This window comes from Anopheles moucheti, chromosome 2 (genome assembly GCF_943734755.1).
Source record: "Anopheles moucheti chromosome 2, idAnoMoucSN_F20_07, whole genome shotgun sequence".
Taxonomy (NCBI): domain Eukaryota; kingdom Metazoa; phylum Arthropoda; class Insecta; order Diptera; family Culicidae; genus Anopheles; species Anopheles moucheti.
The window spans coordinates 67988981-68133159 of NC_069140.1; the positions used below are offsets into that span (position 1 = coordinate 67988981).

At 39.0% G+C, this 144179-nt stretch overlaps 4 protein-coding genes across 4 annotated transcripts; all 4 read right to left on the minus strand.

The window, feature by feature from the left end:
• Positions 1-3801: 3801 nt before the first annotated feature.
• Positions 3802-4595, minus strand: LOC128298372 (RNA-binding protein 20-like). Its single transcript, XM_053034125.1, is given in 4 exon segments — positions 3802-4080; positions 4171-4263; positions 4329-4406; positions 4485-4595. Coding segments are annotated over 4 exon segments (411 nt in total). The 5' UTR covers positions 4584-4595; the 3' UTR covers positions 3802-3939.
• An 8211-nt stretch (positions 4596-12806) lies between these two features.
• Positions 12807-112303, minus strand: LOC128305707 (small conductance calcium-activated potassium channel protein). The gene is made up of 15 exons (XM_053043291.1): positions 111401-112303; positions 109987-110016; positions 108759-108836; positions 50215-50351; positions 49811-50039; positions 39577-39672; positions 37472-37788; positions 37268-37372; positions 25482-25617; positions 19707-19817; positions 15932-16059; positions 14157-14226; positions 13981-14082; positions 13726-13898; positions 12807-13140 (listed from the first exon to the last, which is right to left on the minus strand). Exons 1-15 carry the CDS (start codon positions 112301-112303, stop codon positions 12807-12809), a joined length of 2949 nt encoding a protein of 982 aa, XP_052899251.1.
• On the minus strand, positions 60500-60824 carry LOC128305725 (odorant receptor 67d-like). Its single transcript, XM_053043315.1, has 2 exons — positions 60750-60824; positions 60500-60688 (listed from the first exon to the last, which is right to left on the minus strand). The coding sequence occupies exons 1-2, from the start codon at positions 60822-60824 to the stop codon at positions 60500-60502; spliced, it is 264 nt and encodes an 87-aa protein (XP_052899275.1).
• On the minus strand, positions 64385-64909 carry LOC128305715 (uncharacterized). The gene has a single exon (XM_053043303.1). It carries the CDS (start codon positions 64907-64909, stop codon positions 64385-64387), a length of 525 nt encoding a protein of 174 aa, XP_052899263.1.
• Positions 112304-144179: the final 31876 nt, after the last annotated feature.

The following is a 144179-nucleotide window of genomic DNA, read 5'->3' on the forward strand; positions in this document are numbered from 1 at the left end:
AATTCGGACGGGTCGTTGCAGCAGGTTGGCAGAATAGATTTTGCCAAAGGTTCCTCCTTTTGGGTTTTGTTGCCACACTTTGAACAGCAGCACTCGATTGACAGCCACTTCAAACAGGCCTGGCAACGTTCACAACATTTGAAATATTGCAAACAGCGATTTTCTGCAATTTGGTGCACTGGTCGTGTTTGGCTGGATCGCAAACCAGCAGCTGATTTACAAGTTTCTCCGGTAACGGTCATGTTGTCGTTTATGCGATAAATAATGTCGGAAGTAGTCCTGGAATCTGCAATCGCAACATCATGCACGACTTGCGGCATCATCGTAATCGTTCCTACCACTTCGTTGTCGGCGTCGTGTACGAAAAGTTTCTCTTGCACCGGTGAACCATCTTCGGCAGCGCAATCGAAATCCTTTATATACGCGTCCTTCAGATGAAGTACGCCCTTGTAAACGAATCCAGCGGGAATCCGTGGAATCAACACGAATCCTTCAGGTACTTCACTCAACACCATCATGTAAGCTGCTTGGATAGATGGTTGCTTGGATAGTAATGTTATATTTCAATGTTGCTAAAGGTTTATATTAGCTATGGTTGGTTGCTACGATGGTTGCTTCGATTGTAAACTTCTGAATGATTATATTTCAATGTCGTCAAAGGTTTATATACAAGCAACTTCTTCCGACCTTATTATCGGGTTTCGAGTACAACTAATTAGTTCTTCATGGGATATAAAAACATTATTCACATACAGAATGTGTATTATGTAATTACAGAATGTGTATATTTTCTATACTCGTATGCTAAGATTGTTTTTATAAGTTCAGTTTCGGTTCAAACGTTAGGCGGTTTAGGCGGTCGCCTAGGGCCTCGCCGTGTCGGGGGCCCCAAAAAAATTGTGAAGTAGTAAAAGGTACAAAGGTACTCCGCGAATTAAGAGCAGAGTTAATTTATAAATTGTGCGATAGCACAAAATCTAATTAAAAAGGTAAAAAATATCGAAAATATCTTCCTTGGTTATATAAAACATTTGTTTCTATTTGACTAGCTATATCGGCCCAGTGTACTCAAACTTATCGGCACGGCATCCTCAGGATGTTGAAGCCTACCATTCCTGACTTTTTTTTACTTTACTAATCAATGCTGCGTACGGAGATTTGGTGGTCCAGATGAAATTTTTCCGTGGTCCTGTCTTGTGCAGACCGGCTGCGCTACCAATACACCTGGCCGCCCCGTGAACCCTTATATTTCTTTTTACTTCAACCTATTCATGTATTCTCTTTCTTGAACGGGATTTTCGAGCTAAAGATTTTCATATTTCATATTTCCATTTTTTTCATCTGTTCGTAAATGATCCTATCGTTAGATGCTAGAATAGAAACCATTCTTGTTTTCACTTCCGTAATATTCGCCAGCTATTGCCATTGCGATACTCGTGGAGTGGTATTCTTTTCTCTCACCGATTGTACCGTGAAAATGACCTGCCTGCGTGTTTCGGAACAGTATTGCGGTGGAGTATTGTGCTTAGAATTCCGATTGCCACAATTTTTGCAAGTTTGCAAGCCGGTAATGATGTTATAACGGACAAAATCTGTCAGTGTACTACGACATAGCTAGCATTGTCATAGAATATGAATGAAATCATATTGCAATCATTAGAACTCTCTTTTCCATTTGATATTACAACCTCATGGTTCTTTGAATACCATTTCTGACTTTCTTGATTTTTACTTATTCGAAGCTGGATTGTAGGTCCAGCTTATAGACTTAATATCTTCGGAAAAATGGATACACAGATACAGTGGTAACTGGTGTTGGTGGTGATATAGCCGGTTCCGATATTGTATTCGAAGATGATGATGGCCCTAGCGGACCATTTGAAGAAGATGATTAGGGGTGGCCCAGCGTCGGATCAAACGGTAGGCGGAGTAGACCCTTTCTTACTGCGCTTTTCGCTTTGTTTCATTTCAATATCCCTCCCTCTTTCATCGTTTTTAAAATTAGAGGACCCAACTATAATTCCGCCCTGGGCCTCCAAGCGGATTGATCCTCCACTGTATGTAGCGATGAGGTGGTGAGGAATCTGGTTGCTAGGAGATCGTCATCATCATCAATAGTTACCGTTAAACCGGGCCGCTGTTAAAGCTTATTTGGCTTTTTGTATAGCACATCATTCATTTTTAGGTGATACGGCCAGGCGGTAACCATTAGCATCTCCCAAATATGGGTGTTGCGGCGCTAAATGTGTTAAAATTTGCATGCAGGTTCTCGACCAATAAGTCAGACGAACTACGATTGGGCGGGATATATAATACACCAATACAGAGAGTACTGCGTTTTAACTTAAAGGGTACCTACAGAAGCTCAAGCGAAGGATAGGCGTGTTGTAGCGCTGAGCGGCCACAATGCTGTGCATGCTATTAGCACATTGTCGCCGCGAGAAAGGGAGTTATTAGCAGGATTCGGCCCTGCTCTCATAAAATAAAACTAATTTCATAGCACATAATTTTATCGAAAGTGAATGTCTTTCACAATTAGAAAACGGCAACTGATTGTATATGCCTAAGGTCTAGTAGGTATCCACATCCAAGTGAAACTGATTGCCCATGATTTTTTTCCGACTTTTTACGCATATGCAGTAAATCCCTCGTTTCTAGGTTACGTATAAATAAAGTTAAAAAAGCCCAGAATTAGCAGGCCAAAATCTCTTGATGTTGTGATTAGCTTGTGTAATGGATTATTGAAGAACAGACGATCTGCAATAAAAAAAATAAGAATTTGCCCTTTTAAAAATCTTATCGTCTCGTAAAAACTTCAAACATGGACTGTAATCGCAAATCCGAAATATCCGGTGAATTACAATGATCAGCATGATGATGGAAGCCAGTTCTCTTGGCTAGTGTGATTTGAACTGACGATTGTTGCCTATGATTTAACCGAGCCTTTCTTTTTAAAAGAAGTTTTCCTGGAGTTTTAGAAATATACGTATTTCGCCTATTTGCAATTGACGGAATCTTGACCATTGCGATTTTGCTGCACAAAATTCTGCGTCTCCAGAGTTCTTGTTGACAGACTTGATAAAATTGTCCTATATAAGCAGAAAAGTAAACAACAGAGATGTAGCAACTGCTCACGAAAAACTTATATTACAGACAGGGAGCATTAGTAGCGACTGTGGTGCGGACCTGCACGGATATGTACAGAAAAGCAGGAATGGAATGTATCTGCCCTCGACGAGACAGACTCTCGATTCTGGCTCTCATTGGCTTTATTTACCCGTGGCTGGATTATCAGTCCAAATACACAACCGTTCCTATTTTGATCCATTGGAGCAAAGATCGACTAGGATCATTTTCTGGCTATGGTAACTCATCCAAGGCCCAATTCGATTCGGCAAGGTACTTTGCTTCTGCGTTTCGGGAATTGCAACCCGAGAAGAATAAAACCTCTGCGATGTTTCGTAATAACCACTGGTATATTGTGAAGCACGAAGAAGAATTGATTCATGCAAATTGCTGTAGCAAATCGTACAAACTGTGGGTTTCACAAACTGCTACATTTTAGAACAAAGGCGGATCTTACGGTGGAAGGTGTATGCAGCCGCTTAGGATCTCGCCGTGGAGGGGGCCTGAGCTGAAGGGCACGAAAACCTTTATTTACGTTTATGTTCAAACCTTTTCTTGCATGCGTGAGTAATAAGACATACTACACTTCTGTTTCGGTTACTCAATATAGCAGTTTGTATGGCTGGTTTTGATTTGATGTTACACTAAAATCTCAGAGCCGATTATCTTGTTTGCTTGCATGTTAATTTATTTGATTGTAGTACATATGGATATACTATTTATCACCCCCATATTTTAATGCATGACGGGTACATTGGAATGCATCGCCAGCAGGCCAAGTTGAGTCCCGCTTCAACGGTAATGGTATTCTACCTATCCAGCCTTACTGGGAAGCTTTCCTCCGGTGCCCTTAGCGGCTCGTTTTTCACGTGCCACCGATATGTACGATATTGCTTCTATTGTCGGCAGAATGTTTGTCATTTCGTTCGATGTTCTAGCGTTTCGACGGGATCTCTGTAAAACAATCGAAAAAAGGAGGAAATGTGTGTTTGGATAGGACGTAAGAGGAGGGTCCGAAAAAGGGTGTACATTGCCGTGGGTAACGAATCAAACCATCTGTGGCATTTGAGGCGGTGGTGGCGGCGGTGGAGGAAATTGATCTTGTCCGGGAATTTCAGGTGGAGCTTGACGTGATACCTATGAGAGATAGTGGTATCGAGCTCAAGACAACAGTTTGATGGATTTTATTCATTCCCACTTACCCGACTGTGCAGCATACCGGGTGGCTTTGGAATGTCACCAGGTCCCGGGAAGTTAGGTATTTGCGATGCGTCAGAAGGCTAACAAATTGAAATCCATGTACAACGATTGTTCCAATAGCTCTTAAAAATGGAGAACACTTTTATTAGTCAACTTACCGCCTGAATTGCACTTCTTGGCAAGGCTAAGACTGCAGAATGTTGGATCAGACAAACAAGACCAGCGAAAAGTGCTGCTAGTATAGTAAAGCGAGCCATGCTGTTTAATGTTGCAGGGGTTTCTGTTAGCATTCGGGTGTTGATTCCGGGTTTTTATAGTACATACGGTACCTACGCTATTGAGATTCGCACCCGCGATATGATCAATTAGAGGCTTATTAACGAGCGTAAATCATCCTTCGCGTGTCAACGGTTGTAAATTGCGGGTAGAATTCGTTCCGATCTCGATTACCCGTTTAGATGACCGGATGGAAAACATGTTGCTTAGGGTATGTTTGTTTTTATCCCAAAAGAAAGGTCGTGTTTGTACGTTTGTGTCTGCTCGTTGGCTGCCACTTGATCGAAAGATTCAACGTTGTGGGAAGTTGTCAAATGTGTAATCTATAATTTTCCGTGACCTTCCCGGGCGATAATCACCTTACTGTGGTGCCCTCTAATGTAACCATGATTTAATCTATTTCTCACATATTTCATACGTACCTATTGTATACCCAGTTGCATGACAATTGACACAATAATGACACCTTAACGCTGCAAGTCTATTTAAATTTTATAATAATTTATTTAGTTTTTCTCTTTATTAGAACTATTTAACAATATATACAGTAGGCAATGAAGATATTTAAATGTATCTCTCTATAATCTGACAACGTAGTGAAGTGAACGTGAATTGAATCTAGAAACTAAGGTACTAAACCATGAGATTAAGACATCTATCTCCACTATGAGTATGTCGGATCGATGTTTTGTCATTTTTGCATCGCATTCTTTAAGGTTATTGATATACGTTTATGCTACTTCTGTGTTTGTTGTTCATTTTTTTTAGATTGTACAAGTATTGTGGATGGGGGGGCATGGTATGGTATTCAATTGTTTTGTTTTTAGTTTTGCAGAGACTAATTATTTATTAAAGAATTATGTTTTTTTTTTCGTATGCTTTGCCCATTGTATCTAGCTCGTCTACACAAACTTTTATTAAGTGATCATAAACAATAAAAACAAATAGAAATTATACATGCCTTTTCTAGTATCTACCGTAACTCTTTGGATTTAAGTTTGCAGATTTTAGGCTTTAATTAGACTGGTTTCACACTAAAAACTACATTTATGCAAGTGTTTTGTTTACGAATTGTTGTTTTTTTGTTTTATTTGCATTACTTTTTTTAAATACTATACCTAGAAGTGTCTTTATTTGTTTGCTATATTTTGAATTTATTTTCGTTTAGTGTACCACGCCGCATTGGCATTTATCGAGTGGAATTCCTCATTTTTCTACCTTTATGCCGGCTCGCAGCACATTTTCGCACCGTACTCGCGAATAGGTGTTAGATGTTATTCGATTTGCAGTCGCTTTCATTTGCCTTCTCTTCAAGTTCGTTATGTTGCTACTATTTCCTAAACATCCTACTGATGTTATTTTTGAGTAGTACTTTCTCTTCGTTCCGTAGGTGTTCGTTTTGATTGTTTTGTGTGCGTGTCGTTGCTGCAGTTTTGGAAACGGATGAGACGGCAGCCCACAAAACGTTTCGAAAATATTAACGCGAATGAACAAACTACACTGACCCTAGGTAACTAAACTAATTTATCTAAACCTATAGTGTTGAGTATGAAATTAGAAAAGAAAGATGAATTCTACTATCCGAATGGCAAATATTTGAATACAAAAACTTATGCTATACAGAGATATATCAAACGTTTCCTGCTATTGCTACAGCCGCTACATTTCTGTCATTAGAAATTGGTCATTTCGTTTCCGTCATTGGTATTTGGTTGATGTGGGTTCTATCGTTTAACTTCTAATGCCATTTTCGATTTGTTTACTTCGTTTGGCATTCATTCCATTTTTGTTCCACTTTCCGTTTATCCAGGTTTCATGTAGGCGTAACGCGAAAGGGCGATGAATACGGTACTGCAGAACAGTGATCATGAATGTGATACACTTTCAGTGCACTTCATTCATATACGTGTTGTGGCGTCATTCATAAGGGCCTTTCTGAGGATTAAGTGTATGGTACACATCAGTGTGTCTATTTGTGTCAGGGACATATGCTTTACTTTATCAATGTATCGAGTAAGTTAGTTGTATGGTTTCTTTTTACAGCTACTTGCTTGCCATATGGTTGTTGTTTCTTTTCCATACATTTCCAGTACAGTAGATGGTGTGCTATGCTAATGTTGTTTGAAGAAGATTAACTCGGAAAAGGGTATAGGTGTGTATAAAGATGTAGCTATGTAGGTAAGTAGATATAGGTATAATGCTCATAGGTAGGTTCTTAGGTAGGTAGGTAGGTAGTTAGGAGCAAATGGTGAAGAAACAGTCCCAATTGGTGTAGTAACACGATGACACAAGTAATTCGAAGATGTGTAAAATCGCTCACAACTGCCAACGATAAAGAGTTTTTTTTTCTTATGTTTTCACATTCCTGCCTCCAATGGATTAATGTTTGTCGTTAAATTCCTTAAATATGGATCACCTACGTTATACGCTCTAATGATCATTAGATGTGGAACAACGAATCTGTTCTTTTGTTCGAAAGAGCCTGTTTAAGGTTTAACAAATTAACAGCATTTCCAAACAGGAGAAAGGGGATAACAACTCGCATTATAGTTTATACCACGCTTTGAATGTGCAACAATTATCGACATAAAGATTGGGAGCATATGCACGATCGAGTTTAGTTTTACATCCTTTCGATGGATGTTTCTTCTTTTATGCTACTTGAGCCGGTTCTATCGATCAGTGATAACCATCAACGATCATCTTTACACGCACGACATTTTTATTCGTTTAATTTTTCTTCTCAGGCCCTCCGGTCGACCGAGATGGGACCTTCATTTATTGTTCTTACATGTAGCTACACGCAATAAATGTGTTAAAAATGGTGTATATGCTTTAAAATTTGAGTATTGTTTTTAACAGCTTTTATTTTCTGTTTAATTTTGTTCACTTTATATTTTTAATTTCTAGGCTTCAGCTAAAAACTAAATAAATTAATAAATTAAAAAATAGTTCGATACGCTTATGTGTCACATCCAAACACCACCAACACTACAGCAACTATACTTTCGATATTCTCCCGGTGGACTAAGCGTTGGATGCATTCGTTTATTTTGTCTCGCACCTGATTTTTAGCGCAATGAATATAAGTTAGTTGATTTTATTCCCATGCGCCTATCGAACTATCATCACGTGTTTTGGGTTTAAAGGGTTTAAGTATTTGCTTTACTGAATTCGCAAACATTAAGGCTATTTCAATGTACTTTATGCAAGAGAACTGCTACTCGATACATGATCTCCTACGATCACTAAGGTGGCAAATGGTGGCAGATGCTTAATTGGATTCGTGTATCTTGCAATCTTCCGTCTCTGGTGTTATTCACGTGATTCATATTATTTCTAGGCGCATACTCTCACCTGCCCACGATTAGCAGCTAGTTGGTGCGTGTGACGTGTGTGTGAAGGTGTGTTCATTATTTAAATTTAATTAATCACTAGAAAGAATATGAAAAGTGGTTCAGTGTGAAACGAATTCTAGATTTCCTAAGCGCGGTCGTAATCGTCTTATAGCACGAGTATATTGGTCACATTTTAGAAACATGATCAACCGATACCTGAAACCAGAACTGAAGCATACGCAACTTAATCTCTTGTTAAGAGGTCATAAAAATGATTCGTTCTCATACGTGTTTCTCTGCCGCTATTTCTGCAGTGGTATTTGCCCATTGTTCATGTAGTTTGCACCGCTTTGGCAATTGTTCCGGTGTACGTGGACAACATGGACTTTGATTAGAGTATTGGCTATCGCGATGTTACGGTTCGGTTCTGTAGTTAACATGCACACATGTATAGCTTAATGTAAACGCTTGGTTCCATAGTCAGCTGTATGATGGTACGATTATTTTAGGGACACACAGTTTTCGGCATCGGCTTTGTCAACGAGAACGGGTGTTTTTTTTTTATTTTGCGTACATCTGACGGATAGCATTCGATTATAAGATCGCATTGTATCGAAATTTACGGTGCCGCTTTTGGTGTAAGGTTATGTGATTCCCATTTTCACTTGCCGAAACATATATTTGGATTGTGGACTATAATTTGTTGTCTCTATCTTAAACATAACCTTATGAATGTAAAATCTTTTTTCTCAGGAACGACCTAGGGTTTTGGTTTTCTGTGTATCTATATGTTTAATTACCGCACTTTTGAAAACAAACCATACCTTAGAGCATTTGGCACAAACACACGCAAAATACAATGTAAAATATTAAAATAATATGCTAATTGACTGCTAATAAATTGCTTGAATTATTCAGTGCATGTAACTAAACTGTAAGAGAGCAAAGTTTATTGAGTAAATTATGAAAATATGAAGCAAAGTAATAAAGTGGTTTTAAACAAACAAGTGATAAATACAAACAGTTCGAATAACACATAGGGCCTGAAATTAAGAAATAAGAACGTTATGCATTCGTGCCGCCTTTATGCACTCCAGTAGACTGTCTTCAAAATGGGTAAATTGATTCCTCCGTTACATTAGTTAAAGCAATATTACCAAGACATTCTTGCTGTCGATTTATATTCAACTATTTCGTGTATTTGTTTTATTTTGACTAATATGTAACATTGGAGCATTTGGTTTAATGCACAGAAAGAGCATAATGGGGGGAGCCATTCAATAGTTGGTTGTTGGGGGTGTATGATTCACAGCGTTTTTTCGGCTCAAACACACAAACTGCCTTCGCAGTGGGTTCCGCTTTCATCAGGAAACCGACTAGTTACTTCTAGTGGATGAAAAGATTCATCAGAAAATTAAAGGACTATCGCAATCTACTGCAACATTTTCTTGCTAGTTAAGTTAATCGTTGAAGTTAAAGCGTCTGAATAGTGGACATATATTGTTCACAGTGAAGGTGGTCTTTTACAACTATGGTCGGTTTTTTGTTTTGTTTTGCATGCCCTGCTCATTTTTTTCGTATGCTATTGCAAGGCGGCAACAAAAGCATTCATTTTGAAAAGCGTTCATGATCGGTTCGTTTTGAAATGAGTAAAAATACGTCAGTTTTTTAAACTACGTGTAAATTTTGAATCGAACATTGTGATGGGTTTCTTCTCTTTGTCGAAACTTGACATGATCTGTGTCCGTACCCGTTTAAGCTACATTTCAATACAGTTGCATACACCTTTTGGGAGTTTTCGCAAAACAATCGCAATGGAGTATATCATCGCGTAAGTGTTGGTCATGAAAGTTAAGCTATCATTTACTCGACGAAGCTAAAGCTTTTTTTTACTTTTTTGTGCACAGCCTGCAATGGGTTATCTTGAACCATAAAAATTGAATATTCCTTTATTAAAAATACCAGAAAAAGCGTGAAGCATCAATTGAACAAAAATTTGAATGACCCGATTAGGCGTCATAACAATGAATGTCAAAACATTCACGTTTTGCTTGAACTTCAAGCGAGGCACTTAAATCAGAAAGGATGCAAAGTGTAACAGAAATTTGAATGTATCAAACCATCATACAGTCGTTAGAATAACAGTAATAAACTATGGGTTTGAAATGATAAATAACGAAATACATTTTTCGCAATTGGCTGTATCGTTCACATGTGATAGACTAAGAATTGGAAAACCGTTTCCCTAATATTTATATCATCAAATTTGCTCTAGGCGATCGCATCGTTCGTGGGTATCTGTCCGTTCATTGGACTGCAATGCCGTTGAAAATATAGCAAAATATGCGATTAAAATAAGATGCGCTGTTAGATTACGCATTCTTTTGCTACGAATTTCTACATCATTTATCACATTACGCATGGTGTGTACAACGACGGACTAAAAACGTTCTCCAGCACTCTGCCTTACTTGAAGTGCGGAGAGTATTACGCATTTTACAGTAACTCACGCTAAAGCTTTGTGGGTATGTTTTGTGTTTCATTTTGTTCATCTGGTGTAATGTCATCGTGGTACTCGTCTAAATAAGTCTCTCTTCCGCGATGGGTCAAACTTTTGGAGTACAATACAACTCTAGTAATTTTTTTATCGGCTCAATTCCCGTAAGATAATGAGCTGAATTGTGTAGCAATTCTTAACAGTTGAAGAAATGTGTGTTCGCTAATGACATTTATTTATGATCGTTTAAAGCTGTTTTGTTTGAAGAATAATGAATGAATTCGAAATTTTCGATATATCTTCCGAAATATTCTATTAAGGTTCACTTTACTAAATACAACAGAGGTTGAGAACAAAATGACTAGAATAGTCAGAAAAGATGTGGTAAGCGAATCATGACGAATCGATATCGATGTGTCAATGAATCCATTTGCCCATTCGATTTAGACCTCCCTAGATGCTCTTCGTTGTATAAAATGCCATCGGAATAATAAGGAAGATCAGATACAACAGACAAATTGTTCGTTGCTAGTTATGCAAAATAATAACGCTAAAAATAACGCTACACTTGCTTGTGTTGCAACATTATAGCTAGTGTTGTGTCATGTAAGTCAATGGTTTAGTTGAACTATCTCGAGCTCGACGTTTTACCTTGGAGATAGCTTTTTCGGTGTAGTACGCACTGCACTCATTCAAATTTGCTCATCGGCAGCTAACAAATGCTCGTATTCGAACTTTCTCAACGGTAGTTAGCTCACCTGCAGCACACGGCTCACTTCGGTAGTCTGAGATCTCGAGCTAGCTCAGCAGCTCATGACACAATGCTAAATATGACATTTAAATACGCCGCAAAATAGCTGAAATCTATCGATACTCTGGATGCAAGGCTCATTTATTGGACAATCCGAAGGCTAGCAGTAGGAGTCCGTTAGATATCTTAAGCACAGGTCGTTGCAGAATTGTGTTTACCACGTTTTTTTTTTACCATCCAGAGTTGTATTAGATTACTTAAGCCTATGAGCTATTGGGTTCTATCATATTCGTTCGAGAGAAATAAACCAACACTGTCTGAACCGTCGTTACAAACCGGTGTAACTAACACACCGGTTCGTACCTGGATAGCTCACTTCATACACTATTGAGATGGCTGATTACTATTGAGATGCTGTCTTTTGCATGTCTTCTGGTAAGTTTTTCCTATTGAAACTACAGCTTGATATCCGATGAAATCATGTTAATCGAAACCGTTTCAGGGTGATTTAGTAAGATGATCGGTGTTTTTGAGTGTTGCGCTGTTTTGCGTTGTTAGTGTATTCCGCAACCCATACAATCTTTCGATGATCAATCGGTGCGACCAGTCGATAACGGTCGGTAAATTCGTTACTTGCCCCGCAACTCATGTACATGAACGGTTTAAGTGGAGCGAGGAGAGTATTTGTTTTATCTTGTTGTTTGTTTTGTTTTTGCACTTTAAGGCAACACAAACATTATCCGCTGGGTTAATTATTTCGTCTACAGAATGATAGAAATGTTTAACTACTTCTTCCGGTTAGCAAACCGGTTAGGTGCCGTTCTCGAAGAGTCAGGTAAGGTTCGTGTGTAATCGGTAGTATTATTTTACTAGTTTTGCTGTTTTTTTTTTGAGTTCCATAATGGAAATTCTACAATGCTAGGTCGATTTGATCGATCGAATGAAACTCAGCCGAAGATCGGTACTACTGTATTATTTTTTTCCTCGCATTAACTTAGTGTTAACGCACTTTTCCTTTTTATTTTTATCGGCATTTTTAAACAAGCATTACTTGTTTTTGTTGGTAGCCACCTTCTCCGTTTTGCTCCCTGCGTTTCTTGCCCACAGTTCCTACATCGTCGATTTAAACGCTATGTTAGTAATGGATTAATAATGCACCTCTACTAGTTGCTGTCCTACAACGGGCCCCGTAAACCAGAAGCCCGGAACTGGCAAGTTGCCCGTATTGGAACTAATTCTAAAGTATTCGTTTACATCACTAAGTAGTCTTTTTCCTTTTAAGTGGCGTTCGCGGTTGGCCAGTTCCCGTCCTATCCACGCTGCAACCACTCGTACTATAACCATCGTACCGAAGCGGTGTTCAGTAGTAGTATCATTAGTCAGCCCAGCCAGTGCTACCGGGTGCACTGCGTATGGTCGGATACTAGAATCGTGAAGCACGTTCCCGTTGTTTAGTGAACTTGCTGCCCGTTCCGGCCACCGGTCCTGAGGCGAGCGAAGGAGTGGCATAGCAGCTGGTCGAGCTGCCGGAGGAAGATAGGAGCAGGTCGGAATGGAAGGACTCGGACGCGGTCGGTGGTGGCGGGTGTGCGGGACGATTGGGATCGGGTAGCTCGATTCAGCTGCCTGTCCGATGGCTGCCCATATGCGTGTCGCCGGTGGATGACTGTGCGTTATTGTGCGCAACATAGGAAGGTGCGGTTGTGTTGCCGTACGCCGACTGTGTACCGATGTTGTTGGCGAATGAGGCATTCGACGCCGCAGGCACGAGCGCCATCGACGAGGACGAGGCGGTCGCTGCGGGTCCAACGGTCGAGGCACTCGTCGTCGACGGTGGCAACAGCGTTTCCGGCACGAGATGGGGTGTCCGGCTCGAGATGGGCGGCAGGATCGGGCTGGCTGGCCACGGATAGGCCGGTGTCGAGGTCGACGGAACGCTCCTAAAAGAGAAACTGGTTTACGAAAGATGATGAGCAACACAAACACACCGAACATCGACTTGGAAGTGAACTAGAATCCGTTGCCGTTGAGTTGATTCGGTTGTTGGAGGTTTAATTGTTGGTTGTTTCTAAATGCTTGTAGCAGGAGTGATAGTACTGGAAGTGGTGGTGGGTGTGGTGGTGTTAGTAGTAGTAGTAGTAGTAGTTTCTGTTGTTACTGTTGTTATTGCAGTTTTGGTGGTTGTAATAGTGGTGTTGGTAGTGATTAGTATTCGCTTTTCTCGAAGTGTCCCGAGAGTTGCGCAAGACAAATACCATTTTGCGATTCCACCGTTGAATAGCGGTGAAGATTAATTTTTATGTCAAGTAGGCAGCTGTTTCGGTTCTGTTTCGTACTTCCAAACCGGTATTCGGTCCAGACGATCTGCGCCATGCGCCATGCTGATGCATACTAGTTGATTAGTTGATTGGTTGGTTGGTTGGTTGGTTGGTTGGTTTTGTTTTGTCGGGTGGAGGTGGGATGGTTTGAGCGAGCAACATTGGACGCTGGTGGAACTTTATGAAAATAGGAAATTTTTGCGGCATGCTTCACGGTACCTGGAGTGCGGCAGCATCAGTGGCGAGCCAAGGGGTGGCGCCGGCGTAGGTAAGCCGGACGACGAACCCGTGGCCGCTGCATCCGGGTGCAGGAAGTTGCGGCGCTGATCCACCCGCTCCTGATGCTGCGTCAGGCATCGCGTTAACACTTCCGGAAGATTTTCGATTTGTGTCTGAATGCAGAGAAAAACAGCGGGCAGTATGGTATCATGTTTGGCAAAAACCGTTCCCCTGGCCGTGAGCTTAGATATTTACCTGTAGGGATGTTAACTTGTCCTCTAGACTGGTGATACGTTCCTCCAGAGCATCCTGTCTGGTTGACATATCCGATACGATCTCGTACACAGTATTTTGCGTCTAGATGAATATAACCAGATTTGCATAAGCGGTACATACAAGCAGGTGCAATGTATTTGAAAAACTTTAATTACCTTTGCCATGTCGGTGATGGTGTTAGCATTGTCCATCAATTTGCGCTGATCCATTTTAACTTTTCGAAGCCTTAAAATGGGAAAAAGAGAACGTGTTTATTGTCGTTATATTTAAAAATTAGAATGTTCCAAAACAGCATTAAGAGGGTAACGATGTATCAAAGTAGCTTTATTATATTTCCATTATTCCACTATCGATAACCCAATAACGATGGTGAGTTTAAGCTTTAATCGTCATTATGAGACCGTTATCATTTTTTTTTTCAAATAAGTCGACTAGGGATTTTATTAAAGAAGCGAATTGAAAGCTGTTCAACTGAAAGTATTTATAAAAGTAATAAAAAAAACAACATCAAGGGAATTTAATGAGCCACGTTGTTGGAGATCTGTATTGTTTGTTGATTCATTTGGTGTTAATCAAAGAAAACTGTTCAATTGTATGTGTCCGTGACTGTATCTATAAAAAGGCTTGAGACGATCCAGAAAAAGTTCCCACGATACGCTATTAGGAAGATAGGTATGAAAAACAAATCCATGCTGCCATACTAAAATGTTCGTCTAGCCATCATGCGCACCACATCAAAATGCCGTAACATTTAGCACGAAGTTCTCTCGAATACAGTATACGAATACGCTATACTCCTAGCCATCATTAGGCGTCTATGTCACAATTAAAAACACTTAAAATTGATTTAACTTTAGCCTTTCTGTAACCATTTTCTGTACCATCTTTGTTAACCCGTTCCCGGAGGTCGAATTAAAAAATAAACATCTTGAATTAGTTTGAACTGCGAAGCTAATGAGCTGATATTTTTCCCTTCTATAACACTCATGTTATGAACATATCTTTCGTTAAATGGATGCGGTTGAACGGAAGAGCAAGAAAAAACTATAAAGTACATACTTACTAAAGAATATGAAAATGTTAATCAATACGAGTAAGTAAGGCAATGCGACATGACCGTAAAAATTATAAAATATATCGATATATCTTCTTATTGCAATTATCGATTTTTATAAGTGCATTTTATACATTTCATTAAAACATTTTATAATATTATAATAAATCTTAAACATTATAACTAAAACCGCCACTATAAAGTAAATCTAATTTTCAATAGTTTTAAAATCTAGTGCTTTATAAAGAGGGAGTATATATGCGAAACCACTGTCATTATTTAAAAATGCTTTGCTGCATTGCTGAGTGAATTGCTATCAGTAATGGAATCGTCGCGTGCATTCGGTCTTTAATTATCACCTCCAAATTCTTCATACTCTTGTCATATCGTTCGGTGAATGTTGGTATTATTTAATGGATAAATAATCCACAAAAGATAATCTATATCTCGAATGAACTTTGGGATGGCATTGTCGCAGTTGATACATGCTGTGTTCAATGGAACGAAATGGGAAGATTTCTTTGTGCCTTGTGACAACAGACAACTGTTTCCGGCTTGTTTAAGAGAGCGGAACCAGTGTGGCTAATCATTTGTACGATCATGTCGATGTGGGTGATTAGCATCGTGTTAAGCTCAGGGTAGTTTGAACGATAAACCGTTGTGGTTTTGTGTTTGTTTCGTAACTAATCATCCATTGTGGTGTGAATTGATGGTGAGACAATTTAGCTGACGTTGCAGAGAATCACTACTTTACAAAGCAATAGCAATGGTTACACTACTAATTGTGGGTGCCATACGATTGTAGTAGGTGTTCTAATCCTTTGATTGTTTAATTTGAGTTATTAAAGAGGTAAATATTTTTTTTTAGATACTTACGCGTAAATCGCTAGAAGAAACTTTCGCTGATGCGTTCGTACTCGCCCGGGATTAACTCGTTTCACCAGACGGGTGTGTTTGTAGATTAGCCAGGTTTCCCGCAGTACATTGGCGGCAGCATTTTTTAGCTGAAGAAAAGAGACGTAAGCTTACTTAATACCTATTCAATTGAAGTAAAAAGTATATAGCAAGAGATTTATCTGAAAATTGTTAAAATTACTTTCACTTCCATCAAGACCACAAGTGACGGAATGACAAATAGCATGGATTATTGTTCAATTCAGTGGGTAAAATTTATTTCTGTGCTTACATTTAAGCCTGGCCTCATTTCAGCTACACCTGAATCATTGAAAAGTTGCCACTGGGCTTCGATTTTCTGCACGATTCTGATGGCAAGCAAAAGACGCGAATGAAGGTCGTTGCATGGTCAGCTGGGTACGCAACGGCGAGACCCACCAACTTCAAAAAGCCATCGCCGATAAGTTGCTCCCGTAAGACGTATGACATGACATCAGCCGTCGTTCGTTTCCCGTTTGGCAGATGGTCGGTAAAATAGCGCCATTAAACCTAACGACAGCGATGATAGGAATCAGCCGAAAATGGCATTCCGGGCAAGCACTGTGATCCGTGATAAGTTTATAATGAAGTGGAAACCCCAACCCGAGCATCCAATAGGGGATAGCGTGAACAAAATACGGCCAGTGGTTCTTAAATTATCTTCCGTTCTGTCGACTTGAAAACACCCAACGGACGGTTTTTGTGGTATGTGATGACACCGGACCGAACTGGTTTGCCTGGTAGGGTTACGTTTTCTATTCTTCCAGCGTGGTTTGAAGTTCGAACAGCATATCCTCGCTGCATGCTGACCAGCACCAATAGACGACGGCTAAACGTAGAGGTCTGTCCTTGCCGTGGGTAATTATTGTGCCGCAGAATAAATGGGTACGTAATTTTTCTTCTACCTTCCCATGGGGTTAGTCATGCGTAGGACATCGTTCAGTTTCAGTTTTTGTCGAAGAACCGTGAATAGGAACCGATGACTTTTCTGCCATTGAAGGCAGCTGTATTTAACGAGCATGGTTGTTGTTGTTTAAGTATTCTTGCACAGTGGATAAAGGCGATTGGGTTTTTAGGTGAAATTTTCATAACTTTGGATAAAGTTTACTACAGTAAATTTTGGAAAAAAATCGGTTGCAAAACTATAATATTTGTATCATTTTTATTTTAACGCTTCCTATGTATGCTAAGGACAGCTATATGTTCCATCAGTTTTGTTATAATATTTCGTTGTTTTAATACACCCAGATTTATTATGAGTTATTATATTTTTAGATTGTATTTTTGATTTCTTACAGTCTTAGCTTTCAACGAACAATGTTCTAGAATACGGATTGCGGTCATATGCGTTAAAAAGGGTTGATGAGGGAAGTTATAAGCAGACCAAAACCTTAGCTCGTTTTCGTCTAGCGCAGTTGATCGTACTATTGCTGTCGTTTTCCTAGCTTTATACGAAATGCAAATATTCTCATAGGTTTCAAATCTAAGCCACACAGGAGCTATATGAAACATTGAGTTTAAGTATAATTTATATATTTTTTCTTTTATTTCTTATACATTTTTTCATTTCATTCATTTCATTTCATTTTTTAGTATTATCATTTCGTAGCAATTGCACTTGAAAGACAGCAGGCAAAGAAACTTTTTCAAAAATATTGTTTTTTTTCGTACGAGTTCACTATTTGCATATCATCAACCGTATCGAAAACTTGTTCCTAGTGGAAAATTTCCAGCATGTTTTCACAAGCGTAGCATACAGTTGTGCTTCACTGTTGCAATACGAACGGAGGTTTAAGATGTTACCGCTTACCGACACCGGTGTGTTCAATGAACGGAAATTGGAACGACACTCGAGATCAGTACTGGTTTCAAGCAACCACAAACGGAAGCCCACAAGCTTTGAAATTGAATTCAAGTTCGTCGAATTCGGTATGTGCACTTGCTTCCTAGTCACTAGCCGGTGAACGCTGTGTGTTTGATAAGTTCGTCCATAATTAGCTATTGGATAGGAAATGGTTCGCTGGAAGTATGCTGGTGCCTATCTGAGATAAGTTAAGACCATTCTTAATTTAGTATTCTGATAGTAAAGTTGTTCAGTTTTGTATTATTGATTATTTCATCTAGTCTTACACTAACGTAATGTCCAACGTAACCATTATGATATATTTTAACAAATTTATTTAGATAAAAATACACGACAATAGACGGCAAATGATAATTTTAGTGAGTTTCTAAAGAATATCTACTTATTCATTAGTTAATAAAAAACAAAATTGATGTTTTTAAAAGTCATTTTTTGGAGCACAAACAAAATTTTACAGTACTCACTGGCGTTCATAAAACATATTTGGATTACAACAAAATAAAAGATATTATGAAATAGATGATTTTTCTAACTGGTACTAGAAGACTTGAATTGTGAACACTTAAATTATAGACAAAATCACCAATTACCAAATTAAATGTACAAAGTTATTTTAAATTTTTATAACACTCTTGATTGGTACGAACAAATGTATAATAAAGTAATAAGATTGACTTTTTATGATTATCTTATGGTTTTCATGTTTTCATAATAAATTGTGCAAGTTCAATTCTATCCTTCACGGATATTTATGTTACGTATTTTCATAAAAGAAAATAATGAAGTATTTGATAGGAGCAGTTTTTTTTTCTGTTTTTGATTATGAATAAAATAATTTTTTTTCAAATTGTTCAAACAAAATATTGTAAATTGTTGTTTAAATTGTCAAAGAATTGTTCTTGAAAGTGAAATAATAAAAACGTTTTTCTTTGTGTCTTTTTCTAAAAAAATTGACTAACGCTCTTATGCATAGACACCGGTCTGTATTAGTCGTTGTATTGTATTGAAAAATTGCATCCATTTATTACAAACTTACACTTATTTTATGTATGACAAACATCAATGTCAGGATTGTTTTCAGTAAATAATCTCTTTACCAATTGTAGACGGGTAAAGTATCTTTAATAATGAACTATGAACAATATCATTGAACAAGATATCTATCTATTTATCTATTTATCTATTTATCTCTATTTAGATCTATTTATTTCTAGTGTAGCTGTGCAAATTTGATAATAAACTAGAAAGTCGTTAACATTATGTTTTTATGTGTTCTGTTGATTGGAATTTCTTGGAAACAGCGAAACTATTTACGCGCGATGCATCGTGCATCGCTTTGAACGTCATGAACGAATAATCACAATGAAAATTCGATAGACATAACAATTACAGAAAAAAATTCTACCCAAGCATGCATAAAACGAAAATTGCCCATAAGCAATAGCTATGCGTGGAGAAGAACGGGTACTAAATGCTAGAAACTTTTCCCCATTCAAACATTCTTGCAGACTAAACCAGATACAAGTACTCATGGGGAAGAAGTTCATTTTCGTTGGCAAATGATCAAACTGTTTATGGCTGACAATTTGTCAGATTTGGCAACACCGTACGTGTGTGTAAATTGTTGCTTCAAGAGTTCTTCAAGTGTGAAGAAAAAAACATTTCATTTTATTCTTTCACAACCAGCACCGAACATCGAAGTACATCGAGTACATCAGTTCTGCACAAACCATGGTTGTGATGGAGCTACGGTATGGAATTTAAAAACGAGGCGCAAATGGTTCACTTTTCGCAACAGCATCCTGTTAGGTAAGGTAAGTTACCGATATGCAGTTTCATCAATTTGCCACTTACCCGTTTGGTGAGCTGTGTATCCATCATAAAGTTGTGCACGTGCTTTTCCGCTCGCGTCAGCTCAAGCTTCCGGGAGACGACCGCCACCAGCAGTGCCGTACAGCCAGCGCCCTGCAGCCCCCGGAACCGCGATCCAGATCGTTAAAAGTTAATTAGATTATAGGCAGGCGAGAGGGGTGGTGGAGCACAAGAAGCAGAATAGGAGGAAGAAGACAAAAACACCACGCATCCGGAGGCGTTTGTTGACGGGCGATGAAATTTTCCGATCGAATACCGTGATTGGAGTCGAGGAAGCGTCACAGCCGGGGAGCACCATGCGAAAAAGAGAAAAGAAACGAAGAGCAAGAAAAAGAACAGAAAGAAAAAGCGAACATATCGCTGATCAGTAATGGTGGCCGGTAACGTGGATCCTGCGAATGCTCCGATGCTCTTCCCTGCCGTAACGCGTTGCTGGGGCGTTACAGGGATGAATGCATTTTGAGGAACATCTCGGCGAGCTGATTAAATTTTTCCATTTAGAAGTTTGATGTTTTTATTCGTACAAAGTATCGTGTAGTATCGTTTTCGGTGTATTTTTACTCTGGAGGTTGTTTATTTCGTTTCGAGGTTAGATGGACAAAAGAGATCGGTGGGATGGGGGAGAAGTAAGGTACGTGGGTTTTTTTGGGGGGGTGTGTAGTGTGTACGTATGCATGCGTGTGTAATGTGTGATACAGGATATTAAACCGGCATATGAGCGACCGTGCGGACGAGCAAGCGAGCAATCGGAATGGCACACGTTACGCATGAACGGGCACCATGCAGGGATACAAAAAGAGAAAAAACAGAACAAAACAACCGTCGGAGAATCACGTGGCGCGCACGAACTTTGTTGCGTTAGTACACGTACACACACGTACGCACATATAAGCGCGATGCTGCTTCGTCCTGCTGCCTGCTGCTGCTACTACTTGGTGAGTTAAAGTTTTTGATTATGTCCTTCCTTTGTGTCGTACGCTGTGTGGCGTTGTGCGTATGGCTGAATGGTTGTGCGAATGGGTTTCAGGAATAAATGTAATCTTATTTTGTGTTGTTTTACTTTCAGATTACAGTGTTAAGTGAGAGCGAATGTTTTGGGGTGTGCAAGTACCGAAAAGAATTAAGCATAGCCTCCACATGTTCCGCAGGTCCAACGGCCAACGGTGAAGGAAGAGCATTATTTGTTTTTTGTTTTAGTCGATCTTCACAAAACTCATCTCATCTCTCGGTCGTTTTGCAGCTGCTGCGCGGGTGTTATTTGTGGTCATGATTGTGAAAGTAGGTTCATTTTATTTCCAAGCTCAGCATCACTGGGTTGCGCTTAAAATTTTTGGGAGGTACTGGAAGGTTTCGGCACCACTTCCGGATGGATGGTTGTGCGTTGTTTTGAAACTGCTCAACGGCGTGCAAAAGATTTACGATCATTTCCGGGCGTGAAATGAGTAAAACAAATGTTTAAAAAAAAACGCACACAAGCCAAAGTAAGAGTAAAAAAAAACATACCTTATGAAGTGTGACGGGTACTCATGCGGGGGCATTTTAAAAATGTAAAAGTTACTTCATCGTTTGAAGTAGATTTTGAACTTTTGCTGATTTGCTCTTGTATTACAGGGGTGGTTTACACGTCCTGTATTACAAGGGTTGCGATTGTATTGTAAACATTGTTTGTAGTATTTTAATTCTTTTTGTTAAAATCGTATGTAATTTTAAATCTCATGTATTACGTCACAAATGCGCTTAAATTCAACGAAAACCCGTGTTTAAACCAATCCAATAAAAAAAATCATTCACAAGTACGCTTAAATGTATTAAATGTGAAACCCATAAATATTGATTATCGTAAGGAGTTATGAATGAATATAAACCACACCTAATGTTTAGGTTCACGCAAACTCACTTGTTATTGAAAATGCGAAGTAACGACACGCGCAGCAGTTTTATTATTTATCAGTATTGCGCGGAAATATTAATGGAATCATAAATACCACCCTCGATAGGAATCAACGCTATGAAGGTGAACCTTCCATGGCGCCAAAACATCGCCTTGAGACCTTGGAACACGCACCGTGCCCGCATGATGGAAAGTTTTTCGGGTGCGTCCATAATGCGTTAAGGCTTTGGGCCGAAACCCGGGAGAGAAAGCTTTAAGACAATTTGACATTCGTGCCACATATGATGAAGCCATGAATATTTACAACAATGAAGAGATTTGGCGAAGGTTCGTGCGCGGTGTAAGTTTCGTTGCCCGTTGTTGGAGCGAGAAAAGCCGAATCCAATTGGTGAGCGGAACGGGGTTGACACACCATTGCCAGGGTCCTTTTACCCATGTTCGCTTATCGCGTCTATTCCGTTAATAAGAACCGAGTATCCAAGGGGAGCAGACCACTCTTTGGATAGGAAATCGTTTCATAAATCAAACACTTTCGACCGGCGTCATCATAAGCAGCAGCGTGCCCGCTTTGTCGGCAATCTTGAAGGAGTTGATCGAGAAGTTTGTTGGGCGGCGTAGTGTTACCGGTGGAGAAGGGAAGACGGGATTGCTTGTTTGCCGGTCGTGCAAACAAAACTAAGCGGGATGAGATCGTTGTTTTTATGAAGAAAGACACCATCCGCGGTGGATGGCGCCGGCAGAATGGCAGCCGCGTTTCTCGCCAACGGTATCATCAAAATGCGCACCGAGTACACCATTATACGATTATCTTGCCAAAGTTATTCCACATTTACGTGGTCATTCATTTCTTCCGCCGAAAAAAAGAAGAAAATTATTGGCATGAAATGTCAGCGTGAGTTTGCAAAAAGTCTCGTTTGGGAAGGATGGAAGCGTATAGAGAGGTGGGCAGCATTAGTTAGCCGAGATAGCTCGGTCGGTTGTATCGATGTTGGTAACGAAAGCGGCCGGGTGGGCTAAGGCGCGATCGTTCGAAACGTGGCGGCCTCTTATCAAGGTACTTCGAAGCGATTAGATGAGTTCTTTCTTCTGCCTTGGGAGAAAAGTGTAAAGTAGTTCCCGAGTGGAAATGTTTGTGCACCGAATGAATGAAGCGCACCCAAGCGAGCGATACCATAACAGGCACAATGAAGCAGCTCGTTGAAGCAGTAAATGTGCGTGCAGGGAAAGAACATTAGTTTTCACGCCAAATGTGAGCATCCGGCCGTTGGGTAAGGATTTGTTTGATTTGTAGCACTGCTGTGCCTTGGAGTTCGTTTACATCCACGCAGGGCAGATTCCAATGCTCGTGGCCGGTTGTAGAAGCTATCAGTCAATGCAATATCGGGCAATTTTAGGCGCAGGTCTTTCAGGGTTTCTTTTCAGGGTTCGGTTTTGAAAAGCCCCACCTACCGGTGCCCAGCGGTACGAGCTCACTCACTGCAAATCAGCTCTCATTAATAACAGTTATGCTATTGTGCGTAGTGCTTCGTATGGGAGGGGCAGATTTCAAGTGGTCCAATAAATTATGCCACATAAGGGCCCTGAATCGATCCTCAGCCTCTCGATGGAAGAACACGCTGTGAGAGGAAACCTGTTACTGTTTATGAAATGAGGGGGTATCTTAGGTGCTCTTCCAGATCGGCAAGGATTGTGGGAAGCTTACGACACTATAACATCACGCCGTCCCCGACCGTCGCCATTGTAAATGCTATTGTCGGGAAAGGCATTTACATAAATTTGCATAGTTTCTGTCCGTTGCGTCTTCTAGACGTCAGATTTACTTCAATAATTTATCGGCAACAACCGACGGGCCGTAAAAGACGTCTGGGTTCTACCGTTGGGTTGTGTGCGTGGCTTATATTGAGCTCATGTTGAGCTCATCAATTTTGGTACAATCTCGACTGGTTTAGTCTAAGATCGCCAATGGCATTGTGTTCGCCTGTGTGCTCTTTTTTGTTATTGTAAGTGTTTGTGCTTTCTTTGTCATTCAGCCGTTACGGTTCGGTGGGGCAAGGATAAAAGTAGATTATTTAGAAGTAGCCAATTAAATATGTCCCATGAAACAGAGAAGAACCATAAAATTCGACTGTTACTCGAGTATTGTCGCGTAAAGCGAACGCACAGGATCGAGCGTACTTGGGATATGGAGGGAAGAAATTTAATGGAGCACTTCTTTGCTATCGCTAGTGAACAGTAGGGTAGAGGAGCAATTGTTCCAGCTGAATTGCTGTGGTGTCAACTTGTTGAGAGAGTTTGTTCCCATCATACACAGGGTGTAACCGTGGCAATGTGAGCAAAGCCCCGCAAGGAATATTGTTGTGTGGAAGGCATCATCGAGAGTCATAATTTACGGGCACAGCTAGTTGTCTAAGCACGCACATGCATATTCATTCTCCATCTGGACACACGACACACACACCGTGTCTGTCAGCCGGCATCACATGGGTCACTTTGTATGCAGCAGAAAGAATGAGGATCATTTCTCAGGACGCATCAACGTTCTTGGCTTCTGGTACAGCCACTCAGGCCACTCGCTAGGCGCCCGTGGGAAACCCCTTCGGCAAACCATAGCAACACTCAGTATCTCTTTCTTGGTAATGTCGGTAATGTTTTTCTTTCTCTCCTTTAGTGACCTTTAGCGCTTGGGAGATGATTGCAGTTTCTTGTACCATTACGATCGTCTCGTTCGCCCAAGGCAGCTCTTGCCTTTCCGACGGGACCGGGCAGCACACTTCGACGGAAGATTGTGCTGATTGATCTCCGTCGGGCATGGTTTGGCTAGGTTTATGTTCGGTTGTGCAAGGGAGATTAATAGCGAACCGTATCTATTCACACCCAGGGCAAACGGGCACGATCTAAAGGCACCGTATGGCTCGACGGGGCTTGACACGTTTTAGCACAAAGGCAGCAGCGAAGGTTGTTTAGTTTCCTTGCACTATCACGATAAACACAAGCAATGATTCGCCCTCCATTTTGGTGGAAATGAATGCAGAGTTGATACATTGGACTGTACACAAAGAAACTTATCAGAGATAGTGGAACGTATGGAGAAAGTGATAACTTCACTTGTGGACGGACGGTACGATACTTATTTGTGTGACATTGTGCTATTTTGTAGGCAAAACAGGAGATTTGTATATCTAGGACGGTAATGAATTAAATGTATTTTTATGTTAAATGAATTATGGTAATATTCTTAGCTTTAATTTTTGTAGTATAATTAAAAACTGGATGGTATGCCGATGTTTAAGATTATTACGAGTTTTGTTTTTTTTTTATTAAATATTTTACACCACTAGCTAGATGCGACTTATGTACTACTTTACTATTTTGTATAGTTATTTTATTCATAGTATTTATTATAAACGGGGTAAGATTCACGAATATTTGGTCAGGTCAGAAATTTTAAGCATTGAGGGATGTAATATCGGAAACCTAAGTATACATATGTTCGTTCCTTCTAAGGGAAAGAGCAAAAAATATACGGCTAATAGTAAAAAAAAAACAAAATAGTGTAGAAGTATAAAATGTGGCAAGAATAGTATAAAACGGGAGAATAATCGAAGTGTGTCGAAAGATTGTTGCTGCTGAATACATTGCTTTAAAATTGGTGGTTGTACGTTTGTAGATAGATGTTTCGGTAGATATACAGAATAAAAATAAAATACACAGGAAAGGAGAAAATAATATTTGTGAAAAGATAGACTTCAGGAAGAGGAAGGATAGAGAAGGCACGCATGATGTGAGTAGTAAATGTGTGGGTCGGCAGGAGATTACATAAAACAAAAACGCATGATTGAACGAAAAGATTGTTTCATTAAACTCACCATAATACCAGTACTGACTGCAATACCACGGCCACAGTACGTGTTGGGTACGATATCGCCAAAGCCAACACTTAGAAAGGTTATCGCGATTAACCACATGGCGTTCAATAGATTGGCATGCTCTTCATCGTGAAACCTGTAGACAAATTGTTTGACATCCAAATTATGCGAGGTTTGTTCTTGGTGTGATGATGGGTAGTAGTTTGTATTTTTTGCTTATTTGTAAGTAATAATTCTTTTGCAAAGTTGGGAGCAAGCAGTGGATTGATCTTTGTGATACAGAGACAGAGAGAGAGAGAGAGAGAATAAGAGCGGAAGGGAGAGTTTAAAGAGAGATAAAGAGAGCGAGAAAGATAGAGAGAGATAGAGAGGGAGAGAGAAAGAGAGAGAGAGAGAGAGAGAGAGAGAGAGAGAGAGAGAGAGAGAGAGAGAGAAAGGATGTGTGAGAGAACGGAAAGAAAAATGACCAAAGTGGAATGCGTGAAATATCATCATCCAGTATTAAGGGTGGTAATAATGAAAATGGGGAGTAGGTGATCGAAGAATATAACAACTAAAACTAGCGAACGGTTAGAATTGAAGAATTGGGCATATTGGTGTAAAAGAGATAAAGGAAAACAGAGTACAGAAGAAGTGAAAGACATAGAGAATGATAAAAAAATATTGTACAAAAAACTGGAAGAGTAAAGAGTAGCAAACTGGATTTACAAATTATAAAAGAATATCAATAAATACATATCGAACCACACTTGGACGGTGCAGATTGGTCCTATTCCAGCGTAAAAACATGGATGAATTATATAAAAAAAATACGCCAAGAATACAGTGTAAATCAAAATATAACTCAAACACGGGTAAATTGGCATCGCGTTGCTAATGGAGAAATGTTAACGAACTTTTCCAACTGGCTTACGTTGTTTTGTCTCTGATTTGATATCGGAAATTGGATTGATATGTTTCGTAAAATTGATTTTTATTTTCTACATTCCTACGCTTTGATGGGCCTTTGATGTGCTACAGCTACCGCCGCATTAGCCAATATTATGCAGCGCGCTGTTTGTACAGCTACAGCAGCGAAATCAACCAACCAACCAATAGCAATTCAGCATTACATTATGTATTTACTTTTAGCATCGGGAGCTGCAACAGCAGAATCGCATAGAAGAAGGATTTTGTCGCATTGGTATTTCTTTTTTGTCCGGCACGGATGGTTTAACTAAAAAATAAATATGTAACGCTAGGCAGCAAGCATTTTGTTCGCATGTTGTTACCATATAAACCGACGTTCGATTGAAGTATTGAGGTAGCACATGGCATTAACACGGAAGCGTTACGCAATCGAGTGATTTCCAGTTTGTACGTGTGTGTAATTTCAGTGTTAATTCAATGAACAAACAAAACGAGGTGAAACATAAGGAAGGACGGTAATACCAACTGTGTAACACAATAAGCACCACAAGTCAATTGATGGGTTAGAACAGAACACAGAAACCCGTAATGGAACGAATAAAGCGAAAGAACATCGGTGGTGGTGAGACAAGAACAAACAAAAACACAACACAAACAAACAAACATATGACAACAAAAACGCAACCATTGAACGTCTGCTACCCATTATGTGTAGTCCTGCACAGCTAAAGTACAAATGTTGGGCATACCATTTTTGGCACACTTTGCACAATTGTTTGCAAATGGCGACAAGACACACTGTACAGCAGGGAAAGATTTTCATTTGTAGCATAGTTTGTATACCATAGGTGGTGACTCTTTTCTTCCTGTTGTGTTTGGTTAAAATAAGGAAAAAACCCACCACACCTAAACAGCAACACACCCACACGTATACACCGCCCCGTGAACTTTCTTCACTGCAATTGTTCTCGTATGAAGCGGCTTTTTTGACTTGCTCTTTATCCTATGTGTAACACAGTATGTGTATATTACTTTTTTCATATCTTGCTTCGAATTGTAAAGGCACATAAAACAGCATATCCATCTAGACGAGAACAGAAGCACACGACAATGTCAACAAAACGGGCTGCCGAAAGCCGCCCAGTGTGTACAGAGAGCGCATATGGACCGAGAGGAGCAACACAGCAACAGCAGCACGAGTGAGGAACACACAGGAAGTGACACGGATGGCTTGAGCAACGAGCAACGAGAGCAAGCAGGGAAGGGAATGCAGAAGGAGCACACATTGTAGGTGGAGATTGTTTTCTCGTTCCGGAGCATTGTGTTAGTTTGTTATCCTTTATAGCTTTTTGTTTTTCATAATTAACACCGTGTATGCATAATGCATTCCAGCGAAGGATGGTTACGGCTTTAATGTTGTTCTTAAATGTTTAACCAAATTCCAGGAATGTTAGTAAATGGCGGAAAGTAGCTGAACAATACCCAACCATGCAAACCATCGAAGTGTCCCAAATGGCATGTTCATCTGTTCATGTTTCAAACTCTTCATTCACAAATGTTAATGCACTGCATTGGACGCAACTAAGACGGGGATCAACTTCCGAGGTTTGTGGTTATCATTTTTATTTGTCAGTCCAAGAATCCATCACAGCATGTACACAGCAGTTGATTTTGATCGTGCGTGTTGTTAGTATGGCGCACAGCGATTGAATTTCGCACCACAGAAGCCAGGTGTGTGGGTTAGTATCAGTAGAAAGTTGTTGTTGTTCACAAAAAAACATGTGTAAGTGGCGTTACGGCAAACATAGAGCTGATTGGTGTTATTCTATCTATCACCATTTAAGATTTTACACCAACTTTAGAGTGCGAAATATCGTGATTTGTTTGAGTGTGTTGTAAAGTGTAAAACATTTGTATCATCGTGCATTGGTTTTTTTTTTGGGGTGAAGGTGATAGCAGCACAACGACAACAGGAAGAATACCCGCATACAGCGCATCGGGAAGTTCTTTTAGTTTCGCCACATCCAGTGAAGATTATACCGTTCGCGGCCAGGTTTAGTGTTTGCGCGTAAGATCCTTATGCTTAGTGTTCGCTTGTAATGGTGGTAGTCGTATTTAGTAGTTTCTCAAGGCGTTGCTGAGAGCGTATCAGCGTGTGGAAGGAATGTGTCCGTCACTGCAGTTGTTACCTGTTGGTCAGGGTTGTTCTGTACGTCAAGGTGTACGAATGGGAGTCGAGTTTTTGTTTTTGATGTAAGGTGGGAATGATACCCTGATTGGACCCGTTCTCTACTTACCACCATTCCGCAGGTTAGCGTGATTCCCCTTCCGCAGTACGTGTTCGGGACGATGTCTCCATAACCGACACAGAGAAACGTGATCGCGGTTAGCCACATGGAGTTCAACAAATTGGCATGTTCCTCATCGTGAAACCTTCAGTACCATCCACCCGCCCCCCGATTATGTGCCGGTTTCGTATATGCCGAAAGGAGTTTACGGCGCGTTTGATTGGGACGGGTTGTTTTTTTTTTATGCGTATGGTTGTTGTTTCGTTTCGTCCAGGGTTTTATATTTTGTGTAATTTTCAACACACACACACACACCACCGCCAGGCGCCACAGGTGTGATAGGGGTCGTTTATGTATGTGTGTAAGGGTGTTGTTGATGTTTGTGTAACAATATGTGGTTTGTAGCCGAAATTGCACGTTAGCCACAAGAAGAACCGAGATTTTTGAATAATGGTCGAAATGGGGATATACATGTTTGTCGGTTGTCACGTGTGATATGCGATAATGTTGTGCATCAAAATGTGAGAAACACCATTTATCCAATGAAAAGCACCCAACCAAGTACATAGAAGGTAGGTATGTATGGTTTTATATGTTCGTGTTCCGTTAATTGATTGCAGAACGCAGCGTGTCGTAGGTATTGACACAATGATGTAAATGTATTTATCGCAACAAACAGGGACGTCGTTGTGTGAGTGTTTGTAGAACATTTTAGAAGTGGTGGTCGTGGTTGTGGTGGTGGTTGGTGTTGTTTACACGATGAAGAAAATGTGATATATAGAAACAACGAGCAACGGATGTTAGAATAGTAATATAACTTTGTAGAGTAGATTTGATTGTCTTATTCTGAAGAGGAAATGTTTTGGAAGCAAAGAATTCGAATGAATATGTTGGTTTAATTTAGGTAGTGTGTCGTCTTTTGTTTGATGTTTAGTTAGGCATCTAACATTTTTGTATGAACGAGACACGCCAGTAGAAATTCATTATTAATCAAAATGAAGTTCATAAAACCGATGACACTAGTTTGACACTAGAGATGACATGTTTCATGGTAAAAGTACAAATTCGTTATCTGATACCTTCAGTATCTGCAATCTATTAAAAGCAAACATTCTATGTAATGCTTTCGTTTATCATAGACATATTCATTCGAACTATGCGCCCAATAAATTTACACACAAACACAGAAAGGACAGAGTAGACAGATAGTAGTTACAATCAATGTTAGGCACATAGAAGGAGATTTCACACAAGGTATTACTGATTAAGCGAACAGAGAGACTATGAAATAAGAGACCGCATGAGCTGCCGTAAACGATCAACCAAGCAAATGCTAGGTTGCCCAGTTGATCTGTACAGTAAAAAACAAACTGAAACACATTTACACACATCGGTTTTGTTTTGAAGTTTTCACATCGAATGGTACGATAAACACATTGAAACATTGAAATAAACTATAATGATTCACTATATAAATTTTGCAATGAGTAGAGCAACATGTCTGGAAATATAATGGTCTCTGCAGTATACAGATATAGTCGATGAGCATAAGGAGTAGAAGATAGAAAAGGAAGTATGTAAAAGATAGTGTCATGAGGATAGAATCTGAGCAAAGCCTTTAGAAGAGATGAGAGAAGTAAGGTATAAAGAAGGAAAGATTGAAAGTAGAGAAAAGTAAAGTTAATAACTGTAGTGGAAGAGATGTAGGATATGATAAAGGAAAGCTAGTGTATATGGTACGGTTTACCAAACAATCAAACAAATGCCGATTGCAGTTAGAAAAAAAGGAGAAATCATGAAATTCTGCAGATTTCTCTTATCAAAATATTAACAATATGTTGTTAATAAATCGACTCCAGTTTCGCTACAGTCGTAACTGCATCTACAATATTGTTTTATAGTTTGAGAAATAGAATAGGAAATTTGTTTGACTTTAAATTTTAGAGTAAAGCATTTGCGGAAATGTACACTATTGGAAATTGTTTCTGATAAGTAAAAAAATCAAATAGCATTTAAATGTTACTTTGGCTATGAAGTCGGATGCCTGGAAAACGTTTTGACTATTAGCTGTTATATCAGTAAGTTATAAAGATTTAATTGCAGAACTGGGGTGACGAAACTTCTGTAAAAAAGCATTGGTTTTTTAAAATAAAAATGAAATAAGCGATGAAAACTAAATTAACGAATTGTATGATAGTTTGGCTACATTGTATTATTGCTCAGTGTTGCGCACGTGTTCTGCAGTTGTACAAATTGTAAAGTTGTATCGCAGTAAGATATACTTGTATTAGACATAAATCATAAGTAAGGTAAATAATGTCTGCAAGTGTATAAGTGTAGTATCAAAACCTAAGGTCAGTTCTACGATTAAGCAATAAAGCATTTTGAATGGTGATTGCGTAATGCAATTGCAGTAAAGTTTGCATCGTATTTTATTGTTGTGTTGGTACGCATTATGTATCGATTGCTGCTGTCATATAAAGCATATTTAAGGTGATATAAGATACATTGTAACGTACATTGCAATACAAAAAAGATATTTAAGAATTGTATCTAAATTGCATAATATGGATATAATATTTGTATTGTTTCTAATTAAGTTTGTCGACTTTGTGCTGTCTGGTCAATTCATTTAGAACAGTTGAATTATGAAATTGGACCATTTGACAATGCAGCTTTTACTAATGCAGCTTAATTGGGTTATTTTTACTGACAAAACTTTCCTACCACAGATTTGCGCTACTAGTACAATAGCATCAATACAAGGATGGCGAATTGATCAAAATGACGCATTAGAATGTTGATAAGGTATTATTTTATTATTCGATATGAATAGGCTGACCGGATGAGAAGAATAACCTATTTTGTTGTTGTCTTAATCCGATTGATTTTTGCAATGTGCAACGATAAAGCTAACTGATTGTTGAATAAATTTATGTATATCTCATTCATAATACTTATATGCCACCTGGACAAAGCTTGCTTGATTTTTATAAAAATGATTTGTAAGTTAAAGCCCTAAAATAAAATATGACAAAAATAAAAAACTTCTAAATAATGAATAATACTGTTATACACAAAGAAGATGAATTAAATGTATTGAAACCCAAGTAGTTTTGCACCTAAACATCTTTTCAATAAAAAGCAGCATAACTAATGTTCAGTTAATTAAGTATTCTTTGTTGGTGTTTATTTTTGAAATCTTTGTTTGTGGTTGAAACATTTTTTGGAACAAAAACAAAGATAAAGATATGCAAAAATATCTTTCTCAGTGGATGTTTTATGCAATAGTGGGGGTCAAACATAGTTTTAGCTTCTTTGTCCAGCGTCAAACAAAATTAAAACACACAAACTGTTGTGGTGGATCATTTGCATGAAATTTAGCTTTGAGAAATCTTGTGAACGATGTCTAGATTTTGCTTTGCTGATTAAACTCATTTTGCTTCATTTTGAACCCAAAACCATAATGGATAATTAGCAAACGTACATCTCCATCAACAAAGTTTCGCCGAACATTAGTGCGTTGTAAACAAAATGGGGTTTAAAATTAAAGCTCAGCACAATTATGTCAATCGTAAGATTTGCATTTGCAATATAGTTGACAGACTTGGCTCATTATCATTTTGGAAACGCTCTTTTACATACTTCAACACAATGTTTTCTTACAGCAATAGCTATACTGTAAGAAATGAGTGGAAGAAATTTTTCGATAATAGCTCTCACTGTTGCCGCGATCGTAAGATGTACTCATGTTGTGCTCATCGATTTTAATTTTGACAGTTTGATTATACTACTGGGCGTTATGAGTTAGTATAAAATCCTAATAGCATTTTTCTTATATGCAGAAAAGTATTTCAATAAATCGATTAACCCTTCGTTTCCTTGTATTTTAATTGGAATACCACCAAAATGATGATCAACACTATGCTCATAATGAGTGTATGGCCTTCTCGAAATATTTCAAAAATACAAATTTAAACTAAACAAAGAAATTAATGAAGAATAACAGAACCCCTTCATTTTTAATACTTTTAAATAATCTTCCACTTTTCTGATGAAACTAAATAAGAGTTAAACAATAACAAACTGATAAGAGAGATGAAATACCTTGCGCCTCCTTTGCATACCAAAATATGGAGTACCAGGCGCCTCCATGTAAAAAAATATTTTAATCGTTTCGAAAACGCTTACTTAGAAAAAAATCATTTGCAAGGGTTTACATTTTTGTTTTGTTTGAGTTATATAGTTGTTAATTAAAAAACACATTGTTTTACGCATTTTGCATCAAACCGTAGAAAATATTAATAATGAAAATAAAATGCTATTGCATACAGAAATATGAAATTTAGTTATGTTAACAGCTAAACCTTAAACTGCGCTTGGTTAAACTAGAAATGATGCCAATTACTTAACTTAAAAAGTATGCGTTAAACTATTTCAATTTGCAGTTGCAATGGTACGAATAGTTTTGTGTGCATTGGGATACAGCGTGAGAGCAATTTAAATCTAATTAAAAAAAGATTTTTTGCAGCTGAAGTTTTCTGAATGTTTGGAAATAGAATGCAGCTGACCTTATTGTAATGGTGGCGAAAGGGCCGTGCAGACATGATTTAGCACTGGTAGTAAGTTTTACGCTCGAGACCTATCTAGTTTCCTGCCAGGGGGAAAATCGCACAAAGTATTGATTTCTTGTTCCCGTTTTTTCTGACATTAACGAAGATTGACTGTTGTAAGAAAATGGCAGTTTGGTAAAATGTTGCAGCTGCTGCAGGCAAACTAGTAGAACAAATTGCATCTCGCAGTATGTCGGAATGCCGATGGCAAAGATGGATGGTGATGGATTAGAGCAGTTTGGTACGTGTTGTGATCATGTTATTTCGTGCATTGCTTAGGGTTATCCGATGAATGTCATGTCGATATATGCAGCTTGTGTTTATCAAAACATTGATACTGGTGTTTTTACTGTAAAACATTTTTGGTATTATGCTTATCTAATAACCGATCCAGGAATCCAGGAAACGAGGTCTTGGAGAATCGAGTTATTTTGTAAGTTATTTGATATATAGTAAACATTGGGAAGCTTATCGCTTATCAAACAATGTTTTTAAATACTTTTTCTTTTTTTTACGGAAAAGGGCGGTTCACCTGTGGGTGTGATACAATTGCCAAGTATTAAGAAAAGTATGAGGTATTTGTAATTCATCATTAAAGTATGATGATGAAGTATAATTATGCAAGACGTGTTATTTTGTATGGGCTGCCAAGTAGCTAGTGGTAAAAAGTGTGTTATAACACTTGGTATATAAAGGTAGCTGGAATTGTGATTATTCCGGAAAAGAAATTGTAGAGTACTTGTTATGTTTTGAATGAAAAGAAAGAATGAACAAATGCACCCTTGCATGTATGCACTAGTGTAATGTAAAGAAGGCAGTCAGGCGTGGAGATATGTTTCTACTGCTGCTGCTACTGCTGCTGCTACTGCTGCTGCTGTATGTTCATGAAGTGGATGGTTTTGTAATGAATCATAAATTATGGCCGTACATGTATGCGAGTGAAGCCATATGAAAATCTGCTTGGTTTACTGATTATTCCGGAAAAGTGGTCACCAGTTTGAAGGGCTCTCTAGACCCAACATCATTGAATGTGCGCCAAATGAAGTTGTGACAGAACACCCAGACGGCCGGCATGATTTTATTCGTAAGATGTATGACAGTTTGAGGATGTAAGGGAAACTAATAGGTTTCCCTATTAGAAGAGGTAGCCGATGGAGAAAGAAATTCCGTGATAAAAAATGTTTAAACAGAGTGAGCATCGGTAGAGCGGATCTGAATAACCTTTTTTACGAAAGTCCTTCGGTGAGGTCATTGCAGTTGCAATTAGATTGAAACACAAAAAAAAAAATAATGTAATATTATGTGCTGTTCAAGGACGAAAGCAGCTATCGGTTAGCGACCGGACACCAATCGTTCCCGGATATGTATAATCATTTTTATGCAACATTACACCTATTATGATAACTATTTTACACATTTCGCTTGCCCCGAAGGGCACTGCTGCCTCTAGTGTCAAACAATGCAGTTCGGTGCCATCATGCGACAGGGCCATCCAGGAGGAATGCTTTGGTACTGTACCAATCTATTACAGAATCGCGATAAGCGTCGGTCATTAGTTTATTTCGTGCCATTTTACTTGCTTGTGCATTGGTCGCAGCTCGAACATTACGTATGCTGGGGTAATAGCAGTGATTTAATGGTTACCTTTTAGATAAGCCACAAAATGGGTTCGAAACACGTGTTATAAATTGTGGATACGGAAAATATGCATTAACTGGTTTGTTCAAAGACAAATTGAACGATAAAACCTAGTTTGTACAAACTAAACAACTTGCGAGCAACTTTTTGTTGTTTGTTTGCTATTGAGATTTAATTTAAGGTTACGCTTTTACGGATTCTAAGGTTTTGTTAGCCTATGGTGGTATAGTTTCGCCAAAGTAGTAATTAACTTAATCACAAAATTTAAATGATACTTTAATTGGGAAAGTTTCATAAAAAAACTCATTCATTTCTTAAACGAAAGTCCGTAAAACGAAATAAACTGTAACAACATAACTGGGGGGCGACCCGGTAGTGTGTTGGTTGCTACGCCAATCTTCACATGACAGAACCGTTCTACAATGCCATCCGGACTCCTGTACGTAGAACTGAGTATCCCGCTGCGGGTAATTCAAGTCAAAGAAAGCCAGAAATAGCAGGTTCAGACCTCTTGCGATTGTTGTGCCGATAAAGAAGCAGTAGAAAACATTATAACTATAATATTTTAGTTGGTTGGTTGATTTTTTAAACAAAACAAATATTTGTATATCATCTTAAATTATCATATATTTCCATGTTCATTAGATGGATCATAAGAACCAAATACGTCTTCTATCTCGTCTACATACGTGAGTTTTGGGTTTGTCCAGGTATGTGACTCGAGCTGTTGCTAATCTGTTCATAATCAGAGGCTTACCAGTCTCTCTTTTGTCTTTAGGCTTCGCTGAGCCCCATCGGTGTAGCAAAATATTCTTAATTTCTTCCTCTTCACTTTATTAAACTAATCTGTTGTTTGAACCATCGGTAATAGTGCAAAATTGGTTTGGTTTTAAAAATACAGTGCTGAAATGGGCCTGCAAATTGAATATCATAATCAAATAGTTTCATGTAATGATAATACAGAATACAAAATCATGACGTACGATTTTTTTGTGTATAATCGATAACAGTAAAACCAATTTGAAAAATTTATTTTGCATTATTTTAAATAATACATTTGAGACAACTCGATGCAATGTGGTAGAATCAATTAAAACGGTAATTCCATTGAACTGCTGTACGAGCATTATCTAAAGTAGTAGTTTTTAACCGACGTATATACACCTGTATGTTACATGTTTTTAAATACCTGACTTTTACACAAAGTTACCAAGAGAAGCGATTAAAACTTGTGATTAAACTGTACAAAGATGAAGTTCAGAAACGTTCTCGAAAGATGTTGGCGAAGAGCATTTGAAAACTCAACAGAAAAAAATAACGATAAGCGACAGTGAAAAGAACGCATGCGAAAGGACGTGTATGAGTAACGTAGCAGAATAGATTGGAATTAGAAGAATACCATGTCGTGAGAATGTGCGACTCGTTGCATTTGGATTAGTAAGTTTGGGGGATAGCATAAAGTATATCGAATTGTTAGTAACAACTAAGCTGAATGTGGTTAGTTAAGCTGCAGCATGTTTAGTATTTTAATGATTCTACATACTATAGATAATTCATAGCACGTTCCAATCATACACAATCATATGTGATGGAAGCTAAATATGAGTGTTTTATTTTTTGTTAGTTTAAACATTATTTAAGACGGAAGTAGCATATTGCAAAAAACAAAACACTGGCTGATTTAGTGATTAATAGTTTATACGCGAAAAGCAAGTTGCGCAGTTTTTACTTTGAATGTAGTGGTATTACTGTTGGTTGTATTTACAAAGTGTATGAAGAGTTACTAAAATATAATTCATGTAACAGTGTTAGTAGCATTTTCTATCCATGTACAGTAGTGTTACAATGAATGACTGCACACATAACAGAGAACGACAACAAGGTGAACAATTTCATTGTAAGGGGTTTTAACAGATGAGAGATTGGGAAAAGATCTAAGAAACATATAATATAAAACAAGGCACTGGGGTAACAAGTTTTTGAAAAAATGGGGAATAGGAAACGACAAGAGGAATAGAAAATACGAATTCTAATGACATTGAGTTAGAGCACAAACACAGAAACGGAAAGATTTTGTGAAAGTGAAAGAGAGAGAGAGAAAGAGAGTAAGAGTAAGAGAGAGAGAGAGAGAGAGAGAGAGAGAGAGAGAGAGAAGGGAATGATATGAACGTGTGGGAGCTGAAGGAGCGAGTACAAGACGATCGTAAAAGATAGACAGAGAAGGTATGCGGAGCGCGCGAAAGGGGAGAAAGTGAGTGAGTGAGACAGAAAGATAGAAATAGAGCAGAAGAAAGAACGAGACAGTGTGATGAAAAACTGTGGAAAATGTGATAGCTACCTTTCACACTGCCGTAGCGTCCACGATGCAATTATCCACAGTGAAACCATGAACACTAGTAAAACCGTCCCGGGGCATATTGTCATTAGTGTTTTCAGCACAAATCTGTAAAAAAAAAATCGAAAACGGAAAATATGTACCCATATCAAACGGTTTCGACCTGCCGAGTGAATATATCGTTCAGGGAATCTACACGGTACGTACCGAGTGTTGAAATTGATTCGATTTAGCGCACCTATACTACGTGACGAGGCATCGGTAAATAGTTTCGAATGTAACAGCATCACACGACATATCAGGTACAAACGAAGGAACATTGGCAAAGATAACGCGACGTCGTACGGAACTAGTTCACCCCCGATGGCTTTGTTCTTATTAGCTAATTTGGTAGTCCATAGAAAATAATATTGACCTGGAATGGGATGCACTGCGCAGATTAGTAATTCTAAAGCTATTTGGCTCATTCGTTGCCAGGTCATCGCTATTCGCCAGTCATCTGCACAGTTATCTATCATAAAAAGCTGGAAGAAAAAATAAATAACAAGAAATTCAAATGAGTTATACTTTTAAAATTATCATGGTTTGCTACCTTAAAATAACGCGAAACATACGATAAAGGTTAAAGATAAAACAATTTATTAGCGTTGGGTAAATTTGATTCAGGTTTCTAGATCTAAAAACTATTGAACCACTCTGTATCTATATTACGCAGATTCATGAATTCGTAAGGAATGAATAGTGGTCTACACACCAGCAGTGGCCAATGAAACCAAATGTAAACAGAGACTAAAGAGAGAAAGGCAGATATTTTTAACTAATTTTGTATCAAAATAAACGTGACTTGTAGTTGTAAAGGAGTTTGATCCGCCACTAGCTCGATTACTCTTCTGGGAATATGTACATAAATGAATTTTCTCAAATTGTACATTAATGGAAAATTTAATAGTTAGCAGACTGGATACAGTTTAAAAAAAAATCAAAACGGCTGTACACATATGCAAACAAATGTATTATTTTTACTTTCTTATGTAATTGAATACCAAATAGTATTTATACTTTTTCAAGTAGCTAAATGTTTGTAATACTATAGATTCCATGACTTTTATAGAAACTTTTTTATAGACTTTTTTACGCTTGAACCACGATAATATTGACGAATTTAAAACAAGAATATTAAAATTTAAACATAATTTAATTTGAATTGTTTTGACTTGTTTGGTAAGGAATCCGTGGCCTTACGAATGTTACCGCGCTCATTTCATTCGATAACATTTACAGAAAGCCTGCCAACAATGTTTAGATAAATCATCATTTCTTATTTTTAGTTTTTCTAGAAAGTATTCTTCACGGTTTGTGGATAATATTATTTGCAACAAAAAATCTTTTGGGGTTAATTTGTGCTGTCTTCTAAACAACAAAAAAGTGATGCGTTGAAAGATTACAATAATAACAAATGCAGCGTGGTGGGTTTCTCTGTGTAAGAAAATATGGCAAGTTATGATTACAACAACAAAAAACTGGGATAAAAAAGGAGCATACGTTATGAAAACATAATGAATCTTCATCACCAGCCGGTACGGATGCAAAACAAGCAAACAAAACTGTTTCTGGCCGTGCGATTAATGTTTGGCACTGGGCCAAATGCCATGTCTTGGTAGTTCACTTTTTTACACGGTAGAAGGACATGGAAAGAGGAAATGGGGCCGCGGTGAGAGGTGTGATTTTCATTTAGTCAGTTTTATAGAGCCATCGTTTAGTATTTGCCGTGACGGAATTATTGTGGTCGATGCACTATGCCGGTTACACGTGAAGTTGGCTCTAGGAAGGTGCACTATACTTGTTTACGGGCGAGTTTGTCGAACCCCTACCCTACTGCTAACTGTTTTACGCAGTTTGCCCTAAGCAGAGCTAATAAATTTTCCAGATTTATTTACGAGCACAGGTTGATGGTCAGCTGGTTGTTGGGTTTAGTTAGTGTTAACTGCAATAACCGCAGTCACCCTGACAGGACGTTGCGGTTGCAGCCACATAAATGCTAGGGGCTCCCGAACAAATCAGACCTAAGGAGACATTTTAATAACGTTGGACCTCACACCAACAAGATTTACGGTCTTTTGTGCCTGGTGCACGAGTTGTACTGTTTGGTGAATGCATCGAACGCAGTGATAGTTAAGTTCACTTCAAATTTCGACTTGCTTAGTGTGTGTTTGTCAGTGCAGTTAAAAGTTTAATAACCCTAGCAGAGGCATATCCAGTTTTCGGTTATAATAAGTTGTTACCTAACCACTAGTTAATAAAATATCACTCACCTGAACTTCCAAGGCGTGGTAGGCTACGATGAGCCCTAGTAAAATCACAGTCGATACGGATATTAACGTTTTTAAAGCGGTCGAATAAAAAGATGCCTGAAACGAAGTGAAATGGAGGTACGAAACGAATCGATATCACTTTCTTATTGTTTTATGCGTTACTTGTTTTAAAATAAGTTCATTATGTGCACTGGTGTGAACGAGATGCAAGCAGAAGATTAATTGTTTCCGTAATGGAAACTGATAGACCTGGTAAATTGAGGATATGATTGGCCATAATATGATTATGCGGTGAATCTGTGGAGTATCGTAATATAGTTAGCTCGAGAAATCAACACAAAGGAATCATTAAGATTGATTGTGCGATTAATGGGATGATTCGTCATAAAAAAAACGTGTGCTACGGAAATAGGTCGGCTTTCGGTTGGAAAGAGAATCGTGACCTAAAGTAAAGCTAATTGAATACACGTGTTTTGCAACTCCTGGTAGTCGTTGTGGAAATTAAGCACGGCATGCGCCTAAAATTGGCAAACCTAAATTGTAGTTTCTTCTTCTGGATGTTGCGAATGGTTTTGAGGCAATACTAACAGAAAAGAGTAGTTTATTAAAAAAGAGTAAGTGATGAAAAGTATTCACTTGTGTTTTATAATAATTACTGTACTGAAATTAGTTGAATCATTATGTGAGAAATGGTAAAATCTCTGCATAATTGGAATTCTGTAAACCGCTGCAAATATGAATATTCAAGTAGAGGGTGGGTTTGTTTTTAATTTTTTTTTTAATCGGTTACGTTAGCATATATCGAAATGCAAATGAGGTGCCCTAAAAAACTTTTAACGATTTAGATATGCTCTGATGGGTGCATTTAGTTTGCAATGGTAGATGATGAGATGAACTGGTTTATGGAGCACAGCTGTCCTTGAAAATTGTTTCCACCGTCAAACTACATCGGGAATATGATCTGAGTTTTTTCCTTTTCATTTACGTAAATTTCCATATTTTACGGTAAATTTGAACACACAAACAACACTCCTAGTCACTGTTTTCGCCTGATTGCTTCGCGTATGCGGCTACATTCAACCGGATTCCATTAGGAATGATTATTTACTATGTAGTCGGTTGAGTGATAGCTGTTTCAATGATTATGCTTCCGAATATGATTACGATCCATTAGCAACGGTACCCGCAACAAGCACGAGCCCCTCCGGGAACATAGTTATTTATTTGCTGGTTTACCGGCACCACTACATCTGCCATTTTTAGTGTTTTGCCACGATCCAAAATATTCCGTTACAAGAGGGTTGAGCGGATAGACATTTAAATTTCACATGATGAATGTAGATTATTATGATATGTATCAGGGCCGGATATTTACTCTTCCACGAAGTTCAAACCGAGACCACGGTCCAACGGACATTTCTGCTCTTCCCCCACTGTTGCTTTGGAAGCATCCCACCCATGAACGCAAACATCTGGACGGATGTTTATTATTGTTGCTTGCCGATGGTTTGGTTTTGAGCTGATAGTTCAGTCGGACGGATGGACGGTGGCATAAAATTGGACTTACTAGCAGCCGATCCGGAAAAGGGGGCCACAACATCATCGTCGCCGTGTGATCGTCCGTATGCCTATGTTTACAGCTCATCGGTGCGTTAGCAATTATGTGTGTACAAAATAGCTCTTTGCTAATTACCCGTCGTTTGTAAATAATGTCGAGCAGCTAGTTCAAGACGTTCTTCCTTGAAACAGTGCGCTGAGATTTGAAGAGAAACTAGCGACATCAAAAGACGAGTTGATAAACGTTTGATGCGCGTTACATATCACGACTGTTCGCTTCGATACCATTGATTTATCGCCGTGAGCCGGGTAAGACGACCGCTTAGCTAACGTGCGTGTTGAAGTGTCTATGGTCTATGTCCGGAAAACCACACGCAAACGTCCGCCAATAAAGCTACTCGAAAACTTCCGCCGCAGTGAAAGCGTGAGCTATTTGCAAGCCCTTGAGCCATCCATTACACAAAGTAGCAACAGCAAACCGTGTTCGGGAGCTGTGTTGAAGGAGTAATTGAAATTTCAATACTTCCTTCCTAGGACTCTCTGCGCTGTGGTGGTGTTCTTTCTATCGGCCACAGAATCGTTTTCGAGCATGTGCTAAACACTGCATTTCCCGTGCATTCACCAGCACCGGGAACGACGTGGGATCGCGTTTCCAGCAATGCAGGGCGCTTAACGTAAATAAATTTCCTTTTGCATATTTTATTCCACCACATTCGATAGGTTGATGGTCGATGCACATATATAGCGCCATTGTACCAGCCCGGTGCTGGTCGACGGATAGCACTGCATTTATCACAACCATTTATTCTATTATCATATTTCTATTACGCTTCTCGCTGACCTAGTTATCCAAACTGCATTACATTATGCTACGACGGTTGTTCATAAGAAATAAGAAAAAATAAAGTAACACAGTTGCACGCTGCATTTATTTTCCACAGTGCCGTCGGCACAATCACTCTTGGGAAAGGCGAGCATTTCCAAGACTAATCTATTGTATCATTATTCTAGCTTTTTGCTACTCACGGATTTCCAGAACCAAGATAAACCAAGTGAACCGCTCATTTGGTGTGTTGAGATAAAACACATTGGTTTTATCGAGGGCAACGTGTTCTAACAAGGTAAAGCGACCGCAATAAGAGTATCATGGTGCCATGTAGAAGAAATAATTAATAATTATGTTGTTTGAAACGTTTTCCACAGACCATTCATTTTTCTTAGACAGTTATATGTAGTTTAGGAATTGTTATACGGGTACAAAGATGTTTAGGTAATATCGTTTCGCGAACATTTGACCATTTTTCACAAGGTCAGAAACGGGAACGATTTTCCGTTCAGATTTTATGGAAATGTATGAAGATGAAAAGCCAAAGCCATTCATTCGGTGGTTCTTATTTGTTTGGAGATAGTGACTAATATGTTCACAAACTTTGCAAGATTGCACAAGTGCCCATGGAAGAAGAGATCAATTCAAACTTTATTTTCATACAGTGGAGAGTATTTTCCTTTTCTTTATGGGAGCCTCGTTCCTTGTGAATCATCGGGTTCGGTGAAGTCATCATAATATTTTATGGGTTTTGCATTTTATGTACAGCTAGTACGATCTCATTGATAAAAATGAGTCGACATGTTTTTTATAGCTATTTTATTATGTCTGACAAGGATGTTATTGTTTGAAAACATTGATGTTTGATGTACTTTTCGATAATTTTAAACGACTTGTACACACTATAATTATGAACAAACTTTTTTGGTTTTATTTTATGAATTTTCTGAGCGTATTAGCAGCTAATGGGAGTGGGAGCATTCAGTTTTTGTACCTTTAATAGGAGACGAATGATGGTTTCTCTTGGAATTTTATTTACACCATCTGCACGAGAGGAACATGACGTAGACGATTGCTGCAGAAGCAATAACAGGTATTGAAATATTGGCCGGTAATGTGAAAAAAGCACAATTTTATGAGCGATACGTGTTTCAAAAATTAAAATGACAGTCATTGTGCAGCCAATGCACGCTACGCTAGGTGTCGAGAGAAAATGTATTTTTCTCTTTTCTGTGAATTGAAAAGTGATTTAAACAATAATGATGTTCATTGAACCGTATGACGGGAAAAAATAAGTTTCTTTCCAAAATTTCTCTATCGTAAAGGGTACACCATGACGTGAGGGAAAAGGGATGATTTACGCTTGCGAATGTACGCCAGCACAAAGTGGCTAGCTTTATGTGTGTTAGATGTATTGCAGAAAATTTGTGACTTTTTCGTAGGAAGAAATTTTTGGTGAACAAATTGAAATTGGACACTGAAAATTAAAAATAGTAAGAGGGCGTCAGAGAGGTTATTTAGTATCTTCTTATCAGTTTCGTTCGAGAAATTCCGCATCAAATCGATATGTTGCGGCAATGTTGTGACCAAGTTTGCACGTTAATGCATTTATTAAAGGGCATATAATAAAACATTCAACCCCTTATAAGATGGGCAAATAGTTTTGCAAGATATTTTGAACTTAATAAATGTGTTCAATATCGACACTTGCCATTAAAATAAATTGTGAAGCGTTTCAATATCCAAAAAGGCAATTTGCTATAAATGAGGAATTTATAAATAAATAATAACGATTTGGTATTGAAAGAATAAAAATGCCATTGTCGTACTAAGTAGCGATGCATTACGGTCGAGTAAAAATGAAATGGTGATATTAACATCAATTAAATATTTGTTTCAATTCAATCGACTTCAGTAGCTCATTCTACGAGTACGTGGTAGTAATGATTAATTGCGAGCATTGCGATATAACGAAATGAAACCTGAAAAAATGTTTCGTACTGGAACACAATTTTTCGTTTGGGTCGAATGCATTTTTAATGAAATGCACTTCACTAGGCATGAAGTCGTTCATGCTATTTCATAGAATATTATGGAAAATTTGGTTTGTGTTTGATTTCATTTTATTTACATCGGCTTAAATAATACATTGTAGCCAATTGTGTGAAATAATTGCAACAATACGTAATGTGTTGCATTAAATACAACCAGTATATAGCTAATGCACAGTGGGCGTTTTGGAACAAATTTTTCGATTTCGATATGAGAACTAGAGGACATTTTTCACACGTCGTACACAGATCACTAAAACGTAACAGCACGTCAGTTCACTAGTTCAAACGGTCAAGTATTGATTGGATGAAGACTAACAATTACTAAAAGTATTGAAAGCACTTGAAAATTTAATTTTTATGTATTATATCATTTTTAATGTATTTAATACAGCCATAATTTATCTGAAAATTGTCATGCCATGCCTTGTCGTGTCGTGATATTGTCATTGCTGCTGTAGGGCCCGCGTAGACAAATTAGTGCTTGCAGATTTTGTATCAATAAATGAACTAGTAACACAAATGTTTTAATAGCATCCGGAAAGATAGACGCTTTCTTGGTTTATAGCCTTTTTAACAGTGAAATTGAACAGATCATCGAATAGAAAACCTATGAATAGAGAAAACATTTTCTAGCATGCTCTCGTTTGTCTCTCCTATAAAATTTGTAGTGTTCTGTGGTGGAACTTGCAATTTTTTCTCTCAACGCTGGAGCTCCCGATTGGTGCTGGGGCATTCATGACAAATTCATCGACATGGACCAGAACTTCATGAACACTAGAGGCCATTTTGAATCAATTGTAATGATTAAAATGGAATAAATATGTATTTTACTAGTAATTGCTACTAATAATCTCCCAAGGCTCTCGTTGTACCGTTAAAGCCCCCGTATCTACCTTTAAACATTTTTTTGCAATGTTTTTAAACATATTGTTCAGTATTCAAATACAAATTATGTAAAAGACACTGTGAAAAGCATCCAGAAATGCAACGAAGAAATTAAAAAGTTAAAAAGTTAAGAATTAGCATAAACTCGTTCATGCTGCTTATTCATCGGGTTTGGTCCAGCTCCACATGTGCATAAAGTTTACAAAACACTATATCAAAATAAATTCTCTATGGAGACGCCTAGTATGTAATGTACCAGTTTTCAGAACGAGTTCATTTTTTTTCTTTCGTTAGAACGGCCTGGCCGTATCGACTCATTTTAACCATGTAGCCGGATAGTCAGTCCTTGATACAGGGGATTGATCCTGATGGGATTTTGGTGCGGTCCGTTCGTGACAAGACCGGCTCCGCTACCATCATGCCACCGGGTCGTCACAACGAGTTCATTTGATAAACTTGAAAAAACACGTTCGCAAAACTTTTACAAAATGTTTTTTTAAGAGAATGAAAGTTATCATGAAAGTGAATCTACATTCGTTTTAAATTATAAATACTAGTACTTATAAAAGAATATTCAAATATTTTAAATCTTATTCTAAAAAGAACATTTACATCCCGGCAAATATCCAATAAGCAATGTGCTAGTTTTACTAGCTCGACTCGATTCGTCACGTATTCATGTAGCAAGTATTTTTATTTGCTATTAAATTGACACAGGACTTGTCGTTGTATTTAATACGTACAAGCAAACATCACGAAGATGCACTTTGCTGCGCATACGGGTCGTTTCTGTTGGGTGTCTTGTGCGTTGCACTCTGAAGGATTGCGATGTGTGTGTGTTTGTACGCTTGCCACTCGATAGTGAGCCAGGTTTAAAATCGGTGTCTGCAAAATGGAACGATTCGCACACCATTGTGGTGTGTTGCATTAATTATGCAGACAGCACCGGCTCGATGCTGCACATAAATTGAATTTTACGATTCACCAGGCATAAGTGTGATGTTGATGGAGCGCAGTTCTAGGTATGGTTTAATTGCACTATTTTCAAATATTTCATTGCATTATAACCAGCTCGATTGTGCTGTCGCTGCTAGTGAACTGCAACTTGATTGAAACGGATATTTAATTCAAACATCATGATGCTGAATTTGATATGTTTAGTTGAATGATAAATTTTCGCCGGTTTGTTCTACAAAATATTCTACTAGAAAATATCAGTGAAATATCGTGCAATAGGTTGTGGATGTAAAAAACTACTATTAAACATTGCCTAAACACGGTTAAATGTACCTTCATTATGCAAAATGGCATAATTATTTTATTTTATTTATTATTACAATTATTACGGCTTGTTGTCGTATCATCTGCCGCATATTGGCTGAGGAGAGCATAAATATCACAAGGTATTTCCTTTTTGTCTTTTGCCTTATCCCGGGTATGCTCGGTTATTATCAATAAAAAATCGTATGAAATAATGTCATAAAGCATAAAGTAATGATAATGCACACTTGTTCTCCATGTTATTTGGTGCCTTGATCGGGTTTTACTTTGGTACATTGTTGATTGGTTTTCATGATACATGGTCAGGATACAAAGAGACCAGCATGCAGCAGGATCTCGAAAGCAAATGTGTAGTACACGATAACATGATCTTAAAAGGGGGTATATAAAAGGACATTATCGACTAGATGTTAGATTGTTCCCGAGATTAGAGAATCACACTGGTTCAAGTGGTTCCCATGGTAAACATTTCGAACCGTACTAGTGGACAGCCGGTTGAAAATTTTGTGTCTGTTTATGAGCAATTTCTTGCTCTCCACTGGTTTCGCAGCAAAGGTACAAATCGGAGACAGCAATAAGGCAAAACCGATTTTGTGAAAAGACAATTTTACAAGACCTTGTTTACAAAGCTTTATCTAGTGAATCAACTGATGGTTGTCCTCAGATGGAAGATCTTCCGTTGTTATGGTGCTACTTTTTGGGTTGAGAAAATGTAACAATCGTTCTGCTGAAACATCAGACACATGCGTGGTTAGTGGTGTTGGTGTCATTCAGTTCCCAGTTGGAGATTTTGCGGAACATCTAAGTCTTTTTGAGAAAGCATTCTGCGGTTTTCAGTGTTCTGCGCTAGCCTTGCAAAGCAATTCAGCATGAATCAGTTGAGAACGGTTGCAGGTTCTGTTTGGGACTGTTTCGCTTGAAGATGCACGACGGTCCGTGGTGTGTCTTGGCTGACCGTGAAATAATCGTATATTTTTACGACAGACAAAGTTTGCTTCATTCGTTCCTTTGCCTCTAGTTTACAGCTTTTATGGACCCTTGTTAACTGAAGGTCCCACAGTAATTGCTTGGGTTGTGCTGGATCCTACACAGATTTGGATTCGAGTTTCAGTATTGTGTTGGTTGGGTGTGAAAAAAGTTTTGCTTGTCAGCACTTCAGCTGGCTGAATGTAAGTGAGAAAACAAATTTTTTGTTGACTATTGGTCAATTGATCTATCTGATTTAAATCCTTACATAGCAACATAAAACCAGTCATAGTATAACGGATTTCACAAAAAAAGAAAGGATACGTACCAACGATTTACTTATCTAAAAAGCAATAAATCTAGCTACATTCGCTCGAGATCATAGATAATTCATGGTTCCTTTAGATAAAAGACGAAAAAACTTAGCGTTGGTTGCAGTTGTTGTGGTTTTTTTTCATGTGTCTGTAGTCATTTAACTATCCAAACCCTACCACACATAAAAATATAACAGCCGTTGAATCATTCGTGACACTTCTGTTTGTGGTTTACGTTTTCGAAAGCTTTCACTTAGCCCTATTCGAAAATGCTTATGTTTAATTCATCCGGCCACATGGAGGTAGCAATAAAAGTCATACCACATAGTAATGGCTTTTTTAGTGAAAACGAGAAAGCAGAGGGTTACTTCGATTACCCTCCGGAGCTATTCGAGGATGTAACAGTTTGATGTTTTTTTACATAGTAGATAATGTGTAAATTTTTTTACAAAAAACTAAATCGTAGTGAAAAATTTTGTACATGCTTAAATAAACGAAAAAACGTAGTGATAGAACATTTTTTCACGGTACGAGGTAGGTCTCATACAAACTCGTGCAGTACATTGTGCTGTACATCTGTTATATGATACCTAACCAGACAAACCAGATGATTTTTACAGAATCATCAAAAATGTTCCATATTGGAAATAGGTTTTTATGGAGATATGAGATAGATCGAATTTATACAATACTGGTAAGTGTTTTAACGGTGAATTATGGGAAATGATATTGGTTACATTGGGGTATGAGGCTCATGCCACAAAAAATGACCTAAATGATCTTGGTATGATTTCTGATTTACGTGAATTGTTTGTGGTAGTATTTAAATAATGTTTTAGGTTACACTATGATTGCGCTCTACTGTTGTATAATTAAGTAGTAAACCGTAGTAAAAACAAACTTTATTGCTGGATGACAACAGGAGTTTTTTTCTCACTACTGTTGAAAACTGCTGTACCGTGTATCCATAGCAAAGTTACTCTTGTAACGATACAAAATAGCACATTCATTCAAGAACAGAACATGAATAGAAAGTTCATCAATTTGTTGACATACTATTCTCGAGAAATGAATATCATTCTAGTTGTTTAGAATTGACGAGTTGAATCCTGTATTTAAAGCATGCAGGTCTGGCAAAACATTTATCCTTAAAAACGTGTTATTAAAAAAACGAAACTCATTGATCAAATGCAAGACGAGCAACATCATTTTTATTTTATATATCTGAAAATCCCTGGATTGTAATGAGTGTTGATGAAACTCATTTTAAAGTCGATCAAGTAGTGTTATTGTGTTCTGGTGTTTTAACCGTAGAGTTGTCAACCAAATTTACACACGTAAGTTGGCAACCGGCATACCCGGGTATTCCATACGTTTTGACGTATACAATTAACGGTTTTCGTAGGTAAACAATGCTTCCTAATATTTATATTCTTGCAAATCTGTGAAAATCGGAACGTTAAATGAATATAGAACTATAATGCAATATTATATACATTTTTTTATATCTCACATATTGTAATACAAAAAAGAAACAAGTAATAGGAAATGCGTTGTATTACAATCCATTGTTTACATTTTCGCTAATTCAGCATAACCATTGTCTTTATACTTTTAATTTTATGTAATGTATTTATTTACAATTTATTCATTTACTCTAGACTTTTTGTTGCTTGTGTGTATCTAAAATCTATTTCATTCATTAATTATGTTGTTGTATGTTATGATTAACTTAACGATCCATTTCAAATTTTAAATCGATTGAATTTGAAGAAGAAGAAGAAGAGAAACGTCATTCTCCATACAAAATGTATGGAATACCCGGGTATGCTGGTTGCCAACTTACGTAGTAAAGTTTAAAATAAATCAAAATAAAATACTTACTGCTTGTTGAAAATTACAATTTATGCACCAAAAATATCGGATGCAATCGGAAATAAAAAGTTGGGAGGCTACAGAAATTTTCAGGTCAATACAAGCAATGAATCAAAAATAATAGCAGTTTAAAGTTGAAAAAAATACCCGGGTATCCGGTTGCCTACTTGAAGGTTAAAGGACTCGCCTTTCTCAAAGTAATCATTGACAGATATTTGAGAAACGTAACGCGCATAGTGTAGTATAAGTGAAAGGATATCAGTAATGTCATTAATTCCTTGCTTGTTACAGTATTTAAAACATCTATGCAGTTTTGGTGATGTAGTTTATAAGGATTAAAATAATAATGAAATATAAAAAATATAATATTTGCATTTATCACACACCTGTGATAATGAATTAAAACGAAACGAAAACTCGTTCAGCACCAGCACAAAATTGTAAGATGCATCCGGAGGGCATGCATTTCAACCTACCTTAGTATATACACCAGCGCTACTCAATTCGTTTTCTATCACCATCACAATAATGCCGAACATTCCCATGACGAGGGCGTAATCACTGATTCGCTTCCGCTTTTCGAACAGCGCTTTCCGCCGGCCTAACCGGTATCCTACATTCGGTTTGTGCTTCTGACCGGGGCCACCTTGTATCGTGCCGGGACCTTTGCAGACGCCGCCACCCAGGCCTCGCTCCTCCATGTACCTGTCGCGGCGAAATGGTGAGGAAAATGATGATGGAAAAATTAAAAGCTGATTAAGTTTGGCGGTGGTGAAAGTTTTGCCGCTTCGCCGGTTGCAGTTGGTGTGTGTGTGTGTTTGTACCGTTCAGCCGCGCTGGGTGAAATGTTGCGCATGGCGGACTGCTGATTAACACTCACCTGGGATACTCTGAGTGTACGCCCACGAGCGCGATGCCAGCTTCTTCTGTGCATGCAGCCGATACTGTTTCCCGATTACCGGCGCACGGTGTCTTCATCGAGCCGGGAATCGACAACGTGGACACAGGCTTTCGGAGCTGAACAGGAAGCGAAGAAGAAGAACAGAAAGTGCAAACGTTAGCACCGTCGCAAGGATCAAGGGATGCATGTTGTTGTTTTTTTTCTTCTTTGGTGTGTATGACTATGTTGGTGGGAATTTTTGTTTGCGCACCGTGCTCTACTCGGTACGGTTGCTGGGGAAGCATTCACTTGGTGAGAGAGAGAGAGCGTGTAAGGTTTGGTGGTAATGTGTGAACGACATGAGCTTTTTCATTCGGTGGGCTAAGTAGGTGATGAACATAGGTTCAAGTCGACTGTCTACGGTGGATGCTAGCATTCTTAGCGTACGGATGAATACATCTTCGGCGAAGCAAAAAGCAAAGAAGATAACGTGAGCACATTACAACGTAAAATGAAACAGAAATTAAAGAGCAAACAACGGGATTGTTCGAGCAATAAATGAGAGAATTCAATCACATACGTTGGCGTGTATGTGCAGTGATGGTAAAATTATATTGGCACGTACAGTACAATGATTAAAAACAGAACAATTGATTGGTTCTAGGTTGGGATACACCGGGATAATGCCGTGTGTAAATCAGTGCACAAAATGGTCACCGGAAGTGAAGTGGAAACGTGCTCAACAGCACGAATGAAATATGGCAGAGTGTACGAATTTTCCGCGGAATGTTGCGGGAGGCTGTTGAATTCCATTGGTGGGCTTTATGCAGGAAACGTTTTTATTCATATTTTTATCATTCATATGCGGATTCTCGTGAGAGATAGCATGAAAAAGAGGGGAGAATACCCCCGACACGGAAGCAAGCGTAATGGACGGTTTGGTAACTGCTTCGTGGTTTAAGGGTTACCCTTAGTCTTCCGTTTATAACGCCGTTAGTAAACACCCAACCCGATCGGTTGCGGGTAGTGCGCAATTGCCAACGGATATTACGGATGACTGCAGCTCACTGCAACCACAGTGTGAACCATAACCTTCGGTGGTCATTTTCCGGTGGAATGGTGCATCATCCGTCATCCGTTTTTTGAGCCTGAGCTCTGGACGAATGGAATTATGTCCGAGCGAGATATTGCTGAGAGAAAAAGGTTAATACTTTACGCTTATTTCATGGCCATAGGACAAACGTTACGATCATCCAAATAATCCAGCAAGTACTGGTGAGCGCTTGTTAAGAGGCCAGTAAAACATTCATTCCAGATGTATGTTTACTTTGAGATGTAAGTGCAGTGAAGCTGTGATGTGGTACTAAAACAGGGATCTTTTTAAAGATAATTGAACTAAGAAGTGGGTATTAAAGTAATGAAAGCAAACAATATAACTATCCCAAATATAATCGTCTACAGAATGCTAGCTTTTAAAACGCACACAATGCACACTTTTACAATTGTATAACATTTGTTTGATTGTGATGATGGTGTGCAACCATTCCTAATCTATGGAGTGTGATAGGGTGTAAATATTGTCGTTTATCTAAAGAAGCAAATTAAGCATAATTTTTAAGCAACGCTGGTACGCTGTAAACGCTTGAACAGTTACTAACAACCAGTGCAACATTAATAGGTACACTTTGATAAACACAGTTCTACGTATTTTTTGTATAAATAAATGCTTGGTACAATCACTATCATATTACACAATAAACAGAAGCTTGTTCCAATAAGGCAGGTAACATGTTTTGGTAAACAAACAACGATGAATAGCAATTTGACTACTGCAAAGAAACGTTTATATGATACATGCATTTCAGTACGGTTGTAGCTGCAATTGTAGTGCAGTGATTATATGTCAAAATTCGCATGAAATTCGGAGTATTGGTTGGTGAGCTCTTAAATGCTTTCTGCTGGATTGAAAGCAGGAAAAAAACATGCGTAGTAATTTTTAGTAATTTATAAGAACTCAAAAATGATGATTTTGTTTCAGTAAGTATGGTCTAGTCACATGGTTTTTTGTTGTTGTAATGTTATTTTATTAGAACATGGAAAAGAAGTCAAATAAATTCAAAAATGTCTAGAATACGGTTAATGTTGGAAAATACATTTTTTGCAATAGATATCTAGAAGTAGTCCGGTGGCGTATTTGATAGCCGCATCAACATTCCAGCCGGACCGTTCCCCCATAGCAAAAACTGACCACCCGGCTATGCGATAAAATTATTCTAGTAATCCAGATATACCAGGCCTGACCTCACAACACAACGAAGAAAAAACTGTGGATATCTGTTTTATTAGAAAAATATATGCCATTCAATTAAAAGTATGTACAGCCCTTCCATAAGAGTAACCAATATCTTTCATCAAGAGTGTAATTTTGCTTGTAAGCCATCGGTGCCTGTAAACCCCTTAAGTGAAATGTTCATCAGCTTAATCAGATAAGGTATTGCGGCATAAAATGAAGCCGTTTGAACAATAGTAACTAGCATTGATGGCCGCACTTTAGCGGAACGGCAGTTCACTTAATATTGATGATCACCGATTAGGTGTGGAAAGTGGCAAAAGAGCGTTTTTCTCGTCGTGGCTAAGAACATACCCTAGGTTTATGCTTTCGACATCGATACAGAAACACCAGCAGACCGTTTGAGTTAGTAAAAGTACTATTCCTCCGCGTCGCACCGGTCAATCTTGCTCATGTTCTCCAAACAAAACAGCGGTTGTTGTCGAGAAAGCGTGAGAATAAGGAAAAGTTTTTTTTCTTTTTGGTCTAGTGGTATCGAGTGAATCTCGGTAAAAATAAACCATCCTTACGCTGTGGGCTCTGTCAACCGGAAGGCGGACGCACAACATGATGTGGGTTGAATGCGAGAATTTATATTGAAATTCCTTCGGTTCACCAACATTGGATATCTCCCGGTGAGCTTACCGCAAATGGTGACGACCGACACCAGTGGCAACGAGCGGCAAAAGCAATCATAGAAATAGTGGAAAAGACAAAATGCTGGTGCGCTGTGGCGGTATCATAAAGTGGCATTAGTGTGGCCAGAAAGTTCATGTTTCGATTTGTGTTCGTGTATGTGTGTGTATGTGTGAATTTTGGGTCCCGGAAAAGAGTCGGAAAAGAGAAACAGGTAACGTGAGGTTCCGATGTCTTGAAGTCTTCGGGCAAGTTTGTTTGTTTGTTTGCTTCATTGCTCGGTTGCTCGTTTGGTTGTTTGGACGGTCGTTTGGAGTGGAATGGATGTTGTACGTTTGTTTTCCTTGTTGCTTTTTTTGTAGGAGTGTGAGCGTCCGTGGACCCCATCACCAACCACCAACAGCTTGTTGTTATTGAAATGGAGCGTGCCCGACGAGACGGCGTGCACTAGAGATCGGTGGAACGGCATCTGAGGATGTTCCGTCCAGGAGAGTGGCGCATTGGAGGAGTAACAATTGTGGGTGGCTCAATCAACTACCTCCTAGACATAGCCGTACCACGCGTATCACATGATCGGATACTTGAACCCCTTGAGTGGAGGAAAATTTCATCAACCTCCCAAAAACATCGCCGAGTCGTTCGTTTCAATTATTTTCTGGCTATGTTTCTTAATTTTGTGCTTAGAATATCATATTCAAGATTGTGTGCAGCTACAAACCTTGAGAATATATGAACTTATCCATTCGTAGTTCCGCATCAACAATGGGTCGCTTACAACGGTTTACCTTTTATCATCGTCGAGCAACGGATTTAGAACTGGCAAAACAACCTCCCTTTACCAAGAAGAAACTGTATGGCACCCCAACCCATTAGAACGTTTGGATGGAGATTGGATGAGCAAAGAATGCCAATGGTTTCCTTTTTCGTGTAACATTGTAGTCCCATCGATGCGAATGGTAGCGGTTTGACTCCGTTTGACTGATTTTCGCCCAGGGGTGTTACAAATAGGCATATGTCCACTTTGTTTCATTTGCTTAGCTTTCAGTTGTTTGATTTGTTCCATTTTAAGACAACAAAACATATTGGAGTGTAAGCATTTTCATTTGCTGTTGTGCCGCAACTGTTGAAACGATTCTAGAAAATCAAATGCTTTACAATATGCTTGTATTTTTATGATATAATACATGCTTGTAAAATTGAAGTACTCAATATTAATATTATAGAGACTGAAATAATACAGTATGTTAACATATACAATTCACCCTACCACAAAAACAACTAAGTGCATGGAAAAGTACTTGAGACTCTTTCGATGCACTGCATGCACATTCACTGCTTTATTTAGCGTAGATGTATTTTGTGTTGTTGGTTTTTTTCTTTTTTCCAACGTGACTAAAATGTCGTCAGACGTAATGTCCGTGATGCGAGGTTCTATTTTATTCGATCTATTTAGTTTGCAAGTTGATCGGACATTTTTGCCTACCGCATACCTGCTTAGGAAACATGATGTTTGCTTATTATCAGTATATGGGAATTGAATACCAATTTTTTTTTATCACCAAAGTCAAAAATGAGTTCAACAGAGCTCTGCTATCAGATGTATTAGAGCAGATAACCTATAATACTAGTTAAACCAATAATAAATAAATGTTTTATTATCTATTGACATCATTGAATATAAACAGGAAAAAAAACAAATTAAGCTTTGCTCGGCTTTTAATAATTAGATATAAAATCCTGTATTCGCATGTATAAGCAACTTCTGGAAGTATTAGGCCGGTTGGTAAAGGATTTTTGTGCCCAATCAGCGAAGTGTGAAAATGAAGTATCATCACTAGAGTCAACTGCCAAGAAACTGGATAGGAAAGGAATTCCTCTCGATGAAGACTTTGTCTCGATGTTTGACCTGCGAAATAATGCTGATCATTTTTCATCGCACCTCTCCACGCGTCCAGTCGTACACTGATCTGTTTCCGTTCGGTTATGTTCGAGCCTTTGCAGATAGTAAACCTTTTCATTTTACTTCGATACATTCTTTCAATGTCACGGCGGAACGTCTCGAGCAGCTTCCAGTTGAACCGGAATTCGGAAATTAATGGGAAAAACTCCGAGGGAAGTTTTGGACGGTGCGAATAACATGGGCTGATAATCGCAATTGATTGATTCGGGGATTGTGCTGATGTTGCACGTACAATCTATCATTTTTCGATGGTTCGGTGACGGCTACCAACCCATTTCCGGTTTGACGCCAATAAAGATTTATGAACCAGGCTTGGTACACAATTGTTGTTTTTCTCGGGTTATTTACTGCTATGTTTTCATAATTGAAATGTTTGGGGTTTCCGCAATCTCTTGCTGCTAAAAAATCAGTCGCATTAATCTAATGTTTAGGTAAAATGCGCATCCGCTACCGTAGTTTTTGTTTACTTAATTCGCGATGAAATTCTCTTTTCAACATCAAATATGCAGGATGTACATACCCGTATCGAGTAATTATTGTAGACAGAAAGTTTTGCCAATTTGGCGTGTTTTTGCATAGACAGCTACATTACCTATCTTATTAAAAATCGATAATCGCTTCAATGGAGGCTTAGCTACTGAATATTACTACAGGGGGACGTATAAATGTTGCCAGATGGAGAGAGAAAGTCAAAACCTTGCGGATTATGAAAATAAGAAGCTTAATCTTCTGGTTCACTTCATTTATTTTGTAAGCTTGTAGTGTATTTGTTTCGTTTTTTATCACTCTCCTGTTCTAGAGGAGGATTGTAAACGCAGTGTTTGAATGTTTCGTTTTTAATTAGCAGAAAATGTTTCCGAACACTGTGTAATCGAACCAGTGCAATATTTTAATAATTATATTGTAACAATAATATTAGTAATTAATACCTCTTCGCACGTCATTGAATTACAAAATTGATTATTGTATAATTTGTATTGTAGTTGTTTTTATGAGGGAATACAAAAATGACTAAGGCAAAGTTGATAATTCAATAACGGCAGAAAAATCAGTAACCTTTATTCGTATGAAATACCAGATTGATGCATGAATGACTTTAAAATAAACGAGGAAAAATTAATATTGCTATTGTTATTAATATTGTATTGAGGACGAAACGAGGTATGAGATAATACGATACAGTTTTAATACCATTACAATAATACAAACATTACAAACTGTTAAGAGTCTTTGCAATGTATGCCAATGTAAACAGAGATAACCTTAACTAAGAGAGATAGAAGTAACTTTCTATCGAGTGATTCTCATGATGCTTGCTATTAGTTCTTCGGAAATCCCCGCTCCAAAAGAAGTAATCACAGAATATTTAAAAATGCCTTCCATACGTCGCATGAAAGCAAGAAAAATGTTTTCACCATTGCTCAACTTGCGTTGAGTTGACAATTATATAATACTGAGCTACCCCTGCCGCATAATATGATGCGCAAACGTAATGCCGTCGATCGTTCCTCTCCTCGTCGATCGGTAACAGAGAGAAAAATCCCTAAAAGATTAGACCTTGATCAAATGTCTTACTAAACCTCCCAAGAATGGACCATGAAATGGAAAACAACGCCCTACCTCACATAGGAGGTAGAGCGGAGTCAAACAGACTACTGGCACTATACTCAGAAAACTTCACTGATTTTTAGGCAATAACTTGCTTTCACTGGAGCTTAGAAGTTTAATTTGAACTAATGGGGAACGTTCAGCCGCGTTTGAGTCCCGCTGGTTGTATCATCGTCCTATCCTATGCGAGGCTTCGCGGTCCGTACAACGGTTGAATGAGACAAAAAGAATGGAGTGCATCACAAAGAAATTAGCATTTTATTCTCTACACCGATGGTCGATTAAGCAAAGTTCGTTCCGCCGTGAATGTGGGTCGACCTCAGACGTCGGGATGAAGACGCGGATGCTTATCCGGTAGTATGTTTAATCTAGCGGCAATTTCCCGATATTGCCCCAACGGTGGAAAGTGTTAGATAATTAAACGTAACTCCCGACGCTCATTATCCACTTACAATCCTTTTGAGATGAACGGTTTGTCGTGCATGGTGAGGGGCGTTGAAACTACAGCCAAAAATTTAAGATTAAGATAAGATAATTGTATCTCTTTTGTATTGCTTAGCAAAATCGCGATAAATTTTACGCTAGAATACATTCAAAATCTGTTGGAATAGGTACTGAAAGAGTAAAAATTGTGTGTAGAGCATAGATTTACTAAATATCTACTATCATAAAACTTTGTAATAAATAGTGTTAATTTACACAGTTTAAAGTTGTCGAATTTCGAAACTGCCTATTGATAGCAATGTTATAAAAATAATTAATTACAAGAAGTAACTTAACTGTGGTAACTTTTCGAATGTGAAAACCTTGTATATTTTTTTAATTTAAAATGATTTGAAATTTAGTTACACAAATAGTTGATCACATATTATAACACATATTTTTAACTGATATTGTTACCTGTATGAAAATGCCATAAATGGCTGCAGATTCCATCAGTTTGACCAAATTAGGCCAGTAGTACCATACAGTGTAAAATTCACTTAATAAAGAGAGAGCAGTTCCGATAAATGCGACAATGGTTAATATATTCGGTTTATAGTCAGGCTCCATTATATCCAGACCGACAAATGAAGCGAACCATCGTATAGAGTTAAGATTTTTCACGTATAAATCGTGTGACAGTTTAAACTTCATCTTACTTTGACTTGTAACCGTTGACTGAATGAGCAGTAGAACCGAGATCAAGCAACAAGTACAAGACAATTTTTTCTATCATTATTTCATATATTATGTATGCTCATTTGCGCAAAAAAAACGTGGGAGGTATGTCACTTGTGATCGATATTATCCAAGTTAATCTGTTTTACAAAACTGAGATCTGCAAAACAATTAAAGCATATGGCTATTAGCGATAGTTCAATGTCGCTGTGTAAGTGCTATTTTATGAATGGATACGCTTGCCACAGTTTGCTTGTCTTCGCCTAGACAATGAGTGAAGAGTAGGAGGCACTATTAAAACGATTTACATTGTCTGAATTTTTCATTAACGCATGCGAAACGTATGAAAAATCGACTGAGGTGATTACCATCTAATGCAGAACTCAGCACTGATGCGTATTCTTTTGATATCCTTTTTTATTCAAGATGAACGGAAAGGCCCCGTATTGCTTGTTGAGATGTTTTGAAGGACAGACAAAAAATATATGACAACGGTAAAAAGTTAATTTATGACAATCACCACAAAAGAGCAATTTTGTTACGTGGAAGTGTCAGCCGAGGCTTGTTGTATTTTACCAATAGCAATATTCCAGAACAAGACACAAAAGGTTTTGTAGAAAAAAATATTACAGATGGTTTAGGGTAAACATAGAATTCGGGTGTAATGAGCTCAGATACCATGTCCAAGGACATAAGAAATTTGATACAAAAGCTAACTCTTATAGTTTTGGGTAATATTCGCTAATTTTATATCCAGCTACCGTAAGGCCACATAAATTCTTAAAGGCTTGTTAAACATAGGATTCGGATGTAATTTAAGCGAAATCAATGTTATTTAACAGGTGGGCTGATAATTGTTTGGCCTATGACAGTAAAACACTTTTTTTTGGCCAAATTATTTTTTTGTATTCAACATACGTCCCTTCAAGGGCGATACACCGATTTTAGCGGTCTTAAAATTTTTCGATACCCTTTTTGTAGTAGTATTTGTCCTTTGCCTCAAAAAAGGCCTTTGGTTCGGCGAACACCTCTTTATCCGACGAAAATTTCTTCTCAGAGGACATCCTTTTGGGGTCTGAGAAATGGAGTTTGTCACTGGGAGCCAGATCTTTGAAATACTGTAGATGGTGAAGCATTTTGTGGCCTAATTCATGAATTTTTGCCATTGTTTTCACTGATTTGTGGCACGGTGCGTTTTCTTGACGAAACAAAACATTTTTTTCTCCCAATGTGGCCGTTTTTTGGCGATTTCGTCCTTCAAACACTCCAATAATTTGATTTAGTAGTCGCTGTTAATGGTCTTTCCTTTCTCAAGATAATCGATGAAGATTATTCCTTGCGAATCCCAAAAATATTGACGCCATAACCTTGCCAGCTGATTGTTGCGTTTTCCCCGCTTTGGAGCAGGTTCATCGCGTCCAGTTCACTCGGATGACTGTCTATTGGACTTTGGAGTGAAGTGGAGAAGCCAAGACTCATCCACAGTAACATACTGACGCAAAAACTCGGATTTATTTCGCTCAAACAGCTTCAAACTCTGCTCCGAATCATCAACTTGTTGTTGTTTTTGGTCAAATGTGAGCTCGCGCGGCAGCCATTTTGCACAGAGCTATCGCATATCCAAATACTCGTGAACGATATGTCCAATACGTTCCTTAGACATCTTTAGGGTGTCAGCTATCTCGATCAGCTTCACATTATGGGTGTTCTTAATAATTTTGTGATTTTTTTTAATGTTTTCGTCAGTAACCACCTCTTTTGGGCGTCCACTGTGTTCACCACCTTCAGTGCTCATTTTACCACTTTTAAATTTAGCATACCAATATCTGATGGTTGATTTTGGTAGAGCAGTGTCCAAAGACTCTTCATCATGCCAATTTTTGGCTTTAACTATATGTTTCCCCTTCAAAAACTAATATTTTATCATCACGCGAAATTCCTTCTTTTCGATGATTACTCAAAGCTCAAAAGTTGCGTCACACAAAATGCTCTAGCTCATTAGGTTGTGGCCCCAGTGCTGTCAAATTTGGACAGAATTTGTTTGAAGGTTGGTACAAACGAAATATGATATGGATAAAAATCTTCTAGCGCGATAAATGCGTTAGGCCAAACAATTATCAGCCCACCTGTTAATTGTTTTATTTGTAATTGCGTTCAAGTTCAGACCATGTGTTAAAGGCATACTTTCGCTTTAACATAGCAAATGTATAGTGTAGAAGTATTAAAAAATAACTAAGAAACATTCAGATGTCATAAAGAGTTTATGTTCTTTGATAAAAGAAGACTTCAGTTCGAAACTGAGCGCTATGAGAATGCATTGTTATTTTATTTATTTTTGAAGCTGAGGTGAAGCTGTAATGTTTCAAACTATTACAACGTAATTTGCGTAAATGAATATTTGGAACTTTTTAGAAATTGCTGCGTGAATACTACAACTTATTAGTAATTTGTTTTCAATCGTATTGACCGTACAATGAAGTTACAACGATTCAATGATCTTATTCAAAAAAGCTCATCAACATCATAGCAAAAGCATAGATCTTTTGCACGATCTGCAAAATTAGAAATTTTTGAAGATAAGAAATAACCATTTAATTTAAACACATACCAGTCGTTACACTTACAGCTATAAACAGGACGACATTTAACGGGGCCATACTAGCAACAGTCATTTCGATAGCATGTTGACTTTTGTGAAACATTATCATAAAGTCCTTCTTTTCTATGCGATCCATCAGATACCACAACGAGTTGTAGAATGCTTGTTCAATTTCCTCGTTCTATAAACAGGAAGTGTATAATTAAAGAAAGGTATTTCTTACACATGAGCTTCATCTAAACCTTGACGCTGAGAATGGTTCCGAGTAGACAGAGCTCAAACAGTTGTATTACAACAGCGATCGCTAGCGCGTACATGGTAAAGCTATTGCTCACATAGCAACCAAATAAAGCACCGGTTAGGTTGAAAACGATCGATGCTACCTGGACCCAGTTGTTAAGATAGTAACGCTTCTCAAGATCATTTTCGTACCTGAAATATCGGAGAGAGTATGCGCATAGTATGAAAAAGAATAAACGCAGCTGTAAACTTTGAAAAGCATAATCACTCTAAAACGCGTTGATGAAGCAGCAATATCTCACGCAGTTTCGATTTGACCGCAGTTCGATCATCAGAGTTCTCTGCGTCCAGCAGGGTGTCGTTCATTTCATCAATTTTATTCTTTAGGACATCAGCATATCCAGCCATACTGGTGACAAACAGAATTAAAACACTTTCTGCAGCTAGGAATCCGGCAATTCCTACTACCATGAGATAGTACTGTATGGCAATATTAAGCAGAAAATGTGATGTGATTTCCGGGTCGGTAAAGACAATGACAATGGCATATGGCAGCACTTTTTCGCCTTTGAGGATATATTGTACAATCGGAGCTACAGCCAGAATTAAGCCAGATGCAACGAATTGTATCGTGATCAGCTTTGTTACCATACAAATCCGTTCCATGAGTAAGAGAAGCGTTGCATTATTCTGTTCATGATGCCGATGTTCGTAGTGAAATCTATCCAAGCGATTGTACATGGCTTCAAAGAACTTACGATAGCGTAGAGCTGTGTAAAATTTAGTTACACCCTAGTATGAGGAAGTCAATTATTAAACAAGTAGTTGATCACATATTTTAACATATTTTTTAAACTTCTTCTGTTACCTGTATGAAAATGCCATAAATGGCTGCAGATTCCATCAGTTTGACCAAATTAGGCCAGTAGTACCATACGGTGTAAAATTCACTTAATAAAGAGAGAGCAGTTCCGATAAATGCGACAATGGTTAATATATTCGGTTTATAGTCAGGCTCCATTATATCCAGACCGACAAATGAAGCGAACCATCGTATAGAGTTAAGATTTTTCACGTATAAATCGTGTGACAGTTTAAACTTCATCTTACTTTGACTTGTAACCGTTGACTGAAATGAGCAGTAGAACAAAGATCAAGCAACAAGTACAAGATATGTTTTTCTATCGTTATTTCATATATTATGTATGCTCATTTGCGCAAAAAAAACGTGGGAGGTATGTCACTTGTGATCATTTTACAATCACTTGTGATTCAAGTTAGTACACTGTTGTCTACGTTGAACAAAAAATTTTAGCTTTTGACTCAACGCCATTTGATTTATGGCGTTTCAAAATGTAATTAGCTTTGTTGCACAGTACAGTAACGGTTCGCACTTTAATAACTTTTTAATGATAGGATTTTGGACCGGTCCTGTCGTGTGAAGATCGGTGCCGTTACCAAAACACTATCGAGCTGCTTCGTTATGGTTGTTAAGTAAGGAAAATATGTCAAATTTTATGTCAAACATAACCTAGTACGCTGTTCCACGTGGAAGATGTAAGTAGTAATATGCTGGGTTAGTCCTCTATGGCCTATAATTAAACAAATTAGACTTACTCTCATAAATAATAAATAACTATTGCAGTTTGCTGCATATCATTTCTTCAAGTTTGATTGCATTAATAGAAACTCTCCGAAATATTCATTGGCTTTTCGTTTACATAATGAAACTTATTGAATTACCATGCATTAATTTGGACAATTTACATTCAAACTTATTGGAGTCATTGCAATGTGCTTACACGTGTCAATTGCTAACATTACGGGATAAGTAGTTGCAAGGAAAATGTTATTCGTAACTTTACGAAAAATTTAGATACTGTGCAAATACACACCGCAGGAGGGCCATCCGTGACTCGGAGGTAGAAAATTTGGTGAAAACCATCTTCTATACGTTAATAAAGCGCTGATGACATACACATCATTTGTAGAACTTATATAGTTCCAGTACTCACATACGCTTCAGAGACACGAACTTTATCTAAAATTAACCAATGATTAGAAGGATTTTTGGCTACGTATATGTAAAACGACAATGGAGTAGCCACTATAATGACGAACTCTATGAGCTATACGATGAGCTTACTGTCGTACAGCGGATAAGACTCGCCAGGCTCAGGAGAGTTGGTCACGTCATGAGAAAGACACCGGCCCTAAATTGACCTAAATAAGGTGAAATATAGGTGAACTTTTGGACGACTGTGACTAAAGTGCGGTCACCTATCTGTTCGTGTAAAATATCAGCTCTATTGGGTCATAAGCCAATACCGAATACACCATTCTATAGTTCTATAGCCAACTGGTCATTCTATAGTCAGAGTAGATTTTCTCCACACAAGTCACCGGTCTCGACAGTCGAAGTTGAGATTATGTAGAATTGAGAATTATCTATATTGTCCTAATGTTCACAAATTATTTTAAGATATGGGCTTTGTCAATGGACTGACCATTGAACATAGTCGTGTTCGAAAGTGTAATGTTCAGAAAAAATGGAAAAAATAATTTTTGCCATGGGCTTAATACCATATAACAAATTAGACTAGACAGACTTCGGTGACCTTGAAAAGAGATTAGAATGAGAAGGGAATACGACAAAGAAGGTAAGATGACGCTTACAGATTTTTTACGCGGTAGGCATGGTAGCTCCAAATTAAGGTAGAGTGAGAACATTGACGTGTCTGCCAGAAGTACCGTGATAAAGGATTAGCAGATAACGCCACTTGACCGTGAATAGATTAGTCTACTTCTGCTGCAGGTTAAGACCACCAATCAGTTTTTGAGCCAGATAAAGGAAGTAAGAATGCATTTTTTCTTTATTATCTTAACTAAACTAAAGCATGTTTTCTCTAAGGAAATAAAATGCTAAATTAAAACAATTCTTCTGTGTAGTTGTAATTATGTCGCAGTTTCATAATATAGATCTAATGAAATTGATTTTATGTACATAATTACGTACAGTTGTAGGGTATGAATTTAGTTAAAAAGGCTCATCAACATCATAGCAAAAGCGTAAATTGTTCGCATTATCTGAGGAAATAGAAATATTTTAACATATTAGAATGATATTCGATTGTATTTACACCCAGTAGTAAACTTACAGCAATGAAAAGCACAATATTTAACGGGGCCATACTAGCAACAGTCATTTCGATAGCATGTTGACTTTTGTGAAACATTATCATAAAGTCCTTCTTTTCTATGCGATCCATCAGATACCACAACGAGTTGTAGAATGCTTGTTCAATTTCCTCGTTCTACAAACAACAAGTGTATAATTAAAGAAAGGTATTTCTTACACAAGAGCTGCATCTTAACCTTGACGCTGAGAATGGTTCCGAGTAGACAGAGCTCAAACAGTTGAATTACAACAGCGATCGCTAGCGCGTACATGGTAAAGCTATTGCTTACAAAGCAACCAAATAAAGCACCAGTTAGGTTGAAAACGATCGATGCTACATGGACCCAGTTGTTAAGATAGTAACACTTCTCAAGATTATTTTCGTACCTGAAATATCGGAGAGAGTATGCGTATAGCATAAAAAATGATAAACTCAGCTGTAAACTTTGAAAAGCATAATCACTTTAAAACTCGTTGATGAAGCAGCAATATCTCACGCAGTTTCGATTTGACCGCAGTTCGATCATCAGAGTTCTCTGCGTCCAGCAGGGTGTCGTTCATTTCATCAATTTTATTCTTTAGGACATCAGCATATCCAGCCATACTGGTGACAAACAGTATTAAAACACTTTCTGCAGCTAGGAATCCGGCAATTCCTACTACCATGAGATAGTACTGTATGGCAATATTAAGCAGAAAATGTGATGTGATTTCCGGGTCGGTAAAGACAATGACAATGGCATATGGCAGCACTTTTTCGCCTTTGAGGATATATTGTACAATCGGAGCTACTGCAAGCACGAAGACAGGTAGGATAATCTGTATCGTGATCAGCTTTGTCACCATACAAATCCGTTCCATGAGTAAGAGAAGCGATGCATTATTCTGTTCATGATGCCGATGTTCGTAGTGAAATCTATCCAAGCGATTGCACGCAGTTTCAAGGAACTTGCGATAGCGTAAAAATGTGTAAAATTTAGCCATGCCCTGCTGAAAGGGAAGTTGTACAGAAAATGTTTTATCTAATCTCTTGTAGTATTATTTTGTTACCTGAATGAAAACGCCATAAATGGCTGCAGATTCCATCAGCTGGACTATATCAAACCAGTAGTACCATACGGTGTAAAATTCACTAAGCAAAGAGAGCAACAGCAAGGAAAATGCCAACAAAGTGAGTTTATTCGGTTTAAAGTTAGGCTCCATTATATCCAGACCGACGAATGAAGCGAACCATCGTATAGAGTTAAGATTTTTCACGTATAAATCGTGTGACAGTTTAAACTTCATCTTACTTTGACTTGTAATCGTTGACTGAAATGGTTGCCTGAAACGGTTTAGGTATTTTGGTTTAGCTGAGTAATTTTTTGCTTATAATTTTTTAATCGATAAATTCGTGAGAAATAAAGCACGTGGAAGCGGTCTTACTCAATATTAGCATTTATAAAAAGTTGTCATATTTTTTGTGGCATTGTTTGATTCATTATTTCTGCTTTATTTCTTTTCTTTTCTAGAATCATGTTTCTCTTTCCATGCGTTAGTTTTTATATAATTTTAGCAAGTATTAAAAGGCCTGACATTTATTCAATGTTCATGTTTTTTTGTGAATGTAACACTGAGCTACAATTTAACACGGTATGTCATTGAGCTACAATGTTACACGGCATGTCTTGTCATTGTCATAGTTGAATTGATTTTTTGTCTGTTTAATTTTTGCTTCTGTTTTTCCTGCATGTTATGTATGTATGTGAGACATTCATAATTATTAATACATATAAATGTATTTGCTACTCATCCGAGCATTGATTTAGTTTAGCACTTACTAACCCATTGCCGGTTAATTCGTCGTAGGTGTTCCGTATGAATAATAAAACGGCAGCATTAATTAGAACGATGGGAAGTTCAAGTTGTATTACACATGTGGTAGACCCCATCAGCCGAGGGACTTGACTGGATGTTAACGTTCAACATAATTCATGACAATTAGTCGGATAGCACTTACGTTAATTATTCTAGATGGTTAGGTGTAATGGTGAGACATTTGGTGATAAAATGTTAATTGGCTAGAAATAAGGAAGTAGTTGTAGTGATCATCTTAAGCAATTTTTTATTTACCATGAAACCGCAGGATCTAGTTGTTGAAAATCGATTATTATTCCGAATTAGCGAAATGAGCGCCCGTGTATTAAATAATATAAAATGATCGAACGCTAAAATTCTATTCCATAGCTGATACATTGGTTATATCATAATATATATATATATAGTGTTTTTTTATGATGTTACACTTCAATTTGGCTATGTAAAAGTTGATTTTTAAAAGGGTACAGCTTTTACTCAAGAGAGATAAAATGCATTTATAATTTATAATTCATACTGTTTCAAACTTCGGAAGCGCAATAATTCGTTACCGATTGACATTGACAATGAATGTAAGCTGGATCGATCTGGGCTAGACATCAAAAGGTATCAAGACCGAGAATCTTGACCCTAGCCTTTAAATACCAACAAGTAGATAGATAACAAGGAACTTGAATGAAAGTCCCTAAAATTGGATAATTTTTAGAAATACATCACGAAACGGAAATCTTAGTTCATCTTATTATCCCTAAGTATGTTATGTAGCAAAAAGTTGAACCTCCTCCCCCTATGTAACAAATTCTGGTTCATAAAACAATTATGCAATCAGTCGTCTCACTGATGCGGTTTGAACTATGAAACTTAATTCTGTACCTTAATAGTGCCACAGTAGCATAATTAGTACATCCATTCGACGGACGCTGGGGTTGAATCAGCAAACAGCAAATATTGTTTAATTTTCATAAGACAAAAAATCAGGAAAATATCGTTTTTTTAAAGCTAGCAATGTCACTACCTTGCGCAATGCTATCGTCGTTGTAGAAAATGTACGCTCGTCGCTGGCAGCATAACACCGGAAAGAGAAGCGCAAAATTTCTATTTGCAATCAAAACCACAAGTTCCGAGTATCGAAACGAGATTTATCGTGTGTTCTGTGTTCTGATATGTTCTGTATTGAACGAGTGATACAATCATTGCTTTTGAATGATTTACTTTAATCTTCAGCGTTAACTCGCGACAATATTAAGCTATTGTTAATTGATTTTTTTAGTAAAGATATTTCGAAGCTATAAAAAGGTTATGACATGTTTTAGCAGAAAGTGGTTGAAAGTGAGGCTTACATTTTTTATTTTTCTTGTGTTGACAATTTAGAGAAGTCATTTGTCATTTATCATACATTTGTCTGCCCTTACATATAAAGCTGTGTTTGAAATGGATAGCAAAAGCGTTGTACCGATCATTCTATTCTGTGATCTACTATCAAGAGGTGCTCGAACACATACAGCGAATGGTTTTGCAAAATTCCAAAATTGAGGATTATCAAAGAGGAAATAATAGATGGTGCTTGTTCAGTGTCTAGTGAACTAGTTAAGAAGAATGTGTGGATGATTGGTTGTTGAATGGAAGATTGGTTGACGCGAATCTGATTAAAACCACGGATTACTTGACCACGGAGGCTACGACATCTTTGTATGGAGAAATCGCTGAAAAGTTTCTCAATCAAGATGTATTTGCTACCGCAGTTACGTAGCAAAATGGTCCAGAACAAAGCCTTTCATTCAATAGCAGCGTTTCAATCTATCTGAGCTTTATTCTATCACAAGCTACGAATCTCTTTTGTTAGGAGCAGCGAATTGCTTCTAGTGTGACTGCTAGTTTTTTTTTAATATGCGCTTTTATCTTTCAAGGTTGTCTTAACATTTCAACCGACTGCAGCGTCGAGTTTGATGTACTTGTTCGACTAGTCCTCCGGTGTTTCGAACATGTACTATGTTCAATATTTTGCCACTGTCTATTTCACAGATTTCACAGAAAGCTTTTTTGACTCATGTCATGAATTTGAGAAATCATGGTAATTGTACCACAAGAGAGGCGTAATGAAAAATATCTTAAATAAAGAGAGTACGGTGGTTGAACAACTTTTAAGTTTCTGTAAGGATGAATATGATTTTTAAAGTATCTGCAACTAATAGTAAAACGATTCAAGAGATCTCAATTTCAGCAGGGACAATATTGTATTCTTTGCATGTTTAAAAGGTAAAGCGTTTCTAACCACACCATCAAATAGAACCGTGAGAAGGAAGCAAGAAACAAAACTGTACGAGTTGTTGCTGAGGTTCGAAATTCATGGTTATTGATGAACCCCGAAAGGAAATGGGTCGTTTGAGAATGAAACCTTCTTAGCAGGCTGATGTAAATCGATTGCTGCCATGCAATTTCCTTCCAAGGGTCAGTCAAATGGGAACACTACGTACGTGCATATGTAACCAAATATTGAATTTTCTTGGAAAAGTTTTCTTACACGCAGCTCTTTGTTATGTTTTTTTCTGATATCAGGTCATGGGAATGGCAAAATATTTGCACGTATTCTATGATTCTATGATATGTTTACTGAAATGTTCGATCGATTGAGATCCATCGTTCTTATCGATTTTTTCAATAATATACTAAAATAGTTCTGGACAAGGCTTCAAGGCTTTCGTAGAATCGAGTTGTTTCTCACGATTTTATCATTATTGCGTCTTCAATGATATTTCGATACTATTCTTTTCAATTTGCTTTTTAACTACATATAGTCTCGTTTCTAAGCTTTGCAAATAGCTACACAATTATGTAATTTCTTTGTTTTAGAATACGTTTTTTTGGAATGAAGGTTTCTAAGGCATTATCGATTCCCCTGAACAACCTCACAAACAGATGGTTAGCCACAAGTGCCTCTTATCGCCTCGTAGCAATATGCTCGGCTGTTCATCGGCCGGCTTCAGAAGTTTAGCAGTTGTTCATAGTTTCCAAATTCACAGAAAGTGCCACGAAATTGAACGACTGTTTCAAAATTTATCTCTAGCCAGTGAAAGAATATTTTTGCTTCCTTTTGGCTACTAACAACAATTCAACGCCACACGCCCATCGATAACGCTTTCAAACGATTTCACTGCGAACGAATCGTGTAAACCTGACGGACGTACCGGAATGAAATTCATTTGTGGAAAGGGCAAGGGCAAGGGCAACAAAGATCTAGAATAGGGCCCGCCACTGGTCGCTCGTTTGGGATAGAGTTCTCTTTTTACATCCCTCTGGAGAATGGGGCTGATAAGTTTTATTCTATCCCATTGGCCCATCGTGCGCGTTTGTTCGTAGCGATGGACCGTTGGGCAAGTGCTGGGGTTCAGCAACAGCAGCACCAGCAGCATAGCAGTAAAAGGATGATTCGAGATGAGAAGAAGGATAACGGGAGGGCTAACGCGACACCTACCGTTGTCCTGATGGTGATGACAGGCAATCGGCAGGCGGAAGGATGCGAAGCGGACGGGTCAACTTAAAAGGACGGCCAGTAAAATGTGGAATCTCGTTATCATTCATTACAACGTCCCGTCAGCTTCGTTCTTGTGCAGCTCTTAAGATGTCCTTTTTTGTGCGCCGACAGCCGGTATGTAGTGGTATGTTAGAACGCTGCTGTATTCGTCGAATTCTTTACCCCGCCTTTTATTTCTTTGCCGAAGAAAATATTTTTTTCCTACACTTGCTTTTGATTCTTATTCACTTGCCACGCTAAAAAGCACTTTGGTAAATTTGAAATTGTGTTTTTTTCCCTCTCAATTTTACATCAGTTGTTTAGTTTTAGCGGTTTGTATGTGGAATTTCTGCAACGATGTACAGGTTCTGCGGGACCTTGGTGAGGGTTATAAAAAGGCACGAGTTTTAATGGCGCAAATGGCTACAAAAGCATTTCGTTGTTTTTTGTAGCAACGATTGAATCTGGCGGGAAAAGTTCAATTTTTGATGAGCGATTTTTTTCCCTTTACCACGTGTGCTTTGGTGCGGAAGCCCATTCAGAGTATTCAATTCACTGTGCTAGTTGTTTTCATTGGATTGTATGTTTGCTACAACGATGTACTAACTTGATACTTAGTATTAATAATTATAATATTATTAGCCTTTTAAAGGAATTTTGTATCACGTACCATTCTTCAAAACAGAACCTGATAACAAAATAAGAATTATTTCGCAGCTTCAATAATAGCGGAAGACTTTTTTTGTGCGGCCGTCGATACAAATAATCAAACAATTTCATGATATTTCAACAAAGACGGGTTTGCTTAAATGAGTTAATAATACAATAGTATTTGGTTAATTTATAGTACTTATTCAACTATTCAGTCGAACAGTAAATAAAAGAAGACAGTATTAAAATTTTATAGAATTAATAGAATTAATTATCCTTATGTCCACATTTTTTAGTTTGCTTTAATCGCTCAAACATCATGAAACGCTCAAACGCTTCATGAAGTTTAATTATTTTTTATTCATATTTGTTTTCCTTACTCTTTTATTGTGGCAGTAGTGTAGGGTACATGTATTAAGTAAAACTTCTTCCCAGCGTTATCTGCTTTCACACGCAATGTTACTGGTATTACAATGTTTTTTTATGTTGAAAAGTTTCCTGTGGGATGAAAATAAAAATTACTTTCCAACCAACAATGGTGACTACCTCCTTGTTTTTACCAACCACCCAAAGTTATAAAGGCGTAACGAGTAACGGGCTCTGTTGTCAACACTGCGGTACGGGTTTTAAGTACATAAATTAAATTTACGACTCTCGGGATACCGGCGGGCCGGTCTTCCTTATCTACCACATATAATGGTTGAATGCAAAGTAATGAACATCGCCCTGCGGTCGGAGGACTTTTGCCGTGGGTCAGCCTTAAGTGGACCGGATTTATGGAGGATCAATTGCGTGGTGAAATATGGTTACACGGTGTCAACAGCCTAGTAGTGGGCTGAAATGGCGATTCCTTCCCTAGATGACATATGCTAGAAGTGTTGCTGTTAGTGAATATTTTGCAAACAAAAATGATGCATTGTGCATCGGCAAACTTATTGGACGCTTTCATAGTTTCAGACAGAATGTGGAAAAAAACTAGTAATAAAAACTAGTAAAGTTTGAAATTCTACTTTCTTTGCATCCTCTCCCTCTTTCTCTTTATTTCTCTCTCTCTCTCTCTCTCTCTCTCTCTCTCTCTTTATCTCTCTCCTTTTCTCTCTCTCTCTCTCTTTATCTCTTTTTTTCTTTCTCTCTCTCTCTCTCTAACTTCTTGGCGTAACGACCAAATAGGTCATGCCTGCCGTTTCTGACTTACTAAACTTATTTGGATGCTCGGATGGGATTTTGGTCCGGTCCGTTTGTGTGATATCGACGACGCTACCATCATGCTACCATCATGCCACCGGGCCGCCCTAATCCTAACGTTGTTGAAATTTTAATGCGGGTCAAGTGTGTGTTAATCTTGTTTGGTCATATGTTGTTAAGCGTTTTGATTTAATTAGACAGCGGGCGGAAAATACGGTTCGTTGCTTTCTGGAAGGGATATCAACTATCAAAGGCGCCTCGTGAATGGTATTGTTTATCTTTAGTCTTCACGGTTTCAAAAACTGCTGACTCGAAGTAAAAAAAAACGGCAATGCTACCACTTTTGCTTTTAGCAATATGGGAAACACTTTGCATTTAATTAGAAAGTTACCCGAAAGTTTCCTGAAGTGTCAGAATATATGAATGCTACGTAGCTCACCATTTCTATGTGTTTCCCTTCGCATACTAACGGTGTGTGCTGTGTACAAAGGGAGACGAATTTAATAAACCATTTATCAAAGCATTCTTCATGCTGATGTTTATTATTAAAATCAGTTGGCATCTTCAACATGGCAGAACAGCCGAACTTTGCCGAAAATGGTTTGCAACCCACATAGCGCTACTCGTCGCCTCGGTTTGTTTGAAGCCCTTCCTTGCAAGGATGCTCGTGTGATACAGCCGGACGAGTATCACAGTGTGAAGGTGATACTCGTGTATGGGGCGTTAGGATAGTTTCCGGTCTCTATTAAGTCACTCAACCGAGCGAAAAATGTTGCACCATGGTGTTAGCTGAAATATCATCAGTGGAAAGTTTGCTCACGAAAATAGTTTCGCTTGTGGATTGATTTCACAGCATGGATCATGCCTGCAGTCGGCGATAGGGTTTCGCAAATGTTTTGAAGAGCTGCGGAAGCGATCCAAGAGGTTTGTGTGCATGCATCCACTATGATTTCAAAATGTACCTAAAATATCGGTAACGTAAAGTGTTGTTTGCGGATGCCTGCATCGTTCATTTTTTGGTCTATTCTTTCTACCATGTTATGTAATATGATGTTCATATTATCAAATCGTTATAAAATAATGTTGCATTTACACCTAGATGTTATCAGTTTTTCTATTCTCCACCAACAATGATTTCTTGTTGAGTTTTTAAAAGATTAATATAGTTTATGAAAACCGTCTCATTAGAATAAAAATGGAAATAGTTTAGTAAATAATCATTTAGTTTAATTTAAAGAACAGTTTGGTATTGTTAATATATTGCAACATATAGAACAAAATCTTAATGAAAACAGATCACGATAATCACGATTCTGTGGTTCATCCCAATTCTATCACCAATTAGACACATTATCCATCCACGTTTTTAACCGCTTTCGATTAAATGTACTTAAAAAAAATCATACTTTGTCGACTGTTTTCTAGACAATGTCAGCGCGATTAACCGCTAAATCAACGTTCAATGGCGTAAATACTCAGGAAAGCACGAGTGGAATCGGGTATTATGATTTTTTTCCCCCGTTGGTTTCAGTTCGATCAAACCCATTAATCATACCGTCTAGGCGTTGGTCAATCAATCATAATTTCTCCAACGATTGAAGCACCTCTGTCCGAGTTGAATGGCGCTGACCGCTGGCCACTAGGGTGATGTTGTGAGTAAAAGAACTTTCGCTCAAACTGACATTGAGTGACAAGTGAACGGATTAAAAAATGTTATGCAGGGAGAAACGATCACCGTTAGCCGAATCACCGAATGGACGAAAGAAGGAAACATTTGGAGTCACATTATATTCGGTCACGATAACACGCTGATAGTTGCAAGTGGAAGTGGAAATTTTTTATAGAATCTCAATGTCAGTGCGGTCGTTATTCTCCAGTTGGCCCAGTAGAATCAGAAATAGTGCTGGTTCTGTAAAGTTTCGGTTTCGTACCTCGGTAAATCGATCGACGGAATGTAGACACAAATAAGGGCACGTCTGCTACATCGATCAGTAGTAATGGTAAATGTAAGTGGTAGAATGTCGGCAGCGGTAAACCCGTAATTGCTGTTATCTTTCGCATGAATGGCCACGGTTAAACATCGTCAGCTGTCCTTCGGGTAATCGTTATCTAGCCCTCGGGGAGTGTAACCGCGCCCAGTAGAGTGATCTGGTCGAGCGGTTCCTTTTTTTTATCGTACACCAAACTGAAGGACTCTGTGGCCTAATGTTTGGAAGGCTCTTTTGCTGATTAATTCATACGAATTTTGGCTCCTGGGTGTTTACCAGACAGTGGTCCTTACTTCAGTGCACTAAACCACGGGCAAATGCAGTAGGGTGTAGCAAATATTAGCATCTAATAGGTTCACTTGATGGGGACATTAATTTTTGTCACAATGACTAATAACAACGAGCACGGGTTAGGGTGTACTGTAGATACAGCCATGCCGAGCGAGGACTAGCCAAATGGGAGTGCGTACATTGGGTAGGGCGATGGGTTTTTATGTTTTCGCTGTCCGATACCGAGCACGAAATAAACTGTGGTGGCATGGTAGTCTGTACATGTTCATTTTTTCTCTTTGAGCATAATCCAGATTACTAATGGAACGATTTTTTCAGGCAAAGCAAGATGCTGTTATAATCCCAGTTCACAGCTTCGAGTGTTAATTGTTTTCATATTAGGAACAGCGCATTAGATCACCGTCTTCATATATTTTTATTCGCAACTCAATAAAAGCAGAATCTTTAATCATGGTATACACATGAACTGGATACAATTTGTCATCTGTGGATTTCGTGTAGGTCATATAAATGACGGACAAGAATATCCTCCACAGTTCGTAGACCGGGAATAGTAATGGTGCTAACTCGGGATTTCGCTCGCATAGTTTTGTTTTCTAACGACGCCGACAAAAAAAGCTAGTCGTAGGGGAAAAAGTGATCGGAACAAAATAGATTACTTCCGGGCTAGGAGAACTTGCCCAATGTCACAGTGTCTCGCAGCGAGGGGCTGGTAATAATCCGACAAAACTTTCGCTTAACTAGCTGCCGCTGGTTTTGCAGAAAACGTTTCCAAAGAACTTGAGTTCGCGAAAAATTGGACAAAAACAGCTAGCGGAAAGGAGCGCTAAAGAAATCGGAAGCCCGTAAGCTGCAGCAAAAGACAAGAAGTATTATGGGAATCCGAAAACTCCATTTGCCAAGTGTAATTGCATTCGACGCAGGGAAAGGGAAAAAACTTTCCCCTTGTTCTGAATCGTCCTATTTAGGCGAGTGTTCCACGAGGAGCACTTTTCGCGGCACGTGGAAGACACTTGACGATAGTGCTAACGCATATCCAGCAACACCGCTTCATTTCGCTTTCTTTGTTATAGGTTACGAAGATCATTTGCCTGGTACTTAGGAACTGGGTTGAACTTTGCTGGGTCAACGGGTTGCTTGGTGTAAATGTAATACCGTTTTAATTCAATTTTGAACCCTACAACTTTATTTATTGTGAACAATGCCTAAAGTAATGGTTCCCGGGAGTACGAGTATGCATACATTGTACAATGTTCGAATGTTTGATTAGTTTCTATGGGTCGTGCTGCTCATCCTTTTCGATATACTTAAACTAGATTTGTGTTTCGTCGATCGGCATTATCTATGTAAAGTGATTTATAGCCTCAAACAAAAAGGGCACAAATCAATGAAGAACTGCACTTGCATGGAAATTTTAGTTTTACGCTTTCTCTCCCTGAGATGCACGATCCCTGATTTTCTGAATAAGTGTCCGTTTCGTGAATCTCGGAAGAGTTCGTTTTATTACGCCATACCGTTTGATTGCATCGATACAGTTCGGGGTGATGGTGAAGTTTATTGCTTCCTGCACTCAGAAACGGTAGGATGGGTATTGCTTTTTAGTGACTTTTTCCTACCATTGTTCAATTCTTTGAAGTACTTTGGACTTTAGGAATGAACAAGGAGATAAATAAAAACGTCGTAGCTTGTCATAAACAGTGACACAGTTCTAAATTTCATGAATTTATAGTCTCTTATCCTTTCGAAACCGGCCGTGATGTGCAAGAATGAATAAAGCAATATACAGGAAAAGAAAGAAAGAAAGTGTAGGAAAGAAAAACAGAATGACACACCGCCGAGCAGTGTGGAGGAAATTGGATATTTTTAGATGGTTAGATTTACGGGTTGATCCACACCAAAGGAGTCATCGTTTCCCTTAAAGTAGCTAGCTAATTCTGGCTAGCAATGGCAAGCGACGAAAAGTTCTTGCGGGGCCAAACAGCAATGACGGTGGCAAATCGCTCCATCATTGCGTATACAATTAGTTGAATTTTGATTTCGAGCTTCGTTGCACTTGGTAAGGCTACGCGGTCTATTGTCGTTTGGCAAATCGTTGCCGCAGTATGGAGACGATCCACAGGACCAAAGTATTTGACGAAAAAATAGCAATGAAGCACAAAAGCTTGGCACGGTAGATTGAGATTGAATCGTTAGGTAGTCGTTGCTGAGCCATCGACAAAAGTAGCACAGCTACTGGTTTCAAACAGCAGCAGCACCAACATCATCCACTGTGGAATTGTCCGGAAGCATTATCTTCTATCCACGGAGCAAGAGCTAGTCTCCAAACGAAATTGGTAGCAGAAATTTATGACTTTATTTATTTTGCTCAACGATCTACCACCCTGCAGAGCTTAGCGGGGAAAATGAAAATGGAAGACCCAGTTGCAGAAAGAGTCGAGCATCTCAAAAGCTTTTTTGTGTTCACCTTGGCCCGACAGACGGTTACTTCGAAGACGTCTTTCGTCTACTTGGGTAGGAGGGTATCGTAACAGTTGAGAAGCTCTCAAGACCACATAGTTCGCTAAAGTTTGAGTTTGTCGGTTAGTGCACACTGCACTTTTGACAATTTAAATATTTTTTCATGTAATGAAAGGTTTATTTTCTGGTAACTATATTACGTTATTGTAGTGTTTTTGTGTATGATCAATTGGACGATTAAACAGTAATAACAGCTCATGGTAAAAATAAATTTTGCCACTGTGGGCTTAGGCTGAATGTAAAGCAATTAAGTAAAAGCTAGCCAAGTATAAGAAATGAAAAAAGGAAGTTCCTCATTGCCAAGGCTCCAGTTTTTCGCACCATTTGTTTGCCTTTAGATTCGAATGAAAATAACAAAACCATTAAATTATTTGATACTGCCTTAAGCCTCGGACCGATAGCTATGTGAAACGTCGCCTACCAGTGTACCGTGAAGAGTAAGCCAACGCGTCCGAAGCCCTTTGGGGCTTCTTGGAAGACACTCGCAGATCTCGAGGCTACAATTTCATTTGTCTGCGCCAATTTAAGCGAAACGCGTCGCCGTTGGTCTCTCATGTTATGGTTCGAGTTTCATTCGTGCCAAAATTTATGGTAATAGGTCGTGAAAGGGGCCGAGGTTCTAAAGCCACACACTATCTCATTGCATCACGGCATGACGACGGGACAGCTAAGGCCGCGACGGCGGCAAGCTTCCATCTTGGACGTTTTTGTTCGCTTCGCATGTTTGTTGTTTACATTCATTTTTCCTCTTTCGGGGAGTGGCTGGTGTGCCGAGACTTACGGCTTGATTTGGCGGTACAGTGGCTTTGGTGTGGGAGTCAGAATGGAGATGACGATGACAAAGCGCTCCTAGTCACGGAGCCACGTTGGTGGATGCGTGGGTGAGGTTTGCAAACAACGAACCCGTAGGACAGTAGAATCTTACGATCGAACTGAGAACAAACAGGCCAAAGTTATGGTGCAAGAAGAAATTATTGTTATGATGATTGTGGCAGTAAATGGTTACGATTTTGCGTACGATATTGAAGCTTATTGAAGGGGTTTTTTGCTGGTTCGTGACCAGCTCGTTCGCCCATTCGGAAGGAGTCGTCCATCGTGTATGGTGAATGGGGCGCGAAAAATAGTGAATAATCGAACACCGACCGGGACCGGAACCGGGAGAATCGGTAAGCGATAAATCGTAACGACCTTATGCCTCACAGCACAAGCCGTAAACCCAAACCTTTCGAGCGCTAACTGAAAACTGGTACGCTTTCGCTCCAGTGCTTTAATGTGCCTGGTCGGGTTCGCTACACTGCTTTATTTGTATCGAACGATTTGTAATCGGGTTGATTAAACTCCCTATGGACGATACGCCAAATAATCTTCAAATATAAGAATAAAAACCAATCCTTGAACACCAGTAGTTCGGCATGGTAGCAGTAGTGAGCTTAACGCTGGCAAAGCATAAAACAATTCCAAGAAACAGGAAACAGACTTGCAAATCTTGTTCACTTACGGGACGACGGCCATGGTAACTTCGGCTCCCGGATACACCTCCCGAGAGAAAACAAAAAGCCAATGAAACCGAGCGAAATAATGCTGGAGCGTTTGAAGTCAAACAAATCGAACCAGAAGCGGGAATAATAGAAAATGTCACTTCTGCTTGAAAATAAATTGTTTATGAACTTTCCTCCCTCTCATCTAAGGTCTCTTTGGCTAGGGAAAAGTTGGCCAAGATGTTGTTCGATTCCAATGGCTTCAAGGCGCATGGTACATGGAAAATCGAAAGGTTACCCCTTTTGTATGGCCGTAAGCAATTGTCAGCCGTGTGGTTTATGAAGTTAGTTATGTTTTACAGCACAGATTTCCTGTGAGCTTTGAATGCATGCAATCATTCTTGGTACAAAAGGAAACTTCTTTAGGCAGGCTTTTTTTGAAAATAACATCAGAAAGTTTTTGGCTAGTTGCAATCAAGTTTGCGTTGTGAAACGTTTATCAATTTTTGAAATTGTTACTCTGAGCAAAGTTGGTTTTAGCTTTATCTACTTGCATTCTGTACATGTTAAGATTTCACCTTGGAATAATGATATTTTAATCAGATCGCACTTAATATCTATAGTTTTACAGAGAATATATACATTTTTGTAATTAGAATCGAATCGAATTTATTCACTTTCTTTTAATTTGCACGGTGCTCGATAAATATGAAAAAATTTGGTAGCGTTTATGAACCGGTAACAATTATTTCAATAATACAATAAAGTTGATAAAAAATATTTCATGTAGCAGCCAATTATTCGTTATACACGTTGCATGTTTTTTTTCAATTCAGTTTAAAAGTATTAAAGTGTTTTTTCAAGTCGTTAACAAAACTATATTGATTAATACTCAGCAAATGTTCATCACGATTCATACGAATTAGGTTTTAATTAAAACTTTCGCATGTTTTCGTTCAATTCCGCTTTACCAGAGATTGTTAAAACAAGTACAATAGTGAAGGCAACTTCACGAAAGCTTTGATGCGACACTGTTCGTATGGACTTGGAAATTGACTGATTGCCAATGGCGGTAGCGAAACTAATTGCCACGCAATTCTGTACAAAAAGAATATACTGATAGCCAGAAAGGGAAAATGCACTCCATTGAAAATGGAAAGCACTAAGCTCGATCAAAGTGCACCCGAGTGAAAAGTATTTAGTCCTTTCTCCATTAAAAATGGGGGCTTCGAATTCTGAAAACCATTCAGGCCTGTATTCCAAATGGTCTGTAAAAGCCAGGAAACTATTGAACAAGAAATTTTAACATACATTAAAAGGTAAAACAAATCCAAATCGTCGAAGCGAAAGAAGCTATCGACAGACTGCTTCGGTATAAATGGGCGATAAGTTTCGTGACATTATGGCCGCGCGTCGGATTAGTTAGGACTAACTGGTATTGATTTTTTCATTAAAAACACTCTTACGCTTTTAGCATGGTTAGGTATGGATTAACAGATGCCAACGGATCCTTCAGAAAGAGGGTATAGTATTAAAAAGGTTTTACCGAGTAAAAGTAGATTAAAAATCAATTTGGTGGAAAACACATTCAGGTGGTGCCTTTTCTTTATCTTTATTGTTTGTTTTTCATTGGGATGTTATAATTGTAATGGTAATTTCCACCACTGTTTTTCTACTGCTAATATTTTTAGTTATATGTATAATACACATTTTGTTTTCGTGTATTATAAGGAAAACTAAATGCACTCGGTCATTGAAGCTTTTTTTAAACTGTTATGTAAAGTTCATAGAAAAACAAACATAACTTTAAAAATATATAAAAACCTTTTTAAATCTGCGTTTCTTTGCATGTTGCACATCACGCACATTACAAAATTACATACAAATTTCAGAGTTATCGTTCGTTTTGAAAAATTGTGTTCAGATTAACAGAAAACAATTAGTTTTAAACATAGGAACCATCGCTGGTTATTAACAAAATAATGAGAAAAAACTTTTACTTTTATTAGAAGAGAATTAAAATTTTAAGCCTTATACTCCATTGATATAAGCGTTTAAATGAAAAGCGTTGGATAAGCAGATAAAATAAAATAAATAAGACAATTTCGTCTATGATCCTATCAGAAGGTGGTGGACTACATACCTTGAATCGTTCTAGTAATTGTATATCTATTAATTGATAAGATAAAGTGATTAAGTTTACTTCAACTGGAAATGTAATACATCGTTCTTGTTTCTCACACAGGCTGTTAATTTACTTGTTTCTAAGCTACTGTTTTCAATCAAAACTACCACGAATTTGATCGTAGGAGGGAAAGAGAATGATTTTTGGTATTGTAATTATACGCGAGCCGTGTTCGCGTTTACGTAACAGCGAAATTTGTATAAAATGAATACCCACAAAGGGTGGAAGGTACATTGCTGTATTGTTGGAAATTTTGTACGCCAAACATTGAATTGCCTTACAAGGGAACATTTAGCTTGTGGGAGTTTAGAATGTTTCACTTTCGAATGCTACCGTTGAAGTAAACTTACCTTGATCGTGGTACGCGACCGGGTGTAGAGTATTTGCGTTCCGTATTTGGTGGCCATTTTGCAATCTGATCAGCAGTTGGCCTGAGGGCGATTTGCACGAGTCTGTGTTTGTCGTTGTCGTTGGCGTATCAGTGAGGTAAGGTGTACAGTGTATCGCCTGCTCGACCGTTCCGTAGACGGTCTACGGTCGATCGCCTCAAAGTATTCTCGGTACTGTACTGAAGTTTGGGCACTGTTTCCGTGTTTTATACCGTTAGTTTAAAAAAAAATAACAAATAGGCAATGCACTGTGTTGCATCAACTTGGGATCATATTTTTAACGTCCGAGAAAGGACCAGTTCGTCCCGCGCTGCATCGTATTGTATCCTGGGGCACGTGAACGATGCGTGCTGTATTAGTTATAAGACATAAGTTTTGTGTAGATATTCTGGTATCGTTGAAGTATATAAAAAACCCTAAATGACATAGAATAGTGTGAGACCTAATCTGGAGAGTTTGATGGAAAATGTGGACTGTTAGAAAATATGGATACATTCTACGATGTTTATATAAGTATGCCCACGTTTTGACAATGTACAGTTTTTTGTTATTTTATGTGTCACATCCACGCTTTCACGGACCTCGTTCAAAATGTACCATTCGCGAACGAAGAGCTAACTTCGTCGTGCAAGCAACAATTGATTTTCAAATGAAAAAAAAAAACTTTATCATAATAACTGCGAGAACCGAAGTGTGATGCTTTTAAATCACAGCCACTGAATGTACCAGTACGTGAAAATACACTAGACTCTATCAAGGTTGGTAATTGCATTTTAATTCAATCATATTCGCGAACAGGAATTATGGCATCTGCCGGTAGTTACATTTTTCTTCCCATCACTGTTTCGCGTCGACAATCATGGCTTGCACGGAGCATCAGCGCTACGTATAGCTAAATTGGAGCTTAACCACAGAAGACTAGCAAATATGGTAAATAGATGAATAACAAGGGAAGAGTGAAGTAGAGGAGAATTGTAACACTGCAGAGAATTTCTACGACAATTTTTACATTCTCAGTACACTAAAGGAAGAAAGGTACAAAAACACACTACTAATTACCAGAAATGTAGTTCAGATTATTCACAAGGAGAGAAACTAGTTTTAATTTCAATGTGATGAAATATAAGGTAAGAAACAAAATTACAAAAGTACTCGTAAGGTGCTTGTTGAACCAAATTGATATGATGCAACACATTGTTTTTTTTAATAATAATTTATGACATTGTACTGTCGGTTTTAAATCAAAAGCCATTTACGTCAACTTTACAAAAATCGCTTTTGTTTACTGCACAATGAATAAGCCTCATGAAACGTACGTTGCTATCTTTTAAGCAATGTACCAGCAGTCGCACACAATTGGTTGAATGATTTTTAATAAAAATAACCGCTTATTCAATTTACTGAATCCGCCAACGGCATGCTGACAAGATTACCTCTCAATAAATAGTTCCTAGCAAAGTGAATATAACCAGTGAGGCTTAGCCCACGTGTCCGAGGCTTACTGGAAAGACTGTTGAGTTTGGCTGCTTGTGAAAACGTGACGCTTTGTTTCAAGAAGGATAACTGGCAAATTCTATCATAATTTGCACATGGTGGACAAGCTCGTTCGCACGAGTAGTCTTACCATAATTTGCCTTGTGTGTTTTGTATAGACAGACTTTCATAAAGCATGCCTAAAAAATGCAACTTATGTTGCACGATGTAGCTATTTGAATTTAGCAACGGTTTAGAATTTGAGCGCTAGTGTCGTGAAGTTGCGTAATAGTTCCATTCATTCCATCATGTGCACCGTCCGAACTTCAACATACATGGCCAAGCCTTTGGAAGTAGGTGATCTAGAACCGAAATTTCAGTACTCGCTCAATGAAACTATCGCTAGGTGGGTGATTCCATATATCCTTTCAACCTAGTATCATGCATAGAGAAGCTGTCCATTAGCACCCATAGATGTTGTCGTAATGTAAACCACAGCAAAATTTCATTTTAACTCGTACCCGGATGGGAACTGCTCACCCTTATGGTGGAGGATCGCGTCATAACCACAGACAGCGACGAAGGTGCTTGTGATGAGGTTGCTGGCTGCTTGGTAGCTCAGCATGGAGTATTCAGATTTGGTGAGAAAATGAAGTAATATTTTAGCAGGCCCGAACGGGCTTGGGATGGGAACAATCCTTGTTTGCATGTATATAGTATGTGCGGTTGCAAGAAAGGTGTCAATACGCGGCAAAAAGCTCAATGAAGATGAGGCTGAGGCAAGAGGAGGGTAACTAAAGTGTAATCTAAATAAACATGAAGTGGCGCTTATCAGCTTTCGAACCGGTTGGTTGAAACTACATATTTCTTCTCACCCGGGACAACTTAGGTAGGGCCGCGTGCCGACCACAACCTTGGGCTAAGGGTAATCTCGGTACGAGGAAAAAAGGCAAATGTAAAAAACGTGTACCACTCATTCCAATCTTCTCACACCCCCTAACATTTGTCTGCTTATTGGAGAAAGTCCTCGTCCTCGACAGGTCGATACTGTGGTTTTAGTTATTTTTAGTTGATTGAAGTGGTTTTTCGGACTTCACGTTGTTAGGAGCAGGAAGTGAACAACAACGACCACGATAGACACGTACGTTGATGTCGGTGATCGGATTGAAACTGCCAAAGAAATAGATGGATTGTTTGTCGGTTTGCACGGATGGGATTGATAAATGGAATGGGATGGGATGAGCGAATGGTTTGATACATGCTTGAAGAAGGATACCTCTTGATTTGGGAGCCAACACTGGAGAAGTAAATCATAATCCATTCAATTGGATTGAGTACGGTTGTACCTTCCAGTATAGGGGTTTGACAAAACTACCCTTGACGTGGATGTTTTACGTATGGTTTAACTTAAGGAACCGAGCTGTGCGTCCAAAATCCAAATCGGATTAAATATCAGAAAGGGTTTCAGAAGATTTGATACTGCTCCGAACAATATGCTAACATCTTGAAGGTATTGTTTGGTAAAGGCAAAAACTGGTTTTGGTTCGTACTGAAGGCACGTGATTGTAGCTGTGTGTGTTGTTTTTTAAATGTGTACTGTATAAGTTTTACGTAAGCCAGCAAACGGATGGAAGCCTTTGAAATGCTGTAAAACTATACAAGTGCCGAAAAGTTTGTCGAAATGTAAATGCATGCGAAAATGTGCGGCTGTATTCATGTATGTAGACTAGATGTTCGTAACATCTAATAGAAGTACCTACAGCTAGGTTGTTTCGACAACAGACGAACAAGAATCAATGCCGAGTCGTTGAGTTTTCGACATCGATGAAAGAACACAGCAGCAGTTAGAACAGATTTTGCATTATGTTTCTAAAGGATAGACAATTCTAGGATGTACCGTGTAGTGAACAAGTTCATTGAACGATTTCAAAATGGCCTAAAAAAGAATTAAAATGACCTGTCTTCGAGCAGGAATGCCAGAATGTCCTGCGTTAAACAACAGAAACGGTAAATGTTTTTCGTGGAAATTTTAGGCGTTGCTCTGTGGTATGGCCCTGGAACGCAATGAATAATGATAGCGTAGTGTATTGAGGAAGGTACGAATATGAAGCATAAAAAACATGCTGCTGGTTGAACACAGCGCCAATCATGCATGGTTCGTTGGTTTGCTTTGGCCTGTTTTTCTGATTCTTTTGTGTCTTTTATTTTCTTTCAGTTCTTTGCAGGAGGGCTATAGTATCATTTCGTTATCGATACGGACGTTGGTCGATGACAGCTCTTAGTGCGGAAATGACGAGCGATGGCCAGTAGAATGGACAGAGGATGAGCCTTGGAATCTGTCACAGCGAACGTCAACAATTGCAAATGACAGTTCCATCGTGCGTCGCTATCAATGTTTGGACCAGGTTTGGTCGTCTGCTCGGTGCTGCTGGACAAATTGGACAAAACTGTCATTTCAGCTGCGGTCACGATCAGTTTCATTCTGATGACCTTCGTTCCCTGTGGCTGATTTTCCGGTTTCACCTGACCCCCCGTTTGGTGTACCATCCACATAGATACTATGTATTATTTCCGCCAAATCGGAAAGCTGTCGAGTTGGTAAAATTTTGTCATCGTCGAAATGGTACACATAACAAATGGCGCCGTGTATATTGGCGTTTCTTGTCGTTTCATCATACCCACACGATTCCCACCTTCTAGCGTCAGTGCCGGTGCACAGCGCACGCACCAAAAAGCATGACCGAGGCTGCCGGAACGCAAATATCGCCTGGTATCTGACAATGGCGTAATGTAGTTCCCCGGTCATTTACCCATTTTCCCATGGGGCAACGCAATCAGGTTCGTCGAATTCGTTTACGTTTCCTTCATTCCAACACAACCCCTACTCTGCCCCTCTCTACGTCTCTTACACATGCACGGAGCGGAAAGTGGAAGAAGGGAGTCTATTTTCTTGGATAACATAGAGCTTGTGTGGCGCTGATGCTGCAGGAAAATTTGCCACCGGCTGCAGACACATCCCAGAGTGTCCCGCAGTATGTGCGAGACGAGTGCTCGATCAACACGCACACAAACGCTCCACTGTCCGACATTTGAGCAGGATTCGGTTGATGCTGATGATGATGGCGCTCGGCTTGATGTATAAAATGGCGCAAATTGAATGGTAAGATGCGCGATGCGACGGAAGGAAGAAATTGGAAGCACAATATTGTTAGCAATAAGTGAAACTGCGCGAATTCAGCAGCAACCGTCGGAACCCGTCGAGTATCACATACGGTTGAGGTAAGCGCGTCTATTGTAGTGTTCGCATCCAACCAATATTACTGGGAGTCCTGCCGATGTTTCGCCGGTGTATGTACACCGGTTTTATTACCGCATGTCTGATTGCGTTTGCGTACTTGTTTTGGAACGCGAAGATGAGACTCCAAAATTGAGATAAGAAGGTAATGTATATTGTTTAGAAAAAAAAAATGGTAGAAATGTAATTTCTGCGAGTAGAAAAAATCAATACACACTATTTACAATCATGCTGATGTAATTTAAAATTGTGTTGTTGTAGTGAAAAATTGCAGATCTTATTGTTTTCTTTTCAATAGCTTGTTTACAAAACATAATGAAAATGTTGGAAAATTAATCGCGTCATTTAATTGTTGTTAAAGCACAAAAACGTACCCTTGTTGCTTGTGTGTCTTAACCGACTCTAAAGCAATTTATCACCAAATACAGGCGATGCTGTGATTTTTATGAGATTTAGACAATGGGCAAGAAAGATCGTTAAATCACTGCTAGACAATCAATAATAAAAGCATTTGGATGGCTTTTTTCTTTGATTAAAAGTCTGGCTCCAAAGCAAACAACGATAATCTGGCAAATTCATTCACTCATTCCACAGTCCTAAAACCGAGTCCACGGTCACATCACCAAAGGACCACTTGGGACGAGTCTGGGTTTGTGAAGTTGTAAGAAAAGACAAAAGAAAAAGTTTCAAACTCGCCTTTGCGAGGGTAAATTGGTGCTATTCCTTGATTATTGTCGCCATCTCATCGATAAAGTGGATATTTCGTAGCTAGCGCTTAGGAGAAGTTGAAGATAATTTGAATAATTATCATGTTTTCTCATTCTAAGATTTTTTATTTCGACTAATCGTCCATCCGCGCGTCGTGGTGCGATCCGGTGGTGGTTTGGTAGCTGCGCTGTTCTTTACACGGCAGGATCGAGGAAAAAACCCCATCTGGACCAAAGCCCCGTAGTTAGGAATGAATATTCAGCTACGTGGTTAAAATAAGTCGATCCGGCCAGGGCATTCTAAGGGAAAACATCATCGTCGAATAACTTTTGCTTGTGTTAATTAATATTTTAAAATACCTTTTCGAAATCCTTGTTTTGTGCGTAGTTAACTCTAGAAAAATAATAAACCGGATCGCTTGGTACAACCTCACCCGGGATCATTGTTGTAAGCACAGTATTCTATTTCTCTTGCACGTTGATTTCGGCGTTTCCAGAACTCTAAAATGGGAGGGCTTCGGTAAGTTTGGAGGAACATCAGAGGTGTAAATGATTTCTCGCCAAAAGTTAAGCGATTTACGATAAGAACGAGGGAATTCTCTAAAAGAACATATAAATCGTTCACTTCGTCGCCGATCCGGCATCCGGTCTAGTCGACCTTTTCCTGCTATTGTGTACCGGGACAACAACGGCGGCAAAAGTGGTGTCATTGTTTTGCTTATTGTTGAGCTGAAGTCATAATTGAGTGATAAATTTAAGCGCTAATTGAATCTCAACCGTAGTGAGGCACGACGGCGATACGGCTTTGACAGCGAACAGAACGTGCCGGACACGGGAAACAGCATGGCTATCGCCTTGTACAGGAAAGGTATACCAGGTTGATTTGCACCTTCCGACCGCCAGAACATCCCGGCGGAAAATTATCACTTTTGGGACTGTGGTGGGTGGGTAGTTGTTTGTGGAAATGGTAAAAACAAATAATTCTGCACCATTCGGCGCCCGGAGCGTGATACCGTGGGCCAAAGGAGCGGCAGGCAGCAGTGGTGAGGCGTTTGACTTAGAAAGAAGAAATACGGCGAACTACAAATTTATGCTAATCTTGCTGGCCGTTGGCGCACACCTGCAAGCCTTACGAAAGATAAATATCGTCACGCTTGCGGAAAACTTAGCTAGAGCAGCGAAGAAGTTGATGCGGACAAACAATCGCCTAACAGGTGGAAAGAAGGTGCAAAGTTTAAGAAAATTTTGCTCCAAAATCGGTTATTCCGTTTTTGCTGTACCGGTAAGTAGTTATCTTAGGCTGCGGGAGGATATATTCGTAAGGCGTTTTGGGTGAGACGCACAAAATCCGTGCAAAACAAATGGGACATTTTTGTGCTATTTGCGTCAAGTTGACAAAGTTTGGTTAAAATTTGTTTATCACTTAAAGTACTATTAAGATTTGATTTGATTAATACTTTGTCATTATTATTCTCCCGTTAGTGGAACGCAACCGAGCTTCACTCACAAGTTACGGAATAAAAAAATAAAATGAGGTTGATAGTACTAGAAGTAAAACTAATATCATGATTGAAAAATGGATATTTAACATGCGACATATGTTGCAGGCGTTATGTTGCTGTGCTATTTTTTGTACTATTCATTTAGGTAGAGCGTAATCTATTTGTATTTGTGACACAGCGAGTGTAAAATGAACTAAAATAAATGTAATTTTGAAGAATTATGGCTGAATGCACTTGCGAAACAGCCTAGCACGCATTGGTCGTTCTTATTTTGTTTTACTCGCTCATTCTGTTCTGCTCGCGAAAGCACGGCAAAGAACATCATTTGTTATCCTTATGGTACGTAATTCCCCGATACGTATGTGTACTAGGTTAAAGTATATCGCCTCAATATGCTCCACTTTTTCCACCACTAAAATGCTCACATGACATTTTGGATGACCGTAGAAAGCAGAGCGAAATCAGCAATTCTTTATACTTATGCCTTTTACGCATTTGTGGTATCCAGCGGGAAAGAGTGAGCGACAGTGTGAGCGAATGAGAATCAAACATAAAGATGTTTTATTAATATCTTATCCCTGGCCCGATGCTCACACACATGGCCACACGGTAGCGTTGCAAATGGGATGAGAAACGCAAGCAAGCGAATTCCGTTCCTGTCGGTCGTGCTCAATGACCGGTAAGAAAATGTTGTGAACGAATGATCTGTTGCCACAGCCGAGCGGAGTCTGCGATCGGCCATCTGCTGGTGTCCTTATTTTTTATGTTTTCCTACCACCCTTTTTACACTCACCATCCATTGAAGATGATGATGTGTATCGTGTGACATCGAAGAGGCATGTCCGTACATCGCGGATGTACGATTCGACGTCGCCCACGTGCCATACATCGCTCGGGTATGTGACCAACACGTAGGAAGATTCTGCACGTTTGTGCGAAGGAAAATTTTCGAACAGGTTCTACGGGTGGAACAGTTTGCCGTTCGATGGTTTTTATTCCAACGTCGTTTCGTCAACTGTGGCGGGCTTGGTGACAGCGCACGAAAATGGATGGCGGGTGATTTATGAACCAGCCAGCAGCTAATGGGAAACTTACGTCTTGTTAAAACCGTCCAAAGCCTCACAATTGTGGCCCAAGTCGGCCCCGTAGGCACGCTGTAATATGTGACAAGCGATGTGTTCCTCAGCAGAAACGCAATGATAAATATTTCTCACCTCTATGACCCACCCATAGTGTGACCTTCTGCTAAACTTGATTGTTGGGATAGGAAATACACAAATGTCCCTTCGTATAAACACGCACACACGAACGTGGTGCTCGAACGGGGCGAAGCAAATACTATTGTCATAAATTTATCACCGTAAGCGTGAAAAAATGTGGGTTGATTCGGTGCAAAAGGGACAAACAACTGGGCAGTTAAAAAATTTCATTCAAAAACTTAATTTCTCCAAACTTTTTCCATTTCGGAAGAGGTTGGATTCGTTCACGGGTTTTGAGCGATTGTGTCACGTAGTGGGGGATTGAGGCTTAGTAAATTGAGAAAATGTTTGTGATGGACACAAGACATCGCCAAGTGGTTGTGTCCGTTGGAGACATTGGAGAAAAAAGGTGGAAGTAAAAAGTTTTATGATGAGTTTTTGGATGATATGAACATCACGAGAAAGAGCAAATGTGTCCCTGTTTTCTTTAAAACTATATTATTATTCATATTAAAAATCTTTTTATAGAAAAATGTATTCAAATTGCAGGTTTGTACATCAAACGTGAAATATTTTACATAACTTCCGTTAACAATAAAAATATGACAAAGTGATCCATACATATTGATAACTCTCACTTGAAACTATAATTATCGATAAAATGTATGTGCTAATGATATCATGGAGCGCTATAGAAGACATAAAAACGCTGTCTGTGTGCTGGAGTGCGCCTGCCTATCGTTTCCCCTTCAAGGTGACTAAAAACATTTACTAGTTAGCGACGGTTCTGCTGGTATGTATGCGCCCTTGCCAAGACATAGGAGACACTAAATCAATTTGCTGCAGTCAAGGGATTGGGTGAGGATTTCTCCACTTTGGTTTCGTTTTCTTGTTGGATGGGAAACCCGCAGTCAGTTTGTAAATCAATATTGAAGTGATTTTGTCCATTGCTATTAAGAACTATGCTATGGAGTTTGCGTAAAGTTTTGCTGATACGGGAATTAAAAAAAATTGTGAAATATTGTAGATGCAAACAAAGGAAGACAAAATAACAAAAAAAATGTTGAATTGATGTAATCCTAAAAAACAAGCTATTAAGAACCGAAAATGGTAGCACGCAATTTAAATTTTCTTTTGAAATGGGTCTGTGGACAGAAATGTGATAATTAAAATTTAGATTGTGCGATGAGATGTCTCGGGACGTAAAGGATTTTTTTTAGAAGAAAGGAATTTTAAAGGAATTTTAGGGAAGGAGGAATGTTTGGAACGAGGAACGATTTTTTTAATTATCACTGCACGTATCCTTACATCATCTAGAATTATTCTCATCCCTGCTGGCATTTGATGTAGTCTAAAATTGTGAACTAGTGGCAGCGTGCTTGGAATGTCTTTTAATTGGGTATTTTAAGACTCCAAGCATCGCTTTACCAGGTGCAAGCACAATCGCTACTCGGTAAACGCTGGTTTTTCGTTTTTTTCCAAAGAGCAACCAACACTAAACGTTATGCTCACCAGAACAGTGTATCGTGGTGTTTTGCTTGTAGAATTAAACTGCTCGTCGGCATGTTTCCATTAAAATGATGTGACGCACCCAGCATTGGCCCCAGCGGATAAACAGATAGGGCCGACATTCGCGAGAATGAATATCGTAAAAAGCGTCCGTGATGTGGTACCGTCTGGGTCATAATTTCATTTTTTGGCAGCTATTTGATCATCGTTAGCCGGTAGAAACTAAAACTAATTACACCGACTGCTCGTCTGTTCCTGGTTACATAGTAAATAGTATCAGGACGCGTTCGTGTTTACCTTCTGTTCATGGCATTGTTCTGCAGCACCAGTGTTCTACGTCCTGGCTCATCGCCCATAAGAACATCACACGAATGGTGAAAAGTTGTAGTATTTTAATTAAGGGAGCTGCCTATTTTCCCCTTTTCCCCTGCTTTTTGTTGCAAGTTGCTAACCAACGGCTGGTTCTCGGCTCGTTTCCCTTGTCTAGCTGTCTGGTCGGGTACTTCGACGGGGGAACGAATAAGTGCGACTGTACTCAAAATGCAGTCACGAGAGAAGTATTTGCAAAACCAAACGAAGCTAGCATTGCACAAAAGGTAGAACAGTGGAACGCACTGCTGTAAATTTGTGCGAAATATATGTTGGAGCAACGAGAAAGAGAGAACGAACGAGAGTGCCCTGGACATGGTCGGTGGGAATCTAAAAATAATATTTTCTATGTATCTTTTTAATACTGTATACACGCCATGACACACATAAATACGATGACGAATGAGTCGGATAAGAAAGCGGTTTCCTTTGACGGGTGCATCAGGAGCGACGCGCAGAATAGGTTGGAATCCATCACGATTGGCCATTAGTCTTCGTCAAGTATCCTGGCATTTCGGAGGCAAACAAGGATGCGTCAGACTGTCCGCATCCTTTGCGCATAGCAACAATTGCTGTTTCGCATGGTTGCGCACATGACCACGGCACACAGGATTGCGCTTAATCTGGCACCCCGCTTGGCGCTCGGTACGATGCGTGACAGGTAGCAATATGCTAATAACACATGTCACAGCCGTTCACCGTACCGGGTCGGTGAACCGCTACTTAGTCGTGCAACCGTGCGGAATAACTGCAATGACAGTGCGAATGTCAGGAAGCTTGTTAAATCGAGAGAAAACCGGGCTGTCCGAGGCGAATGCGTCCAATGTGGGTCAACGGGTACGTTTAGTGCCGTTCGCACATCGATGTCCGGAAGAAAAGATTTGTGGTAAGTTGATGACGGACGGAACGCAGGAACATGTGAAATATGTATTTCGCCGAGCACTTCCTTCAAGCCCTGAAGTTGGAATGTTTTTTCTTACATATTTTCGTTGCAATGGTTTTTAGAAAATAGGCAATTGTCAAATGAATCAGATTCGTAATGTAGCACGTAGGTGTTCAATTCATCACAATTGACCGGTAGTCTTTCGCTGTTACACGTCTTTTATATTTCATTTCTGTTCAAGACATGCCGCTAACTATTGGAAGGATAAAACTTTTTTTCTACATTCTTGGGTGCACGGGAACTTACTAGCTTTGCCGTATGGAACGACAAAAGAATTCAATTGTCCTGTGGCAGTCACGTAAAGTATGCACATTTTATGCTTAATGGTGCATAAAATGGTCGCACATTCTCTTACTGTATGATGGCCATTAATGATTGCGGCCGGAAATGGTATGCTCAAAAGCAGGGCTTTGCGTTTGAGTTTTTTTTTTTAGCTAAGGTGTCGAGAGAATGAGATTCTTACAATAAAAACTTAACGAAGAGCGTTAGAAAGATGACGCAGATGGCGGTAAAAATTTGTTTGGTGCTTAAAAAAAAGTTTCTCGTTAGGTAATGTGTTCAGCGAATGGAGCTACTGAAATTGACAGTCGTTTCATCTCATTCATTCTTTTCAATTTGTTGAATATTCATGGTACGTTATGATCACGCTGTGGTGCGAATTAATTTTTCATCGCAAGGTGTTTTATAATTTTTGTTTGATTCTACAAAGTAGCTGCGTATTGATTTATTCCTTTACAATTATAGACGGAATTTTTAGTGTTCGTAGGATTTTTTAAGTTAATTTCCTTATTGAGCGAAGCCGATTGAGTTGCCACAATATTGATGTGAGCTCTTCAATTTTCTTCGGTTTCCTACATACTATCCACCAAGGTCTCAAGCAGGCTGATGTTATGGATAAAGAATAGCACCATTATATTGGGAGCAGCAGCTAGAGCTACACTAATTAATTCACGATGCCACCGATACCACTCGACCGTAATTGGATGAAAATCAATAGAAAATGGCGAAAGACACTTAACAGTGGCGTCCCCGGTACTATCCTTGGGCAGGTTTCACGAACAGTAAACTACAAACATTGATGGATGGATACGGATCGATGCTAGGTCGAGCTCTACTTTCACCATCTCTGCCTTTCCTGGTCGGAAAGGAACCGCTTTCGTGGATTCCAACATTACGTAAGGTGCACTCAATTATTCAGCCAGTTTAGAGCTTTTTTTAATACCTCCGCGTACCTCTTTCCTTTCCCTACTACTAGTGAAGTTTTATCGCCAAAGAAAACGTCACAGCAGGTTCATTTTTACCGCATAACTCATTGTGGGTCCGTTATGGATCTGCTTCTTCAAAGGTAAATGAAGACGGGATAGCCCATCGTATCGGAGCCATCATTTCCACCTCATTCATTCTGATGGTCAAGTATGCAAATAGGATAGAGTGCGCTTTGTATGCAGTTGGGAGCATTTATAAACGAACGGAAGGCAGAAGCGATAAACCGGGGAAAACTAAACTGTCTATAGCTATATGCGATTGATAACGATCGCTTTCGCTTGTACGCGATAATCAAAGTGTCTCTACTCCTGTGTATTGATGGATAGTGGATAGTTGTTGATTCAGTTTTTCTGTCGTCGAAATAGGTTTTTTCTTAACAATGTTGAATACAATTGTACTGCTATACTGCAGACTTCCTGAGTTTTCTTTGTAAACATCTCTAATGACCAACAATCCAATAAGGTTGTTGCGAGTTGCAATAGATGAATTATTAATTTAATATTTTTTTCAGTAATTAGGAATTTGGCGTTCTAACATTGGTCGCTGAAAATGGAAGCAAAGTCACGGCTTCAACTTTCTGACGATTATCGTTAGTTAAAATTAGATTATCGTTATATAAAAACTTAAGTCAAACAAAGTGAAAACATTATAGAACTCACAACAAATTGGAGGCAATACGTCCTATAAAACATATGAGACGCAAGAATATGTAATATTATTATGCTATGATGGAAGCTAAACACTACAAATCTCGAGGAACTATATTCCTCCGCATTGAATCTAACCAACACTCAACTAGGAACAAACCATATTTCAATAAATTTGAATATAGTTCCTTAATTTTATAAGAGATTTCTTCTTAATCGGTAAATGCTGTGGAATTTTGAATTAATCGAATTGAATTGATTTGAATTCGAATCAAGGCACTATGTTCAATTGCTCCAACGAACGTCGTTTGATGAAACAACTGAAAATAGGAATTTTAGGTAGAAATCACAGGTTGATATTGAATGAAGCGTTCAGTTTTTCTTTACCAAGATGAATATCATGTATCCAACTTTTCCAATTAAATCGCTACCAAACACAAACAATTTAAAAAAAACTAACGTTCAAACACTCCACAATTCATACGACATGACATATTAATCGGAGGAAAAGTCCGATATTACAGTCAAGAGTGATGTTTGGTTTAGCCAAGTTTTATCAGAGTATGCAAATAAAAATAAAATGAGCCAATCATTGGTTTCAATTATTTAAAATTTGTAACTAGTTGTTGTACCGTCGAAAACAAACGTTTGGTATGATACGTTTAATGAACACTCAAGATTTTGAATGGTACTGAAAACCGGGGCCATCCTTTTATGCAACGACAACGCTACTCCAGGCGCGATCGCAAGCGCCGTCGATGATTCCCCCCGGGGGTTTGATGGGCCTAAATACATGGCATTATATCGGAGCGGCTGCTACCCATCGCAGCAGTGATTATTAATTAATTGACCTGCCCATCACTTATGCAACGATGTAACATTAAACAGCCAACCCAAACTTCATTCGCACTCACCGCCATCGCACCAGTCACAAAAAACGGCAAAAGCGCCTAACGATGCCACCTTCGCCTGTGGTAAGGTTTACCATGTTTACCATGAATGTAGTGTGAGTTTTTTATATGTCGACATTTGTTTGCTTTTTTTGCTTCCCACTTCTTTGGACCACGCTTCACTGACTCGATCGCTGTTTTCGTTGATCATCGAACATTGTTGATGTGGAAGAAATGTTTTGGTACGGTTTGGTCGTTCGTTTATCCGTGCGATCCACCGAAGATCTGCCCTTTTTTCTATCTATTTCGTTTCGCTTGATGCTCGTCTGGTTGTGTCTATTTTTGGCTGCATCGCTTTACTCAAGTGCTAAGAAAAAGATCTTCTCCAATAATATACTAAGACACGTAAATTGAGTAGCGAAAAAAAAACAGCACATTTTCAAGGATTTCTCTTTCTGAGCGTGTATGGGCGAAACAACGGGCAATGCAGCAGGCTCAAAATAGTCTTCAGAGAAGAGCAGCATATTAAGATGTAATTGAGGTAACAGATGCACTTTAACGTTAACAGCACCAAAACCCAGGTTCCATGGCGATTGAACATCAATTTAATTGCAAATGTGTACGGAACGGAAAATGAAACCAATGGGAAAGTTTAGTACGCAAATAAAGTACAGCAAGCCAAGATAATTGCTTACATCAACATTTTTATCCCATTCGTGTCACTTTTGTAGCTCATAAATAATGATCGCAATTGCAACTGTTTACCGCAATCGCGTCGCTTGGAAAGCCAACCTGGCCTTAGATTCCTATTGGTGCCGGTTAATAAATTTCTGATAAAAGTTTTAGCAATGTCATCATCCCAGCACTTATATTGCATCAGTCAGCCAATTTTAGGCAAGGGTAACAGAGTGTTTGACTTTTTTTATTTGGCCACCGCGAGCGAATCAACTCGAAGTGTGACCTGCTACAGCTGGTGGAAAAACGCACAAACACCGGCAGAAAAAAGGTATCGTAAAAAAAGTAACAGTAGCCTCTACTATCTGGCCCATTGATTGATCGTAAATTTTACATTAAACACATGAAACATAAAATTTAATACCACTGCCAACAGACGGATTTTCTGGTTTGCGTTTTGGTACGATATGGCTAACGCGTTGTACAATATAGGTCGGACAAGTTTTCCGACTGGTGCAAAACCACGCGTCGACTCGCGTACTCTGTTCCTCTACGTACAAGCTTCGCATTGCAGCCTTTTTTGTTGTGAATTGCGAGCACTCGTTTAACCTTTCCATTGCGTGAAATTCAAATGGTAAAATAATCTCTGTGCCGGGTTGGAAAGATGTTCGGTTCGAGGTGGAAAATCTTCGATACACCATTTTTCCAAGCGCTTCTACCCGCGTTAAGTCGCCTAGTCAATGGGTCCGGTATTGCTGTCCTTACACGCATCACTAATTGTGTTCCACGGACCAGGGAAAATGGATATTTCTTTTTTACCATTCCGCGAGGGTATCGTACGAGTAATAATTTAGAGACAGGTTCGGGACAGTAAACGAACCGAAAAATGTAAAATAGAGTCCAAGAGTTTCAACCGTAGGTGGCGTTTAAAAATCAGGAAAGAATGAGTGCTTCAAATCTATAACAGCATCAGTTATCGTTGCAGGAAGACTCACGAGGGAGAGAGAGAGAGAGAGAGAGAGAGAGAGAGAGAGAGAGAGAAGGAGAGAAAATCTGTTTAATTACCATACGATTGAGATATAAAGGTCGCGATTATCGACACAGAAGTTCGAGGTTACCAAAAGCACATAATATACTAACTGTGGTTATTCAAAGTATTTTAGGTGTGCTTGGTAGCCTACGAACGTTTTCTTCTTTTTTAATGACTGCTTCGTCAGTCAATAGCTTCATTAGAAATTTCTTAATCGACGATTACTTAAGTAAAAAGTGGATTAATTAGATGTAAGTGCTAGAGCGCACTAATTATTTCCCCTTTTCTTATGCGTATGCCATAGTGAAACAGTGGTATACAGTCGGTCTATTTTCAGGACAACATTTTCAGTGGCAGCTGTTGAAATAAATCACCTTCCACCTTCCGGCCTGCTGATCGATTTCGATTTCGAGAAACCTTGGGAACGCTGAACGGAATACACAACCGGTGCAGGAATTCGGCACCAGTCAGATGTAAAAGAGGTAAGCGGTAGGCTTTGATCCTGGTGAGACCATAAAATATACACCGTTGGGTGGTGACTTGTTTTTCATTAAGTTTCGATTATGTAAAAGGACCAAGTTGGCACGATTTTACGATTCTACGTGCGTATTTTGTATCGGGTTTATTTTCTTCGGCCTGTTCATTTCGGTTGTTTTGTAAGCGTGATTAGTAGTTAGTAAGGCTTAGAAATAAAACATGTTACTTTCATGCGTTATTGTTTTGAAGTTGTCTAAATCACCTAAAAATGAAAGTATTCTAATAAATATTTCGTGTTTATTCAGAAATTATACATATATAAGAAATAACTTGATACTAATACTAATACTTCAAACATAAACTAGTTTCAGTATCTTATGCGCACAGTTTTTCAATCCAACAAAAAGATGAAAAGCTGGACACAGGAAGCAATACAAGTGCATCGCACCGTTGCGGATGAATCGTGCTTTGCAGTGTTTTTAGTTGCACGAAGGTGTTACCCAATCTCAGCTGTGTTCTACCAAGGCGTTTGAAACCGAAATGGCTTCCCGTGCGATACTGCTCCTTCTGTACGTGGCACCGAAGGAACAGCGAACGAACTGAGCGAATTTCGTTTGGCAAAAGCTCGACAGTATTTATGCACCTCATTCTTGTTTGCACCGGCTGGCACTATAGAGCATAAGGAAGAATTTTCAATGTCCACACCTCGTTGGTGCTTGCTCTTCGTGACTCTTATTTATTTAATAATCACTGCAACGTAGAGTGGTGCTGCATGTCTCCGCTCAAAAGCTCTTTACGCTTTCTGAAGCATTACACATTTAGTAGACAGCATGAGTGTCTCCCCCGCTGCCGGTTGATGGATGTAGCGTTCGGTCTCGGGGATTATGTGATGGGTTAAAACGATAAATCCATGCACTAAGCTCGGGAAAAAAGGAAAAGTGCGGAAAAAAGCGATTTTTTGTTTTACTCGCCCCAAAAATAACGAGATCATGCAGAAAGTAACACTAAGGAATAGCTTGTTGTAACCATAAAGAATGTAAATTAAACGGCATTCAGTAAACTGAAATGTCACGTAAAGTGAAGTAACATAATCCAATTGCGGAAGCGTCGTCCAAATTTTAATGGAAAGCGGACTGATAATAAGGATGAACAATTGGCCAGAAAACTGGGATAATCAAAGCAACAGGGTAGTTGGAAGAAATATGAAACAATTTAAATCATAGTTAAATTTGTCATCACACGCCACGCGGGAAATTGCCCACACAATGAAGCGATTCGAACAAAGGAAATAAACCAAGGAACATGTCAAAAAAGCGATTCCAGCAACAATGCTAGCAAAACGAGAACAGTAAATCCAACAAGAAGAAATGTTCTGTAATCACCTTGTGTTATGGGGTGCGGCAGATGTGACAACGTCAAGACATTTATCTCTCGCTTGCAATCGATCGCCTCGTCCGGGTGGTAGTGTTCATTTGCAAAACGTTTAACGATCGCTGGGAAAACAGAGGAAATGCACTTTTTGCCACACTCCGTATAGTTTCGCTCGTTTACCGTTTACTTCCTTATTCGAGCGATGTTTAAATGTTTTTCGATCATAGTATTTGCAAATTGATGAGTTTGGTAACAGCGAGACAGCAACTAGTCATTACATGTCGTGTCGTTGGATGGCATGTTCATCACAATTTGAGGTTTTTTTTCCCGACGAACAACCCCAACTGTGAAGCACGGTATGGCCGACTGTGGGTTTTCCAATTTCGCTACGGGCAGGTGTAAGAAGAATCTATCCACTAACCCGGTTCGGTTTGCGCACAATGTGAGAAACCATACGGCTCACCTGTTCGAACGGGGAAAAACGCGTATCGCTTTTGTTCCCGATGTTTGGTGCGTAGATTTAAGGTGCGTTTTCTTCGCCTCTGTGTATCACGACCACGACCACGAGCACACAAACTTTACGACGATGGAAACTGCACACGATGGGATGGGGATGAGTTCGCGATTAGCTACGATTAGAAGTGAGTAATTAAAAGAGCGGAATTGCTGCTGCTGATGCTGGAGGTTATTTTTAAACTTTTTTGTGCTTGAAACGTATCTGTTGGCGAATGTGTGTTTGTGGATGTTGTGTGAGATGTATGGGAGCATTCCCGCACGTCACCCAGATTTCACAAAAAAAACCCGTTGATTGCGATCCGCGCATCTCACTTCTTCAAGTAGTTTGAGGCCCCCGGACGTTTAGCGGACCCGGCCCAAGAATAGCGATACCATCTTGCGGTGATGCGCCAGTGACCAGATCAAATAGGGGTCGTTGTGCTGGCGATGGTCAGCGAAATAGTGTAGCCATTAGTAAAATAATGCTAGCGCACGAGACTGCTCCGGAAGTGGGTGCGCGGCCCTTTTATCCAAGGTGGGAAAGCTGGTTGCTGTCGTCATAGCTATGACATGCCGTAGAACGACGTGAAGCCGACTATAAAACAAGTGTATCAGGGCTGTAAAGTCAGTGAAACCCATTCTTAGACTTGTTGGATCGCAAAAGTGTATATTTAGGATGAGACCGACCGGTATTTTCGCGGCATGGTTGTTGCTTTCGCCAACCCCTGGACGTGGTCCGTCACTAATAAAGGGTTATTTTTAGCGAAGCGACATGAAGAGTGCGTTTCAGGCAAGACAGACTTGCTGGATGTTGTGGTATAGATGAAACCGGCAGGACAGCTTTGGCTTTCGCGGGAAAACGTGTGAGCCCATTAGAGACAATTGTGGCATACAGTTGCGGTAGCCTTTGGGTCAGTGAATCACGACGCGGGTATACATTGAAGACAAATTCTAACCCGCGCGAACGCTACTGGCTAGGGAGCTTCACGGTAAACATCATCGATTAACGCTTCAGATACAAGCCATTAGAACTTGTTTCTCCTTATTGAACAATGTGTATGTGCGGTGCGGAAACACCTTTTGCTGTCACACGCTGTCTTGTTCTGCTGTCGATTTAATGAAGAAGCGTCTACATCGTTCACAGTGGCGTCCTAAAGGAGCGAACACAAGCGCAGTGTCGGTGGAAGGAGGTTGACTATGGAGTTTAAATTAATTACAAAGTCATAGAACCTCTTAATGAGTTTGTTTTGATATTTAATGGAAGTAATAATAAACCAAGTGGTCCGTTCGGAATTTCATCCGAACTAGAGGCATTTGGCGTTTGTACCAATTATAGTTTCAATTACTGTGACTTCAATTATGGCAGGACATTTGATAATAGCACAACGCAGCACATTGTGAAGGTAAAGCATTTATTGGAAAAGTCACAACCAAACGGATGTTAGGAGAAATATATAAATATCGATAGGTTTCTTTGCAAAACGTTACGTAGCAACTAAGACAGCCAGCCAGCACACCCAGAATCCATCAATCTTGCCTTGAGGCACAATGAATATTTAACAACAACGACTCCGGGACACCAAAGCGAGCGCACACAAATGAGAACAAATGGACGTTCCGTATCAGATTTCAATTCGTAAGTAAATCAGTGATGGATCGGTGCACGTTGTATGGTTCACAAATAATAACGGGCTGCAAGAATGGTGGTTTTGTGCGGTGGGCGACAGTCCGTCGGGATCCGTCGGGATGGCAGAAGAATCTTTAATGGTCTTGCATTTGTTTGAATCGTTCCATTCGACTGGTGGTCCGAGTAGTGTGTCCCGCATTGTTACGACCCCGTGCAACGAGTGCGCCACAATCGGATATGATTGAAGGCCATCAATAATCCATCGCAAAATGCATATCGTGACGGACGTGATTAGCGTAAAGGGAAATGTCATTCGTGTGCGTAATGTCCTAGGGGAGGGGCCACACTATTTTCATTTGTTGTTTCGAAACCGTACGGGAAGTGCAGCAGTTTGAAATGCTTTTGAAAAGATTCCACACAACGATGTAAAAGTTATGCAAGATGTGCTTGCAGCAGGTAGGTTTATATACCGTTGACAATCGAACGATAGTTAGTTCTTAAAAGTTAGTATACATCGCATTACCAGAGCACAAGGGAGTATGAGATGGTGATCAATGAAGAATACAGGGTAGAGAGTTTTATATTTATATACATGAAAGAATCCTCCGAAAACTATACGAATAGCATATGGCGATGGAGACGCCCGGTGGTTTTTGAAATTTATATTATTTATGACATTGGTTTTGAATATACTATTACTTTTGCTTCCGCAAAAATGAAATAGAAAAATTATTTCAATAGATTAACTCATACGTCAGTACTGAACGTGTACAATGAATATGGAGAGATTTGGAATACCAAATACAAAAAAGTAAAACATAGTTGTCGGAGGTCGTTTCGACAGAAATACAACATAAACGAGCTACCAAGCAGTGTTAGAAAGATAAACGATATGCAAACTACAACACACTTGTACTAGTCTACGTAGAAAAGAAAAAATGAGTGTGAAAATTACCAGAGTAATTATCATAAATTCCACACACTATTCAATCTTTTAGGAACACTTTCGATACTCATGCCGTAGTCGGAGCACAATGAGGGACAACGTGATGGGAACGTCGGCCGTTCTTAGCGCGTAGTGAATGCCAAAAAGACGTTTCTGCTTCTTCAGATGTTTCTTTTATCTACTGGAGAAAATTGAAACGATTTTTCGTAGCACACATACACACACACAAATACACACACATACACTGCCCGACCACTAGATACACGGCACAGCACGGTACGGTACGGTAGGAGCAGAAATAAAATGACACTTTCACTTTCACTCACGCACCTTGCAGGGCATTATTTATTTCCCTAGCTTCGCCATTGTTTACTATCGCACCACTCGTTGGCGTTGTGTTCTTAGCACGCAAACCAACCGGACTCAGCGCTATAGGTTGCAGCGAACTCCTGTAATGGTGCCGTATTGTAAATATTCTAACATTTGTATGGAATATGTTGTTTTCCGCTGGTTCCCGATTCAGCGGCACACCTCAAGGGTGGCGCTTTGTCGAATGAAAAGTAAAAAATAATGACACTCAACCCAAGTCTCGGGACTAGCATAGGGGTAGTAAAACCGAAAAAGACTCGCTGGTGGTACCGCTCCAGCAAATCAAAATCCTTGCTTGCTATCGTTCAGATCGTAGTGAGGAAGGTGATACGATTTGGCATTGCTTGCACTTAAGCCATAAAAATAAGCCGTCGGAATTTCTCTTATACGCTCGGGCTTTTGTTATGGCCAGGCAAACACTCGAAAACTTGCTAGCACCTTCCCAGGGAATGCTAGCACCTTCCGGCAGTGGTTCGGTTATGTACGCTCCGATAAGCAGTAGTAAACTCTCAACCAGCGTCGCCAAGTATTGACGATGAACAATTTCGATTAGTGTTGGTTTTTCGCTGGAGATCTTTACTGAAGACAGTGGGCAATAACCCAATGTGCTTCTCGGTAGGTGAATATTCACACTCCACTGTAGGGTAAGGTCGCAGTACGAACCTTTCCAAATTTATACACAATGTAATAAACAGACACTACGCGCACAACACTCACCCACTTGAGGGCAATTGGCTATTGTTTCCTTTAGCTGAAAACAAATTAAAACGAGAGCTACAGATACGAGTAATTTTATCGAGGTTACAGACACATTTAGCTGTTAGGAAGGCCTGCAACACTTGTACCTTATGGAAGCAGACAAAGGTTCTTGTAATCATTGAGTTTCACAGTTGCTATCATGCAACGAATTGTTGTCATCGTTATGCTCGATGGAACATGCCGATTAAGACATTGAGAGGGGCTACACGAAATTGCTGCGTTCTGTTCACACTGAGAAACATTTGTAACGGTAAAACCACTACTATCTGTACACCACGCAATCGTTGGACTATAAAACCATTACACTATTTCTAGAACAATTGCCTACTGTGTTGGCTTACGGACGGCAATGCGAACAGTGGTCTCGTATGGTCTGTGTATCTGGACAATGGCAGTAGCAGCATATTGTTGGGTTGGGCGGGTTAGTTTTTTGTAATTTTCGCGACGGGACTACCTCACGCTCTCGCTTGCCACAATTTCTCCAATACACACAGACACATTCTCCGTGCACGCGTCGTGAAGTACGGGAAAGGAAATTTCGCTCACATCATCCGTCTTCGAACAGTGATCAACTTTCCAGCAGTGGATCCAACGAGTTATGTTCAAATGAAATGAGAACTATTGTAAACATATATGCTTTGCACGTTAGAACGGCTCCACTACCTAGATTCGTCTACCGGGAAGTCTTCGCTGTAACAGGAGGAGTTGGCCACTATTTTTGTTCCATGGACCGCTGGTGATACTGCGGACGGTGATGATAATGGCACCGTTTGTGATGCTGCATTTTCTCCTTACTCTCGCATACACGCAAACACCAACACACGGACAACCACACAGAGAAGCACCGCACGGTATTTGTTGGTAGTGATAGGAGAAAACTGATAAGAGCGAAACCAAGTCTGAGGAATTGTTGGAAAGACCACACGACACCAGCTTTGGTGTTGCGTTCAAAGTGTTTCCTTTGTGAAAATTGTGAAGGTTTTTCCTCTTCTCTTTCAAAGCACAGCCCTTTTTATGTGTATTATATTCGTTGGGATAATTAAGCACCTTTTCGTTGACACGTACTGTCTAATTCTGATGCAGTTATACTACAAACTGCTCAGTTTTATTACAAAATCCGCAAACGACGTGCACGAGCGGTCCGACACCGAAGCTCACCGAACGCTAAAGACAGACTAATGTATCCATGAATGAGCGTAGTAAGTAAAAGTGGCAAGTCCACGCTCACCAACCGCCTTGAAACTCGCTCTCTTTCATGGTCAGTAATCCCATCAAGGAAACGATAGGTCGCTTCTGCTCTTTGCAGCATTGTCCAGCTCGTGGAGAGAAAATTTCAATGCTTGCTGTTTCCACAACAAAGCCGGAAAATTCGTACTCTGAGAGTGTGGAAAATCGGCTCTAAGTAAGACAAGGATAAAGGGATAAAGGAAAGAGATAGAGAACTCTTAGCTCTACGAGAGACAATCTGATGCGTGAATGTTGATGTGTAAGTAAATACGGAGGTTTTGCTCACCATTCGTTGATTTTTGGTATCAAATTAAATCGCATATTCTTTAGTAAATTGTTGAATTTCTATAGGTTTTCATATTTTACAAGAAAGGAATTACCGGGTACATAACTAAATTTGCTCAAAATGTTCTTTACACTGCGCCATCACATGTCTGATAACAGTTTACAAATGGTTCACCGTAGCAACAATCTCATCTCTCACCGGCTCCTTTCCCAGTGTTGATTGTGAACGGTAAAGGCGCACATGATCGGAGTCAAAATATCACACATCCTAGTAAGAGCGGAGGAAATTTAACGTTGACATGCTCTGAGTAAATACATACATATTTTGGCATCGCTAGGCGCTCGTGCTGCACACCAACAGCGAATGTGCATTAGTAGATGTATCAATGTACATACTCAGCTGTGTGAGTTTAACCGTCCGCAGAAGGAAAACATACGGAAAATGCGTGGAATCGTTGGCACGAGCAGGCGACAGGTGGTATCTTACTGTCAAAGGAAGAGATATTTACGATTCCATAATTCGAGTACCGCTCAAATCGAGCTGCAAGGGATAAATGGTTATTCGAGCAGCGGTTATTTGGATTTGTTTTCGAATGCATTATGTATGGTTTGAACATGGTTTGCTTACGCGGTCTCGCAGATTATGAAATGTTGCGGTCCTACCGAAATAAAAGGTTAATTAGAAATGTAACCGTACCAGCACCGATTCCGAAGCGGTCACAGGTGACCCAAGTGTTCCATTAATGGTAAGTGGATTACGTGCAAAACTAAATATTTTATTTGCCAAGCCCCATTTCACTGATGCCCTTTACGGTGTTAAAGGCACACGTTGTGTTCGTCCTTGGTACTTTTTGGGGTCTCTGTTATCGTGCGGACTGATGTGAACCACCCCTGGGGAACGGCATATGAAAGCCGGTGCTTGCTTTAGCTGTTCGATCCTGGCTCTGTTCGACTGTTCGCCATAAGCGGAGATGGATTGGACCGCAAGCCTATTCCGGTGGGTATAGCAGGGCGGGTTTAGGGTGCGTTGAATTATGAAAAATGCCATATCCACTGGACTTCTTTTCGATTGCCTTACAGTCCGTGCGGAAGGCGTCACGCAAGGTCATGTATGGTTTGAGTTTTTCGGTAAATTTTTGATACACCCCTTGTGTTCAAACTTGTTCAGGTTGCACATGCCGCACATAAATGGAAGTATAAGCGTATCACGCAACCGATCTTCAGCAAAGTTAGTTCCTCCAAAATATCTGGCATTTGCGTGCTAGTGCGCATGTTTGGATGGCTTGTATCTCAAAACGTAGAAACGAATCCTTAATCAGCTACCGAGCTAATCAATTCCACTACAGCAATAAAACTGAGATAAAGTCATCCGTTCAAGCGCAGGGTTTGGTGGAGGTTTTTACTTTCACTTTTTGTTATTCAAACTGATCGGTGTAACAGAAGGCGGTCGAAAGCCAGGGAGCATGTGACGTAGAATAATAAATTCTGCAAATATTTACATCGACAGCTGTGTAGGACTCACTTGGCGCCATTCAGGGAACCGCATCGTTTGACGACCTGCTGTGCTATAATGCCGGTTGAAGGAAGTTTTCCACCAGATGGAAGTTGCGTGCTGGTGCTGGTTGGACACATTGTACCCTCAACATATGTATGGGGGTGTTCGGAATGGGAATTGGAACTTGGGAGAAGCAAGATAAAAAAATCGACGTTCAAACTATGTTGATACAATGACGTTTCTTTGGACGCGTGAATGGCGATTCTGTTTAAAGTAGTTTTGTGTCGTTGTACTGTATTAATTTTAGCCTACATATGTTTCTTACAATGCCTGTGAATGCGCAATATGTGATTCAAACAGTCGAATTTTGTTCTTTGCACTTGGGCATGATCACATACACGTTGTTGGTGGCCCTTTTCAGCGGATAAAGATGTAAGGAAAGGGTAATTCTACAGAATTAGTTTACCCTAAGTTTCAATTTTGTTTACACACTAATAGTGCAATATATGTGATTGCAATATATAAAACCGCGCACATTCGTCATAAAACAAAATCACTATTGTTTTAAATTTTGCACCAATTGTTTCTTCTTAAGAAACCAGTATAAACATGTGTTCAGCACGTGAAACCGTTTCAGCAATACATCGTAACTAAAAGGCTCATTTTGCTTCACAATCCTCGGGAAAAATCAATGGCAATAGAATCCATTCCTTCATGTCGCTTGCAGTACTAGCTGTTTCGAACAAAAGCTATGAAACAAATGTCCACGAAAGCTTACAGCCGAGATTAGGGTTAGGGCCATGAGTTGATCGATTTCCAATATCGTTAGTATTCGTTGGCATTTCCAATTCCTGATCCACAATTTGTCCTTGATTGGCCCTACTTAGTGGTAACAAATGGAAGAAGTGAAAAAAAATCTACACAAGTACATCACAGCTTTAATCGCGTACATGGAGAACGTGGGAAGAGGAACTAAGGCAGAGAGTGAGGTCTTTTGGCGTACAAATGTAAACAGGGGCATTGTGGATAAGTTTTTCCACGTAATGCACGCCCGCCGTTTGAACTTATGATTGAAATGTATCGAAGATCGCATTCTTCGGTGGAGGAGGAATGTGACGAATTCACCGCCAGGCAAACATGGTAAAATGCCACCCACGACCGGTGTGATTCGGCAAGGAATGTCTATAACATCATTAATCATGCACAGGAAGTGATTTCGAACAGAAATACCAATCGAAGGACGGTGTGAAGGATCTTGTATCATTGTGGTTCGTGATTTGCACTTACGTTGACTGCTTTATCGTTGTGAAAAGCTATAACAATATATTTGGAATAGCGTAAGAAACTGCGTTGACAATTGTATTATGCTGCTAAAGGCAGTTTTGTTTAGCATTTTGTGAAGATGATCTGTTCCTTTTTTTGTACTTTGATCGAAAATGGAGAATATTTTTTTGGACAAGGTAATCGTTTGAGTGCGTTGTCGTTAGTCCGGAAAAGCATTACATTTCTTCCCTCAAATTTTTTTAACTGATACATTACAGTCATGATCTGCCATATAGCAGAATTGAACTGGAGTATTGCAATTTTTTTAATTTGGTATTTAAATTAAATTTAATTGAACCAGATGGTACACATGTGTTCAACATTTCACCGCAACCTAATATCCTGCATAAATCATTGGGATCCGTTGTTCATGTTAAATCTCTTTGTATATCAGTTTTACATGTCTTGTAACTATTTCGTTAATCCTTTGAATCCAATTTGTAAGGACCGAATTAAACTCAAACGGTATCGATTGGATTTAAATTGGATTGCATCATGACAGTTTTAAACGCTAAGAAAATGCTAAGCCATCGTTGATCCTTGTTTTATGATAATTTGGTAAGAGCATTTAATCTGCATAACAGTTTTTTTAGCTGCATTCGCAAAGTCTCCTTTCCATTACAAATGCATTTTCACACAACCGATTTATGCATGAATTCTCATTGAGCATTTCATCCGCTGGTGATGGGCGTGTGTGGTTTTATGGAAGAGACGAATAGATGCGACGCAGAAACGTAGAAGCGAAATTGAATTCGACACCGTGTGTCAGAGATTCAGCTTCTCGGCTTTTGTGCCGTAACCCACACCCTTAACAGACCCTTTACGAGGCTGAACTCTCCGTGTTTCAATCTAAAATTCATAAGCTCCACTGTACACCGCATCGGTAAAAAGTTCTAAATCCTTTCACTTCTTTCTTTATTTATGAGCTTGGGTTTAAAATGGACGACGTTGTCGTCGTCGTGCTGTAGCATGGTGGAGATTTACTAAGCGCGCATAGGGTTATATCTATACCGCATTTTCACCTTGACCGCTACGTTTGGAACCATTTTAATCCACGCCTCGAAAACTGATGAACCATATTTTTGCACTGTGCTGTTAGTTTCTTCTTTCTTTTCGAAACCTTCTACAACAAGTCCAGCAAAAGCATCAATTAATGAGACGTCAGAGTGGTGGAGATAGCCCGAAGCCACTGTTTCTTCTGCACCGGAAGCTAGGAGTAAAAGTCAGCGCTCATAGCGTTCGCTGCAAATTAGTCACGATCACAAAGTTTGTCGTTCGCTGTTTGCTGTCTGCTGCTGATGCTGGCGCTATCTTGCGCTACTTAAAAAAGGTGTTTGAGACGTGTACAAGAACGAAACCGCGTATCGATGCGCTTCGATACATCCGCCAATCGTGGTGTGACGGTGTATCGATATAGTGCAATGGGTCAGCGGAGGATACTATTTCTTCGTCGCGTTTCGTGGATTGATGAAGAACCTTGCCGGTCGTGGAAAGATAATAAAAGAGCTGAAAATTGCATCAGTAGATTAATTTTGAACTTTGTTTCGATTTTTTTTTTATCCGTTGGCTCCAAGCGATAGTTGTGAAACAAAGTTTTTTAATCAAATTCACCAAACTTGATCAGAGTGTAGGTTGCTGTGACTGACGCTGAAGGTCAACATGTTTCACAGCGTCGTTTAACCGAAGCTCTCAGAGGGGAAATAATTATAGTTCGATTTTGAATTTCAACAGTTCGACCCGTATTGAGTTTAGAGTTGCGAAATCAATGTATAAACATCTAAATCAAGCGTGTAAGCTTTTTAGATTATAGCTTACATGTAGTCATGTATATAACAGCACAATATATATTTAAATAAATTGGTAACATATAAACTGTAATAGATTTCAACCTTTGTTAAAGAACAGCACGAAGGGTTCCTTCAACATTTTCAAATACATTGGAAAATAATTGCACCATGTAAATTCGGCTAATTTTAATTCAAGTAAATGGTAATCGTGTCGTAAATTATATGATATTAGTTTTGTAATATTTGTAGATTAAATTAATTATAAGGTATAAAGGAGTAGTATAAAGGAAATCGAATTGATGAGTTTCATGACTTATTTAGTTTCTGTACTAAAATATGGTATCTAATTGTTTTTTTTTTTATAAGCGGAAGAAGGGTCGGACCGTATTTCTAGCATCAAATTGTTATTGTTTATAGATTGAAAAAATTAATATAACGTTACTTTTGCGAAGAAGGTGCCACAAGCATGCTTTTTCGAGTATTTATATGGCTTCAGCTGAAATGACTACGTACAATACACTACAACGGCTTGCGTGAACAGCAAACTTAATAAATCTAACATAATTACATAAGCTTGCAGTGGGTATCTTTGCGGCACTGACATGCTTGTCTTTTAGAGATATTGCTATACACTACTCCAGAAGGTGCAATGCGTATTACAAATTAATCTGACCGTGCCATAAGAGGATAACGAAACTTAAAAAAATATGCATATTTTCTATAATCCTAAAAGTTGGCTGCGACCATAGTTGGTCTTATTCAGTGTTGTACTGGATTATGGCTTTGCGATATCTACCGATTATTGAAATGAAAATAATAACAATATACGCTACTAGTTGAACATTTAAACTAACTAGCAGCTAAGCTACCGAAGGATCAAAGGTAAGCGATCTGATGGATACCGCGAGCTAGCACTAGCATCGGTATCCGTCAAGAAATCATTCACTACCAATCTAATGACGTGCCATACTCTATGAATTTGTCACTATCAACCTACAAACGAGATACTTGGTCAAAAGATGCACATAAATAGAGCTGAGGCTGGGATCGCCTGGTGGCTATCTTAATGGGGGAAAGTTCAAGCAAGCTCTAAGGTAAAAATAAACCAACTATACCGTTCTAGCGTAAGTCATCTCGTTCGTGGCCTCCGTGAAGGCACGCCTCAAGCGGGAACGCCGGCTTTGCGACAGAGTCTGTGGGCAGAGTAGCACACCCTTTCGAAGTTTCGGGTTGCAGTGTTGGTGTGAAGTTGTGCGAAGTTATATGCAGTTCGTTTTAAAACAGGAATTCGATCGTGAGTGTCACCGAGTTAGCAGGGCAGTCGTCCATCGCGACGAATCAGGCAAGGTAGAGAAGCGACAACAGTAGTACGTTAATCCGCGTGTAGTTGGTCAGTAGCATATAAATATTGCGTTTGAAAACCCGGTTACGAATTCGCACAGTTTAGCGTTTGAAAGATGTTGATTTGTTACAAGCACAAGCATAGTCGTAGACGATGGTACGGTTTAAAGGACAGGTAGCAAGATTGAAAGAGAGAGAGAGAGAGAGAGAGAGAGAGAGAGAGAGAGAGAGAAACAGAGAAAAAAGAAAAAAAATGGAAAAAAGAAAGGAAATATTGGTGGAGATGTCCTTTTACGAACGTTTTCTAATTTATCTGTTCTAATTACAAAGTGTTTGCTAGATGACATTGTCTATGCATCTAATGAAAAAATGCTAAATAAAACACAATAGCACTCCTGTTCAGATCATTCATGTCATGATATTCATCACACATCCATAAGCATGATCAACCTTTTTTAATTTGGCTTCTATTTGCAATTACTTACCATTGAAAGAACATTCATTGCACTCAAATAAATAAAATAGAGCAGCAATACGCACTAGATTCCATTAAATTAAAAAAAAACAACAAACAAACACTTAAAGTCTACTCAGAAATAAAGAATCTAATGAAGCTAATTGTTGAGCACATGAAATACACAACTAGGTTGTGAAAGACTGGTTTTGCTCAGTTTAGCTTAAATCCTAACGAGCAGCACATTTTATATACAACGCCCGTTATATCTCAACAATTGTCACTCAAGCAAAGGGCAAATTGAAAAGAAAACACAAACATAAATGTAAAACAAATATTTTCAAAATCGTAATGTTGGTGCTTATTGGTTTAGTTCACTCTCGTACACGCGTACACTGCTACAGAACACGCGTGTACCCTCTGTCAGCGGTGCATTTTAGAACGATCGTTGGCAAATCAACATCGTCCGATCATAGGCGGGTGCACCATAATATTAGCGTGGTGAGAAAGTACTAAAATTTTGAAAGCATGGCACGAAATGCACACACCTGATCCTTTTCGCGCTTACGAGCAACCAGCTAGTGACAGTTGTACCAGAAGTAGTAGTTGTAGAGTGGCAGTAGAAGTAGTAGTATTAGTAGTAGTGGTAGAAGTAGTAGTGGAAGTAGTAGTAGAAGAGTTCGATTTGATTGATACCGATGGAGGCGATGATATAAATGATGGATGAATGTTTGAAGAGATAAAGAAAAAGAATGTTGGTATTGGTAGTTTTAAAAGGAACATAAGACTGCCATGTTATCTTATGGTACGGTGCATGGCAGAGGTAAATATCAGTCGATTGACGAATCACCTACAAAACAACAAAAAACACACTATTGTTCAACAATAACTTATTCTCTTCGGTGTGGAGTTGTGTTCGATTTAATTGATCACACCAGTTGTCTAATGCGTTCGACCAAATCGACCAGATGGAATAAAATTTAGAAACAAAGCATCGACGAAAATGCGATAAATTAACTATATCGCTCATCCCTACTCCGAGTGGATAATTTAAATTTAGAAAGCAAAAAACAAACAACAATGTAAAAACATTTTCCGAGATGTGGAAACAATTCGACCGTTAGATGGTACAACAACACCAGAAACGAGCTAATCAACTCGTTACCAACGTTCTCAAAGTGAAAACAAATCGAACCTGCGCGGTCATCCCGTCCGTCACATGAAGTGATTTGGGATAACGAGCAAAAACATGTCATCGAATTAAAGGCAGACGGAGAAACAGGGAAATCAAATATAAACAGCACAAACTCTTAGCCACATGTTCACACTGGCACACACTGGATCGATACTGAGCTTCGATTTGCAAGTCTCGCACAACGGATATGGGGTGTATGTGAGCGCTGAGGCAGTTATAACAAAAAAAAAAAACTATGACCCGACATGGCCCGACCATCAATCATTATGCTACGAGTGCGTATTCCATTGTTACGGTCGTACGGTGCGCTTGGGAGCAAATTGGCGTCCTTGAATTATGGTATGTCACTCTATTTGCCACTCGCCAACGCGTGGCAACGATTTGCATCGATAGAATGATTAAAACATGATATTCCCTTTTTTCACTGCTGCCTTCAATGTTTTGCAACAATTCGAACCGGTCGAGATACATCCCATGCCGTAGCGTATAAGTAAAAATATGCTGTTGAGTATATGCTACCCGCCGATTCCTTCGCTGACGATGGGAAAATTAGCCCATCGGCAGTGGCATCGTCCGTTGTTTGGTGTGTGGCGGGTAGAACGTTTCTATTTCTGTATTATGGGGTCGTTTATTTTTGAGCAATCGTACACGTGCTCGGTCGTGTTTTGGTCGCGCTTCTTACACATTCGGCTTCGTTTGGCCGCCATTGCTTCGGCGGACAAAAAGTGAGATCGTCGGCGTGCAACTTGCATGCAAGCAAAGCTTACCTGTTTGAACTGCCGCATGCCGCCGTTGATGCGCATGGAGTCGGCCGCTATGCCGGCGATACCATCGCCGGGTTCGCGAAGCTGCCGCAACGATGAGCTTGGCATGGAGCAGGCATGCGCACACTGGTTCGCACAGCAGGACAGGGTGCTTGCTTCGGGCTGCGAGCTTTGACGGATGATGCGTGAACCAGACGTCGGCGAGGAGGTGATGAGCACGGGCGGGATGGTCGAGTGCTGCACGGTGAGGCGGCTGTGCAATGCGCTCCGGACGCTTTCCTTCGAAACGGAGCGTGTGAGCTTTAGCGAAGACATCGGCGTAGTTGAGGCACGTCTATCACAGTTACGACAGGCGCGACATCTGTTATACGGGATCAGCTGGTAGCCGCCGGTACCGGAACCGGTTGAGGCGGCACGGTCCGATGCGGCGATGCGACCACCGCTTCCGCCATCGCTGTGACAGGAAGCGGATACAGCGATGGCCGGCGCTTCCAGCCGACAATGCAGCTCGATATCCGGTACCGAACGAGCATTGTGTTGGTCGTCCTCGCCCGTTGCACTCTCCTCCGAACCGCCCAGTCCCGTAGCGGACAGTTGCGGGCTGGCCAGGTAGGTTGAGGTGCGATCTTGACGGATGAGAATCGGTTTGTTGCCGGTGCCGGTGGTCAGTGCGGTTTGGTTGACGCCGCCGCTTGGACCCGCGATTGCACTGGTCGCCATCGTTGGCCCGTTGAACGAGGAGTGGGACGCCATTTTGGGCTTGTTGATGGTGGATATGATGCTGGAGCCGGAAGTAGTGGTCGTGCTGCTACTGTTGGTGCCGGCCATCACCAACAGTGAGGCGGTTTCGTCTGAGCTACCGTAGCCCGAGTTTGTCGCCGGATCGGTATCATTCTGTAGGGACATCTTTTCCTTATCGCTAATTCCTTAACGCTATTCGTTGCCTACGGTTGTGGTCCACTGGGTGATGATTTTTGTGCGGTTGGGTTGTTTATTTATGTTGAATCCTTTATGTTACGTATTGGTCTGCAAACGAAATACGAGATTGAAAGGTATATATGTTGGTTAATGTGATTTCAGACCATTTTGAACGTAGGCAAAACACTACCAGCTGGTACTTATTAAAGATGCAAAAGATTGAAGAAAAAAAATCAATTAACTTAATTAACTTAACTCCAAAGCGACGCTACGTGGGCGCTTTAACGAAACAAGTGCCTTTCATGATGTTTTTTTTTTTTGAGGAAATCTCCCGTGAGTTTTGAAAAGCAACCGTATAGCACTATGACATCGCAAAGCACTATACCACTAATGGGTGATGTATATGTGTTCTGGTAAACTCCGCAATGTCTGCAGAGTAGTTTTCTGACGAAAAGGGCTTTGCATGAATTTGGATAATTTATGAGTCCAAAGGGTCAGGTGATAAATGCTACTTTGCGAAAAGCTAAAGCCAAAAAAAAAACCGTACTTGAAGCCAACTGTGATACCTTCATTTAAAGTGTCATGAAGAATGAAATTTTATTGCAGTCATAAAATCTAGTTAAAAAAGTGGATTTTTCTATAACATGATTTAACATGAACAACTAGTCCATTAAATTGAAACAAATACCATGGTGTATTCAGGGCTCGCAAAAGCCTACTTTCTTTTGTAAAAATTGCCACCATTGTTTGCGGTTTCGCTAGAACGCATTCCATTGTGCTGAAAGGGCAAGATTAAATTACAGTCCCGTAAACGACACGAAAATTAGGGAGTTGTGTTTCAAAAGTAATGAAGCGGATAGTTGAAACACGAAGAAAGCACACAACCGTACAATGCCACTAAGAGACAAAACAGCAACAAAACATGGTAAGTGAAACAACCACCAACCGACAACGTGGTTGCCATCCTTTCCAAAACAAGAATGATATGATTACGTGCAAAAGCTTTCCACTGCCGGTATCGATTTTCGAGCTCGTTTCCCATGCCAGTGGCGGGAGCTCGATCCCCTTTGGGACTCCATATCCATGGTTTACCCTTTCGCGCCTGCATCAACCCCAATTGCCAAACGACCCCGCTTTGAGTGTGGTTTTTTGGTAGAAAGTTTCCAATTGTCTAATTGGAAGCATGCTGCTTTTTCCCCCAATGTATTGAATGGAAGTAATTACGGCCACAGGGACATTTTTGTTCAGTCGCGGGGCGATGAACCGACCGAGCAGAATGCACGACGTCCAAACTCAATTAATAAACGGCTCGCGGTTTCCGTGGCGGGTAGCGTTTTGTGTTCATTTACGTTGCTACTTTCATGTGAAAACGCTAAACCCAACATACCTCACTGCTAATGGTCGCTGAATGGTAGTGCTACCAAGAACCGACCAACAGATTGAAATACACCTGGAAATCTGTACCCAGCAGGCACAGCAAGGGATTGATATCATAAAAGCATTTTCTCACCATTGCCTTAAAAAAGGGTTGTTTTGTTGGTTTACCCCTTGGTAGTTATCAGCCGATGTACTACACCTTTCACTTACCAATAGTTGTCGTCTGTGTTCTGACGACCTCGCACACCTTTGAACCGTGCGAGAGCTTTGTAAGACTGAGCGAAGAAAAAAGAGTGTGATTCACTAAAAGCATGTTTTGGAATTTGAGCTGACATTACATGATAGACGGGGACCGTGTACGAGTACTAGAACCATCTGTTTCCACGGTGCAATGAGGCGTGCCCGGTACGGGTTTTAGCTCGATCTAGACCAGAGGTAAATACCTGTTTCTCGTTAGATGTAGCTGAATTCGTGCACGGTGAATTGGTTGCGTACGCGCTTGATTTAACGCACATCAAACATCAAACGTTCCGCCAGTGAGGTCGATTACATTGTCTCGACGGTACCTGAACGAGAACGTTCGAGTATCGAGCAATTCCCGCTGTTTTTTTACCTCAAAGCACGAAATGAGCTCATAGCCAGTGATGCGAATGTTCAGTAAAAAAGGGTGCGGTGGAAATAACATCAACTGATTGAGCGCAAGAAGCATCAGTGGTGATATATTTTCCCTTCCCTAAGTTTCTTCTGCAAAAATCAGATCGGAGCAAGAAATATCATTAGAGAACAGAGAGTTGTAAAACAGAGGATAAAATTTTATCACCATCATCATTAAAGTTTGATGATCATTGTTTCGTTGTTATTGCTTGATCAGTCTCCGGGCAATTCTACATCGATGGTAATATTTGCATTGTCTTCAAGATTAATTGATAGTGTTTGGAGAGGGCCGTATTTTTAAGATAACATTTAAACTATTGTGGTTTGAAGGTTGTTTTTTCTTTAAAAATATTTCAATCCAGCGACCTAATATTTATGAATGAGCATATTTTAACTTGCAGATGAGGAAATCGGTGTTAGAGAATGAGAATTCATTTTAAAATTTTTCGTCATGATTTGCCAAATTATTTACTCCATCAAAATGTATTATCCGTTTGAATGCTATTAGACAGCAAGATTCCCAAGAAAAATGAAGTGAAATAGCAGTATTCATTTTTTCCAGCATCAGCCCTCACAGTGCACCGGCGAAAGTAATTATATTGCGCTACGACAGAAAAACTCTTCCAACTTGACGATGTTCACCGTTCAACGTGCGATGTGAGAATGCAAACTATAAATTGCTAGTACACGATGTAATGTTTGTTTTACCAAGCAGATGGTTCGTGGTTGATGGAATTTACTGCGTTATAAACTTAACCTGTACTTAACCGTGCACCATTTCGGGTGGTGGGTTTTGACAGCATGAAGCATTATGGTAAAACGTATCGTATAGAAAATGGCTTGTGTGATAAAATGCTTTACGATCAGATTTTAGAACGCGTTTCTGCACTGACGTAATGCGCACACAGCAATATTTCCTTTTCAATTGTTTCTCTTAATCTGCAATGCTTACATGTAATATTTTGTAAATTCACTTTAATATGTCGTGTTACTAAAGATGGCATCAAATGAAAGCTATAAAAGAATAGAATAAAAATTATAATATTGTATTCAATAGGGAAAAAGATTGTTAAGTATCGCAACGCTCCTTACACTTTGTATTTTTTTCGAGGAAAAGGGCAAAGCGAATACATTCTATTTTATCCATTTATATTATTCTGTATTATATTATGTTTAATTTCATTATTTTAAGCTTTACTCTGAAGAATTTCTGCATGTTGGCATATAAATTTTATTAAATCAAATAAAAATTGTTTCACGTCAACAGACGTTCATGATTCAAGGGAGTGCTAGTTGGAATCACAATAAAAATCTGTAAATTTCCCTTCTTATACCCGGAAGGAAAAATTAAACAGGAAAACAGACATCCTTGAGCCTAATTTCTCACTAACCGTACCATAATCCATCTACGAGCGATCACAATCGTGTACACAGAACGGTTGCTACTTCACCACGTATTAGGTACTTCGCAAGCGTGATCCCCACTTAAATGCGCTGACATTTTCCCACGCCCTCTCGGGTCGCACGTGACACTAGTGCAACGGAGGGATTAAGCTGTTTCTCTCAGGACACGTCAGGACGTATTCGAAACTGATGGGCATGGGATAAAAATCCCTGTTTCCCTTGCTACTGAAACCCTGTCTCCAAGGTCTTTTTGGATATTGTATGAATTCGGCTGCACGTGAGAGATACAACAAATTGAACGGAGAATCATTGTGATTTGTTTTTTTTTTCGGTTTTTGTTTTTACGATAAGAACCGTTCAAAGCGACATTTAGAAGTGTTCAGTGAAATACAATCTGTGTGTATGGGTGTGCCGTGCGGTGGATGCTTTGCAAAACAACAATGTACCTCCAGTAACGTTTTGGGCGAATTCGTTTCAGTCGAGACAGGATTTGACTTATGTTTACGATCCTGCCTATGGGTGATTTAGGTAAGAGAAATGAGAAACGGTGCCAGTTTGATGGACCATAATTCGATCACGTCCGTCACTCAGCCCTAGAACTAGGGAATTGATTGAAAAACGTAACTAGTAAAGATAGAGAGCTACAAGGGCAGAAAACATAATAAGCAAAACAATCTGTTACTGAGGGCCGGTGGTATATTTAGTACCGGAGACAGTGCCATTCGACAATACGGAGACAAAATCCTAACCGGGCCGATATATGATGAGTCTAAAGCTAAAAAAATATTTAACGGGTTCACTTTAGATGTACAAACATTATTATCAAGAGTAATGATTGTATTTCTATGTAGGCAAATATATCCTGCAAAACAAAAACAAAAAGCATAAATGTTGTTCAATACATTAGTGAAAAAGTTTTTCTTCATCATCAGCACAACAACCTCAACAGGTCCAGGCCTGCCGCCATTTCTTTTTTTTCTGTGACTTTATTAACCCATACTCTGCTGGATAGTCAGTCCTTCGGTTCGGATGAGATTTTGGTCCGGTTGGTTAATGTGAAAACCGGCGCCACTACTATCATGCCACTGAGCCGCCCCAAGATGGGAAAGTATGCATTAACATATTTTTAAGGAAAAGAATAATTCAATAACTCTGTTTTGAAGCCCAATTTCTTCTTACCATGGTTGAGACTGCTGAATGAATGTTCTTTCTTTTCCAAAGTCATAATTGACCCAGCAAGGGTCTTATTTACTTGTCGGAGGCGGTCTCAGTCAGTCTCAGAATATGTTTCATACAGTACGTGATGATGATTTAATAGGCTCTAGCAAGGTGATTACGTAGAAGTTATGTAGACAGCTTTTTAAGTGAGTTGCGGGTATAACAATGCAGCAGAGTTTTCGGTCGTATTAAATTATGCAAAACATTAATCCAATTTCCATCAGAAGGATCCAAAGTTGGAGGGAAATTTGTAAAAGATCCTGCCAGAAAAGTTATGCTTGAATGCGATTCGCATGGTATACAACTCAATCAAAATTATCTATTCCCGATGGAACGGGTAGGGAGGAAATGTCGGTTGTGCTTTGCACCATACCTGTAAGCACTGTAGTGGTGAAACTGAGAAGAAGTTTTACTCGCCATGAGAGCTGTCCTGCCATACTATTGATAGATGGATTGACAGTGAGGTAAGTATAAGAATAATCTGTCAAAAATGACCAATAATTGAAACAGTGGCAATGGAAAGAAGCTCTATACTACAGTGATGGATTGGGTAGGTTTTGATCCTTACTAAAATTGATCGATTCAAGCAATACGTGCGCAAAACATTTCAATACACTTTTAATTCAAAGTTATTTTTACATCTTATGCATCCCATCCCTGCAAAAGGTGCTGAGGTTAGCATGTGTCTAACAGGTTGTCTTACATTTCGTAGAAGAAATCCATTCGCAGAAAAAGTTTATCCATAATTTTTGTTGCGACTTATTCAGAACTTGCAGAATTTCCATGAAAAACAGATTTGACCCAAATAATATATCTTGAAAGAAACTCTTGACAACTTTATATATGTATAGCAATGGAGTGCCACGGTTACCGTATACTACACCAATACAAACATAACGACGCTCAATTCAATAAATATTGCTACAATGCTAGAGGTAGTCTTATTGAATGACAGTACAGTTTTTGGACAAAAAGAACTGAGATAAGGCAATAAACGAGATCATATATATCGTCGAAACAGGATTATGTAAGGATATATAAGGCAAACGAAATTTTAATTTCAAATAAACACTAAGATGGGTAGTACGGATTTACACATACGTTTATGTTATTCTTTCTAAATTTATGGTACACTATTTCCACTTATTTTTTTAAATGAAAGTATTTCCAATTCATAAAGGCAAATTAAAAATTCCCAAAATTCAAACGCTGGTATTAATTCTCAAAAGATGAGGTGCTGGAAACCATACGACCTGAACGTATTTTGGGAAATGATGCAAAAAAAACGAGATCTACCAGGCAAACCGTAGACATTTTTAGGTCAACAGATGTCTGAGATATAGAGACAGTAGCTCTTAATGAGAAAAGCTGCATATTTTGCCCTATACATAACAAGTTTTGTCCAATAGAAAAGTGAATATGCATTATTAAGAGATTCTTAAGTCTTCCAAATAAATCGTAAGTATATTTTAAACAATGGATACAATATATTAGAAATATGCGGAAACTGCTTAAATCTAGTTTGTTATTAACTTTAGAATAAATGTTATAATATGTTACCACACCCAAAGAATGTTCCTAAATATGAGTACATTTAAGTTATGAACAATTTTTAAATATATAAAAATCAAACTGTTGTTGATAATTTATTCTTATAAACCCTGAAATCGTCTTACTAAGTTTCCAACCCAAGTTTTGCCACAAGTTACAAAATGAAAACGAAAAGAACTAGAAACAAAGAATGTATTGTTATATTGCGTGCAGCATATGGTATGCTCTAAGTAACGGGGATTGAAAGCATTTTGATTATGTTAAATCGATAAATCTCATTGCTCGGGAGTATAAACTTAGCTTTTTGCAAGAAAGATTTCGCGCCATCCATTCCTAACCGCTATTTTTACGTCACAATAAGTGGTTTTGAATGGCTTATCGGGACGTGATTGCATAGAGCCACAGCCCATGGTACGGATTGAAGGAAATGTGTTTTGTCAAAAAATTCATGTCTTCGAATTGGAAATGTACGTATGAGGGTGATATGATTTACCGTGCCGGTGTACGAAACGCATACACTTGTGTTGTGGAATTTTCGACTGAGAAAGTTCATGTTTGAGTCGCACTGGGACATCGTCGAAACAGAAAGATAGCGCACACTTAAGCACGTACCGGTAAAGGAAGTAGTTGTCTGATGTGTTTCCGAGAGTTACGCTTCGCAAGGACTGTGACTATGGATGAGGACATGTATGGTAAGGACGTGTACACTTCACGATCGTAGTCCGTACCGTGTTTAGCCTTCGACCGTGTATGTTCAGATTTGGTTTTCTTGTCTCACCTTTCCGCCTGACTGCTTGATCATTCTTAAACCCCGGTCGGGGGTAACGGTAGTATGCTACATAAATTTGCTTTATTCATTTTTATTGTTTTCATCTTTTCCATCAGAGAACGGAACAATGTCCATCGTCCATAAGGAAAGTGTATAAGGTGAGCGTGTATAATACAGAATGAAAAACTGTAAAGTGAAAGTAATTTCGAAAGATTTCACAGTAAACCAGTCAGTGGAAATGAAACGGAAAGCATCAGTTTTGGATTTTCCTTACAGTACGGATCTCAGGAGGTGTCCATATGTTTCAGTTTAGAAACACAACATAAAAATGCATGCCAGAAGTACATAGGTTGCACTGAAGCTGTAAACCGTTCAGGCGTGAATATAAAATATCAAAACGAAACGATGTCCGTAGCGCTAGGTCAAAACCCCAACCAAACAGTGACAAAACATCAATAACTTCAAAATAATATAATTTATAATGTTTTTTAGTAGTGACGCAAATGACTACAATATTTAAACAAGATTGTTAGTATTCATTAAATTGCATAAAAGTTTCAAAGAAGCTCCTTATACGATGAAAAATTGAAATTACACCATTTAATTATGCTCTAGTATTTATTAGGAAGAATATTGTTTTGTATTGTTACCCATATATTTTGACTAATATAATATTTCAAAACCGTTTTATAAACGTAGTTTTCGTTTCGATAAGTTTTTGAATAATTAAAACATCTAATAGACGTCATAAAACGAGAAGCACGCCTGCAATGAGCCTGTTTTGGCGACAACATAAATAAATTACCATTTTATGCCACTTGTGGTTGCCCATTTATACGGCAGATTTTAATTTATTTAGTCGGCTTAAGGTACGCGTTCCACACGCTTGGTATGTTTTAATGTCACATTCATTTACTTTCAAAGCGCTCGAGCATGTTCGTCGTAAGCAGCTTTTGCAACAAGTCAAACTTCGTCTCGTTCGATCTACGGTGCGAGCAAAGTAGACGTGGCGTCGCTATTTCTCGCACCGATCCGGTAGTATAAATAATTCTGCCTCATCATTAGCACAGATTGAATGAGCAATGAAGTCTATATTTGAAATTGCAGCCACATAACTTACGAAACAACCACGCGCGAAGTCATCCCACACACTTTGTAACCAGTTCGAACCGCGACATGGGCACATTGTTTTGCCTTTGCGTTGTCCGGACAAGATACTTCTTTTTGAGGGGCAAATTTATCACTTTCCATGGAAAGTTGATTTTTTTCCACCCCTTCGCCGTTTACAATGTTCAGCCCCCGTTAGGGTGCGGTTGGCACAGTGATAGGTATAACATCTTGGGGCAGTGTTGTTTTTGTTCGGCAGAAACATGTTTTTCGTGTCAGTTCAGAAGACACAAAGATGCGGTAAGGTAAACGTAAGATCGTAAAAAGTCTTACGAGGAATAAAAATAGTACTAAATAATCCTCATTTGTACTGAGACGTTCATACTGGCGGTAATGGAAAGGGGTTTGTTTGTATGTCATTAAATGTCGCTTGGCCCTGGTTTACAAAAATGTGTCCAAACGCAAATACATGCATTTTTCCCGCGATTTTAAACGGTGGGGGCGTGCAGTGTGTCAAATTAAATTTTAATGAAATTTCATAAACTAACCATGATACTCGTAAAGCGAAGGGTTAATTGCCAACCTGACCTGTAAAACGTTGCACTGCTCGGTTTTTTTTTCTCATTTGGGATATGTTTGTTCAGCAGTCGTACGGCATGAAATTAACATCATAAAGAAATTTGAATTATGTAGTACTTGTTGTTTTATACAAAATTTTTACTACAAAATAGATTGAACGTAATTTTTATTCAATAGAATCTTTCGGTTATATGTTGTTTAAAATGTAACAAATTTATTCTTGTTAGTTTTAAAATGTCTACGAAGTGAATAAAACCTTCTTCAACTCTAAAGGTACCAATACACGCTCAAACAAATTGGGTAATTTGTTTGGTCAAAAAAAAGCAAAAATACACAATGAATTGGTTACATTTTGGTCTTTATAATTACCTTATCGATGATACATAAAAATCCGAGAAGAACCATCCAGGTTTATAAACTTTCCCAGTTCCTAGATTGTATCAGAAACATCATGACGCTTGTACTGATAATATGGTATCTAATTTCATGCACAGAAAACATTTCCATGACACCCATTAATGAAACAAAATACAGAGCTCGACTCTTCCCCTTGACAACAAGAAGAAGAAACATACCTTCATGTTCAGACACATGGCACAGAAAGTTGCCGAGAGTGCAAATCAATAGGTCCTATAACTTTTTCTATTAGGTAGGTAGTGTGTGTTTTCGATGCTTCGGAAAATTTGTAGCATGCTTCTTTCAGTCTCACATTTCCAGCCTTTGTGCGCGGTTGGGTGTTTCCTTTTGTTTGCTTCGTTACATTCGACCACCAGTATAATAAATTTATATGTTTTGCCATACCAAAAACAAGGCGCTAGTGCATGTTCCATTTATTTTGTGGGAGGTAAAAAAAAATGGTGATATAATGAAAATTTTATCGATTACTAAACTTGTGTTGCTTCTGTACATCCATGAAGACGTTGGAGGCTCATGTGTTTATAAGTGGGCAAAAAGACCGTAAAGGAAACAGCGTTTGGAAAGCGATATTGTTGTGTGGAAAGATAACCGAGTTCGGGATTGTGGTTGCAAAAAGTTTCGATGGTATCAATTGTGCGAAAAATGGCAGTGTCAAGCTTGATTACCGTCAGGATTATGTACAACGGCATCTACAGCACACTGGTTTTACGAACCATGTATGTCTCGATCGATGAAAAATTTGATCAATAGTTGTGCATGTTACTTATTGTAAAAGGGTTTTTTCGTAGACTGTAACGAATATTAATGAGAACGAACTGATGCCAACAAATGTGAAAATAACGGGCACCGAGTTTGGGAAATAATCCATAACAAACAAAACAATGGGATGGGTGGGATTAACGAAATAGTTGATAATGTTCACTGCTGTGTGGTTTAAATTCTGTATTATCAGGCACCCACAAACCGAATTCATTTTTCGAATACATGCCCCAATAGTCAACAACACAGTGAAAAAAGTGATCCGCCCATCTATACTTATAATTTTTACAGCAGACTCTTACTTGAGAAAAATCCCATATTTCATCGAGTGTAGTGCGCATCTGGATGTTATAAATAATGTTAGCAAAAAAACAAAAACTTACGTTAAATCAGTTGTAAAAACTGTTAATATAATCCAAACGATGCAAGCTTCATAACAGTCATGGAGTTCTTCCATTTTAATGTCGGTCTCAACGTTTCATGTCAACTGCTTCTGTTTGTAAGGTCCGAAGATCCTCGAGTCTTCGAAGATTACCATTATCGAAGAGATCACCATCTTCTGTTTCAATCGAGTCATTCAAAATTCCAGTTTTGAATTTCCAATGACTTCCTTCTTATCACATTATTGAAAACTACCTTGTTGATAGCGAAATTGTTGAACTTTTAAGCATACTGTTCGGATCGCCGATCGTATCTTACTCGTGTTAAGCTACTCTTTATAGCGTGCTATCGGTTCGGGTGACTCCTACGTTGTGTTAATTCTAAATGATTTACTGCGTGACAAATCACCGTTTTCAATCCACCTATCTAATAAACTTAAACCATGCATTCTAAACCCAACTCCTACTAATCAGCAGGGTTCATCATACACTTATTTCTCCTTTTGAATCGGTTGATTTCGAAATAAAATTCGAATAAAGAGCGCAGGTGGCCATCACATCATCAATTTTATTTGAAAACATGCGCGCAAAAAATATGTGGATTTAGAAAATTATATTATTGCATTCGTTCGGTCTGACCACCATATTATCAAGAAATAATAAATGGACTTCAGACTATTATAGCAAAGCTTTTGCGTCAGTTACCATAGTTGAATTATTCTTCATTCTTACCGGAATAAATAAGAATTATTCAGACTAGAATCCTAGCAATACAGAAGAATGATGTGTTTCTTTCTTTACAAGAATCTAACTGAGATTAAAAACGCCTCGTCTATTCTAAATTTCATCAACATCTTAGCAACAGGTAGAACTTTAAACGCTACGATCAGAAATTATAACTACTGAATAGTGTACCCAGTTATACCAATGATGCGCTGTTTTTAATTAACTTTAACTCTCCTAAGATTTTTACTCCATTTCCAAACGATAAGTTATCCATTAAAAATTACTTAAGGCAGCACTTTTGGAGGTTCTTCCATATTCGTTAGCTGATTTTTAAATAAGTATTTTAACGTTCAAACTGTTGAAAGGCTGTAATATGTCCAGGTCTTGATATATGTTGTTATTATATTGTTAGTAACAGATTGTTGTATGATGCTATGGTTCTAATATTTCCGTTGAGTAGAAACGTCAAATCGTCTGTAGGTATGTGGCTGATGCGTCTATCTGTACATATTTAAGCATCTCAGGCGTAATGAATGTAGTTTAAACACATACTGTGTAGCTTTCTCTCATTCAATACGGGTAAAAAACAAATCACAGAAAACCAGAAATGGCAATCCTAGACCTCGTGAGGTTATTGTGTGGAGCAGAAGCTTTCTCATGTGGATTAAGTAATTCCTTCGCGTTTTGACCTGCCAAGATCAATAACACACAATTGAAACATGCATTTGACAGTAGTCATGACGTAAAAGTTCCATGTATTTAAAAAAAACTTTAGATAATACAGTTAAAGATTAGACCTATAAAGGATTCCAATTTTCATTATTTTCATCGGTGGTTATAAAAATTATACCCAAATTGTAAATATAAGAAATAGCATATAACTATTTATTCCAAATTTCATATGAATAATTTAGAAAATTTAAAATGAAAATACATAACATATACGGCATAGCCGTTCTACCGATGTTTAAAACAATACATATTGAAAGATAATTAATTGAATTTATCATTAAGTATAAATGATTAGAATTTTATCAAAACTGTATTATTTCAGCTCATAACTTCTATGTCAAAACACCGAAGAATGTCCTTGAACTTTCTAACACGTTCCAATCTCATCCCATAAACGATGTGGGTTCATTATTCAACTACAACTTCTGCTCCACCGTCTGACCTGTACCCGAAATGGTGTGAAATATACTTCAAATCAGCTTCCCGTCGGTGTAAAAAACGTGATTGTTTATATTTATTTTAAATTTTCATCAAAATCACTTCAGCCGTCAAAATCCATCAGTAAAAGCGAGAGAAATGGGGTCAGCTACGATGTGCGGCAGAAAAAGCAGCGATGCTGAAAGTCGATCTTTCATTTTGTTTTGCTTAAGTGTTTTATTTTGTTCTCGTAGCAGACAACTCACCCTCAGATGAAGGGTGCCTCAAGGATGAATCTTGCGAAGGCAAAGATGGTAAACGATTGCGAACGGAAAATTGAATCGATGCGAGAAAAAAGCAAAACAGTTAACATCTGCTCGCAATTGATTGTAATGATTTCGCGAAACAAACAAATCTGAGTACAGCGGTACGAGGTAACTTAAAAACGGTAGTATCGAACCAAGAGCCTCCTTCCTACTCAACTCCGGGGGATCAGGTGTCGAAAATTGGCATCGTGCCGACTTTGCATCATTTGTCCATTCGTTCGTGTGCCATTCCATAAGACTTTGAGACCATTTTCACGCATCAAGTTCATGAACTGTGAACTTTAGCCGTTCACACCCGCAAGCAAAGATCCTAAAAGGAAATGGCAAAAGAAACGCGCTCGCACTGCGAAATCTATATACGCTCGCTTGCGCCTAACCTTTGCCATTTTGGGGCTAATCGGCAGTTGTCGGCTAAAATGGCTACGAAATCATTTTAACGACCCGATGGCAGTATGGGAGACTGCTGAGAATTGAGCATGTGAGTACGTGGGACAAAGGAAATCCGCTTCCTTTAGGAGTTCAAACATCACGTCAGTTGACATTGAGCACTATTCGTGCCAGGAGCCTATGTTTCATTTAGACTGACGTTCTGTAAACGAAGGATCATTTATTTTGAAGCGACGATAAAATCAAAATTACACAGTTCGAAACAAAATGTTGCTAAAATCTGTTGGAAATCGATATTTCAATTCCTGTTTGCGTGTGATATACCATGGGCTTGAGCACGATAGTTCTAATTTGCAAATGTGTTTGGTTTGTCGGTTTGCTAATTTTGATTTCCTCATTTCCTTCTCTTTTTTCTCAAAAACAATATTTTGCATGGAACATTTTCTTAGACGATTATAACTTTAGCTAAAATATGGCGAACCCGCAAAATAGTTCAAATATTCTTTTTTAATATTATTTAGTTATTTCCAAGTTGGATAAAAATGTATTTTTTCTAATGCTAAAAATACAATTAATAAGTGGATTTCAGAATTTCCATTATGAATATTTTTTTATCAGTCCATCGAGTAGTACCAGCTAAGATCAGCAAACCGTAATTAAGACGTTGGTTCGTTATCCGATAAAGGAGTAATTTCACGTTAGTTAGTTTGTTTGTGGATTTAAAAAGGTCAGGGAAGATTTTTGACATCTTTGAGACACAGGCATCTCCATTGTTGATATTTTGGTTTAATGTAAAACGCATTTTAATTGAATGGTTAATTAATTTCAATCACTGTTCATATTTATAACACATAGTCCAGACTAAAATTAACTAATATACACTTTTTTGTTAAAAAGGAATTTGAAGAAGGAAGTTTAAGAAAAATGAAATAAAAAATTAGTCAAGAATGCTGAAAATCAATATTTGTAACGGAATGCAAATGTGCAATGCTTATTGTCTAATTAAGGAATGCTTTGTAATAAATCGTCTGAACACAATTTTTTATATCTTTTAAAGTAATTATTTACACACTATAGAAAATGTTGTTATTGTAAATAGTACTACTAAATATTTTCAAACATTTGCAAGGCTGAAACTCTCGTGTGAAAGTTTCATGGTAATACCACTTTGCCATCCGTAAGACCCAGCGCCAAAGAGTTGGATCTTTTGCAGTGAATACTCTCTTTATGCTACAGATGGCATCATAATGATAACAATTTCATTCTTAAACATGGTAAGTGATTACTACACATGAACAGCATATACATATTCGAATAAAATACGTGGCATTAAAGTGTATCATCCAGGAAAATACCACAAATGAATAACATAAACACACGTAGCGCTATGTCATATCTTGATCTTTGTGATTTTTTGTTGTTGCAAACAAGTAAAACGCACCAAGAATACGAAGGGACTGTGCATCGCAGAAAAGCCCGGGTCATACATAGAAAAAGAAAATTGAGGTGGAAAAACTTTCCTTAAAACTCCTCAAGAACAGTGTGTTGAATTGCGAGGCGTATGTATGATATATGAGAGCTAACTTATTCATCTTTTGAGTATGTTAGTTACTTAACGTTGTAGGCTAAAACTTTTACTCTAACTACATTTCAAATTAGTGGTGGAATTTTATAATCAGCATTGTATCACTTCTTATTAAATGTTCTATAACAAAATTAATGTATACCTTTTCAAAAATATCAACCGTCTATTTACGCTAAGGAAGACCTGTTTAAGAAAGAAGTTTAAGATACAGATTGTCACACCATTGACCAAAACTAGCAATGATTGAAAATGTTTTTAATTTTATACAGAATTCATTAAAGAGATAATTTTATACTGTTTGAATTACATATATCAATATAAAATATTAATTATAGCTCTCCTCTTCTATTTTCTTTTATAATGGCTTTAGATGATCCTTAATTTAAAATCGATTTTTTGGTAACTTTTTAAGAAATTACCATAGTTCGTAGTAGTAGAAAATAGTTCAACGAACACACATGATGCACTCATAAACTAATGCAAAACATGCTTCGCCTAAAATGCATTACAGTACGGAGCAAAAGTCTTACAGGAAACACGACACAACTGTCATAACGTCCTGTTCAATGTGACCGTAAAAACGCTACGGTTGTGAAGCATGGGGAAAAATTATTCAGCAGGTTTGAACCATCAAAACGTGCAGCAATTTGACGCTTGTGTACGGTTGGAAAACGGAACCAATACGAATACCCCGACAGTTTACATGGGAACCATGTCAAGATAGCTGCCGTATTGTTGTTTGCTCTAAAGGGTCCTTCATGCCTAGAGAGATTTCAGTTCAAGCGGCCCAACGCAGCACGAGTGCAGGATGTGTACGGGGACTAGTACAAACCAAACATTCATCTATACATCGTTCTTCCCTGCACTTACTATTCAGCTAAAGTGTGAGCTTCCCCGTCAGAGTATGGTTGGTTCAGCAGGCACTTGTACAGTCATTGGAATTTTCCAGCAAGCACATAGAAAGGACATGACATCGGAAAGTAATGAAAAGGTCAAAGTAATCTGATGGAACTCAATTGTACAAAGGTGTGTTTTAACTGGAATTTTAATAAAGATCGCAGGCATCGCATAGGATTGGCCGACCTCTGTGTAATGTTTTCAATTCAAAATCTACAAAGGATATTCAGATGTCACAAACTGCAGTAAATTTACATACAAAAGCAAATTCTACATTACCTTGAATATTTATAATTCACATAACTCTGACACTCAAAGAAAAAAAAAATAGTCGATGTTCATTAAACAAAGTACCTTCACACTTAGATTGCACTATCGAGGAATTAATTTGTGCCTCAGTTTAAAAGAAATGGCAGCAATTATTTCTTAGATCCTCAAAGTCAGATGTCATAAATTACCGTGCCTCTGCACTGCATACGATTACAAGCGTAGCATTAACGCTATGATTTTGACTTCATTTTTATTGAAATGTTTTATCCGATGACTGATAACAAGCGGCGAGAGGTTATTCGTATAAATAAGGCAAAACATTGTATCACCGTACGCCGGGTGTTCTTCCATTTCAGGATGGTTTGATACCGGGGCTAGTACTGCTTATAATCCCGCCAAGGTATTCACAGCCGGAATAAGGCGGAGCCAACCGGTAATGACCGATGACATGCGACATCAGCCGGTTCGGGAAAAGTTAAATCAGTTCGGGTTGAGGATTCAATTTAGCACGAGAGCGAGGACCCAAGTGGTGAAGAATGGCGGTAAAATGTTACCAGAATGCCAGCTTACTTCTAATGCCTTTCTACGGCGATGGAAACGGTTAACTGGTGGTGCGCAATAGAAGGAAAACTTTTTGCCAAATCTCTTCCAACAGATCAGCATGGCGTACGGCGTATAGTCACGCACGTAATTTGAGTTTTTTTTCTCACTTTGGATTTTTTTTGAGTGCAGGTGTGTGTGTGTGCGTTTGATGTTGGCCCACTTTTTACACTTGTTTGTGAGTTCCACAATGTCTAGAACATTATAACCAAATGTTTTGCGTGCAATGGTAAGCCATTGCTCAACCTGGGCAAACCGTTGAGGGGTAAATGCTATTCGTCATGATTAGAAATAAATTGGTCGAGCGATTTTGCCGGAATCTAAACCACTAGTTTGGTCTCGCTATTGTTCGACACAATCCACCGTTGGGAAGCAATTTTCATCCTTCCGGCGGTTTTAGATGGATGGGAAAATATAAAATGGTCGAAATTCCACTGGCACACTTTGTGGATTTTTTGTTTGCTTAACGCATACGATTCCTGTTCTATCATCCACCACACGACGTCTTACAAATGTGGTTCAGGTTGAGTAAAAGTGCATTCTCACAAAATGAGCTCTCAGTTGCCACAGGAGTCAGCATTGTGGGTGATCGGGAGGAGATGGTTGGTCGATTATCGATTTCCATATTCCAAGAATGGAGCGAAACAGCAAGCCCTCAAGAACTCCAAGCTAAAGATGATGATTTCATGTAAATTATTCATCTTACGTAGCGTGGGGTGCGGTTGCTGCTACCCGAGACCTATCGTTGGGTGGTGACATGGATCGATATTATGTCTCGCTATGGCCATGTGCTTTCATCAGGAAATCATTTGAGGTGATCTTAACCAGCGTACCAGTTGATATTTTGAACTACCAAACTACCATGATAACAACACGATAAAGAAAAGCAAGAATATTTGTGCACAGGTATACTTGCTTGTTTACGCATAATCATAGATTAACATATAAATTTGATGTTAATGAATTATTAAAAATTTACAGGTAGCCTACGCCCTCATTACCCAAAGCTTTTTTAGTTCGGTATTTCGATACTAAAACCAATGAGCAATATGCGATATGTTCCTAATGTTTTCGCAGAAACTCGCAGTGATAGTAATAAGCAGCAACGCGTTTAGCGGAATTCATTAATTACATGTACTCATGTGTAGTCTAATCATCCACAACGAGTTTAATTATCGTACAGAGTATGCAATGATATGATAAATGAATGGAACGAATTGTGTTACGCTAAATATTTGCTTTACTCAATGTACAATGCATTAATTGTGTTTCGTTCCTCAAGCAGCACAAACATTAAGCATCATCAACATTCAATTAGAGTCCAGATAACAGCGTTTCTTCGCATGTACTGATGATGCGCCAACTAAGAGAGGGGGAAAAACAAAGCAAAACAGTTTGAAACGAATAAAAAATCATTCAGTATGGACAACGTTCTTCAGTTTACTCCATGTTTGCGTAGCAATTGGGTGTAACACATCATCGGTGTATATGCGTTGTTTCGGTGTTTTGCCTCGCAATGCAGGAGCGTCTGTGTTCCGCTAATGAAAATCAAACATGCAAGGGGGCACTTCAATCAAAAGGAAACAGGTTGTCCTAATGGCACGTCTCCGGGCGCAAACCGCCACGCTGGTTTGATGCAAGTCGCAAAAAAGAAAATGGAGGGAAAACGACATACTAGCAATGTCTGTGTCTGAAAGTGTAACCCGTCGTATGCCGGGAAGCTTAAACCGACCAACAGCGTGCAAAAAATAAGAAAAACATTAAAATATAAAAAGCGCTTGTGCTGGATGGAATATGTAAATAATTTATGCGGAAGAATCGCAAGCTTTACGTGTAATCTAGACAAAAGGAAAAATGGTTTGCCGTGCGAGAATGAATCCGAGAAAGTGTTCGCGCGGTTTTGAGTCCAGAATGAATAAGAACGCAACAACACCAAGATGCGACCCGAAGGAGGGCATCAATCGGGGCCATATTCTTCGGAACTTTTGGTGCGGTAGCACACACGAGGGAAAGATGGACGGGAAATGTACAAACGTTACCCAAGCCAGCCCTTCGCGTTATAAAGCATGATCACCGTTACACGAAAAGGGCTCCGTTTTCACGCATTCCGGCTTAGTCGTGCTGTATGTTGAATCCCTTGGAGTAACTTTAAGGAACAAAATTATTGCTCGGGACTGACACATCACAGGCAGACAAAACTCTATACAAAACACATTGAAGCGTTGCGCGAGATGCTTTCTTTTGAAAACATGGCAAAAAATATCCCCTTCGTAACAAACCTTACACGGTGAATGTGTACGCCACAGAACCATTCTGTGTGAGTAGATTTGTGTACGCTGGGGCAAAGTTAATTCTTCAAAAACATCCCATAAAAATTTACAACCACAAGCCACGCCTCAAGACGGTAGGGTCAAGGTTAAGAGTGGAAAGCGTGGAGCAAGCCTCAAAACAGATGGTTCTAGGACTCACAGCAGCGGAAAACCAAAACGTTAAGCCTTGCCAAACATCAGGTTCATCCACCCCCTCCCCGCTCGAGCTTTGGAAAAGATTAGAAAAGTATCAAAAGCTACACTTGTGCGGTTTCGCGAAACGGTCTAAGTCACGGTTTTACGGCTCGCGTTTCCTTGTAATCGCGTTGATGTGTGCCAAAAGAGTGTCTTTGTCGCTCAACGACAGGGTTAATGATTTTTTATTGCTTTGCTGTCACTGGAGCTGTTACCATTAATAGCAAAAGAGAGAAATCGACAGAAACATTAATTTTTATCTCACTGCGAAATGTTTCCGGAGCTGCTGAACAAATGAGAAACGAATGTACATCAGTTATCGAATAATGTTTCATGATAGGCAATGCACAAAACGGCACCATGATGGATAGATAATCTCTACGGTATATTGCTTTATTAATGATTCTACCAACAGATGGGACGTACTTTGGTCATTGGCTTGGAGATGATAGCGAACATACAAATTCTCACTTCTCTAGTAAAGACTAGAATATACAAATTATAATGACCAGTTTATTGTAATAAGCAATCCTTACTAACTACGCCTGCCTACACGTCTCGTGCTGTGCGTAGATGGGACGAGTCGCGGCTTAATGCTTACAACTACCTTTACATTTAGTATGTACGTGAGATACTTATTATCCAACGAATATTAATTATAGCTTACATCTAGTCGTTGGACAGATACTAACTTAACTAACATTAATTTAAATATACCAAATATAATAATCTAACTTACATTATTCAAAATATGTATTTTTTGTGTATTAAATCCTACAATCTGCGTAGAATCTGTGACAGACAGTTCAACGAGGTAAAACGTTCCAGCAAAGCATTAAGGAAAATTATTATAGTAAATGTATTAAAGCTCGCATTCTAGTAGGTAAAACGCGCCATGACAACAATCGAAACAGGACAACATTTTGTTGAAGCACGTAAACGAGTTTTGGCTTTCCTTTTCACTGCTTGCTGAAGCAAGCTGGCTAGCTCACAATTCACGAAGGCCTGTGGAAATTTCCACAAAGTGTGGATGCTCGCAAGTTTTCTGAGAATATCTTTCAACAGAATTGGTGCAAAATTTGGTACACGAGTTTGTAGAATACGATCCCAAGTAAAATGGGATATACAGTTTAAGTTAACAGAAAAACTCACAACATGAAAAGAATTTGTGTAACATAATCTTGATCTTTTTAAAGGTTTTTGGGAAATTAGCCATTTTAATACACATATTTCTCTGCGATAGCATAGGTTCTGCGTAAAACATGTTGGTTGAAGCGATTGCTATTTCTATTTTGATTGTCATCAACCTACCTATATTTTTTATTATAAAACGTTCAAACATTTTGACGACACATCCAAAGTTGAATATAACAAGATTTTAAAATATTGAATATAACAAGAAAAGTAAATCTATTGTGTATAAGACTAGGTTCATTTAGAAATGGGGCGCTTTGCACAGCGGGTATCTTTTATACCATTAATCCAATTGAAAAACTTTGTATGAATGAATCATAGGTTTCGATATAATATATTTAAAAAATATGAAAATTTCGGAGATATTTCGGACTTTTCTGTTGATACCGCCCATCAACTGCTGCACAGCTGCTTCAGTCACTGTCCTGGCCAGTAAATTCCACCAATTCTTCATTTGAATTATGTCCTTAGTTAATGCATCCTTTCTCTTTAGTTTTTGTTTCCTTATTGCCAAATATCGCTCTATTGGAGTGAACTGGGGGCAATTAGGTAGATTCAGCGTTTTTGGTATAAATTTCACACCATTATTGTTGTGCCATTGTAGCACGTCCTTGCTATAATGGCAGCTTGCTAGATCTAAACTTTTACGAACACGAGAAACTGAGAATAGAGGATCGGAATATAGGATCCGTGCCAAATTAAAAACCAGCTTTTGCTTTTTTACGTGACACAACAAGTATTTTTTTTCGAATAAAACATACAATACTCATCATAAATGTACGGTGATACTACATGCCTAAGATGCTGTTGACGCGGCGCAAAAGGAAAGGGTTTGATCATCACGATACCATTGGTGACAAAACGAGGATCTCTTATAATATTCCCACAATAAACCCACTTATAAAAATCGCACAAACGTACGCCAAACCTGGTGAACATTCTGGGACTTTTTCTGGCATCCGATTGGTGTATCTCTCTTTCTCTTCTAGTTACAACCTACTAGGACATGCCTGCCATTGCTGGCTTACTTGACTTTTTTACCACCTAACCGAATAGTCATTCTTTCCCTGAGGATTGGTCCGGATGGGATGCCAAAATCCCGGCACCAGGTGCCATAATTGTCATTTATTACAAACTGCTACCGAGTACTAAAAACGGCATTGGGAAATCGTATCCAACTCAGCTTATTCGTTTTCCAGAATATTAGATTAGAGAAGAGTCTATATCTTTCGATTACGACAGAACTTTGCTCCATTTTGCAGCTCTGATCAAAAACTATTCGGAGCTATTGAGAAATTCCTGATAACCCGATTTATATTTCAGACTTGGCACCATTCGAATAGAAAACAACTGATGCTGGTCTCATTCATGATAATAATCCTTTTCTATAGACGAAGAAATAATTAATAGATTCAATTTGTTCTTGAGATCAACAGCATATGAAAAATATTGTGTTTTTCTATAATTCCATTAACATTCCCGAAATTTCCAATTTCTCAAGCACAATCCTTTAACAGAAGCTATGCATCTATTTAAAAAAAAACTGGAAATTTCTATGCTATAAAACATGTGTATTTTAATAAAACTTATATCAACTATAATCGAATCGTTTTGTCCTCATTCCAAAACGCATATTGATGGGTGGAAAAGACATTCCGCAAAAAGAGTGTTACAATCTTTTCAACAAGGAACTTATTCAATTTTCTTACATATTGTTCTCCATTTACAAACGGCTATATGGCGAAAATTAAATTCACTTGATCAGTCTATAGAATTAACTCTAGTAATTTCCAAACAAATGGAATATGAGCGCTGGCATTCAAAATAAAATAATCACAAAACACGAAATCACAAAAGTTGTACTTTTTTCTGCAATTGTTCCGTCGTCGTAAACTCTTGTTGTGTCTATTTAATTGATCTATTCAATTGAAGAATCTGTTTGATGTTCTACAAGTACTCTTTTATGAGCTTTTCTTCATAAATCTGATATCTCCTGATACTGCCTAAAGCGCTCTCGTGCGTCGCAGATTGATTTATTTATCATGTTTTTCTGTTTGTAAAACATTTTCATTTCGTTTTCTAAAACTGTGTTTAGCCAGAACGTGCTTTCTTCAAAGGCATCCAAAACAGATTTTGAATGACTTTGAAAACAGACTATTGAAGATAACAGAATTTTATAAAAATGTTTGTCCCATGTCGCTTGTTTCATACGCTTTCAGAAAATGTTTGCTGCGAAGCCATAACGAACCGTCACAAAACGGCACTCAAATAAAAGAATGTAAGCATTTTATAGCTTTTTAGTGGAATTGGCGGTCAACTATCACTCCGCGTTGGCCTCATAGTTTTTGGGTATTTTATTGAGATTTGCCATAAAAAATCTGTCCATTTATCGATCGATTGAATTTAGAGGTGGTCTTCGGTTACACGATATAATTAACATTTCGAATTTTTTGATTATCTTGTTTGAATGGAGAGACCACATCGACTGTTTTTACCGGTTAGTCTGTTCCTGACGATAGTCCTTGCTAAGGGGGTTCAATCCTGATGGAATTTTCCACGACCCTGTCGTGTGGAAAAAGGCGCTGCTGCCAATACTCCATCGGACCGTGCCGTAATTAATTTTTAACAATAGAACTTTCTGGAAATATGCCTACTGGCGAGATGCGATTGTATCTTGACTGTTTGTGTTACAAGTTCAAAATATGTTCACTAGTTCACTGTTTGGTCAATTGCTACAACCTCTAGGAGGAACGATCACTTTGGGTTCGATCTTCGTTTTCAAATTATGCTTCACTTTACGGTACTGTCTATTATCTCAGTTTTCTGTGCTGTTGCGGCCAGTACAAGGTTACTTGGCAATCTGGTTTTATCATAAAATAGGAGAAGACATATAAGAAAAAAAAACAAATTGATCCGTTTTGGCGAATTTGAAGAGACTTAGCATGCAAAACAAATCTTTAGATTGATCAATACATTAATACATTTACAGCCGACTACATGTCGCATATGACTTATGATCGTCTAATCAATTTTTTTTTTAAACTATGATAAATTTCGTCATAAATTCACTAAATTTATATTAGTTGTTAGTTAATAATCATTGGTAATATTTAATACAGCCTGGCCATTTTTGATGATATAAAGAAATAAATTAATTTGTGTCTTGTATGTATAAATATTTTAATCTTCACTTAGAATGCATACAGCTTCTTGTATTTGTACTCCTTGTATTCTCTAAATCTTTTCATAGCTTTGAAAATAACAAGCCAAAAAATGTAATACAAATCTTTAAATGCATAGTCAAGTCTAGTTTTTAATAATATCAATCATTATTGAAAAAATAATCACAAACCTATTACAAGCAGCAATCACGAAAAGCCCTACGAAAAACGCGATAAAACGAATGGTTAATCATGAAAAATGGTATTATCGACCAATTTTACGACCACATGGAAAATCAATAAACACACAACCGGTAACAGGGGGATGCCTACAAACAACCAAAGCAACGATCCAAGCGAAGCTACAATGTGTGTTTCGTTGACGACCCATTTTTGGATGCTTTGCACAAGCTCATGCAAAATAATCTGATTTTCGTGCTACCGTCACCGCCCGACTGGAGCACACTTGACAGAAATACCGCGGGGGATCAAGAAATAAATCTTCAACTTTGCTCAAAGTAAGGTTAACCGTAAGAAATTGAATTTTTGCGATGGGTTTCACGCCGGCTGTTATTGTACGCTTCGTGTTTAATGAGCTGTCAGCGTATGCGTCGTTGTAGATGGTAAAGGGGCTAGGGTTTTTTGAAGTGTCAATAATACTTTAAGCATTAAATTGGGCGACAGACTTTGATTAAGCTATTCCGTTGATGATGCACACAACTGTTGGTAGCGTAAGTGCTCTGTGGTTCCTCATGTAATATGATTTTGTTGAAAATGAGTCAGAAAATAAATGAACGAAGTATTGTGTTTCTTGTTCATTGTTGAGATACTATAATGCTTTGTTTGCTCTTTTTTAAAATCGCTACGTATAAAATATGCATAACAAATATCGATGATGGTTCATTGGAGATCATCAGTATCTTATTGAATCGCAATGGATGTAATTCATCCCTGTTGACAGGTTGGAGAAAATTAAAAAATGGTTCTGCTTCTTCCATGATCCTTCTCAAACTTTGTATGACAGCTATGACATAAGTTTCGAAACGCAAGCTATCCATTTCTGTGTAACAGGCTACAGTAACAGATTGACAGGATGATCAAAGCAAATGTAATGCACACAAGATAATCCGCTCTTATTATATTTCTTCATGCATGCGATCAACAGGTGATAAATAAACGTTGGTGTTTTGCATATCGTACGAAATTGGACGAATGTTAATTTTGGATCCTGGCCCAACAACTGTAGCCACCCAAAATAGAAGTCGCCTCAAAGATTGAGTACAGACGGTTTTCCTTTGTAAAAACGTTGCTGCACTGAAAGCATGTTTAAATCGGAATAAAAAAGCAACAGCACTATATCGCACGGTCGGCTTGAATCGCGTGTGAGAGAGTACTTTGCATACAATATTCATAAACTTTCAAACGAACGATATGGTTGAAACCTTAATCGGCGAGGAATAAAAACTGAAACTCAAAAGAGCCATAACTCTCAAGCACAGTGTTTGCGTTCACTTTCATCTGATCAACGTATCGGTTTTCTCTCGCCTGGACCATCATAATTAGAACCATTCGGCGGAAGGCAAGTTAGACGAGGGTCCATTTGCAACGAAGCAAGCATGCATCCATCTGGTCAGCGATAGGGTTTTAAGATGTTTCTCTCCAAGTGTTTGTCGGTGAGAGCTTATGGTAAATGCTAGCGAGCAGCCAGGCAACGTGGAAAAATTCCCGCAAGCAATGAAACCCGAACCCCCGAAAACCCGGGTCAAGCTGAAGCTCACTAATTTCTACGACTGCTTGTTGCCGAGAAGGCCCTACATTGCGTCCCCGTCCCTGTTCTGCTAGCGATTGTCAGCAAAACTAAAAAGAAACATGCACGCCCCAGGGGCGTCGGGGAATCGGTACCGTCGATCGTGTCGATTTTCCGGCAGCCGCTCATCAAATTGAGTGAAATGTTCGCAAAGTTCAAGGTTGCTCCCCGGAAAAACCTGAGAGTGGGCTATGTGTGCCGCGGGTGGGAGTTTCGAAGGTCTATTTTTCAAACATCCAATTACGAATTTCTTATGATAGTGATACTGCCTCCCGTTTGTCTTGCCACCATCATTACCACCGCCACGCAGCGCGCTTGGCAGATCTTGTGTATTTCTGTGTTCTTTATAAATAGCCAATTCGTTCGTCGTGAAGGACGCGGGTTCAAAGGGGCACTTCCAGGTTCTAGAAGATTAACGTTAATACGACGCTACCGTGGTGAAAGCGATGTGAAGAGGCACTGGCACGATGGAGGCGAACGCAGTCAAATTGAGAGCATCTAAAAGAGAAACAAAAAAAACTTACAACGTTCCAGGAAAAGGGAAAGTCAATGTCTGTGATCCAACGCGTGTACCATCTGTAACTCGCTATCGAACGTTCTATTTTCTTCAAACCGAACCAACGATGTTTCTGTTCGTGATATTTCGTTCACTCTCGTGATGTTCGTATGCCTTTTCTCAGGCGAATTGTTTCGCTTTTTCACAGGCATGTGTCAACAGTCGGTACTGTTTTGGGTTTACTTATTAATAGAAATATCCTCAGCATTGCGGCACAAGGCATCAAAGTGAACCAACGTGTGATGGGATCGAAAGGCCGGCTGACAGTTTACGAAACGATTGGTGGCTTTGTAGCAATGACTGTGTGAAGTTCTCTATAATCTCTCCTTCTTGTTGTTGTATAATTTCTTTATGAATAGCGTCTTATCGATCTCCATCCAGTGTTAGGAAGGTAAGGTAATCAACGGGAACACATTCTATCAAGCAGCAGTATTGAAACCGAGCTACTTCTTGTACGATAATGTTGCATAAAACAATCCTTTATTTATGTAAATAACAACAGTTAAGTTTCGTGCAGTACAAAGCTTTAGTATGTTTCCAGTCAATTTAGTCCGACATCATGCATAATCTGCATAAATGTGGGATTATGTGGTGTGTTTTGAATAAATTTGGTTAGGGAAAAATGTAGGCTAAAACAGAGTTTGTATTCAAAACTATGTAGTGAATAAGTTAATTGTAATAATTCGCAGTATTATCAAAATTATGTAGAAATGGCTACACAGGTCTTTAAGGGAGTATTACACATATTGAATATTCCATAGCATACGATACAGTTAAATCCGGAGCGCACACTGAATCATTCTATTGCTTACTACCTGCTAGCTTTGTCGGGTGAGGCCCTAATAGTGCACATAAATAATAATACTTTTGCTACTTCTTCCATTGCGATCTGACCCCTCAGTATGTAAACCCTTGTAAGCGGTGAGATTGAAGAGGTTTTGTGGAGTACAGTCCAAACGCATTTGCACAATGCGAAACATAAGCTTTTCCAAACACATCATTCTCCCAGGGGTGAACCCGTCGGTAGGAGAGAGCCTAGTTCAGGTCGGAAGAACTCACCTTCCAAATATACCGAGTGAAATTTCATGAGCCGATGGGGAATAGAAAAGAGGAGTTGTTTACTGCCGGTATGGGAAACGGGAAGGGTAAATATACTTCATCTAGAAAGGTCAAAAGGTAGGAACAAATCAACGTTTTGTGTAAGAGCGCCAAAGAATGCGCCGCATGGAATTTGCTTCCCATCGCCTTTTTGTGCGCCATTCCTGTATCCGGCATCATATATTTTTTTCTTCTGCCTTCTTATCGGCTGTTCCGCAGCGATAAGCAACACGGGCTTTTACGTACGATGGACGCAGTCGCTGCATGCTGTTGGCAGCCGGGTAACTCTCCACGGGAACACCAAATGAAAGGGTGGAATAATTTTTCGATTTAATTACACATTTGCGTTATATTCTCGCCATCCAATTAGTGAAATAAAACAGCTGGATGGTGTTGTTTGTCTCCCATCGGGATTCGCTGTACCGGTTATGTTGCCGAACGGATAAGCTACATAAGAGTTTAATAATGAAGCAAACATCCGTCCGAGTCTGGGTTTTTTTTCAGCATGAATGACGCTTGATGCCTGTCATGTATTAATGAGAAAGGGGTTGTTTGAGATCTTTTTCCTCTGAAGTTCTGTCGAATAACTCTCAGTAGTATGAACATTGCTTTGTTTGGCAGCATTGCTGTCTTATCTCATGAATAAGGTTTAACCGCATGCTTATTTGCAACCTTCACGTTTCGTACAATGATGTATCAATAAGACATAATTCAAATCAAACAAATTTCGAAAAGGTTGATAATGAAACTTACCGTGTAGATTATAAAAAACTGGAGCTTTGCTCAACATCTATTGATAAAAAGACGATACATCCAAAGGGTTGGTGCAGGCTAGTGCAAACATCCACAGACGGTCGATAAATATAGCGTTTAGCTAAATGGCGCTATAAACACTGAAGAATGTGCACCAACTAGCAGTACGTATTAATCACTGTGATAAATTACTACACTACGTACGACTAGGCTGGTTCATATATTATACGGTACAGCACTTCTTAGCAGATTCACTAAAATTTGTATTGGGCACTGACTCACTGGGTCTGGTATAGATTCTACGGGTATTTGCACTTTTGATCTGATAAGACGATTCGGCGTACAAAGCTTACAAAAACCGGGCGTTTTGATTGGTAGCACGGAATGCGATATGTGCGACTAACGACCCTATAATTTGAAATCTCACTACAAAAGTGTTATATTCACTGTATTGTTAAGATCTCCAAAATTGAGTGGGAGTTTCCAAAAATATATTTGGGATTATCCAAATAATTATATTACATCTTGCCCGAACACACCGAACTGAAAACCTTTCCATTCACCCCACTGCTCTAATGTTTTCCGTCGAAAATGCTGTAAAAACAATAAATGCCAAAAGCCGCTTTTCCTATCACACGCCACACTGCGCTGCGTTCGGTTGATATGCGTTGCACTTTGCTAGGTAATGCACACGAAAATACGCTAAAACGGAAATAAACGCGTTGTACGATAAGAAACACACCCCAAAACGGGACACTGGGAGAGGCGCGCAGCTTATTCGACCAGCAAACACAGAAGCGTCTCGCACCATTGAAACCTTCGCGCGCCCAAAATAAATCTACCGTCGCGAAGGTTTTCAATTATTAACTTTGTAATGCTGTATTAAAAATTTAATTTTCCACCTGAACAAACGAGACGGTCAGGGACACGAAACGGTGGTTCGGTGTTTGAAGTTCGGTTTACGCCAGGTAGGCTGAATTGCGGTGGTGGGAAAGACAATTGCTTTTGGAGTTGGGTCCCGGAAAACCTGGAATTGAAAATGACCACGTAAGCACGATGCCCACGATGAAGGACGGCGCTAGGACGGACGGTCGTTACACACATATTTCAAACCGAATACGGAGAATTGACTGTATGACCTGCAACCACATGCACGTGCAAGCCGGTTGCGACTGTTAGAACCAGTAGAGCAACGGCATCGATAATAATGGTCGAAAACTAGCTATTTAGTAGTTTTATTGTATCGAGCAGGATCTGGTGTTGTTACGATGTAATTTCACGCATGACACTAACACTTCATGTGTACTTCTGGTGTGTTGGTGTAGCCTTCCATACAGCAGGTTGTTTGTTTCGTCTAGCTTTATAAAATATTTATCACCACCGTTACAATCTGTTTACGCTTCACCTAATAACTGCACGTGATGCATCAATTTGAGCCCTAACAATTGCGGTAAATCCCACTGCTTTACCACACTCAACGAAGCGAAACTCCCGGAGCAAGCAGAGGACGTAACGTAGTTGCACAAACAGAGAGATCTCACTTAGCCAGCAGGACTTGACGGTACAGTGCTAAAATATTCAGATTGACCAATATCCTGTTCGCAATGATTTCTGCACATTACTCGCGTGCAATCGCCTGCGAACCCGCACCAACCACGCCGGTGAGTTTTGGGGGCGAACTATATACCAACACTCACTGCCTTGTCAGAATTTTGGTATCCTTTAGAACCAGAAAGGACGATAAGGTGTAAATATGCCGGGTGAGCCAGAACCAGTATAGGTCAATTGACTACGGTTGCATCAACACATAACTGCACGCACACACTCACACACACACATACACATTATTTGCGCTCACGCAATATAGGGCATTCTCCCTTAAGGTAACAGCACCCTGAAGGTTTTCCGGTGCACAATGAAAGGTTGTTCCTATATCCAATGGTGTTATCGCCATACTCTCTACACACTCCATCCCGGAAGGATTGTTATCCCCTGTTCCTGGGCTTCCTAACTCACTCGCACGGTATGTCTTTGGCTTGCGTGATCGTTGCTGTTGGGCGATGAATCAAGCGCAGGCTTGCAAAGGTATGCAAGGGAGAAAAGGTCGAATAATGAGCACAAACCGTGGGTATTGGTAAAAACACAGACGTGCACCGCAAACGACGACGACGTTTACGCTACGAAATGTCTGGCTAGCGTAAAGCAGCAAGTAGGAAAAACGAACCCCTTTTCACGAAGGACTGCGACGCGCAGCGGTTTGGTATGTCAACTCGCCGGATATTGAAAATAAACTGACTGGCCGAACAGAATGGATGCTAGTGGTGGGATGACAGAACCGGTCTGGCTCTGTGGACTCTCCTTTCGCTCGGCCGTCGTTTGCCACTCGGTCGCTCATCTCTCTTCGGTTGACGGTGAGCAGCTGGTTTCACTTTTGTTGCAGCAGGAAAGCATAAGGTAGACAGCCGTTCTCTACGCAAGACGGTACTTGCCGCTTGTTGATCGCGAGTAACTCACCTCGGTAAGGTTCTCTCAGCTGTAACACTTGCTCACCGGTTGCTGTATTAATTGTAAGTTACGCTGAAATCAATCACTCTTTTGTGTAACTTTACAGGCACATTGGAACAAAAAGTTGACACATGAATTTGGCGTAAAAATAAATCATTTTACAAACGAAATTTGGTAATTCATTTCATCAACAAAATGGAAACGTAAATTAATTATGCTTATTTTTAATGTTTAATCTTATTCTTCAATGTTTTTATTTGTAGATATATGGCCTACCCATTCTACATTAAATTAAAAACACTTCTATTTTTAATGCAAATTCAATACAACAAGTGAAATAGTTAAATACTGTTGAATAACAGAAAATTAGTCATATTAATTGTTATTACGATGAAATATGTTGAAATAGGAATATTAAGTGGAATAGAAAAAAAAAAAGAAATAGTTGAAAAGAAACAGTGGAAAAGTTATGATAGATAACTTGTTAGAGCATTGATGTTCTTTGAGGAGTAAACCCTCAAGATTATGAATTTTAGCATTGGTGGTGTAGCTCCGTCATATGTTATTGATAATATTCCGTTCACATATCATACACTTTGCCAACATGTGAAAGTATAGCTATACCTCAGTTGTTTCTTGAATGAGTTGTTTCTTTGCGTGTTTTGGCTATCTGCGATGAATTGCATAAATGTATTTGAGAAGCAAACACAACAATAATACAATAATCATACGCACTTTAAAATACTATTTAAAACAATCACTGAATGGAGACGCCTAGTTGTTTGTTCGACTTTGTCTTTACGGAAGATAGACTTGTCCAGTTTGTACAGCAAATCATCCATAGAACTTAACAATTCTATTCGATAATGTAGCTGCCATAATGTACACAAATGTTCACTTTACACGGCTCTCAAAGGATTTCAGGTCTTTCGTTAAATTCAACCCCTTTTATCCATCACAAGGATCGAAGTGCTACGTCGAGCGTAATCTAATAGTCCTTGTGTTTGTCTATGCCTAGCCAAATGGTGCTTTCAACCTATCACTTTCTGCAGTCCCAGGGCCTCCGGCGGAAATCCCAGTGCAATGATCCTACGCTATTGACCGTGGTGTTGGTTTTGTTTTTGTTTGCATTCTACCCTCTATCTTTCTCACTAAATTTAACGACTAGGCCCAGGGTCAAGCAATACATGATAAGGGTTGGCGACTTGGTGATTATTTGATGAAGTGACATTTCGACTATGTCAACAATGATGCGTGTACCGGTCTAGAAAAGGTACGGCGTAACAGGGGAAATATTAAATAGAGCGTAAAAGAGCATCGGAGTATGATTAAAAATCATGAATTAGTTATAAATTATATTATTATATTATCAACTGCGTCAAGATTAGAACTTGAGCAGGAAGGTAACTAAGAGGGCTAAACACAGATTTAAAGAATATTGTTAACAAATAATAAAAATCACAGAAAAGCGGACATGCACTGTTTTTTAAAAACATTTTTTTTTAAATAATTTTTATTGAAGCAAATTTAAAGCGAACTACTGCCAAATACGGAAATCGGACTCACAATCTAATTTGAAGCCATCACGAAAGACTTGAAAGGCAATCATGAATCCTATCAGCCGCTTGAATTCATCCGTGAAATTGTGTACAATGTGATGGGATGAAGGATACGCTTACATTTAAATCAATTGCTCTGACAGAGCTATTTTGTCAACAATGTAAAGGACAATCAGGCTTACAGAGGCCAAGAAAAAATGTTTTCCCTTGAAGTACCCTGGAATATTCCGAACATTTTCTACCGAAACATCTTTAAGCTATTCACGACACACCGTGACAAAGAATCGCTTGACTGATAAGGATAACAAACGAATAATAAATGGGTATGTACATCATTCGTATGGTATGGCATGGCATGGGCGAAAAGTAAGGTTAGCCTTACGAATGGCACACGCCATTGAGTCCAAAATCGATACATGTCGTGCACCTTTTCCATCGCACCGTGACATGATGGGACGTGGGACACGGCATTAAAGAATGATGCACTGAAATTGAATCAGGATCCCAAATTTAGTAGTCATGTGTGATTAATTATCCAAACCAATTGGGTATGATGTAAGACATGAGATATC

Excerpts from the sequence above, each read along its gene's own strand:
- LOC128305715 (XM_053043303.1), bottom strand. The coding sequence starts at position 64,909 with ATGGCTAAATTTTACACATTTTTACGCTATCGCAAGTTCCTTGAAACT.
- LOC128305707 (XM_053043291.1), bottom strand. The coding sequence starts at position 112,303 with ATGTCCCTACAGAATGATACCGATCCGGCGACAAACTCGGGCTACGGT. Across the intron at positions 37,789-39,576 it reads ACCACGCCTTGGAAGTTCAG|CTTTTTATGATAGATAACTG; the intron begins GTGAGTGATATT and ends TTTTTCTTCCAG. Across the intron at positions 16,060-19,706 it reads ATACACAGCTCACCAAACGG|CTAAAAAATGCTGCCGCCAA; the intron begins GTAAGTGGCAAA and ends TCTTTTCTTCAG.
- LOC128305725 (XM_053043315.1), bottom strand. The coding sequence starts at position 60,824 with ATGTACGCGCTAGCGATCGCTGTTGTAATACAACTGTTTGAGCTCTGT. Across the intron at positions 60,689-60,749 it reads GAACCATTCTCAGCGTCAAG|AACGAGGAAATTGAACAAGC; the intron begins GTTTAGATGAAG and ends TCCTGTTTATAG.